The sequence below is a fragment of the Pochonia chlamydosporia genome (assembly GCF_001653235.2).
Source record: "Pochonia chlamydosporia 170 chromosome Unknown PCv3seq00016, whole genome shotgun sequence".
In the NCBI taxonomy this organism is placed as follows: Eukaryota; Fungi; Ascomycota; class Sordariomycetes; order Hypocreales; family Clavicipitaceae; genus Pochonia; species Pochonia chlamydosporia.
Window position 1 is genome coordinate 1 of NW_019154051.1, and position 139,594 is coordinate 139,594.

At 49.4% G+C, this 139,594-nt stretch overlaps 26 protein-coding genes across 26 annotated transcripts in view; 12 read left to right on the plus strand and 14 right to left on the minus strand.

The window, feature by feature from the left end:
- Positions 1–2,878: 2,878 nt before the first annotated feature.
- Positions 2,879–3,886, plus strand: VFPPC_14930 (hypothetical protein; the record flags this gene model as incomplete). The annotated part of the gene is made up of 3 exons (XM_022428941.1): positions 2,879–2,883; positions 2,982–3,057; positions 3,170–3,886. The coding sequence occupies 3 exons, from the start codon at positions 2,879–2,881 to the stop codon at positions 3,884–3,886; spliced, it is 798 nt and encodes a 265-aa protein (XP_022283954.1).
- A 312-nt stretch (positions 3,887–4,198) lies between these two features.
- On the minus strand, positions 4,199–6,146 carry VFPPC_11532 (arginyl-tRNA synthetase; the record flags this gene model as incomplete). The annotated part of the gene is made up of 2 exons (XM_018289690.1): positions 4,199–5,794; positions 5,862–6,146. The coding sequence occupies 2 exons, from the start codon at positions 6,144–6,146 to the stop codon at positions 4,199–4,201; spliced, it is 1,881 nt and encodes a 626-aa protein (XP_018136574.1).
- A 1,588-nt stretch (positions 6,147–7,734) lies between these two features.
- VFPPC_16977 (hypothetical protein) lies at positions 7,735–9,260 on the minus strand (the record flags this gene model as incomplete). Its single annotated transcript, XM_018294729.1, has 5 exons — positions 7,735–7,786; positions 7,833–8,328; positions 8,398–8,517; positions 8,592–8,718; positions 8,808–9,260. The coding sequence occupies 5 exons, from the start codon at positions 9,258–9,260 to the stop codon at positions 7,735–7,737; spliced, it is 1,248 nt and encodes a 415-aa protein (XP_018136575.1).
- A 1,712-nt stretch (positions 9,261–10,972) lies between these two features.
- On the minus strand, positions 10,973–11,338 carry VFPPC_18367 (hypothetical protein; the record flags this gene model as incomplete). The annotated part of the gene is made up of 1 exon (XM_022429988.1): positions 10,973–11,338. The coding sequence occupies one exon, from the start codon at positions 11,336–11,338 to the stop codon at positions 10,973–10,975; it is 366 nt and encodes a 121-aa protein (XP_022284941.1).
- Positions 11,339–16,597: 5,259 nt separating this feature from the next.
- Positions 16,598–20,011, plus strand: VFPPC_11536 (ankyrin repeat protein; the record flags this gene model as incomplete). Its single annotated transcript, XM_018289692.2, has 2 exons — positions 16,598–17,618; positions 17,676–20,011. 2 exons carry the CDS (start codon positions 16,598–16,600, stop codon positions 20,009–20,011), a joined length of 3,357 nt encoding a protein of 1,118 aa, XP_018136577.2.
- Positions 20,012–20,961: 950 nt separating this feature from the next.
- On the minus strand, positions 20,962–27,515 carry VFPPC_16978 (kinesin; the record flags this gene model as incomplete). Its single annotated transcript, XM_022429051.1, has 3 exons — positions 20,962–24,185; positions 24,237–24,346; positions 26,875–27,515. 3 exons carry the CDS (start codon positions 27,513–27,515, stop codon positions 20,962–20,964), a joined length of 3,975 nt encoding a protein of 1,324 aa, XP_022283955.1.
- Positions 27,516–31,189: 3,674 nt separating this feature from the next.
- VFPPC_11539 (hypothetical protein) lies at positions 31,190–31,501 on the plus strand (the record flags this gene model as incomplete). The annotated part of the gene is made up of 1 exon (XM_018289693.2): positions 31,190–31,501. One exon carries the CDS (start codon positions 31,190–31,192, stop codon positions 31,499–31,501), a length of 312 nt encoding a protein of 103 aa, XP_018136579.2.
- Positions 31,502–32,088: 587 nt separating this feature from the next.
- Positions 32,089–36,582, plus strand: VFPPC_11540 (WD-repeat protein; the record flags this gene model as incomplete). Its single annotated transcript, XM_022428764.1, has 4 exons — positions 32,089–32,392; positions 32,433–33,491; positions 33,546–33,581; positions 33,623–36,582. The coding sequence occupies 4 exons, from the start codon at positions 32,089–32,091 to the stop codon at positions 36,580–36,582; spliced, it is 4,359 nt and encodes a 1,452-aa protein (XP_022283956.1).
- A 3,328-nt stretch (positions 36,583–39,910) lies between these two features.
- On the minus strand, positions 39,911–40,321 carry VFPPC_16979 (hypothetical protein; the record flags this gene model as incomplete). The annotated part of the gene is made up of 1 exon (XM_018294731.1): positions 39,911–40,321. The coding sequence occupies one exon, from the start codon at positions 40,319–40,321 to the stop codon at positions 39,911–39,913; it is 411 nt and encodes a 136-aa protein (XP_018136581.1).
- Positions 40,322–56,219: 15,898 nt separating this feature from the next.
- VFPPC_16980 (hypothetical protein) lies at positions 56,220–56,811 on the minus strand (the record flags this gene model as incomplete). The annotated part of the gene is made up of 4 exons (XM_018294732.1): positions 56,220–56,361; positions 56,423–56,513; positions 56,569–56,638; positions 56,716–56,811. 4 exons carry the CDS (start codon positions 56,809–56,811, stop codon positions 56,220–56,222), a joined length of 399 nt encoding a protein of 132 aa, XP_018136584.1.
- Positions 56,812–61,240: 4,429 nt separating this feature from the next.
- Positions 61,241–62,359, minus strand: VFPPC_11547 (subtilisin-like serine protease; the record flags this gene model as incomplete). The annotated part of the gene is made up of 2 exons (XM_018289697.1): positions 61,241–62,254; positions 62,315–62,359. 2 exons carry the CDS (start codon positions 62,357–62,359, stop codon positions 61,241–61,243), a joined length of 1,059 nt encoding a protein of 352 aa, XP_018136585.1.
- Positions 62,360–62,886: 527 nt separating this feature from the next.
- VFPPC_18368 (Pfs, NACHT, and Ankyrin domain protein) lies at positions 62,887–67,376 on the plus strand (the record flags this gene model as incomplete). Its single annotated transcript, XM_022429989.1, has 8 exons — positions 62,887–63,048; positions 63,098–63,171; positions 63,220–63,511; positions 63,568–63,885; positions 63,933–64,107; positions 64,158–64,184; positions 64,234–66,380; positions 66,450–67,376. 8 exons carry the CDS (start codon positions 62,887–62,889, stop codon positions 67,374–67,376), a joined length of 4,122 nt encoding a protein of 1,373 aa, XP_022284942.1.
- A 1,565-nt stretch (positions 67,377–68,941) lies between these two features.
- Positions 68,942–71,580, plus strand: VFPPC_11549 (WD-repeat protein; the record flags this gene model as incomplete). The annotated part of the gene is made up of 4 exons (XM_018289699.1): positions 68,942–69,325; positions 69,431–69,610; positions 69,662–71,016; positions 71,085–71,580. The coding sequence occupies 4 exons, from the start codon at positions 68,942–68,944 to the stop codon at positions 71,578–71,580; spliced, it is 2,415 nt and encodes an 804-aa protein (XP_018136587.1).
- A 4,429-nt stretch (positions 71,581–76,009) lies between these two features.
- VFPPC_18369 (restless-like transposase) lies at positions 76,010–78,483 on the plus strand (the record flags this gene model as incomplete). Its single annotated transcript, XM_022429990.1, has 2 exons — positions 76,010–77,146; positions 77,203–78,483. 2 exons carry the CDS (start codon positions 76,010–76,012, stop codon positions 78,481–78,483), a joined length of 2,418 nt encoding a protein of 805 aa, XP_022284943.1.
- A 1,929-nt stretch (positions 78,484–80,412) lies between these two features.
- On the plus strand, positions 80,413–80,762 carry VFPPC_14931 (hypothetical protein; the record flags this gene model as incomplete). The annotated part of the gene is made up of 2 exons (XM_018292698.1): positions 80,413–80,537; positions 80,609–80,762. The coding sequence occupies 2 exons, from the start codon at positions 80,413–80,415 to the stop codon at positions 80,760–80,762; spliced, it is 279 nt and encodes a 92-aa protein (XP_018136590.1).
- An 11,793-nt stretch (positions 80,763–92,555) lies between these two features.
- Positions 92,556–96,406, minus strand: VFPPC_11558 (ATP-dependent DNA helicase PIF1; the record flags this gene model as incomplete). Its single annotated transcript, XM_018289703.2, has 5 exons — positions 92,556–93,902; positions 93,948–95,269; positions 95,397–95,497; positions 95,566–96,131; positions 96,188–96,406. The coding sequence occupies 5 exons, from the start codon at positions 96,404–96,406 to the stop codon at positions 92,556–92,558; spliced, it is 3,555 nt and encodes a 1,184-aa protein (XP_018136594.1).
- A 1,820-nt stretch (positions 96,407–98,226) lies between these two features.
- VFPPC_11561 (hypothetical protein) lies at positions 98,227–99,206 on the minus strand (the record flags this gene model as incomplete). The annotated part of the gene is made up of 2 exons (XM_018289704.1): positions 98,227–98,778; positions 98,841–99,206. 2 exons carry the CDS (start codon positions 99,204–99,206, stop codon positions 98,227–98,229), a joined length of 918 nt encoding a protein of 305 aa, XP_018136595.1.
- A 6,539-nt stretch (positions 99,207–105,745) lies between these two features.
- On the minus strand, positions 105,746–108,580 carry VFPPC_11563 (reverse transcriptase; the record flags this gene model as incomplete). The annotated part of the gene is made up of 1 exon (XM_018289705.1): positions 105,746–108,580. One exon carries the CDS (start codon positions 108,578–108,580, stop codon positions 105,746–105,748), a length of 2,835 nt encoding a protein of 944 aa, XP_018136598.1.
- A 6,886-nt stretch (positions 108,581–115,466) lies between these two features.
- VFPPC_18370 (hypothetical protein) lies at positions 115,467–115,919 on the plus strand (the record flags this gene model as incomplete). Its single annotated transcript, XM_022429991.1, has 1 exon — positions 115,467–115,919. The coding sequence occupies one exon, from the start codon at positions 115,467–115,469 to the stop codon at positions 115,917–115,919; it is 453 nt and encodes a 150-aa protein (XP_022284944.1).
- Positions 115,920–116,308: 389 nt separating this feature from the next.
- On the plus strand, positions 116,309–116,500 carry VFPPC_18371 (hypothetical protein; the record flags this gene model as incomplete). Its single annotated transcript, XM_022429992.1, has 1 exon — positions 116,309–116,500. The coding sequence occupies one exon, from the start codon at positions 116,309–116,311 to the stop codon at positions 116,498–116,500; it is 192 nt and encodes a 63-aa protein (XP_022284945.1).
- Positions 116,501–117,458: 958 nt separating this feature from the next.
- VFPPC_11568 (C2H2 finger domain-containing protein) lies at positions 117,459–119,952 on the minus strand (the record flags this gene model as incomplete). Its single annotated transcript, XM_018289707.1, has 6 exons — positions 117,459–117,548; positions 117,613–118,478; positions 118,532–118,908; positions 118,975–119,297; positions 119,348–119,585; positions 119,645–119,952. 6 exons carry the CDS (start codon positions 119,950–119,952, stop codon positions 117,459–117,461), a joined length of 2,202 nt encoding a protein of 733 aa, XP_018136600.1.
- Positions 119,953–120,915: 963 nt separating this feature from the next.
- On the plus strand, positions 120,916–121,419 carry VFPPC_11570 (ankyrin repeats (3 copies) domain-containing protein; the record flags this gene model as incomplete). Its single annotated transcript, XM_018289708.1, has 1 exon — positions 120,916–121,419. One exon carries the CDS (start codon positions 120,916–120,918, stop codon positions 121,417–121,419), a length of 504 nt encoding a protein of 167 aa, XP_018136601.1.
- A 255-nt stretch (positions 121,420–121,674) lies between these two features.
- VFPPC_11571 (transposase) lies at positions 121,675–124,148 on the plus strand (the record flags this gene model as incomplete). The annotated part of the gene is made up of 3 exons (XM_018289709.1): positions 121,675–122,020; positions 122,084–123,594; positions 123,645–124,148. The coding sequence occupies 3 exons, from the start codon at positions 121,675–121,677 to the stop codon at positions 124,146–124,148; spliced, it is 2,361 nt and encodes a 786-aa protein (XP_018136602.1).
- A 747-nt stretch (positions 124,149–124,895) lies between these two features.
- VFPPC_11572 (low temperature requirement A) lies at positions 124,896–127,203 on the minus strand (the record flags this gene model as incomplete). Its single annotated transcript, XM_018289710.1, has 7 exons — positions 124,896–125,303; positions 125,363–126,009; positions 126,068–126,445; positions 126,507–126,611; positions 126,676–126,743; positions 126,818–126,942; positions 127,009–127,203. 7 exons carry the CDS (start codon positions 127,201–127,203, stop codon positions 124,896–124,898), a joined length of 1,926 nt encoding a protein of 641 aa, XP_018136603.1.
- Positions 127,204–128,919: 1,716 nt separating this feature from the next.
- Positions 128,920–130,550, minus strand: VFPPC_11573 (hypothetical protein; the record flags this gene model as incomplete). Its single annotated transcript, XM_018289711.1, has 3 exons — positions 128,920–130,063; positions 130,147–130,261; positions 130,316–130,550. 3 exons carry the CDS (start codon positions 130,548–130,550, stop codon positions 128,920–128,922), a joined length of 1,494 nt encoding a protein of 497 aa, XP_018136604.1.
- Positions 130,551–139,220: 8,670 nt separating this feature from the next.
- The window catches only part of VFPPC_18372 (restless-like transposase), a gene marked incomplete at both ends in the record, with an annotated part of 2,482 nt that continues 2,108 nt past the window's right edge, over positions 139,221–139,594 (minus strand). Inside the window, one exon of the mRNA XM_022429993.1 lies at positions 139,221–139,594. This exon is cut by the window's right edge and continues 1,462 nt beyond it. Coding sequence (XP_022284946.1) covers positions 139,221–139,594 — 374 coding nt within the window.

Sequence of the window (139,594 nt, forward strand, 5' to 3'; positions counted from 1 at the left end):
CAGAGAGAGATACCGTGCTTCGATCAGCACCGGGTCACTATTCATCTGAGGCCGAAACTCTGCCCAACTCTGGATGTCCGCCTTGGTTGGCCCCGAGGCCCGCATTCGCCTCGAGGCTATTCTTTTCCCGCCCCTTCATCTTCACTCGTCTCGGACGTGGGTTCCGAACTGTCTGACGCCTTGGGCTTGCTCGCCCGACCGACTTTAGCCTTGCCTTTCTTCTGATTTCCTGGAAACACCACTTGGGCTGGGCAACTCGCAACAAAATGGCCTGTCCGCCCGCAACGATAGCACCGTCGTTCGTTCCGCGGCAATTCTGGCTTCTCGGCAGTCTTGTTTACCCCCGCCATCTTTATGTCACCGTCCTGGTCCTGTGATGAATGTTGGCCATGCTGATAGACCTCCTGAGCGAGGCCTTCTCTTCCTTTGGCCGGAACCTCCGCGGGCTCTAGCTTCTCCAGTTTGCCAGCGATTTCCTGAACTCGGCTTAGCCATTCCTGATATAACGTGGGTAGGTGCGCAGTAACCAAGCATCGTTGCAGTTGCGAGCTTAAGGCGTTCTCAAGGAACACAATCTTTGCGCTGTCTGGCCAGTCGCCTCCCCCTGCTTCCGCCAAGGCTTGTTCAAACCGGGGAAGGAATGTGGCCAGCGACTGATCTTCGCGCTGACGTAGAGTCCTCAGTGAGGTCGCTGCTCGCTGACTGGATATTACTGTCCTTGTAAGTGCGGTCAAGGTATCGCATTAACTCGTGGGGGTCAAAATTGCCGCCTGGCCCACCTGCCGCGTAAAACGTGGCCACGACCTGTTGTGGTTTTTCTTCTAGGCACGAATTAATAAGATACCACAAGTCTCGGTTCCCGTTATAATAGTGTGCATCGAGTTCTAGCTTGTCTCTCATCTGCCTTGCCCAGGCCGCATAACCTTTCCGGGAGCCATTGTACTTTGGCGGGTTTGGCAATGGTTTCCTCTTGTTAGGGCTCCCATTTGACTGTTGCGGAAGCTGCGCAGCATCGATGCCGAACAAGCTCTCGCTTGGCGTTCGCGTCGGAAGCGGTGGTTGAAGTCCTTCCTGAGGTTGCGGCGCCGTCGTGCTGTTGGCGAGATGCTGCGTTAACGCCGCCAACTGGGCTTGCAAGGGCCCCAAGCTTGCATTGATCGCTTCATGAATACGATGGTCGATCCACTGGTGCTGGGACGTAGGACTATCACCGGACTGTGTTTGCTGCTCCATCATAGCGGTCATGCGACAGGTTCCGCGATAGTAGATTGATTGAGCTTTAGATATGTAAGGGGCTGCGCCGCTGTTTGTTCAACATAAGGGTGCCGTATGATTGTCTATCTAAAGCTAGGGAGAAAGAAAGGAGAAGAGCAAGCTCGAGGCTCGCCTCGAGCTTGCGCAGTTAAGTTGCAGTGGCAACTTAGGCGAAATTAATCCAATTACACAACCGACCGTCTGCACGGCGCCGAAGCTCCGGGCCCGGCAGAGCCGGGTCCACAGCATCGGGCATAGCCCGTGACACTCTCTATTATAGTAGGTAGATGTAACGGTCCAAGCGAGTATATTGACAACTGGCTAGGTGACTATAAACAAGTATCCAAAGCTAAGGGGGAAAAGGAAAGGAGAGCAAGAATGGAAGAGCTTGCAGAGCTCTTGTAGGCTTGTGAGCTTGCTTCTGTTAATCTCGCTTGTTGCTGGGGGTTACCAGTGACAAGGCTGAAGACAAAGGCGAGAGCGCAAGCCGAGCCACCATCGGGCTCAGCCCGTTACAGTTAGTTACATATTTCCCAAGTTTTAGCTATTATTTACTAGAAAATGTATTGCGTTTTTAGAGAGTGTTAAGAATGAGTTTGGTGCAAAGTGTATTTGTGTAACGACTGGGGTTCCCAAGGGATAAACCAGGCAGGGTTTATGTTGGCAGAGACAATAGGGCAGTCAATCTGAGCGGTTGAATGTTACGTTGGTGATAGGTCGTAGACCGTAACGAGTGATCAGTGCAGTTACTCGAAGTGTGAACTTAGGATTGTGCTAATGATCGTGTTGTGTTGAAAGCTAAGGACTAAGAGCTATCTACGAAAGAGAAAATTCAGGGTGCCTATATACTACGGGGATCGTTACGATCCAAGTGATCCAATGCGTTGGATCACTTTGTCCCTTCCTTGTTCATCGAGTGATCCGTTCCTGATTGGCCCAACGCTGTACCGCAACTCTACTGTATGAGATATGAAGTTTTGAGAGATTTAAACTGGCTATTGTTGTGTTTCTCTGCATTGCAGCCGAAGGCCTTGGCGGTTGCAATGCCGGCGCATCGCCGGAAAACCATTTATTGCCAGGCCGGTTTGTGGGTGGTCAACATATAGATGAGGCTTGCGAGAACAGAGGCGTCCCGATTCACCTGATGGTTACTGTTGGTGGTGGTGTTGATGCCTGACGAAGCGCATTCCGTCCAATAGGATGGCTCCCCAATTTCCAACATATTGACCGCTGTCACCAGTACCCACTAATGAGGTGAGTATGCTTGAAGAACCTGCCACATCGGACACATATGTGCCTTCGCCAGGCTGAAACCAACGGAATGCTCAGTTATGCGTTTCTACGTGACACTGCGTTGTTCTGTCTTTTGGTGTGTATCCTGTTGGTGCGACTCGTGCCCGAACTCAATTGAACTACGTATATGGCGGACAGCATCACGGCTTTAGCCTTGCTGCCCAACGATCAGTTGACACCCAATCTGTCGTCCTGTGCGCAATTGCCAGATATGCTTCTGAGTTTCGGGTTCAAATAACGATGGGATTTCCACGACTTGCTGTTAGGCTAACTGCTCCCTTCCAAGTCGTCTTCGAAGCCTCTGACAAAGCTGAGGAAAGCGTCATATACGATGGCGTCACAACTCCTCATCAATGAGCTTCTTGGCTCTCTTAAAGAGGAAGTATTGCTCTATCTGACCATTCTGCAGGCACCATTCTGACCCGTGTCCGTAGTCTCTACAAGAACGGGAACTACTCAGACTTGAAAATTGTATGCGGAGATGACAAACATTCCGTCCACAAGGCGGTGGTTTGTCCGCGCTCCAAAGCCCTGGCAGACATGCTCCGAGACTCTCTGAAGGCGAGTGTCACACGCCTGGTCTTGTTCCAACGCGTTGCTGACAATTTGCGAGTAAATTCAGAAGCCGGAACAGGATGTCATTAATCTGCGAGACGATAACCCACTAGCCGTCGGCTTGATGATCCATTATCTCTACCATTTGGACTATCCAGCAGTTCATTCGCAGATAGGGGCCAACGCTGTCGGCGGACAGGCCGCTTTGCCAGGTCTCTCAGTCCTGAACGATACTAATCACGCAGCAAACCCTGCCGCCAACGGCAACCTCCAGTCTCCGAAAACCATGGATTACTCAATGGAAAAGGAGCAATTTATTGACACAACATCCAGAGCAGCCGATACCGTAGATGAGCCGATGTTGAAGCTATCGAAAAAGAACAAGAAGAAGAAGCGAAACACGACCACGGAACCGGAGCCCGAATCGCAGTCGGAGCCCAACCTGACTGTCCACGCCTGTATGTACTCTTTGGGATCGAAGTACGCCATCGAAGGACTTAAGTCGCTCTCGGCTGGGAAGTTTGAGAAAGAGATCGAGCAACACTGGGACACGGATGATTTCCTGAAGGCAGCCCAGGAAGCGTATACGGCTACGGATAGAAGTGACCGGACCATGAGGGACGCGGTTCTAAATGCCATTAAGACGCATCCCGAGCTACTGGAGAGGTCAACAGTTCAGGATGTGATCAGGGGTTTGGAACTGTCGTTTGATCTGTTGATGCATATGCGAACTTCGACTGGCTTTGCAACTATAACGGCGTATACTGCAGTTAACGATCAATGAGCAGGGGGATGTGCAGCTAGAGTCGCCAGTAGGAACTGCAATTAGAGACGTATTCATGCCATATTTTGACTCTTAGTAGCTATATTTATCAGCCTTCGGACTATTACTTGACCAACACATTATTAACTGTTTCCTTTAACATTTCAGCAACTGGAACAGTGGCTGGCAACACAGAGTTACATAGCTCCTCGAACGACTTTCATACTATTGCCATAACATAGAGGATCATTTACTATATAACCAACTTAGACCATATAAATCCTAGACATATCATGTAAAACTTCTGGTCCATCCTCCACAATCACGACCCACTTATTCGTACACCATGATGGGCACAATGCCTAGTATCCTCATCCCATTCTCCAAGACTTGGCGAATACCCTCGTAGAGCGCCATCTCAGCGACATTGCCTGTCGAACTTGTCGGCACCTCATAGCCTTTCCATAACGTTGAGAGAATGCCAGTGAGCCGGAACAAGTACGTGAGAATTGTTGATGACTCCAGCGTTGTCGAGCTGAATGACGATTTTGTTACTTCGGGGAATTGAATAAGCAGGCGGAGAATACCCGCGTATTCCTCTTGTTCAAAAATGGATGTATCGGCGCTGTCAAACTCCGTGTAGCTGACAGTATTGCCTTGAAGCTTCAGGCACAAGGCTCCGTACCATCGTTGCAGTGAAATACCGGTATGTGGCCCGGTCGAGATGATTTTGTCAACGTCGATGGCAACATTAGTGTTGTGTCTGTGGGCTAAGCATTGAGTAATCATGTTGGCAATACCTAGAGTGTTGGATACACTCGGGTCATCAACTGAGAATTTGAGCGGACTCTCGTTGTCAGCTACCAAATTACTCTGCACGACGGCCTGGCAATAATCAAGTATATCTCGCAGTAGTACTCCGCTGCTGTCTGCGGTCGGCACCGAACAATGGGTGTTGCCGAAGCTGACGTGTTTGAGTCTGCTGTCGATGTCTTGGTGTCCCAAGAGCTTCAGAGCGGCGAATAGCTGCTGGAAATGTGTATCTTGTTTAGACTGAGCGACATATATCATTTTGTCGAATGAATGCTTCTTGCTTCTCCCCAAAAACGCTGCAATGTCGCGCATCAAATACGTCGTGCTACCGTTTCGGTACCTTAAAATTGCATTCGGTAGCCCCCTTGGGTCTAGCTTTTTGAAGTTGATGATCCAAGCGCCTTCGCTCTCCTCATATATGCCTTTCTCCTTTAAGGATGACTCAATTTCAATAATTGTTTCCTGGTCAAATGCGGATTCTCCCGAATACTCGTCAAATTTCAAATTCAGCCGCTCATAAACGCTGATATAGTTTGCAATGCTGGCATCTCGGAACTTCTTCCAGAGGGCCAAGTCGCCCGGGCATCCTTCCTCCAGTCTCCTGCAGTGGGCGTTCTTCTCACTGCTGATTTCCGCGCCATCCGCTGACGAAGAACCGCGACGCTCAGACTGGTACAGAACATCTACCTGCTTGAAGACGCTAAGTAAGTGTCTTAGAGGGTCTGCCTCAAAGGACTCCTCGGATCCAAATCTGGACCAACCGGCCATGAGTAGGCCAATGTGCTGACCCCAGTCTCCGAGGTAGTTTATTCTTACGACGTCCCATCCCATACTCTCGTACATCGATGCAATATTCATCCCAATAATAGTGCTTCGTATGTGGCCACCGTTAAACTCCTTACCAATATTGGGCGAGGAAAACTCCACTATGACTTTTCCGCGGCGACGTCCGGGCTCGTCGGACTCTTGGAGTTTCAAGGAAATGTTTTTACCATATTCTGGGCCGCGATCCAGGATGTAAGCTATGAGCAAACGACAGAGGGTGTGAGAGTTGAAAATAAAGCGCAGATTAATCTCGTCCTTGAACGGATGCTCAAAAAGGGAATTGGGGGGAAACTTGAGCAAGCAGCCCCTATCAGACTCAAGACACGACTATTGCCAGCTGGAAGTCGACCAAACATACCTTCTTTTGGAGTTCACATGCGAACCCGTTTAGATCAATTGACTGGAGTCGTAGTCGCGGGACCACCACCACGAGGTCGCTCAAATCAGTAGACCACTGAATAGAATCCCATGCCGCATCAGCCTCACAGTCGGTAAGATGGATTAGCGTAGTAGCGAGATATGAGAAATAAACAGTGATAGGACTGACGCAAACATCGGCTAGAGGAAATGGAGGGAGCGGATCTCCAACGCCGACTGACTGCAGGAAGGCTTGGAGGCCCTGTAGAGAGAGTGTCGAGACCATTGTTGGCTGTGCAAAATGGAGAAAGTCTACGCCAAGTTATGGGAAGGGGGAATAGGATGTGATTATTGAATATACATGCTACAGTATGAAAGAAGGTATTGAAGCTCCCGATACACTCCGGTAGTGCCTGTTCTGAGTACCTTCGTGCACTGGCTTGGTCACGAGATTCGCCTCTGGCGGCGTTGGGCATCAACGATGCGTCAATTTTGGTCCCAAGATCGACTAGGTGGGCATCATCGGCCTAACAAACGCCAACATTCCCGGCTTCTCGTAGCCTCGGAAGCTAATAACTCGACAGTCTTTCGCCCTGCGAAGGCGACCGCGGGGCTGTTGCATTTTCGGGCATCGGTGCGTGGACAGGCATGTGGTGCCCAACGAGACAGGTTTAATTTCAGGGTGATGCGGCAGTCAACTGCCCGTGATAGATAGGCTAGTTAAAACGTGACCATGTTATCGTCAACGTGGCATAGTATCGTTCACTTTCAAATAGTGTCGGAAGGCGTACTCTGGCGTCATTGAGCCACTCCTGTAGACGTACCCGAACAAACCGTGGGCTATCTTGTAATGGGTTTAGCCAAGAAAATTGTACGTTTAAGCTCAATCAGGCAATGGAAGCCTCATGATGGTTGCATTGGTTGAATTGCCACGAAATGGCTGATCAGCAACTGCATCTGAAGGCAAAGCAAATCTACCCATCATACCTCCGTCCCAGATAGCGTTTCATCCGTTCCCACCAATATTTCCCTAGCTTCCTTTCCTCGTCCATTGACTGAAGATGGTGACCGAAATGATAGATACGCAAAACCTCCTCTAGTGTTTGCCTCCTCCTGCCTATGTCCGATGACAGACATAATGAAGTTCCAAAGCTGGAGATGATAGAAGTGCAGTGTGTATGTGAGTGTTGAAAGAATGGTAAGCGCGACAACAGTTGCAAGAAGTGATGTAAACTTTTGCGGAATGAATGGAATGAACTCCTTATCGAGATTGAGAATCGATGGGGCAATGGCCCATGGCGTGACAATTATCTGGAAAGTTGATGGCAAATAAGCTTCATGAGAGTGTCATGGAACGCGTAGGACTTACTAGCATGATGACAGATAATCCTCGTGTGCGCTGAGCTATTGCATGCTGACTATTACCCATATTTCCGGTCTCTATGACAAGTTGTAGTTCAAGCTGTATTCAAGTCAACAAATTGATAAGCACCATGGCCAAGAATGCCAAGATTGCCGGATGTGTGACTCATGGGAGGATTAGTCGTACCCTTCTTGACAAGGTATTGCACCGATTAGCGAGACAATCGAGCCTCTTCGCAAGGGTGTCTAATCCGATGATCGTTGTTTGTATATCGGAAAGCGATTCACGTGACCTCGGCAAGTTCTCAAAGAAGATTGCTTTGTAATGCAGGAAATCCTTGCAAGCACCCACGGTTTTAAACAGTTCCTGAGATAGTTTCATCGACAAATCCCCGACCTGCACTACCCAGTCCCTAGACCTTTGAACAGTGCCACGAGCAGCATGATCATGTTGGGTTGAGTATAGGTGCAGTGGATTGCCATGATATTCGTGGGAACCCTATTGTAGGCTCTTAGCAAATAGGTGGCAATGCGCAACCAGGCGAAGATCCGCCGGTAGGACAACTTATTGCCCATTATATGCAAAACAAGAAAAAGTCGATGGCCAAGCCTCTTGAAAATCCATAGGGGTAAGAGACCTACCAGTTCATATGCACGAATGCCTTGCCGCAGCTCCCAAACAACACGCCGCCACTCCGTCAATACTTGGCGGGCTCGTAATCGGAAAACCGTTAAGAAATATTCCCTGGGATCCCGAATTGGAGATTCTGCGTCCTTTATTCCATACGTGAAGGGGTCCATATGCGCACCTCCATCAACGAGATCATCATGAATTGAGTGGACGCTTTCTCTGACCTCTGACCCTACGTCAAAGAAGGTGTCAACAAAGCAGTAGCCTACCCATGTCCGTTTGTCTGATCCGGCTATCACACAGGAAATCTGCGACTCGTATAGAAAACTTCTATCGCTCGGGTTTTGCAAATGCAGGTAAGAAACTTCAACAGTCTGTCTCAATGGAGCAGCATTAGAGTCACGGCGGTGATCTGCACGTCCGTGGGCAGCACGTCTCCACACGTAATGTGGCAAATGGAACGAGAGTTGAAAGGCTTGCAAGCCAACAGACTACCAAGCGCAAATTTAGTATTTAATGCCCTGAATATGACAAGGTTATATGCGTACCACGAAGGTTACGTCGATGAAGGTCTCAAATTCAACATATCGATTAAGGCAATCGCGGAGCGGGGAAGCTTGATGATATGAGGCTGTGCCAACAAGCGCGTAGATTGTCCATTGATCTAGATCAGTGATGAAGCTGCTGAGGTAAGAGTTTAGTCGGAGGGTGGATTGGGGATCGTGCCTTACATTAAGCGTCGGTCAGCGTCTGCTTCGCAGCAGCTGTCCGGGACTGCCCGAGAATGTTCACCGTTTGGCTCCGGCTGGTCTTTCTTTTTGAATCGCACTATTTCGCCGTTTCTATCAATGTTGTCACGGAAACGCTATATCACAGTCAGTCTCGGGGTCAACCACTAGAGTTAGGCTCGTAGACTCCACACTGGAGATAGCTCACCGGTTTCTTTAGCTCAGCGTAAAGGCTACGAGCAGTTAAAGGCCCGCGATAAGGTCTTGAGCGCATCAAGCCAGCCGCGAAACTTCGCTCATCTAGCCATGCAATAGATCTCTGGCTGGACTCGGCTTGATCATTTAATAGGCGCCACAGGCTCATGTGACAACAAAATTGCTCGATTCCCGACACATAATCCTCTCGTTCCGTAGACTTCTGCATGAAGGCACGGAGCACTCCACCCCCCCTGGCAAGATTCAAATCAGCAGCTTCCGCATCCTCAAATCCTTGAAAGACTGCGAGAGAATCTACATGCCTATTGTTTTCAATCCTGTGATCTATGTTGCAGCGCCTTGTGAAATACTGTTGCCACCCAGGCGGAAGCCGAGGGGGATCCGACCTCCACTCACCTACGGCTTTGGCCGCAGGTTTGTTACGTTTGAATGTAACACGGTTAGTCTTTGGCGACTTGGGCATTGCCTCAAATTTGGATTAGCATTCAAAAAAGGTTTGAGGTACGGGCTCAAGAAATCACGGAATCGGCGGACGGATAGATGTCTGGAGTGCGAGTATTTAATCATTCTATTGAAGGCATTATGATTAACGTATCGATGAATCTGGCAATTACAGAAACATAGAATAAAGACAGGGGATCCTGGAAGCAGCAGTCGGGTGTCGTCATCTGCAGCGACATAATTGAAAGATCGTCTTTCAACGTGGCATTCTCTCTGTATTCGCCGGTCGGATGGATTGGTTTCGAGGCCTACATAGCCACCTTCTCGGTGCTACACGTTTGACAGCGTTCCTGTGTGCAATTCGAGCATTTGGGAGTTCTGATTCCAATTGGGCCATGTCCACAGCTGCACTAAGAATGGGTCAGGTTCAACTGCCACATGACGTTGAAGATGCTGGCGGAGTCTAGCCTTACACAATACCACACGAAGATAATAGTCTTCTTCTTCTTCGAAGGCGGCTAGTTAGGCAACCTTGTCAGCATTTCAGGTTCACTTGTATTGACCAGCCCGCAGCCGTTGGAGCCCGAAGACTTGTTGGGCAATGGCAACAGACCATTTTCGTTTCGGAGGTCCGGGGAAGAGGATCATGCGGGCTAATTGATTTGATTGGTTAGTTCTGGAATCAGCCTCTTCTGGACTAAAGCTAACCTTTGATGCTGAGCAGGATTCGTCAAGTTCTATGGGGAGCTAATGTATAATATTGGGGATGTGTATTGCGTTCTGCCGTTTCATAGTTGTGCCTGTCGCGTTTCGTGTAGCATTCTTTCTGTGGTGGTCTTGGGTGTTTTTTTCCCGTGGTTTCTTCCCCTGAAATCCACGACCCATGTTGCCAAGTCCCACTTTTTCCGCACTCGAGAACGCTGGACTCAAAGTAGCCACATTCCGAGTCCCAACACCGAAATCGCTTCAAATACACCCACCGCACTCAGAATCACACAATTCCACCCGGCGCTTAGCCTCCCGGAAGCCCTCCATTTACGATACTCTTTTGCAGCTTATCCAAACCACCGTCTGCGTGTGCTACGTGCTTTCAGCTATGGATCTCTGGCCATCTTTCGAGCTTTTGGAGATCTAATCTTCCTTCTCCGTCCCTTTTTTCGATCTTGTGGGACTGTCAAAATTCCTCCTGACCGCAATTGCTTATTCTGCATAGCCTTACGTTGATCGGCCGCTTCTTTATTGTCGAAGACTTAACGGCGATGACAGTTCTCTGACAGTCATCCCATTCGTGCTCGCCAATTCCTCCCAACAAAATTCAGGTTGCGTCCCAACGGAAGCCAAAAACAAAACTAGACGCTTACGTGGCTCCCTCGTAAAACGGTCCAGCCTTCTGTCGTGCTGGATGTATTGGTCTAGAATCGCTTCCGACGCCGACGCTGTTGTCTGAACTGCGAATATCCGCCATTTCTTGTTCAAATGGCAGCATGAGTGCGCACGCCGTTAACCACAATGCATGGTATCCCCTCCCCCACAGACCCTACGTCTCAAACGCAATAATGCCTTCTTTCTCGGCGATCGTGCCAGTGACTTCTCCCGACTAACGCAACTGCGCCAACATAGACAGCAGGGTCTTGGGCAATCGCCTTGCTTAATCTGCTCGTTAAGGCGTTTCCTCAATACCAGGTGTGGCTCGTCGAATCGCAAATCGTCGCACAAGGGACCAAGTGAGTTTCCTCACACAGGATCCTTCTTTCCATGGAAATAACTGCATATGCAGGGCGGTGTTTGTGGCGGCAGCTTGACTCTAACAGCCTGTACCATACTCCCTCTTGCCACCAATCGCCACGAAGTCGTGAAGAACCGCTGGGGAGTCGAGTCCGGCAGCCACAAGTCGACGGACATATGGGACAATGCTAATGGTGCTATGATGCTCCGCTCTGAAGCCATTGTGAGAAGCAAATTCCGTCGGCTGTGTGGCGGTGAGGTTGGCCATGTTACCCGCGGTTCAATGTCCACGAACGTCCTCCACGCCAACCATTGTGCCTTCCAGCGGCAGCAGATGCCTTTCTTAGGCGATATGGAAGTCAGTCTCGTGGGCATAAGCACAGTGTAGGAGAATAGGAAGCCGAGCGCACAGTATCGAAGCCCGCGATCCTCGCATTTCTGAGACGTGCCGCAGACGTCAGCACTCCTGTTAATGGAACCTCACGCATCTAATTTTGCCCTTCGGAAGCCCACAGCGAACGGAAATATTACATTAATGCTCTTTGTAGAACACATAACTAAGCAACTACACATGTATAAGTCTAGTACTACGTTGGCCCGATACCCACCCCGAAATCACGCCACGAGCGACTGCCGGCAGCCTTATGCTTTGGCGCTGTCCCGAAGCCCCCCCTTCTGGCAGGGGTTCTTCTCTGCAATTGTCTTTATTTCTAAGGCCCCACTTGCGTTATTTCCATAACGAACTAAGTACGTAAACCAATCCAAACATACTCAGATGTAGCTAACAGACGGTCTTGGTTGCGATGTGAATGGGAATCAGGAGAAGCCATCAATCGATTACCGGCAAAGGCATCATGGGACTGTTCCATGGACTGAAATAGCATGCTTTTGCAGATGCATCTTATGTGCGAGAGTCATATCATAGACCTGACATACTGGCCGATCGTTGTCTCGCAATTGCGATAAGTGTCTTCGACGGAAGTGCTTACTCAAATCTCCTGGCGTGTAGAATTCGCCGATCTTGTCTTCCACACGAGGGTCGTCTGGTGGCAATGACAGTGCAGCACCAATGCACCAAAAACACCTCCTGGGCCTCTGTTTCGGATTGTCAACAAAAACAGACATAGTAGCGAGAAACAGAGCGTCGCCTTCCGACGGCTCATGAGCGTTTTCGCGTGACACCGTCGTCGTTGATGAAATACACCGTCGTACAGTTGGCCCTTCCTCGACGCTGCAATATGCAACAATGGCTTCAATTGCGTCATCCCTGCGCTGGTACTGTCCCTCCAGAGTATTACCGACTGTAGCTGAAAGTGCCTTCACCAGCAACTTTTGAGCCGGCCGCTGAGGCCGGATTGCGTCATCTACCATTGGCTCTGCAAAGCCGATGCCTTGGAGTTGGCGTTCAATGTCATCCACAGCCTGTTCATCTGTCCAGTCGTCTCGAATCTTCTGTTTCAGTTCCCCTTTCAGCTTCTGCTTTAATGATCGCAGCTCGCGCTGGCTTTTCTTGTGCGGTTCAGATCCTGGGCGCAATTTTCGTAATTGGATTGTAAGCCGTCGAACATGGGGATCGGATGCGACAGACGCCGTTTGCTCAGCTGTGAGGCCTGTTGGCCGCCGTTTGCTCATTGAGTGATCAATGCTGCAAGCCTGATCAATAAGCGCCTGCTGTGGCTTCTCGCGACGAATAATGGCCCATGGATCAGCACGGACAATCCGACCAAGATAGTGCTTCTGGAAAGGGACGGAGTTGGCGTGGTCAAGGGATAAGTTCCTGAGCGCCTCACTCATGTTGGCTATTACAGCAAAGTTTAGAAGTGTTCTTCAAGTTGATTTTGGGAACTCACGGCTTTGGTCAAACTCATTGGCTGCATTGTAACGCAGCTGTACGGTATTGTTTCGTACTGAAGTCCCATGATCTCACCCACTCGTTTAATCCAGCTCGCGATCATACCATTGGTGATGGTCTTCGTAGCCGACATTTCGTACCCCGTCAAGGTTTTGACAGCGCGGCGGGATATGCGGACCTCTTTTAGGTCCCTTGGACTAGCTTGCTAATTAAAGGAGTTAGTTACTTCTTGCTATAATCGTTTCTGATGCTAAAAGAAGACCACACTAAATGACAACTGATAACTACTATATAAAAACGTACTTCAAAATGAGGCTGACGCATCCTTAGCCAAGCATACTTGGGCATTGTAGAGGGAGCTCTACCCACTCTACCGGGTAGGGTAGAGGAAGTATCTTCTCTCCTCTACCCAAGTAGAGTAGAGTAAAAATGGGTAGGGCTACCCACTCTACCCACTCCTGATTAGTCAGTTGGATCTTATCGTTTAGTAAGGTTGTAAGATTAAAGATGCTGAAGTCCTTAGGTAGTCACCTAGTTTTATTGATTCTGCTCAATACATATTGTGGTGACCTCTTTTGTAAGTTCATGTGGTGCTGCTTGGCGCCGTAATGGGCTAGCGACCTCGGTATCCACTCAGTGTATTAATGGCCTCCACGCTGAACGTCTCCTTGCCAGCGCCTCGCGTTACTTTTAGCGCTCCTCCTAGGAATACCTTGATCCCTGTCGAGAAATTATGGATTTGGATTTCTATGAGGAGGATTAGGATATATAATACAAGGAGGCATATGCCAAATAATTGAGCGTATACACGGCAGCTACCTTCCCTACCTACTAGGCTACTCTATTGTTGACCCAATAATCTACCCGCAACTCTACCACCACTCTACCCACCACTCTACCCAGGTAGGGGCCATTCCTGAACCTGGGTTAGGTAGAGAAGTAGGAAATGCCCCTCTACTCTACAATGTCCAAGTATGTAGCCAAGTACGGGAAGATGGTCGGTTTCAAGTCATGAACAGCATACAACCGAGGTGAAAAAATCACAGCGTCGTCAGCACGTTCACTGGCGAACACCAGCCACCATGGTCGGAGCATATGTTGTTGGGCTAGCGATGGTGGTAGGTCATCACTTCTAGTACCGGGGGCTTGACCAGACGGTTGTCCATGACCAAACCCGAACAAGAATGGACGCTCCGAATCGGGACAGGGCTCGCATTTCTCACCAAAACATTTCTGGTAACTGCTGTTGGAGTTGCATGTGTGCAAAATTTCTGGCGGGCACTGCGCCTCAAACCTGTCCGACTGTCAATGCTTGATTCGATGTTCGACGCAAGGGCCAGCGTCTTGAGTTTTTTGGATGTCCACATGTGGCTCAGGAGCCCCTGGGTGGCCATTTTGGGGGTATTAACCTGGTAGGTTATCCTTTTTACTCTTGTGCGGTTCTGAGACAGTATTTTGGGGCTCTGAGGAACTAACAAGTGCGGATTACTGCTAGGTTGATTCCACTGGCGGCTGTCGTTACACCATCTACCTTTGTCCGTCCAGTCAACCATGAGGACGGTGGTATCAGAACGACCAATAGGTATTGTCAACTTTACCGGGGACAACTTTGTTTCATTCGATATAGGTGGGGTAGGATCGCCAGTGTCAGATATTTATCGCCTTGTGACAATGTTTACGGTGCAAGGGACTACCTCTCCTCCATCAACTCCAGCTGCTAATTCATCCTAGACCTTGAGTGTCCTGGGACCCGCCTTGAAATGCGAAATACCGAACGCCTCTGTCCAAAACTCTGTCAACGAACAGTTCCCGCATGCGAATGTTAGTACACGAACAGTCTATGTCAGCTGGGTGCCACCTGAACGCGCGTTGACCAAAACATAACTGACAACCTGGAAAGAGATATGCCTCCTGCAAAACGACCAAAGTCCCCGGTAAAAAAAAAATTTGTTTCTTTTCTTTTCTTTTCTTCTTCTTCTTGTTCTTCTTCTTTTTCCCTTTTTTTATTTTATTTTATTTATTTATTTTTTGTTTCCATGCCCTATCATAAGATTTTTAGCTTGTTTACATGGTCACCTACCCTGGACGGCCATTGATGAAAGAATAAGTTCTGGTGGGATGGTCCTAACGGCGCTACAGTGACTATAATTTCTCTCAAACTTGGTTCCTTTGGATCATTGCAGGACCTTGAGCTACATAGTGTGGCGGAAGAAGGTTTTCTCAGTGAGGAATTGCATCCAAGTTCAAATTGGCCTTGATCCCACCAGCAGTATCATGAGAATCAGAGTTCCAAATCTCTGTGCTCAGATTGGATAGCTGCACCGGCGCACAATCAACACCTGGGGGCAAGGGAAATACGCAACTGAAGGCATCATCAAAATAGGTTTGTAGATTTTTCAAAGGTGATTTTCTCAATCTGCAGTCCACCCGTTGGCAAACCCCGAGTCATCAACCTCGGCAAGACGTAAGACAAATTGCGAATCCTTGTCTCTAGTCCGGGTTTGCACCTACCTATGTAATCAAGGAAGTTGTTAATAGAGTTACATGAAAGCTCATGTAAACTACAGTATATATATCAGCTTCATCAAAATAAAGCAAGCAAGAAGTGAAAACCTTGTCGTGGCCGCCCCGCACAGCGGAAAGACCAGCACGCCATAACCAAAGCGTTGGACCGCCTGGAACAGAGCATCACCTTCACGACGGAAGTAATTCCAAAACGATTGTGCTTCCTTGGGGCGTTGACTTGGAAAAAGCTCGCCTTTGAACTCTTCAACAACACTGCGTGATCTTTACCCTATCTCTTTTCTTCTGATTCTGACGACGGAACTCGGCGATCACTTGTACAGACTTGAATTGACGCTTAACCTGCTCTCTGACTGCTGAGTTCCTTTTCACAGACGTATAATCCGGAGAACATTTTAGTATCCCAGTTCGAGAAGTTGGCGCATTAAGTAGCACTTCTGCGGCGGGTGGAGTTCGAAAATCGTCAACCAACTTCCAGGCATCTTGCAAGCCACCTAGCTCAGTATATTTAAAGACTTGAAAGTTGTGAGGGCTCCGGTATTTCGAGACATTTCTTGGTCTCAAAATTGGGCGCTGTCTCTGTCTTTTTCCTACCCGCCCACGGACTTTACTAGTCTGCCATTTCTCAGCAACAGTCGAGTCAAATTGCTCGACACCACAGTTGCGAACAGGCGACGACTGATTTGCATGGGCAGATCGGAAACCACGATCATTGTGAGCTATGGGCGTGTGTTAAGCGTGTGCTGAGCAGGCGCACAGTGCTCATACAAGCGAGGACGACAACGTGGAAGAGCGAGGGCAGCGAATCCGACTATCACGACCGTGCCAGTCCGGTACACCACCGAATGCGCTCTGATCAACAAAACCTGGCCTAGGGTTTGCACGTCCTTGTCGGACGAGGTCGGCATTTTACAAAGGGTGACGCGGTGCAACGCTGTTTGATCCTGTGGCGCATATTGTTAACGATTAATTGGACGATTGAACCTTGTGCCAACACCTCAGCATGCATCAAGGCCAGACTAGAAAACTGTCAGCCTCCCCCAGTTAGCATCAGGCGTCCGAAATGGCGAATGAGCTTATTTCTGACTCCACGCTAAACAATTCACCGTTACCTCTCTCGGGCAGTCCAGCCTGGCCACCACTCCAAACAGTCCTCATCCAGCTCCAACTCCATGCCACAACACATCAGAGAACTTGACACGACACGGTTCGGCTGCAATTGACGTCTGTACACCAGTGCTTGAACACTTGGCCATGCAATGTCGCTAGTGCTAGCAGTCAACGCTCTAAAGCGAAAGTTGGCGGGTACGGACTACACGGTGGGCTGGATCTGCGCCATAGGTACAGAGCACGTCGCTGCACGGGCGTTTCTCGACGAAGAGCATGAAAGGCCAGAAGACGTGCCCGACAACGACGATAACGATTATACCTTAGGAAGGATTGGGAAACATAACATTGTCATTGTTGTCTTACCCATCGGGGAGTACGGTATCGTCGCTGCAGCATGTGCGGCCAAAGATATGTCACGCAGCTTTCCAAACATCCGAATCGGTATGATGGTCGGCATCGGCGGTGGAGCACCAAGTCGAAAGCATGACATACGTCTCGGCGACATTGTGGTCAGCGCTCCTGGTGATGGAAATGGTGGTGTGTTCCAGTATGACTTTGGTAAGGCGATGCAAGGAGGAACCTTTCACACAACAGGTTTTCTCAACCAGCCACCAACCTTTCTTCGGACTGCGGTGAATGGTCTTAGGAGCCAGTATAAGAGCAAGGGCCATCAGCTTGAGGAGGCCATCTGCAGCATTCTTGAGCGACACCCAAGACTGCAGGACTATGCTCGACCGAAGCCTAGCACTGACAGGCTGTACAAACCTGAAGTCGCCCATCTTCCAGAGGTTGAAGCCAGTTGCGCGGCATGCTGCGGTAATGATCCATTGCACTTAGTATCGCGGCGTGAACGAACCAAACATGAGGACAACCCGGCAATTCACTATGGCTTGATTGCCTCCTCAAACCAGGTGATGAAAGACGCTTTGATCCGGGATAGACTCATAGCGCAGAAGGATGTTCTGTGTTTCGAAATGGAAGCAGCTGGACTGATGAACCAATTTCCATGCTTGGTTATTCGCGGTATCTGTGATTACTCGGACTCCCACAAGAACAAGAACTGGCAGGGCTATGCGGCAATGGCGGCGGCCGCATACGCGAAAGATCTTCTATGCAGAGTCCATCCGAGTATTGTTGAGGCAGAGAGGAAAATTGGTGATATTATGAGAGGTTAGTCTCCAGGACTCTAGAAACATTAGCATATATTAATTCGCGTCACTGGGGAAGACATCCAAGAACTTGCGGAAGCGCAACTTGGTGTCTCGAAGAAACAGCTTGAGATGCAAGAAGATGCAGTCAAAAGTGAACACGCTGCTGAGAAAAGACAGTGCCTTCAACTGTTTCGTCTTACCGGAAGCAATGAGGAGACCACCTATGAGTGGTACAAGGACCGCGTGGAAGATCGAGTGGAAGGCACCTGCCAATGGTTTCTCCAACATCCCAATTTCCAAGAGTGGCTCAAACAGGACTCAGGCCCACTGCTAGTCTCGGCGGATCCTGGCTGTGGGAAGTCGGTATTGGCCAAGTACCTGGTCGACCACGGTCTGCCACGATCGTCAGCCATCTGCTATTTCTTCTTCAAGGAGCAAGACCAGAACAAGGTCCGCCAGGCACTCTGCGCCCTGCTTCATCAACTCTTCTCTCAAAAGCCTTCCCTAATTAACCATGCCATGGCCCAATTTCGCAAGGATGGTCAAGGGTTGATTAACTCTACACAATCACTCTGGACTGTCCTTGGAAATGCGGTGCAAGATCCCGAGGCCGGCCCCGTAATCTTAGTTCTCGACGCCCTGGACGAATGTGCCGAGCTAGAATTTGAGAACCTAGTGCGCAATGTGAAGAGTCAACTTAGCAGCGACTCGATAAGCCTAGGCAAGTTGAAGTATCTTCTAACAAGTCGGCCGTATGAGCAAATTGTGTCCCAGTTCCGCGACCGCGACCTGTTGACGGCATTTCCAAACATCCATATACCAGGAGAGGATGAGTCAGAAGCTATTAGCCAGGAGGTAAATCACGTCATTACACACCGGGTCAATCAGCTATCGGAGAGCAAGCGCCTCTCATGCGATCTCAAGATATATCTGGAGAAAAGACTTCGGGATGCTACCCATCGCACCTATCTCTGGGTATACCTTGTGTTTGACTATTTAGAGAAAGAAAACTTTAAGAAGACCAAAAAAGGTGTCGAGGCCACCATTTCCACACTTCCGCGGAGTATTAACGAAGCATATGAGAAAATTCTGAACAAGTCTAAGGATGAGGAGCGTCCAATGGTCCAAAAAGCCTTAAGTATTATCTTAGCCGCGAGTCGGCCGCTAACACTCTTGGAAATGAATATTGCCGTGAATATAGATTACGCATCGCATTCTATTGACGATGTTGACTTGGAAAACGAAGAGGATTTCAAGATACGTCTTAGATCATGGTGTGGATTGTTCATCTCAGTCCATCACGGTAGGATTTATTTCCTTCACCAAACCGCTCGCGAGTTCCTCCTCGCAGAGGCGACGACTTCGCCTACGACAGTTCCGTCGGAGCTAGAATGGCACCACGCCATCACTATGCGCTACGCACACGCTGCTCTTGCCAAAATCTGTGTGTTGTACCTAAATCTCTTTAACTCCGACGTTAGCCTCCCGACATATGCGACTGGCTCTGTCGATAGACGCGCCTTATTGGCTTACTCAGCCGAAACATGGAGTGCCCACTTCCGCGAGGCCGATATTATTGATGACGATGCCATTGTATCTTTAGCTCTAAGGATTTGTGACCCGAATTCGAAGAGCTACTGGGCATGGTTCCGAGCACATGACAACACTACTTATATGAAGACCACCAAGCACTTTACGGCTCTTGGGGTAGCGTCGTACTATGGCCATCGTGCAATTGTTAAGCTCCTTCTCAAGGAAGGCGCCAACACCGAAGCGAAAAACAGTAACGGTCAGACGCCGCTATGGGAGGCCGTGGAAGATGGGCGTGAAGCTATTGTCAAACTGCTGCTGGATAATAACGCCGACACCGAGGCAAAAGATAGCAGGTATTGTGAGACGCCGCTCTGGAGAGCCGTCTGGGGGGGGTGCGTTGCCATCATCCAGCTCCTTCTCGAGAACGGTGCCAGCACCGAAGCGAAAGACAGTAATGGTCGGACGCCGCTTTCGTATGCCGCCTTGACCGGGCATGAAGCAATCGTCAAGCTGCTGCTGGAGCATGGCGCCGATGTTGAGGCGAAAGACAGCAGGTACAGCCGGACGCCGCTTTCATATGCCGCCCGGCGAGGGCACGAGCCCATCGTTAAGCTGCTGCTGGAGAACGGCGCCGACACCGAGGCAAAAAGCAGCAGCGGTCGGACCCACTTTCGCATGCCGCCTTTGCGGGACATGAAGCTATCGTCAAGCTGCTGGTGGAGAACGGCGCCAATGTCGAGGCGACAGACAGTAACGGTCGGACGCCGATCTCGTATGCCGTCTGGCGAAGACACGAGGACATCATCACTCTACTCCAACGGGAATATCCCTAAGTATGTGAACACACTCTTATGCCCTCGGAAAGTCGTCCCTGCATAGCCTGTCAGAAGCAAGAAGAGCGTCCTACACCGTGATCAAAGATGGGTCGAAGCGGTTCGAAAGGTGCGTCACCCAGACAAACTAGCCTGGTCGGCAATGACTATGCCGCCACACCACGTGGCAAGAGTGCTGACGTGTTGTCGTCAAGATGAGCGGCAACCAAATACAGTACAGTTTCTCCATTCTGCCATGTTGCTTCGATATTTGCGCCCTGATGTAGCAGTATTTTGACGACGCCTATCTGTTTGTTTGTCCTGAGATATCACGCTGAATACAGATACCTCTGGGCAGTCGAGGATAAGTTATTCGAGTCAAGTTATCACCACGGGCACTGCGCCTCGGTAACGTGTACCTGCAACGATTGTCATGGTAGGATGGACCTTGTGTGTGATGCTTTGGAATGTGACAAAAGATACTAGCGGAACGGAAACCCCTAGAGCAAAAGCGACGAAGGTGAGATCCAAAATCTTAGATGATAGACTCGAATAGAGTGAAGTCTGGAGAAGAGCGGAATAGGATCGCCCAAAAAGACAGCATTGTTGCATTTGAGATTATGATGCTAGTATGAAGTTATAGCAAAATATAATACCCATTTCTGCGACTTAAGGGCAGAATGTACTAGGTTTACCAAACGGCCACTATGGATTCCTAGCAAGCTTGTATGGAAAGATGTAGAACGAACAATTTCCAATAGACAAAACACCTACTGTAGATGCATAGGTAAGCATGGCCTTCACAACCGCAATGTCAAGTTCTCGTTGTTCAACTTTCAATATACACAGAAAGGTGCCGTACAAATTGGGTGACATAAACCGTTTTGGTAGGCCTCACCTAATCCTCCTGGTCCAGTATCAAGCATTTGAGAATAAGAAAGAGACATATTAACACATAGTAACCACCTTACTAACCGCCAACTGTTATGAGAAGATTCCGATATATAAATTATATACTCATGATGAAGCGAAAAGTATAAGAGCAAGCACAACAATAACGCCAGGAAATATAACCAAGAGGGAGCGATACGGCTGGTGACTCGTATGTAAGCCTTCTAGATTAGTTGCTGTCCGCAGCATCAATTTATGGTCAGGTCCAAGCATCTCGACTCCAAGTTGTAGTGCGGTTCGGTATAGCTTCCCTGCCTCGTCTAGCCTGCGCTGGTCCGCATATAAGACACCCAGTTTATTGGCTGCTCGAATCGCCAATTTAATTCTGGATCTCGACACCTTTTCAACTTTTTCTGCCCTCTCTAAGGCATCTAGTACTCGCTGGTACATTGCCTCTGCCTTGTCCGGCTTGCGCTGGGATACATAGAAACAACCCAGCTTATAGACATACTTGAGTGTTGATTCGTGATCGGGACCAAATGTCTTCTCCTTCCCTTTCATGGCTCTCTGAAACATCTCATCTGCTTTGCTTCCGTTATTCTGACTTTTGTAGATAAGGCCTAAAGAGTCGATCGTCTCAACCGTAAGCTCATTATAAGGGCCAAGCACTTTCTCCTCTCTATCTAGTACCGACAGGAGTATCTCCACTGCTTCGTTTTCCTTGCCTCGGAGCGAGTAGGACCAACCTAATGAGATGGCTATAAAGAATGTCAATATGTGATCTTCTCCGAAAGCGTTCTTACCCCCTTCCAAAGCCTGCATGTACATCTTCTCTGCCCTGTTCGGGTTGTTTTGCAAGTCGTAGAACATGGCCATGTGCCAGATTGTCTGCAGTGTCCATATGTGATCAGATCCAAGTAACTTTTGCATCCCGCTGAGTGCCCGCTGAAACATCTTCTCTGCCTCGTCTAATTTCCGTTGGCCATTGTAGAAGTAGCCCATGCTGCTGACCATCTGGAGAGTTAATATGTGGCCAGGCCCAAGCGCCTTTTCAATCCCTTCCAGAACCTGTTCGTACATTTTCTCTGCATCATCTCCACGGCCATGATTTTCGTAGAGATTCCCCAAGTTATTGATTGTCTCGAGTGTTGATGCATGATTAGGACCCAACGTCTTCCTAAATCTCTCTAAGGACTGATGGTACACCTTCTCCGCTTCGCCGATCTTGCCTTGAATGACGTAGAGTCGCCCGAGGCTGCTGACCGTCTGGATTGTCCATATGTGATCAATACCATGCTCCTTCTTGCTGCCACTCAGCGCTTTCAGGTACATCTCCTCCGCCTTGTCCAACTTGCCATTGGTCGCATAGAAGCTGCCTAGGTAGTAGACCATCTGGAGTGTCCATGTGTGGTTAGGACCATACTCCTTGTTACTTCCATCCAGCACCTTCAAGTATTTATTCTCCGCCTTATCCAACTTGCCATGACTAACATAGAAATCGCCTAAGCTTTTGACTGCAAAGAGTGTCCATTTGTTGTTGGGGCCGAGCGACTTCTCTAGTTGTTCCTCTGCCTGCCGATATATATTCTCTGTTTCGCCCAGTTTATCTTGGCTGAAGTAGATATTGCCCATGGTATTAACTGTATCAGATGTCGACGCTTGGCCAGGTAATATCTTCTCTTCCCCTCCTTCTAGCACCCACTGGTTGTTCTTTTTCCTTCCTTCCAGCACCCACTGGTACATCTTCGCGCCTTCGTCCGGCTTGTCCTGGTCGGTGCAGAGGAGGTTCAAGTCGTCGACCAGCTCTGACGCTTTGGTGTGACCGCGACCGAGTGCCTTCTCTTGCCCTTCGAAGGCCTTCTGATACATCTTCTCGGCCTCCTTTGATCTACCTTGGCCCGTAAAAAAAAGGCCCATCATCTGGAACGCCTCGATCGTTGATGCATGATCACGACCGAGTGTATTTTCTCTTCCTTCAAGTACCCTCATGTACAATTTCTCCGCCTCAACTACCTTAAATTGATGTTGATAGAGGAAGCCCAAGTTGTACACCGAGTTAAGTGTTGATTTGTGACCAGGGCCAAATAATTTCTCAAATCCTTCCAGCGCTCGCTGCAAAAACATCTCTGCTTCGTCTAGCTTGCCTTGGGAGATATATACGAGGCCCAATGAGCTGGCTATCTCAAGAGTTGTTATGTTATCGGATCCACAAAGCGTCTCGAATCCCTCTAGAGCCCTTTGTAACACTTCCTCGGACTCGCTTAGTCGTCCTTGATTTCTGTAAAGCAGGCCCAACATTTGTACTGTTTGGAGTGTCGACTTATTATAAGGACCCAGAGTCTTCTCTCTTCCTTCAAGCACCCTGGTGTACATTTCCTTTGCTTCGTCTAGCCTGCCTAAATATGCGTAGAGTAGACCTAAATCGTTCGCTGTCTGTAGCGTTGATCCATCGCTAGGACCGAACGTCTTCTCCCTCACCTTAAGCACTCGCCGGTATATATTCTCTGCCTCATCAGTCTTGCCCTGATCTGCGTAAAGTGCGCCCAAGGCAAAGGCCGTATCAAGTGTAGACTCGTGGTCAAAACCCAAAACGCTGTTTTGTCCATCAAGGGCACGTTGGTACATTTTCTCCGCTTCGCCTGGCTTACCTTGATAGGCGTAGAGCTTTCCAATAGAGTACATCGAGCGGAATATGGATACATCTTCATGTGAGGTCATGTCGACAAGAAACAAAGACCGATTAGCATGCCGAATAAGGCGTCGTCCTATAATCCAGTATTGAGGTTGCTGGCGCAATGACAAATGGGACCCTACACACTGCACAGCCAACTTGGCTAGTCCGAAGTCCCATTCTTGGTTCAATACATGGATTGTCCACGAATGTACGCAACTATGCATGTTATATCCTTTTGATTCGGAACCTTCATATCCAGGCGTGTTGTCTGCTTCCACTAGAGCATGGCCACAAAGTACCCTTACTGCGTCATCGAAGCTAAGCCGGTCTTCAACCAACTCTGAGAACCACTTCGGACCGTCTCTCCTACCCTCCTGAAGGAGCTCAAGCCAAATATCCTGATTGTCAAAGTACGCCCATAGTTGAAGAAGCTTCGCCGATAATTCATTTCGCTGTTTAACATGATTGTATGAGAGTTCCCACGTAGAATACAGTGCATGATCTTCGTAAGAGAGTAGCTGCGGGGTTTGCTTCTGGAGACGAAGCCATGATTTGTTGTACCAAACAAGGTAGTCAGCGAAACTGAGGCTCGGTGCCTCGGACAAATAGGCACCTGCCGATGCAAGAGCAAATGGAAGCCCATCTAACCGGGAAGCCAATTTTTGAGCGTCAGGATCTTGGGTCAGAATTAGTATTGAATATCACATAAATGGCCTACAGAGCTCACTATTGCTTAAGTCTTGCCGTCCTGACGTATAAGAGAGTATTTGAAGAGGTGGCTCAATGTTACTTAGCTTTTTAACGGGGATGAGATGGCCGATTCGTAATTGAGAGGATCTAGAAGTTATTATTACAGCTCCTTGTTGTCCTTCCGGAAGGTATGGTCTTTGCTTTGCTATCGTGGCGTTCTTGATCTTGGACGTGAGGAATTTGAAGAGTGAGTATGTCGTCCTCTCAGTTGCCAAATTCTGTGTTAGCTAATAGATATGGCCAGAGGAGCTTCAGAGCTATGCATAGTCAAAGCCAACGAGGATGGACTGGTTAGTTTCATTGCTCCCTTAAGGATGATATGTCGCTTGTCAACTCCTCTATATGAGGTAGTTGCGAGCAACCAGGACTCCACAGATAATACCCTGACTCTGAGAGGCATTGATAAGGATACATTTTGGCGCTTCTTTCAGTTCGTGTACTCCGGAGTGTTGTGATTGAACTTACTTCTATTAAAGTCTGGCTGACAGCTCTCATACATCTATATACCCAGTGGCACGGCCCGTGCCACTACGCAGCGACTCAGCTGCCTAAAAATGTCTCGGGACGTGACCCACACCAAGTCAACACGGAGCGTACGAGAGTCCTGAAATGATCCAGCACGAAGAGAGTACGAGCTGTGAGGCCACAAATAACACCTCGTGTTTGGTGATTCCGGTGGATCTGGGTCGCTATTTGACGGAGGACAACGCTTGTCGAACTCCTTCCGGCTTCCCTACTCTATTATTTCTTACACGCAAGCGCTGGATGCCAGCGTGAGCTCGCAGGTGTCATCTAAGCGAAAACGCGCCGCTTTATATGATGACGAAATCCCGGGCAGGCACTTTGAGATGCAGTTGCACTGCACTTCCTTATTTTTGGGGAAATACAAGATCAGTAAAAACAAGCTGCGAACTGGTGGTTCGGAGACCATGCCCACAGTTGGTGCATTTTTGGGACACTGCAAAGTTTGGTATTTCGCTTACACGTACAGCATAACAACGCTTATGGAATACGCATGCACTCAGCTGGCCAGTGAGCTTGCACACTGCGTAATTCATGCCTCAGCATTTGTCCATGATTTTAAGGCTCTGGTTCACTATGTGCATCATGAATGTACCGCACGCGATAGCAGCATGCGACTGCTGATTGCACGATTTGCTCTTTGTGTGATCAAGGACGTGTCTGCATTGGAGGGGTGGGAAGGGTTACTCACCGATGTACCTGCCTTCAGGTCAGACCTGGCAGATGAACTGTTGCATGCGATGGGGACGCCGTAAAACCGGTAGGCTCTTTTGAACTGGCTTGCGAGCCTGCATATCAGGTTGTTCGTGAATTGCTTGCAGTCTATTATCGGACTTCTGCAGCTGATTTTGCCGTGGAAATGTGCGTGCTGTCAGGAAGTAGGGGTCCTCCGGTTCTTCCGTATTTTTGCTGTTAACTTTAGTGGAAGAGATTTGTTTCTGTTGTCATATCCTGTCATGTAGAGTTATAATGCTCTCCTACGCCTGATTTGGAGAGTACTCATGGCCCATAGATAGATAATGCCAACAGATGATCCGCCCAATATACGGAACTAGAGCGGACAGGCATGATGTAGTTGGCTCAATGAAGAAGTAGTTAGTTAGTTAGTTATTCGCTGCCTAGTTTCTCAAATTTTCTCTCTCAATGCATCGGCTCCGTCCTAGAGTTCCATTAAGTCTCCCAGTGTCTATATTCAAGCATGCGAGCTACGACTCGGAACTCCTCACCGGCATCCGCAGCAGAAGTCTGCTTTTCGTATATTAATACTTCATCATGATTTGGAGTATCTATACTGCTTGAGATTATCAAGACTATGCGGTACACCGGGTACCAAGCCGGCACTGAGGTCGGAGGAGGAGGAATGTCACGTAGGTTCTAAATTCCAAGATCCAATAGCCCGCGCCGAAATCTGGGATTCAAGAGTCAAGCAACCAGTCAACTGGGAGGTCCTCCGCCAGCGGTGCCTATTTACTTACCATGAGTCACTGTAGCACCTCCCTCGCAACCCATTTTTAAGAGGATGAGCAAATGAACTTAGACCTCGAGCTTTATATCTGTGCGAGTGCTCCTTGCTGAGCTTTGCTCCCTGCGGCTTGAAGACAAATCAATATCTGACGGCTGGGCAGATTGCTCGCGGATGTGCTGAGGTTTGAGGCGGAAATAGGCTTAGGATTGGTACAATCTATGTAGAAAATGTATCTGCAACAATCAAATCTAGGTTGCCTAGTTACCCCTAGATTTAATATTCGCGAAGGTGCGCAATGCCTCTATTTTTCTTCCGTTACCAACGACAAGGGAAGGAGAAATAAAAACAAATGCATGTATAAAACCTCAGACTAGAGACGTGCACAGATCTTCCACTGTCTAAATTTGTGTCAACTGGGAGTCGTCAAGCAAATTACAGTGGATGCTAGTGGGCCGCCACAAATTTTCACCGCCTATCCATTAGCAAGCAACCCCTGTGAGACTACAATGCGTTTTCGGGTGGTTCCCAATCCATAGGCTCTCCCACACACTCCAGCGCGCAATCTGAGTGTCTAGTCTCGCGCTGCTTCCCCATTAGAGTCTCAACCTCTTTCACTGCAGCCGCGTACGCAGCTTCTAAACCCCTCATTATGCCCACCACGACCCACGGCAAGTTATACATCCTCAATGAGGGAATTCCCTCTGTCTCTTCCGGGTTCTTCCATATATTTCCTAGTTCGTTGGCTGTCCACAATGCCCGACTCACATTTCCCGTTCCCAGTGTCGCACGTAGTGAACTATGTTCATCAAGTGCCATCAGTAGGTTGGCGAGTGTGGATGATTCATTCAACTCTCTGCTTGTACTGGGTGGTCGGTTGGGCAGAGCGATCCTAAAGACAAGCAGCAAATTGACAATAGCTTGCTCAATCAATGCGTAAAATCCGTGAAAATCCAGCTTAAAATTACGCTCTGCGTCCTGCAAGGTAAACCCGGATTCTGAGGATGCTAAAGCACGACGGTACGAATCACTAAAGCCAATGAGCTGCCAGCGGAGACGGTGCCAGGTGCGTGCAAAGCAGTGGAAGGCCTGGAGACGGGTAGGGGATGCCTCATTGGAGGCGGCAGCCCTTGGCCCCTTGCTCGTCGCTCCTCTCGTGGAAGCAGTAGGTATTGCAGGGTCTGGCATGGTCCGCGACTGTGGAGTCTGCCCCCAGGTCGCCAAAAACGAAGGAGGTGATGGCACAGCGCCAGAGTTCTCACAGCGGGTCATGTTGAGTGGTTCGCGCGTTGAAACAGACCGAGATCTCCACTGAGACATTTTTAGGCTTATCTGCCGTGAGGAACCAGAACGTGCTTTATGGCTGACAGTTTCTGAGAAGTGCCTCAGTAATAGTTTTGTATTTGTGATAGATATAAGGAACGATTCAGTCCGAGATGAAGGTTCCACAATTTTACATCTTAAGCCTAGAATTTAAGAAATAAGATAACCGATTCAAGGTGGCATTCAGTGGCTCTATGATTTTTTTCGCAGCGATTTCTCGAGTCCTGAATTTTAGTGTCTGCTGATCGTCTAGCTCTGCTCAACGTTGGAGCATCAGACCTAGACACACTTGACCGACGTCCGCTGTTTACCAACCAAAAATATGTTGCAAGATGCAATATCATGTATACTAAAGATCAATCTGATAAGGCTGCGGTCTCCCCGTAACGCGCCGCTGAATCCATTATCACACTTTATCTATACCCATCGTAGCCTGGGTGTAGTGGATCCCTTTTGATGGTGAAATGCCAAGTAGGATGGTGCTTCTCACCGGTCAAGGGCCGTAATAAGTCTGGAGTAAGTGAGATCTAGGAGCGCATTTTGTCAATATTTTTCAAGCCCTTAAGGGACTTAAATGGAGCTAGTTTTGGCCAGGAATAGATTATGTAGGCTGGGGTGGAGGTGTATAGTTCGGGAGGCGTGTGGGGTTCTGCGATCTAGGATCGCAGCACCGAGATCTGAGTTCCAAATACCGAGATCCGAAAACAAGGATCTTCTAGTGTGTCTTTTGTGAGTGCCTAATATTTCCAAAACACAAACAAAGATTCAAGAATAAAGACCTTGTATATATTAACTCAGTTCGCGGACTAGCAATAGTCGACAAACTAAAACTATCAGAGGATTAACGTAAATTTACCCATCAGATCCGCAAGACCTGTTCATACTCTGCTCCGTCGAAAGCATTCCAGCATAGACAATATGGAGGAAGAGGAGACTGACCACAGCCGTGGGCCTAACTCGGCGTTGCTTAGCGCCCCCAGGAAATATTTAGCCAGGCTACGCATTTTCTAACCCCACTGCAAAAGCAACAGTTGATTACTTCGCTCCCTAACGCTGAAGAAAAATTCACTCCAACAGAAATCTTTTCTGCTTGGATCTGGAGCAGAATATTCGTACGGGATTCTTGGCCCGATCAAATTTTCAAAAATCTCCAGATAGATGACCTTGCTATTATTAGTCCTGATCTGGGGAATCTCTCTAAGCATCCAAATGCGGACGCTTGTCTGCTACTGCTGCCGCTTGACTGGACCGGTGACTGTTGGTACGAGAAGCCTAGTTTGTTGGACTCATTACAGAACCCGGAACTGTATAACGCACAAAAAAGGGAGGCTACGTTAGCGGGAACCTGCATCAAAGTTCAATTTGGTTTTACTGTGGAAGGTTGCCCCTGTAGGGCAGTTAGAGACCCAAGTGTGTTCTTCCGCCAAAGCCATGGCACGCTATGGACGAACATCCTCTACTATTCGGATGACACGATTCACACCATATCAGATGAATGCATTAGGGGAGTTGATGGTATTAGTCGTAGAAAGAAGGGACATATTCGTAAGAGATGCTTGTTTGACGTAACGTATAGGGACGGCGTTGTGCGGTCTCATGGGCTGCTTGCCTCAGAGAGGCCAACTCCGGTTGTTAGCATTTTCAAACAGAGATGGCGCTTATTTGGATGGCGGGTGGCGAGAGAAGGGGACACCGATATCGGCGACGATCTCCACTTGCTCTAAATACCCTATGCCAGGTTTAAGATGCCTGCAAAAGAGCTACTAGCGAGTATACAAAGGAACGTGCTAAGGCTAGTAATGTCAAACTCAAAGATTTTCTTATAGAGCGAGTCCTAGCACTAGATACTCCCAAATAGTATTTGGGCATGGATTAAGTCCCAATTATGCCCCATTGACTCCCAATCACTCTCTATGTCAACTTCCAAGGGAGGTTCTATAGCTTGTGGTATCCTATACTTCTGTTACTAAAAGCGTTATTCACTAGGCTCTATGGCTGGTCCTTGCCTTTCCAACTAAATCATGCTCAAGTCTACTCCAAGCACAGATGCTCGTGGCAGTATCCTAAGATGAGCTCGTCAGGCGGTCTTTCTCCTGGTCTTCAAGAGGGAGGACGGACATACTCGGCCATGTCTATTGACTAATGCCCCGTTCCTGTCCCCAAATCAAGGATCCGCAGGTCCTTTGTGGTATCAAGTGGTGATGAGTACAGCGCGCCAGCCCGAGCCATAAGGAAGATCTTGTGAAACACCTCCAAACGGGCGCATTCTTCCTGTGTATAATGCTGTCAGCCGAGCGCTCAGAATTGCGTTGTGTTTACCCTACCTCATCAATCGGAAATATGTATTTGCTCCTACTGAGGCCGTAACCTGCTTCCAAAACGTCTTTCTACACCCTCTAACATACGACCAGCGCCAGCAGGATCTAGATAGCCAAGACGTCAGTTCCTGAGTGCAGCCCTAAATGCACGAGCAGGATGCGATGGCGGGCCTTACCTACTGAATCGGTCTGGAAGTCCATTCCATTTCTGTCGTGCATTGCAGCAGACAATTATGCAGCCACGGAGGGTCGACTGGTAGCAATGCAGTGGATTTAAACGGCTACAGGAAGGGCGCATGGTTAGATGACATCGCTAGGTGACTCAAATGCCTCAATATCCTTCATCCAGGCTGCGAACCAAAGATGAAGCTCGGAACTGTCACTATCATGTCCTCTACTTCTCGACTGCATTATTTTGTGTACTCTGAGCATCCGTACAGTGCTTACGCAGAAAAGAGCCGAAGCGATGGGGTGGAAGCGCGAGACATTGGAAGTCTAACAACAAACCATCACGATCACGCCGACCTGGCGTCCCACCTGAGCGCGCGTCAACCAAAACATTTATGACAAGCTGGAAAGAGATATTCCCCCTGCAGTAACGTCTACCAAAACCTCTGGTCATTTTTTGGCCCTTTTTTCCCCCTGTTTCCACGCCCTATCGTAGGATGGTAGCTTGTTTACATGCTCGCCTACCCTGGACGGCCATCGCAAAGAATAACTTCTGTCCGGGTGGCAGTTAGGACCAAGTTCTACAGTGATTATTATTATTTCAAACTTGGATCCTTTGGATCATTGCAGAACCTTGCGTTGGTGAGCATCTTACTGTGACAAGACTTGCCCGATTTAGTCTGTTCGTAAATATAAGATCATGGGGAGTTGTGGACTTTACAGGGATTCGCCAAATGTAGTGATACAAATATTTGGCGCTGTTGTTAGCTAGCCTTTCCACCTGTCGAAAGCATTGGCCAATGAAGATTCGCTGCTTGTGCCCCGTTGATCACCTTGGCGCCTGATGTTAGTGATGGTGATATCGCTGTTGACTGGTTACAATACGAGACATGACACCACTACGGCAACGCTCCAAGTATTTCCTGGCGCCAAGGACGCGGAGACGTTGCGTTGTACGATGCCACTTGGCGCTTGATCAGCGCGCTGTCATCTTTAGCCCAACTGGAAGGATATGGCTGTTTGGTGATTGCCTGAAAACATTTAAAGGGCGACCTACATCCGTTTTATCTGTCACATACGTCTTCATCCTTTGCACCTACCACACAAAGCTGGATCAGAGATTCTCTAGTAATAGCAATGCATGTGGCCAAGACCGTCATTGCTCTTTGGGCACTCTCGTCGATAGCTGCAGAATCAGTTTCAGCCATGCATGGCTCTTCCGTCAACAAAGACAGTACACAGTGCCTTAGCGAGTGCGCCGCCGCCCAAAGAGAGTTTGCGAACCTGCGAGGTGCACGTCTGTTCTTGTGCTCTTGTGGCTCACCATTTCTAAAAAAGGCCGATGACTGTGCTGCGTGCCTGATATATCACGATGTCTGGAAATACTTGACTCCTTGGATTGCCCTGATATCCTACTGCAATCCACGACGGGATGAATGCGTGGTGTAGATGCAGTAATCTTGCTTTTCACGATCGACTAAGATCATACAGCATCAACTCCTGGTAATAATAAACCTCATAGTCTGTCCAAACTACAGATTATCGCGGACAAAACTCAAGGTTTGTTGGCAGCACAAGCCCGGAACTAAAATATTGGTAACTCAGCTCACTTACTATGAGAATGAATGGAGAGTGGCAATATTCTAGGAGTATTGGCCTGTGTTCGTCCTCCCAGCTTGATATATGTTGCTCCCATTAGAGCGTGTTGCTCTCAGCTGCAGCGGGATGGTTGGCGAGTGGTTCAACAAGAAAACGTTCTATAAGGCGCTGCTAAAAGCGCCCCGCACGAAAATCAGCTCACAGGGCACTACCAGACACTGTACAATGGGGAGGTTGGGCCACGTGGCTCGTTCGACCTAGGACAGACAACTCTGAAGGAGAGTTTCTTAAAGGTCCTACTCCTCTCATTCCAAATCATGAATCAATGTTCCCCTAAACTTAAGTCACAAAGTTCAATTTGGTACAATCTAAGCGTGAAACGGACGAGTCGATGTGACCGTGGCCGTGTCGCGACGCGTTGGCGTGAGTAATCAGTCATGCACAAGCCGCAACTTCCCTTGCTCGCTGCATTTGGGGAATCGACAGCAGATGTGAGGCACCCACATCACAACGCACGAGAATCATTGGATGAGAACGAACGGCAAATGCGTAAGCAAATGCGATTACACGCCCGAGTTTTCAATGGTTGCCTCCTTTCAGTCACATTGATGCGGCCTGACACAGTATGTTGGCAACCTTGGCTGTCCCCGTTGGCAAGGCAGATAATGCCAATCACCTCCTCTGTCGCAGCATTTTCTCTCAGCCGATGGATGCACATAGGGACCTCAGGAGGACAGACAGGCCTCACACCACGAATTATATCTCATCGATATTTTGTCAGCTAGAGCGATGGACTTGGAGGACAAGGGCGGCAACGCTCAGTCAAGTTCGAGCCGACGTGCTGAGAGACCGTTGGACTCCGCAGACTACACCGTGGGTTGGATATGTGCAGTCACAACGGAGTATGTTGCTGCGCAAGCCTTCCTCGACGAGAAGCACGGCAGACTGGAATATACGTCTCGCAACGATAACAATGACTATACTTTAGGTAAAATCGGGAAACACAACGTGGTTATTGCTGTTTTGCCTCAAGGCGAATATGGCATTTCCTCGGCAACCGGCGTCGCAAAAGACATGCTACATAGCTTCCCCAACGTCAGAATTGGCCTCATGGTTGGCATCGGCGGTGGCGCGCCAAGTCAAAACCAAGACATCCGTCTTGGCGACGTTGTGGTCAGTGCCCCCAGTGGTGGAAATGGCGGCGTGTTTCAGTACGACTTTGGCAAAACGATAGATGGCCAAAGTTTCCATACAACTGGCTTTCTAGACCAGCCGCCAATCTTCCTCCGCACGGCGGTAAACGGACTCAGATCCGACTATGAGATGGAAGGACATCAGCTCGAACAGGCTATAAACAAAGCTCTTGAAGCCAAGCCAAGGCTACGGAGGAAGTATAAGCGACCAGACGCAAGTACCGACAGGCTGTATCGAACTGGGTTCACCCACCCAGCAAACAATGAGGCAAGCTGCGACGAGTGCTGCGGGAGCGATTTATCGAAATTGATACCAAGACGCGAGCGGAACGGGGATGAGGATGATAACCCGGCCATTCACTACGGCTTGATTGCCTCCGCGAATAGTCTGATGAAGGACGCTTTCGTCCGAGATAAACTTTCCGCAGAAAAAGGTGTTCTCTGTTTTGAAATGGAAGCCGCAGGGTTGATGAACCAGTTCCCTTGTTTGGTTGTTCGTGGTATTTGTGACTACTCAGACACTCATAAGAACAAGGAATGGCAAGGATACGCAGCAATGGCGGCAGCTGCCTATACAAAGGATCTTCTATACAGGATCTTGCCAGACCAGGTTGTGGCTGAGAAGAAAATCAGCGATATTCTGTCCGGTAAATAGGCTTGTAAGGTTTTGCAATTATACTGGCAATACGTGCTGACTTTAGTAGAACTTCACGACATTGCGATGAAGCAATTGGTTAGCACCAGGGAGCTCATTCAAGTCCAGAAAGACAAGGTTAAGGAAAGGCTATCGGAAAAAGCCAAAACGTGTCATCAGTTGTTCCGCCTACAGCCGGCGGTAGTGACGCCACATACGAGTGGTATAAGAACCGAGTAGAGGAAAGAGTCGATGGCACATGCCTGTGGTTTCTGAGACACAAGCATTTCCAACAGTGGTTAAACCAGGACTCCGGCCCTTTGCTAGTCTCGGCCGATCCTGGCTGCGGTAAGTCGGTGCTGGCTAGATACTTGATCGACGACTACCTGCCACGATCGGCAACCATTTGCTATTTTTTCTTCAAAGACCAAGACCAGAACACCGTCCGACAAGCACTCTGCGCTCTGCTCCACCAGCTGTTCACTCACAAACACTGCCTACTTGGCCATGCCATGGCACAATTCGACAAAGATGGGCCAGGTATGATCAACTCCACACAATCGCTCTGGATTATTCTTGAAAATGCCATTAAAGATCCCCAAGCCGGATCGGTTATCTTGGTCCTAGACGCCCTGGACGAATGCGCCGAGCCAGATTTTAAAACCTTGATGCGGAACATGAAGAGCCAACTTAGCAGCGGCGAGATAGGACATGGTAAGTTGAAGTATCTCCTAACATCTCGCCCGTATAAGCAGATCATGTCGGGTTTTCGCGATCCCAGTCTGTTGGCTGCCTTTCCAAGTATTCATATACCAGGAGAAGAGGAATTGGAGACCATCAGTCAGGAGGTGAATCGCGTCATTACATATCGTGTCAACCAGCTGTCCCACCACGTTTCACCTGGAATCAAAAATCTGCTTGTGCAAAAGCTGATGGAGACAAGCCACCGCACGTACCTCTGGTTATACCTTGTGTTTGACGACTTGAAGGACGAAGATTTTACTATGACACCATCGGGAGTCAAATCCGCTATTGCAACACTTCCAAAGACTATTTACGAGGCATACGAGCGAATTCTAAACAAATGCAAGGATAACCCAATGGTTCGAAAAGCGTTGAGCGTTATCTTGGTGGCAAATCGACCTCTAACAGTCTCGGAAATGAATGTGGCGATGAACGTGAACGATGCATCACAGTGCATCTGGGATATAGAACTGGAGAATGAAGACGATTTTAGGTCGCGTCTTAGATCCTGGTGTGGATTATTTATCTCAATCCATCATGATAAGCTCTATTTTCTTCATCAAACAGCTCGAGAGTTCCTATTAGCCGATTTGACATTGCCCGTCCATATCCCATCGGAACGTCACTGGCATCGGTCCTTCACTGCTAAAGGTGCACAAATCGTTCTTGCAAAACTTTGCGTGCTTTATTTCAGCATTTTAAACTCCGGTTACAGGCATTCTGAGGACGAGATTACGAATAGGGAAAAGAAGCTCATAGTTGATCGTTTCGCCTTCCTAGAATATGCAGTGGGGAACTGGGACATTCACTTTCGGCAAGCTGATATTGTGGACGGCAGCGAAATGGTGCCATTGGCGTTGACAGTCTGTGACCTGGACTCAAGGATCCATGCGGTCTGGGTCAAAGGCTACTGGAAGCACAGAGGTGTGGCGCCTGAGAGTATGACCAGGCTTATGGTGTCTTCATATCTTGGGCTTGATGCCGTTGTCAGGCTGGTGCTTGCAGTGGGCGTGAGCCTTGAGGCCAAAGATACCAGGTATGGCCGTACTCCACTTTCATGGGCTGCTTGTGAAGGACATGCGAGCATCGTCAGTCTGCTTCTGGAGAGAGGTGCAGTTATCGATACAACGGACAGGCATGGTCGAACGCCTCTGTCGCTGGCAGCCGAAAATGGGCGCGAGACTGTTGTCAAACTGCTACTCGAGAAGGAGGGAGTTGACAAAAATTCACGATCAAGCGGTTCATTTGATGGCGGACGTTCTCCATTGTCGTACGCTGCTCAGAACGGCCATGAACAAGTGGTAGACATCCTTCTCTCGCGTCGAAACATTGTGGTTGACTCAGAGGATAGAAGTGGCAAGACGCCGTTAACGTATGCCGTTGCTGCGACCAATAGCCGCATCGCTCGTGCGCTAATTAACCGAGGTGCCAGTGCTTCGAGGACTGACTTCGACCGGAAGGGCATGCTCCATCATGCAATCAACGCCGACTCTGAGCTTGGCGAAGTAGAGTTGCTCGTAAAGCTGGGTGCCCCTACCAAGTCGGAAGACAACGCTAACATGACACCATTGCATTATACTGTTAGATTCGCAAGACGCGATATTGCTGAGCTACTTTTGCGGTATAATGTGCCTGTGAATACTGCGGTTCACAGGAGATTGTGGACTCGCGAATTTGAAGTTGGCAATTATATATGGAAGCCGGAAGCCGTGGAACCGGCTGTTTCTTCTGAAGCTAAGAGTGGTCTTACCGCACTGCATTGTGCTGCTTTGGTTGGCCAAGATACAATGGTTTCTTTCTTCCTTTGTAACAAAGCAAACATAAATGCACTTTCGGACTATGGAGAGACTGCTCTCCACCTCGCCCTTGCGGCCACCGTGGAAGGGACGCGGTATGAAGATTATTGGACGAGTGTCGATTGGAAAGTCGAGGCTGTATTGGACATCATCGATGTGACGGACAACGATGAATTTGCCAGAGCCCAGCATGACATCCTGAATCGTCGGATGGCGGTGCTTGATGTACTGCTTAACGACCCAGAAATAGACATCAGCATCAGGGATCATAAAGGAGAAACGGCATTGCATAAAGTTCGATACGGAAATTTCGGGTCAAGTCGGTTGGTCGAAAGACTGCTCCAAATGAATGGAGAGTCTATATGCCGGTGTCGGGATAACAGGACGCCTCTGCATCTCGCATGTGCGAAGCAAGATGTGCAATCGGTATCCTTGTTGGCGCCACGTTCGCAACTTGCACCTTCAGACCCAGAGGGGCAAAATGCTCTTCATTTCGCTAGCACCAGTGCATGTGTGGAAACTATGACGGAAGTCATCCGTGTATGTGAAAGGCAAGGTATTTGATCTATCATCAACGAGGGATGATAGAGGACGAAATGCCCTACATTGCTTTGTAAAAGCTATTAACGTAGATGAAGAAGGACTTCAGTTACTGTTGGGCTACGGGGTTGATACCGGTGAGACTGATATCAACGGAGACCATCCGGTCTCGGTTTACCTGAACGACCGGCTTGGAAGCGTAGAAGAGACTATTTGCCGACTTTTGTTCGAGGGTGTAGACCCGACGCACACTAATAATTATGGTCTGACATTTGCTCAGATCTATGCAGGACGGCGAGACGTAACAGTCCGGCAGTACGCTGGAGAAAAGGGGCTCGAGTTCTGTGATAGAGCGGTAGTATCTCTGCAAGCCTTTTTACACCTCGTATAGGATCCGGAAACGCTGTTATGAAATCTGGTGAGGATCGGGAGAGGATCGCCTCCATACACGACATCATTGGATTCGAGATGGAGGGTGCTGACGCCTGGGATCAAGTCCTGTGCATCGTCGTGAAGGGCATATGTGATTACGCGGATAGTCACAAAAATCAGCATTGGCAGGACTTTGCTGCAGCCACCGCTGTATGTGTCTCGAAGGCGATGCTGGAGCGATATGCTGCTAGTGACAACAGCCCTCGTAGTAAGAGAGGTAAGTTAAGATACTCTTTCCCATTATTCACCCCTTACCACGCAATAGATGAAGGACTAGGGCTGAGCCATGGCGGGTTTACCGGCCGAAGTGTTTCAAACAATTCGTTTGGGAACAACACTCAAATCAATCAAGGTGACGTACGGGGAATCGCCATTTTTCTATAAGATCCAGAAGGCTGATGACTGTGCCGCCTGCCTGATATGTCAAGGTGTTTCGAAATACTTGACCTCCTGGATCTTCTGTTAGCTTTTAGTAATCCAAGATGGGACGAGTGTTTGAATTTAAAGCAACCGTGTAGTTTCCGTGGTTGACTAAGCTCATACAGCGTCAACACCAGGAAGAAATCTTTCATATGAATTCCAAGTGCTGATTATTCTTCACCGTTTGGCCAGCAGTCTGTGACCGACAATCGTCCTATTGCGAATGTTGATGTGTCGCGGGGAGATTTCTGGAGCAAGCATAGAATAGATGGCAGCCCTTGACCAAAGACTGCTAGTTCACCCAGAACTGAGCTTGATTGCTCTGGAAATGAATGGTTCATAATGGCTGCGTACATACTAGACTACGTCAATCTTCCACTGTTCTCGGGTTTCTTCAGTGTTTTATCGCCTTGCGTATGTTTGTCCTCTCAGTTTGCTCTTCGCTGCGCGCCCATTTGCAGCAAACGAGAGTCGATGGATTGAGCAGTCATCACATAACAAGCATGGCTGTAGTTGAGTCACTCGAACGTGGTGTGGGCGTGGAGGTGAATTAAAAATACAGCAATGCTTGCGATGGTCTTGGTAGGCTGCGAAACCCCGTCCTTGCAATCTTTGAAGCACGGTGCCAAGGCCAACAAAAGGATCTCAGAGCGCAAGTGGACGACGAACAGATTCCGAGTACTCTTCTCTACAATCTTTGGAGATACCGGTACCTGAAAACGTAGACTTAGCCTATTCTATTTCTTAGCTACCACGTATTAGTGTGTGGTGAGCATTCGCCCAGTGCTGGTATAACTGAAGACGACAACGCCTAGGAGTGAGCTGAGCGCATGTCCAGTCACACTTGAACGCGCTGAGCAACCAATATCTCATGTGCCGGGTGCACGCCCTATCGGACGAAGTTGGCAATAAGACGTTGCTTGATGCGTGCCGTCGTGGTACCTGTCGTTTCGCGATTCATTGCACAATGGCATCCTGTGGCAAGGGCTCAGCGCTGCATCAAGGCCAGAAAGGAAACAGACAGCCTCATTTATGACCACCTGCCGCCTAGAATGGAGAGCCAACTTGCTCCAACCTTTGCATCTCATTTTTCTCATCTTTTGTGCTCAACTACCACTGAGTTATTGTTCTCCTGCGCTAAAATTTTGCCGCATCCTACCCGAAACCCCCTCATAAGCCCTGCTCAGCTCCAAGCTGATGTGGCTGCAGACGGAGCAACTTCGGGCAGCCAAGGCGCTGCATCCTACCAGTCGATCCTTTCGGGAATCCTTTCACCATGGGCGAACCAGCGTCACCCCACGAGGTGTCACTTATTGCGAGTTTGGTGGCAACCTGGTTATCAACCAAGGCGATACCCATATCCACCTACCCCACAAACAGGCTAGCTCCTGGGTCCACCGTATGCCTTAGCCACCCAACGAAGACGTTGTCTATCGCCCAGATGTCGACGCGAAACCCAAAATGCTCCTGCCGTTAACAGGTAGAAGACCTCAGTGCTGTTCTTTTGGGCCGAGGCGGTACAGGGTAGGTGCTCACAGCCAGCTTCGTCACATTCCTACAGGAAATACAAATTGCGCTCGAATACACGTACCAATGATGTAATCACCTTGGCAGCTCCGTCTTCTGGGTGCATGCTGATAGCGAAGCGACATTCTCACAAGACTATAAGGCGATCCCGAAGAACTTAACTATATGTGCTCTTAGCTGCAGATTAAACTCGAGAGAAAGCATCAATTTGTTAGCGGCCCGGGTTTTAGAAGGCCGTTCCGACCGTTGCGATCGCTTGGAACCTGACCTGAATGGCATATGTCAGAGCTGGCTTTCAGCGGTGTAGCAAAGTTTCCACATAAACAAGCTTTTCCTTTTCCTATTCACCAAGTAGATCCATACAAATCTTTTGCATGGAGCACTACTTTTTCACGCAAGTTTTGTCATTGGTGGAGAGGTTACGATTTGCCTCAAAATGTATGCCCTGCCCAAAGCGCCTTGCCAGGTCTTGATGGCAGACACCGCCACTGTGGAGAATCCAGGACCTAACAGGGTTCACTCATGATTGTTGGCAAGAACTAAGGTTGTCAGCTGAATTGATGGGACAGCCTATAAAGCCCCAACTTCCAGGTTCGTATTCAGTTGACTTCTATTTCATCAGCTTCTCCTGAATCATCTGGTTTAGTTTTTCGAAACCATACCACGCACTGCGTGGCCACTTGACTCGCCGCTCATAGACGGCATTGTCTCTGTGTCTTTTTTGGAGCTTTAAGTAGTCGGCCGACATGAGACCAGGGGAGGTCAATATCTCTCAGGCTGGCAGTCGCACGATGGTTGAGTCACGGCCACACCTTGTTTCTGCGAGACGAATTGCATTACCGCTCTTATTACACTTTCTCATCTTAGCTATCCAATTTGGCGTCATACAACCAAGTCAACTCTTTCGAATACTGCGATGCCAAGGCGCAACTCCCGAAATCCCAGGCCACAAGTTACACATTCAGTGGTGTACCTACAAACCACAAGACCCCTTCCTGAGTTTCAGGCAACCAACATTCTCGGACTCGAGTATTTCGATCGTGTTATTGATACCGGCATATATATTCTGTGTAGTTGATTTGTTCTGGCAAGGTCGATGGAGTGAAAGGTACTTGTTTTGGGTACACATCGGCATACTCGCAGGCCTTGTATTTGGGACGGCATTTGTTGGTACGCCTGCATCACTGTTCCTCGGGGTATTGCCAGTTGTACTGGATACTTGTGTTATCGTATGCTTTGCAGCGGATGTAGCCGCCACTGGATGATTTGTCTGGCTGTTTAGGTGATTTTCTGTTGAAAACCCGAACTGCGTTGTCACGCCGACATTAGGGACGTGCCCGAGAGACAGTGGTTGAGGACGGGTTGGCGCGCGGTGTTCCTGCATTTTAGAGCCAATTTCCCAAGACAAGTGAGTAGAAGAGGATAGCAATGAAGCAGCAGTATTATAGGCTAATTTCCACTTCGCACAGGTCGCATGCGTGGAGTACCATTCCTGCACTGATCCTTTTCAGGAGTCATCTGCTTCTTGCTCTGTTACATTGAGCTGCGGATGCCTCCATCTGGCCAGGACGCCAATTTCTACAGTGTTACGAAACACCGACGAGCAGCCGCCTACTCTGTAGCCTTTTATAGTGGCACTGGACATAGCCCGCGTTTTGAACAGCCTATGACAGTGTTAGGCAGATACTTCAAAGTGAATCTGTGATCTCTCGATAATTACAGACCATTTATAAAAGTCTTGTATCCTGACTTCGTTAGAATATACGGCAAACGCCTCGATCTGGCCAAGGACCCTCTTGCAGGAATAGCAGGCTCCGGTCGACTGAGGGGTGCATTGATTTGTCAGGGAGCATCAACATCCTGTTACCTGATCTGTGGATCCAACAGAGGCACTTGTAAGGTGTATGGTTGGCGTATGCATTGTGAGAGTGGAATATATTTATCGGACTCATAAATTAGGCACTCAGGTAACTAGATTTTCAGCAATACAGTAGCTGGTGGTGCCAACGGTTATTAGACTGCCAGGGACCACTGCCCACCTTACCACCCATATACTCGTAGAAGCGTTGCCCCGGGCACGCGGGCGGTATTTCTTGGGCCAGGCATGCCAATTCACCTCAAGGACCATGCCACGGAGGTGAGTCAGCGTCGCCAGATCACCTGAGACCCATGTTCGGCTAGTATTCCCTTTATTCCGACTCAGCTACTTGAATTACCTATCTGTCCATAGACAACAAAGAAAGACAACAGTATCCGATGGTCTTATGCATCAGTCGCTGCCGTATCAGTAACCTATAAATGGACTGCGTCCAACTTGGGAACCAGAAATATTCGGTCAAATGCGACTAATTCACGTAGTAGGGGGGGGCCTGCTCGCGTCCTTCTCTGGAAGGCGAGAGGCTTCCCAATGCGGCATGATTTTCGGGGATCTTCTCGCTATGGAGGTAGAATAAAGCGGATGGTACCGTATCTGCGATCAGCACTGCTGGGTCGACAATTTCTCGTTGACTGATGGTTGGGAGTCCAAGCAACGAATGTACAATGAGAATAGCGCAATGGCCAACTTTGATCCTACTCTACTTGCAATGATGGAAGAGCAAAACGAGTCGTATACTTAAAGCCGGGGATGATACATGCCGTCAAGCGAACATACAATGAGTCCAGCAAACGGTATTCCTGCCAATATCCAGAGCGTCAAAGCCCTACCAAAAATTCCTCCGGTATTGGTCAGGCTTACATTGTGAACCTCCAATGTATCCGGGAATGGATGATCAAGCTAGATGATGAAACGTACCAGCCAAAATTGTTTCGGTAGTGATTGACATGTCGAGACAACGGTCGGATTTGGAATGAAGAGCAAGCAATGAGTGACAGGAAGAGTGGGAAGGGTAGCTGACTACGAACTTCCTGTGCCACCAAACGCTAGCTCTGAGTGCCATACAGCTTGTCCACAAGCATCAACTTACCGTGTAGTTGTTAGCCAACAGCGATGCTAGAACTGTGATAGACCAAATTCACTCCCTGGCCGTCGACATTTCATTCCGTGAAGTAGGAGTGGATTTGGCTGGTAGACCACAAGTCATCACGCAACCCCAACCTCAACCTCGCGGTGCGTTCGTGGGAGATATTGATGGTGACTGGTCGTTGGCTTTGTGAGTGAACACAAATCACCAATGCCTATAACGTACTCCACAAGCGAGCCGCGCACCTTAAGCTACCCCTTTGTAAATAGCATACAAAGAAAAACCCACAACATAAGAAATTAACTAGTCTTCACTGCTATCCTCTTCATTAGATGTTTCCACGTCAATCTGACAAGTTCGCGCATTATGGCCAGTCTTGCCGCACACACCACATCGTCGAGCCTTAGTCTCAACCCTTGGCTTTCGACCTCTTATCTTGCGATCTTCTTGCTGAATCTGCTCTTCTACATCATTCTGGTCCTGAAGAGCTTGTCCCTCGGAAATAGTTATACTGCCGCCTTGACGTAAGCGTGTTTTTTTAGCTCTACGCCGCTTACTTAGTGCATTTGCCTCTCGAAGTTGCTGGTTCTCAGCCTTTAAGAGAGCCATCTTATGCATTATTCCGCATGTGCCCTTCGCAAATTGATCCATAGCATCTAAAATTGATGTTGGTGAGCTTCCATGATGTCGGCTTATTCGTCTTTTTATATAATTAGTTTGCGAAGTCGCCTCGGTTAGGTTGTTTGGGGTCTTTGGAACCCACAGATTTGGTAGCTCAAGTGCGGCTTCAACTGGTGTTGGAGTCCGTAGCCTTACATCCAGACGCGATAAGACACTATTTGGATTAAATGGAACAAGTCCTGCACCTCTAAAAGCTCCTTGGATATTTTCTTTGGTCATTGCGGCTTTAAAGGCGGTGCAAAACGCGGGAAAGAAGTCAGCCTGTGTGATGTGTGTGACGTGCGCCCTCATAAGTCCTTCAATTTCTTTGCCATACGCCTTCTTTAGCGGCCCAAAACAGCCAACATCTAATGGCTGAAGAATGTGAGATGAATGAGATGGCATGCAAAGCGTGATAATCTTATGTTCTTTGCAGAATACCTCGAATTCAGTTGAGTGGTGACTTTCGTGTCCATCTAGAATAAGAAGTCGATATGCGCCGCGACTTTTAGGTTTAGTATGCTTTTCAAAGTGCCGGATCCAATCTACGGCTTTCTCATTTGTAGTCCAGCCGTTGTGAGTTGTAGAGATAACCCAATCCTTGGGTAGCGCTATCTTCATACCAGTTTGCGAGGTGATATTGCCCCGCAACTATGATGAACGCGGGATAGCTTCGCCTCGGGAATTAATAGACTGGAGTACCGAAACCCATTTTCTGTCACCTGGTTGAGCTAAACTTGGCTTGCCACGTCTTTCTGAGCTTGTAACTACCATTGTGGTTGAGATTACGCCCATCATAAAGCCAGTCTCATCAAAGTTGTGGAAGTCGTCATCATGTATGCCGTATTTCGCGACTGTATTGCGCACAAGCTCAAACCAAGGCTTAAGTAGTCATATCTACGCGTAAAACGCGTAGTTAGCTCATCGTGGCGCTTGACGAAGTTTGAAGCCCAGTTAACTCCCACAGGAGGCGCGTTGCGATCGGCGAGCAGTCGATTCGCCCTATCTTCCACACCACAAAGCCGGGGAGGAAATGATCGTGAATCTAGGTCAAGGATATATTGAATAATAGTTGACTCCTCTAGATTTGTAAGTTTTCGAGAATTGGGTGTAGTATCGCGTCGTGTAGTGATGCCTCTAATGCGATCTCTAAGCGTACTAGCTGGGACCATATATATCTTCGCAGCAGCTCGAACACTTAGATCTGCAGTTTTCTGTATAGCCTCAATAGCTAGTACTATTTTGCTCTCTTTGCTTAATGATTCCATTATTTTTGGTGGAGAAATTAAGGTTGGCAGCGGATGGTTTCAATTCTGGCGGTGGAGTGCGCCACTCGCTTGTGGATTACGTTAAACACTCTATACTTTGCAAGGTATGTGCAGAAGCTGGTTCGAACATATCAGCCCAAACAGTGTGCCAATTCAGGTCCAGCACGGAGCTTGCGACATATTGACGAATACGAAATTCAGACAGCCAGATGTGTGACAAAACATGATCAAGAGAGTAATATTTGCATGCCCATAGGTAATAAGTGCGACACAGACACAGGCACTAGTCGGCGTAATTGCTAATTCTTTCCCCTATTGTAGATTCTGTTATTTTTTTTTGGATAGTCACGGATCAGCATGGTCACACTGGCGTAGGCTGTTGAAGCTGGAGGGTCTTGGTCCTAACAGCAGTGTTAGAACCGCTGATGCCAGCGACAGTAACTCTGGACAAGGGGACGCCGTCAGTTTTCACCGACGCTGACGAAAAGTTTTTTGAATGGTAGATATCGTCACTGGTACAGGGAAATATTGAGGTACTACACCATGGGTTTGAAGACATAGACTCGGGCTTTCATTTTCCCAAGCTCCTCGCCCCTGATTTCCTGCAAGTACTACTTCCAAAAGATAAGGTGAGACTGCTGCAAAGTCTCAACTGTGGAAGTACGACGCGGCCGTGTTCTGTGCATGATTCCGGAGTAATTGGAGCCTGCCTGTGACACTGGAAGTTCAGCCCCCGAAAGCGAAAAGTTGCGGCCTGCGGCATTGATGTGACTAAATGACCGTCTAGGCAGCGAGAACGACGGCCCAGCAATTGAGGATTACCATTTGCATGGCACGAACCAGGGCGCCTGAACCCTGGCCTGAGACGAAGTGATGTGGCGACCCCAAGCCACCTTTATCCTTCCATATACCTTTTTGAGGTGGGAGGTTGGACAATGACAAACTCAAAAGTCTGGAACAGTCGATAAGTGTCTACCAAACCGCTGACCGAGTGGATCGTAAGTGCACGTCGGAACTGGGACGGACACACACAGAAGCGTGAGAGATCAGTTGTTGTTCCACGAACACTCGCATGCTCATTCTTCAGCGCGTCGTTGCAGAAGAGCGTAAACAAGGTTGGCATGATCAATGATACTGGGGTGGGTGTAAGGGAAGTTGCCTGGGACAAAAGTCGTCGACTAACTGAGCCTGGACCACTACTTGGCCGGGAATGCATAGAACCAAGATTGTTCTTGCTGTACCAATGCTGTGTGCTTTCGTCTGGAGACCCTAGCCGTGGGTAGGATGCCGAGGGCAGGGTCAGGCTGGGTGGAGTCTGCACTACCCTGCAGATGGTGGTATCCCGTCAATTGACTGCTCGAAAATCCAACCAGATATATGTTATGAGTCCTGGGCTGCCTGCAGGTCAATACACATCCGTCGCGAAGACCAAGGTTGGACCTGGTGTCGTGCCTTGTTCAATATGTTTTTGTACCAAGTAGCCGCTGTTGCATTTGCAATTGCAGGCCCATAATTGGTTCACGCTGCAAATGCTGGCGACTTCGATTAGTCCCTAGAAGTGTCTGTTGATCTGGTGCAGCTGCTTCGGCGACTGGACACAGGCTAAACCAGGGAGTGGCAGCCCGCCGATGCACAACGATCGCCCAGAGTGGGATAATCGCAACCATGTGGCAGGTCAAACGCCCACGAGGAGAATCCGCAGACCACCCAGTAGAGTACCACCCATAATTAACCAGACGTGATGGCGGTGATATCACAACATCTTCCTTGTCAACGCGGCCAGCTCTGTAGGGATAGTCTCTGTCCGCTCTCAAGACGGGCTTGCCGTCATTTTTCAGAGCTCGTCGATTAGGATGACGACACATATTACTCGAAAGGCAACGCGAGAATAATCGCGAATTTAAAGCTACACGGGAGAAGTTGATGTCTAGAACCGGAATTGTGAACCAAGCTGAGCTCCAGGTTGCTCTGAGCGGAGGCGTTCATGGGCTGGGTCACGGGGTGCACGGATGCAGTGGCTCATGCAGCTCCGCGACCTGGTGCCTGTAATACGAGGTACCTAGCCATTGAAGCCGGGAACCAGCATTTGCACTCCCCATCCCTATGTTCAGTGACTTGTTGCATTGCAGCAAGGCACATGAACCTGCCCGGGTCTTCAGAAAGGTACGCACTTTCTAGAGCATGTTGCATGATGAGTCCGCGGTTTATGAGCAGCTAGTCAAGGCAAAAAAATTGTATTCCACTTCTTCATGCTTCTTTGGGACACTGATACCGCCGCAACCAAGGGAGCATCAAAATTTGCTCGGAGGGTGGCACTCAAAGCTGTCGCACCCAACTATGGCTTTATTTCGGCTTGAAGCGAGCGTGTCCTTCAGCGGTATATCGGGTTGTCAGCCAGTGTTTATTAGGCAAGAGCATGTTGCAGCTTTCCCCATCTTCCTTCAGCCCAATTTAGCCCGATATATTTGCTTCCATTGTGGTGCGACGTTGCGGTCTGCCAGTGACTCCCACTTGTTCTTCGCTAACCATTAATCACTGATTGCAGCGACGGCAAGGTTTCTATTTGCTGGGCAGTTGCCTGTTTGGCAGACCAGTTTGAAAGGACAAGCCTGCCAGTCTCAATGGACGAACCGCTGAAAATCGAATGATGCTCACAGGACAAGAACAATAGCAGTTGAGTTGGTACTTGTGGGTAAGCTGTCTCCATGTATGCCGACAGGAACAGAGCTCTTCCGTCCTTCCAAAATTGCCCGAGGTTTTTATCAACCGTTCTAAGCCAGACAAGCTCTTTGCATGGACGCAGCTGCTGAGCTTGGTAAGTCACGTCACGGCCACTCACTGAGAACGCCAGTGTGTCTCCATGTCCAGCTCTCGGCTTGTAATAGGACGTCCGGTACAGGCTCTCGCAGGTTTTCATGTTCCTGGGTCGCTTCTGGCAACGGCCGAGACCTTCAAAGTTCCTGGGTCATATTCCCTTCATTCCCTTGCACTACAGAGACGCCCCTCCCAACATGCGCACCAGAACCCTAAACAGCTTGACGGATGAGCAGGGGTACCCAGCGCTTGCTCCAAATGCGCCAGGTACCAACTTGGCACTAACCTTCCTCTGTCGCCCAGGTGGCCGGTTCCTCGTAGCTGAGTTGTGATGCCGTCACCACACTCGCCACCCAAGCCCGAGGTTCGGTCAACGATGGCATTCGTGACGCCGCACCAGCATGACTTGCCCAATGGCTTCACCAAAACAGCGTGAGTTTGTTTCAGGGGTACGTACCTCTTCACCGCACTCCAAGTGGATGGTCAACTTGTCGTACATGCTTGATTCCGGTGTGTATGGGACGGCTATTCGAGGCTTGAACGAATTTGTTTCCGTGTCCCATATTTTCAGGCACGCGACCGGCTCAAGATGTGTTGACCACCAACTGAACTGTTTGGATTGCTGGGATCGCACGAGCCTCCGAAGCCAAGATGAGCGTGAAAATGCAGCAGCGTCAAGCCAGAGACTTCAGGACCGACCAAGACAACATGCATCAATGCCCACGCGTTGGTTTACCGCAACGGTGCCTGTATAAGTCTGCTTGCAACAGGCGAAACCAATTGACATCACAGTAGCTAGTCACTAGTCTCGGGTGCAGCGTCTAAGAAGTGGCTCCGCACAATATCAGCTCTACGACATTGCGGCACACCAAAACCATGTGGTATCAGCTTTCTCGACAATAAATCTAAGGCTGAGGCATCTTTCCAAGCGTTACTAGCCTAGAACAACCGCTCTCTTGGAATAATTTGTGGTCAACAAACTCCACTAAGAGTGGTGGTTTTGCATCTGGCACAACGGCGACAAAGCCAGGTAAATAGGCCGGCCAGATCGCCTCAAGATCAATATTGGACATTGCAGCCGTAGGCCCAAATCCACCCGCGACATAGCCCAGTTACGAATTGAGAGCATCCAGGGCTGCGGACGTCCAGAAACACTACCTTCGAGCCCTTGCTGATCGAGTCACTGGTGCGAGATGCGAAGGTGGATTCTGGAATTTGCAATAGCCACTGTACCAATCACTGTGAATGTGCGGCGAGTGGTGAGTAGAACTTTGGCTTCAAGCCACCAACAGCACCGAGAGCAATTGTTCAGCCGACGGTGTCAGTGGCACGAACCCAAAATCCGTCGTTGGAATACCTGCCGCTTGTGTCTTGTACGTTTGCACCAGTGCCTATTTTTGGGGGTTGCGGAGAAACCGTTGAATATATCGATTGCTAATATACGTTACAACAGAGACTTTCCGTCGATTTGGACCGTCGCGATGCCTTCCCAAGGCTGACTCTCCTGACCAAATTGAACAGCGTATTTCAGGGAAACGATGGTAAAAGAAGAATAGGCCTTACCAAAGACCTCAATACGTCTTGCAGCGACGTTCGGGGCCTGGTATCTCCTTCTTGCCGTGCGACAAAATTCCTGCAATGGTCTCATGTACCAAACCACTTTCGTGGATAACCATCAAGATTCAATGGTCCTGCTGGTGATCCATTGATACTTTACTCAGGCAGAGTTGAAAGGTGACCGGGACTTGGAAGTTATAAAGGTCTGGGAGCCAAATTGTACAAGAGCGGATAGCAGATGGTGTTTGGTGTATGGGGTAATGATGGGTTAGCGGTGTTTTGTGCCATCTAAACTGTAACCTCTATTGATCTATAATCATACTATAATTCTTTAATTAAACCAGTTGTACAAGTGAGTCATGGGGTAGAACAATTTGCCAGCCCGTTCCGCCCTGTCCACAGTAATTGTCTTGCCAAGTGCGTGAAGACCCATCTTATCCAGAGCAAATCCGATGGAATGCTAATTACACCACAATAACCGCGGCTTACGCCTTGTAAAAGTGACGCATCCATAACTTGGGCTAAAAGCTACAAACCGTCTCTAAATGAAGACGTCTTCTGTAGCATTGGTGCTTGTAAATGTTCTCACAGCGGTAAATGTTGATCCTCTGCATCTTCTCTTCTATCGTGGGTGTAGAGGGCGAACAAGGCAAGAGTGATTGAAACGGGAATCAGGACCGCGGGGTCGATAGCTTCCTGTTGACGGGCCGTGAGGAGCCTAAGCAAAGTCGTATATAGGGATATAGGCGCGAGGAACAGTTTTGGACCTAATCTACTTGCACAACGAATCAGCTAACGTACCCAAAACCTCATACCAAGGAGACTGACCTGCGAAGAAACATTGCGTGTATCCAACCAAGCGCTACTGCTGTTAATATCCAAATCAACCAAGCCCTAGAGTGTCCACCTGGTTAGTTCACTCTTGCTGCATCGTTAAAGCTTCCAAAGACTTACGCCATGACGGCGCGACTGATAAGCACAGATGGACCTTGACTTGAGAAAAGAATTACGAGACCAGAAGACGATGCGTTTGCGGTTACCAGCAATTTGTTGAAGAAAGCGTACGGCATGTCGGTCGAAGAGCTATCAGGGAACGATCCATTCAGTAAGTTAAGCTACAGAAGCAAAAGGAGTTGCGTCAATACTTGTCGATGGCAAACAATTTTGCTTGCTGCAATGCAGGTACATGAGTACGACGGTACATGTGTAACTTGTACCCCGCGGGGGTGGGGACTGGTGAGATGGTGGGGTGTGGACGCCCAAGGCACCGAGGCAACTTCACAAAACAGGTGTCTAACTACGCCTGGTTGGACAATGCTGAGCGATGTGGGAGTCAAGAGTCAGCGTTTTATACTGCGAAAGCGCGGCTTTCTTATATTTCGCCTCAGGCTGCGCACCGTCGGTGGTTCTGGTGCGTGCCCGATAGTAAACAACACTCACAGGGCCAGAATTATAGTAAATGATCCATTCGCCGTGCCCTCAGTTTTCGCCCACTGCTCCCATCAAGCCAGACAGTTGCAGGTGTCAGATCGCGGAGATGGTCACGCAAGTGCTACATGGGGATTCAAACCGGAAGACTTGTCCAGGCTCTCCAGCAACTAAGGGGTCTAATTGAACAAACCCAAGACAAAAAGTGGTCGAGCCGACACACTGGGTATCAGTAGGCTGGCGTCCGAAGACGAGTCCGAGTCGTACTGGGCGGAGGCGGTCCTGAGCAGATCTGTCAAATTGGTTCTGAGACGGTGTAAAAGATTCTGTCATGGGCGGTAGGGGAGAATGGTCGTGCCCCTCTCGCTTGCTCTCGCTCATGAAATCATTTGCGAAACGACCTGGGCCGTTCTGGTAGGACGGGTGTGCCTGGGCTGTATGCTTTTTCTTTTGGCTTGGCTTGGGAAGTTGTGTTCGGGCTTGCGCCACATGAACCCAACTGTTGCACTTGAGAAACGGTGGTGTGCCATGCCTTTGAACCAGCTCTGGGATGGATGCTCTGCGCCGCCTATCACGTCACTGGCGTTCAAAATACCTACAGTCCTGACGCAAAGAGGCTGGGAGAGAAGGTCGTAGCTTGGATATACTTATCGTTGATGCATTTGCGCTTGTAGCCCCCTTCATTAGGCCTGTGGAGCTCGACATGGCAAGACTGCAATGCTCGCCGAATCGATTTGGCCACGAAATTGTCTCTCTGTCTTTTTTGGAACAACTGGTCTGGTGACCAGCAGCAAGCAAACATGACGTTCGAAGTAGTGAGGGACATGTCTGTTGGAGACCTTGCGTTCTGGGTTCGACGGCGTGGCGCCGACAAGACGGGCGTTTGTTTCTGTCGCAGTCTGAGTCTCCTCCTCCTGCTCTGATATTTTGCGGTAATGACTGACGAAGTGCTGAGGAACATGGCAGGTGAGCTTGGAGTGACTAGAAACGCTCACACAGAGGTCGAGGATCGAGACAATCCCGGCGGTGCCTGGAAGCTTATGGGACAATAATAAACAGATTGTAGAAGTTTGTTCCTTACCATCGGAGCATTTTGTGTTGTTTCCGATGGTGGTGCTGAACGCGACTTGATGCTTCTACAGTTGTGCATGCGATAACGACGTTTTCCAGGGGTACTCCAGAGGCACACTCCATACCTTGCCTCACCTACTAGGTACTTTATACAGGTCAAGAACAACGGAAGCTGTCCTAACGGTCATTTTCCAGTTCCTCTTCAGGCTCCATCATTTAAATACCCGAACAGCATGCGTTTTGCCGGTAAGTCTGTGGATTCTCCAGCTGGTTGGAGTTAATCTCATGCTACTTTAATGCTGAAGTGCTGCTTGGTTATGACTTTTGTGCATCTTGAGCATACTCCGCCAGCGACAGAAATCTGGAATATATGGGACATCAACTACGGAGCTGCACTTTTCACTACACACTGCGTGCGGAGGGTTCTCTCAATTATTGCTGCAACACTGTCGGGCAGTTGGAATGGGACACGCAAGACCCGGACCATGCCTAGTGTCCCTCTAAAGATCGAGAAGTTTAAGCGACAGATATTTAACTTCAGTTCATGGAGTAGTGCTGTTGTATGGAGTATTAACTGGTTTGTGCGCAATGGTTCATTGTCATAGAGCACACAATCGGACAAGTAAGAAAGTATTGTCACTGCAACGAAGATGCAACATCCCAACAAATGGGTTTCTGGCGGATATGACATGTGTAACGTAGGTGGACAGGCGCTGTGATTGCGAAGTTCTCAGTTGGTAGGCTGTTGTTTTTTACCGGCCTTACAGTGCAGGACGCGGCGTACCACTGCTGCATGATGAAGAACTCGAGTGGTCGGAATCGTGAAACTCAGGCAGCTCCGGTGCAAGGGTTTCAGAGGCGACGGTGGAATTCGTGGCGCTTGTTCTCGCCTTTTGGAGAAATAATTGTGGGGTAGGATGGACCCTTGAACCCGGCCCCCAGGTGGAAGCTAGGAGCGCCTCCTAGGCTAGCCTCCACAAGGTTTTGTCCCAGGACCTGCCAGGTATGAAACTTACTTGTGGTTCGGACGATCTTGCCACAGTGGACTTGGCGCGAAGACCTGCTGTTGTTCTGTCCTATGATCGAGCCATGCATTACCTTGACCACAGCCCTAACCAAGTTGTCCGTCTCGCCTTGCGAGAATCTACAAGCTGATCCACAATCTCCAATTACAAGCACTGCCCAATTGTACGAGACGTACAAGTATACAAAAGCCTGGACTCTAATGCAATATTCCGTACAGTTATGGCAGAATACAGCGAGGCACTTAGCTCATACAAACAGGCAAGTACAGTGAGATGTCCCGCCTACAGGGTTGCAGCCCAGAGGACTTGACGTGCACCTCCGCAAACAGACCAGGTCCCAGTCAACCTGTCCCAGTCAACCTTAGAGCATTGGACTGCTGTTGGTGTCGCCGGGTGGGTTATGGTTTAGCAACCTGCTATGGTTGCAATCAACTGTAATTAATGGCATTGTTAGTCATGGTGCTGTGGCGAGCCTAGCTAAAATGGAACCACTAACGATCATTCGTTGAGGTTAAGTATGATGAGTGAGGGTTGGACTGGCGGACGCAACACGAGCCACGATCGCAATGAATGCTAAAGTACTCTGTACCGTGTAATATGAAAGGCAATGCAGGAGTTCATAAATCTCCGTGAGTCCAGCGTCAGGTCGATGCGGATCTGCCAAACAGTGTCTGGCCTTAACCAAACCGCAATCTTGACAATTCAGTTGCTTCCTGGTGCTAGATATCCAATCGGCTCGTCGCCATTACTAGCGCCCCGCAAGGCTATTTTCATCGCTGGTCCCGTCCATGTCCTGGCCATTGGACCATCCATCTCTTCCCCCATCCCCACCATACTGTACATCTCTCGACTCGATTCTGGATGGTGTTTGCGGCATATTCTCGCCTTAGCAGAGCGGCAAGCAGTGTTGGTTAAGGACGGAGCCACCTGGCCGACATTTTGCACTCTCCTTGGGTTGGGACACCGAGTACTCCGTGGTCACAACAGTTTTGATAGCGCAGCCGTGTTGTGCAAACCCTTGTATAATAGCTGTTCAAGCCAGAGGCAAAAAGAAACAGACCAGTGGGTTTCGGAGTTGAGATGCGTCCCAGAAAGGCAACATGAATCCAGGTTTACCATCCCCAACCATCCTTCTACCCACTGAGGCACAACTTGCTGTAACGACATACCCATAGCACGACCATAACAAATCTGCTTGATGGTTCCCTTGCATGACCGTGAGAAACCTGTTCAAGAAGCAGCTTGCATGAGTGGATTGCATAATGCATGCATGACGGACATTCTCACAGGTTAAATGGCGACATTGACCGATCACAGCAGACTGTGCAATGTCGAGCTGGGAAAAACAAAAAAAAGGGGGAGGTAACAATGGTGGATGTTCCTCTATCTATCTCGACTGCTTGCAGTGCCGACCCATAGGTCATGTACACGGTTCTGGAGCCATGATCAGCAATGATACGGCCATGCTAGAGCTGCATGCCTGTGGGACATGTAAATTCCCGTGAATAAACCAGGTTAATATCGAATCATGTCCACCGTGCCACGCCACCAAAGTCAATACGAAGTTGCAGCAAACTAAAAGCTTCCTGGGCTGATTCCATCCATACTTTTGCATCTAACCGTCCAAAAACCCAACGATGGTCCCGACCAGTGCTCAAGGTCGCAATATGAACAATAATCCAAACACCAACGAGTCGTCCAGCATCGTGGCCACATCACGGCTGCTCGCCTTTCTTCCCAGTCGTTTCGAACCGAACACGTTTGTGGTCTGGTGTTCGGGCGAGCAAAACTACGTCTCAAATTGCCCACCGGCGACTAGGGCCGAGACGATGAGATAAATGTTTGGGCGTAGAATCATTCATGAGGCTTCCCTCGGTTTCGTTATAGGGAGCCACAGTGATGAGCCACGGTGCAATTATCCTAAGCCCGTGGTCATCTGTGTCGCTGAGCCAAGTCCAGCGTCAGTCTGGGCTACGGCTGGCTGCACCTAACAAACTTAGCCTACCAATTCTACTAGCAACTTTTGGCTTGTTGTCCAAGACAGAGCTCTGGTCTTGCTTCCCTGCTTGGTTCGCCATCCTTTCTGGAACAACCGATTATTTTTTCACTTGCTGACCGATGAGCAGGCAACTGGAATGAGATGATCAACACACAGGCTGTGTTTGGTGTCGTTGTAAAGAACGAGAGATGTGGGAGCGCAAATTTAGTAGCTTTAGTTCCTGGAGTAACGTGGCCAGCCATGCTTCTTAATGTACACTACCTTCGTCCCCCCCAGTAGCTCAATATTCCTTCATTGCATTGGGGCAAAACCTGTTAGCAAGCTACATAGATTATGTAAGCCGCAGTACTATGCCGATCTCCTAACTCGACTCGCCATTTCTTGATTTGGCAGCAAGGGAGCAAACCAGCGGAACAAAGGGGGTCAAAGCTGGTCGGGTCTTGGTTTTGTGTAGTGTGAGCCAGGACCACGAAACGCCAGGAGCGGGTATAAATGACATCCACATGGCCACCACAAGAGTTGGCAGACCACTCACTGGAGACCATTATTGTTCAGATAAAGTTGTTGCGCTAGCGAAACCATTTGCTTGACAATGTGGGTAGTGCTGCAGGCATAGTCTTCGTCCGCTTTGAGGACGGGGTTGTCATCTATTCCCAGGAATCGTCAATCAGGATGACTACGCATGGTACTCGAAAGGAAATGCGTGGATATTGGTAATTTTTTAAGTCACGAAGGCGGATATTTGCGACACCAGGTTTGCCAACTCGGCCTCTAACTAATGCGATGCGTGGAAGCGTGGGCCTAGGTTGGTGTGGTTTTGGTGAAGAAGTATCACTTGCAGTGTACGCCGCCCTTCCTAGACGACCCAGTTTCGCCCTGTACCCTGTGTTTCTGCAACCATGACATAGTTGCGTTGGGTGTGGGCCATTTCCGCAAGTGTTCAAGCTCCAGCCACCTGAATAGCGCATCCTCTTTTGGCCGTTGAAGCTGGGGACAAAATACTCCTTATCCAGTTTTGGCACCATAAAATTTTGCATGGCAAAGTACATGTACACTCGTCGCCGCCAACCCTGCATCCATTAATGCTGGGACTACGCTGTGCGTTGAAGCCATTCTGTGCCTGTTAACCTTCGCAGCAATTGAGCATATGACCACTTCCTGACATCCTGCCCGTCCTACCAAAGTTACTTGCAGACCACGTTGGCCCGCCTTCTGCGGGTTCCTCAAGGTTTTGTTTGTGCAACGGCTGATGGGAATATCTACATGGCAGAACTTACAGGCATTGTATTGGGACAGCCTATGCATTAGGGCCGATCACATCTCTGGATGAAACCAGACTGAGTAGACTGTGTTCGAGCGTCGAATGACGATGGTTCGCGCCAAAATGAAATGGATACGAAGATCCTATGGATCCTCCAGCAATGACTTGCTAAGAAGTAAATCTCGTTCTCTCACTTGTTCAGGGCCAAGTTCGCCATGAAGCTGCTTCATTTGTTGACTATGTACACAGCGTTGTTGAGTACATTGAGTCCATCGCGACTGCTCGATTCCTTGCCCCGGGCGCGTGCTCCTTCATATTGAGCTACTTGCATGCTCAATTAAATTAGTCTAGCAGTGACCTAGGAATTGTAGTGAAATGTCACTCAAATCTTTCACTCTGTACAGCGACACTGGACACAGTCTGCGTCTTGAGCGTCCCATTCCAGCTGTCCATTGGTGTTGCAGCGATAGTTGAGAGACCCCTGCGCGCAGTACGTGGTAAAAAGTGCATTTGCGCAGTCAATTTTCCATTGACTCCGGAATTCTCCCACCGGCGGAGCCTGCACCAGATACACAGAAGCCATAAAGCCAAGTAGAACTTCAGCATTGATTAGCTTCATGCAGTTAAAACAACCCGCAGACACTTACTGCTGAACCGCATGGTATTGGGAAGCAGTTTAAAAAAGGTAGTCGTAAAGTCTATTGTTAGTATGTGAAGAGGGACCGGCAACAGCAGTTGAGAAGCTTCCGCCATCTTTTTAAGTGTTCAATAGGTACCAGTCGGCTGGTCGGTGAGGCAAGCGTTGTGGTGGGGCAGGTACCTCTGTTCCTGCAGCGCGGGCCAAGAGATTCCTTCTGTGTGGCGGTTTTGTGCATCCTCTGACGCACCGCTGGTCACTTAAACCACAAAGGAGCAGCAAATATTTGAGCTCTACGCATCCAAAGTATAGAATGGTTTATTATTCTCAATGCTGAACTAGCGAAACTCTATGTGTGTTCCTGGTATCCCCCCCCCCTACTAACATTCTAAGGTGACAGAAGGCAGCTGATATGCAATCAAGCCCCGAACATTCAGAGGCACCGCCATCGACCTCTGATTCGTGCTTACCAAGTACAATACTACTACTATATTTGTCGGTCCCCAATAGTCCCCTGATTTCGATGCTGCCTCCCCTGAATAAAAAAATCTATTAAAAAGAACCAAGTCCGACAGTCTCACCCGAAAGTGTATTGCACTCTATTGACGGCTGCTGCGCCGGCGAATCAAACGAAGGCACCCACACCTTGGAGCCAGAAGAATTGCATATATAATGGGCGTCCGGTCCCCAATACCGATGAAGAGGCTTCCTACAGCGGCAAAAGTGGCCTTCGGGCCTCTGCTCGTTCGTATCCGTAGAGACTGAATATAGCCAGGGTGATTGATGCGGGGATCAACACTGCCGGGTCGACCGTTTCTTGTTGATGTACTGCCAGCAATTGAAGCAACGAACGGTGCAACGATATTGTTGCTTCAACCAGAGTTGGTCCCAATCTATTGCCAAAGATATATGAGCAAAGCACCACTAAATTCACAGCCTAGAACATGCATACCGTCGAAACAACAATTCCTTTGTCAGAATAAGCGATGCCGTTGTTAATATCCAGAGCGCCAGGGCCCTAGACAGATGGTCAGCTGCATTAGTTAACGCCTAGGTACTAACCAGAGATGCTTACATTGTGAACCCCCAATCTGCCCAAATGGATGGATTCTGGCTCCGGAAAAGGACGATCAAGCCAAGTGCCGATAGGTTTGCCATTCCTATCAATTTTCGGACGGTAACGTTTGCCATGTCGTTAGAGGTGGGACGATCAACAAGTGGCGAGTAATGGTTGCTCCGAGTTGTCAAGTTGCTGCAGAGTCAAAATGTAGTTACGAAAATGGTTTGGAGTAGGCAAACAGGTGGACAGGACGAGTACACGGGCGGCGGGCGGGCCAACATTTGCTGTGATATACACACGTGCAGTTTGTAGCATAAAGCAAACAGTTGGCTTGTCCCAATTACTATGGTCAGGGACTGGTCTGGTCTCCCTGATGGCGCAGTGGGCGAGATTGTTGGCAACCCGGCAGTAGGAGTGGCAAGTTCGTGTGCCTGGGCCACCATCGACCGGATGTACTGGCTCTGTCCAAATGCGGCTGCTCATTCTCAATTAGAACGCATTGATAGATTGGCGGGAGAGTGTGCAATTAAATCGGCGCTAAAATTGAAAATTGGCTATAGCGATAGTGGCGTGTGGCAGTGCGATCAGGCAGGGGAGACAAAGTCTCCCCGCCCGACGAGAGCGCACAGAAGATACAAGCATCAATGAATACAATCATCAGTTTTCGGCTTCAGTAATCGACCACAACCCCTGTAGTGAATTAACTGGGGCATCGTGAATCTAACACGCATACCTCTCTCATTCCACACCCCTTACGAGGCATCGTTTACTTCCATGCACTTTCGATGCAAGCCCACCAGTCAAATAGAGACGCGTTTCTTTCAGAGCTACTTCCAGAATGTCCATCGTGCTTTTTGTCCGAACATTGACTGCAGCACTGTGTGTGATTCTGAGATCTCAAGAATACACAGCAGGGAATTAGAATGAATCATTTAGGCTTTCTTTATCAAGCAGAATGAAGAAACAGGTCCGCATGCCAGCGTAAGTTACGTCGTCAAGTCTTTACCCTCAGCCTCGAGGCGACACAAGAAGGCCGTTTGGGAAGGGAAGGGGGTTTGCCAATATCACTCTGGCAGTTACAGCAAGTGCGGGGTGACATCGATTTCTCCCCCCAAGACGGATTCTAACTCCGGGTTGACAGTGCGTTTGACTGTACAGTAGGTGATTCAGCAGCGCCAGGCTCTCACCTAGGTACCTCCTGGCCACCGCCGCTCACTGAGAAAGAAAATTGGCTTCTATATTCAACTCCAAATGCTCAGCTTTCAATTGCACGTCTGGTATAGGTACTCATAGGTTCCCTTGTTCCTGGATCGCTTCCGCGACGGCCAAGTGCTTCCAAGTTACTGGGTCGCAAGGAATCTTACAATGTAGGCACTCTGCTCTCGCCTTGTTTTGCCTTCCCGGGTTGTTATTGTACATCGTGTCCCAGTACAAGGGAACATTAATTACCTACTTGGACTGGTTTCTCCAGTTGCTAGCAAGCAGGGTAACCCCTGCAAGACGGGTGTCTGACACCGACTCGCTAGTTGACACTTGCACGCCCCCCTTGCCCCTACATCACCAACAAGTACACCGGGCGGTTATTATGACCTCAACTAAAGCACAGGCAGCCAGTGAAAGGTGCAGATGTGCCACAACGCCAAATACAGGGTCGTCCAGATGACCGGTACCTGGCAGTTGAGGTGTCAGGTACCGTCATTGGCACTCCCAGCCCAGCGTTCAGCGTCCCTCAGCGCCATGGCACCACACCAGCATAACCAGTCCAGGTATTTGCCCAGGTACCTCAGAACGGATGGTGGGCGCGCTGCTTTGCTTGAAGGTATGTAACAGACTCCCAGGGGTCGGCACCACGCTGTGCGAGATTCTTCTTCTATCGATGGTGCGGCTATTTGAGGCTTGAAAAGATTTTACCCTTCTCGATGTCCCTTGCTTTTGTTAGCTGCTTTTCTGAGCCTTGCTGCAGCGTCTTGATAACTGCCCTGTCCCCCGGTGCGTCAGCAGGATGAATTACTTTACTACATTATGCCCCCAAAGCCTTCGTGAGTTTTCTTCAGCTCCCCATTCCCCATCGCTGAACTCCCAGTTACTGGATTACTGAGGCTGCCGAAGCCAAGTAGCGTGTCAAATCTGGCTCGGAAGTGGCTGCACCTAAGAACCTTGGCTTGGCGCTAGTGCAAGGTCCGGCGTAGCCCTCAGCGGGATGTCCCCGCGGCGGACAAATGGTTAAGAGGGAATCCCTGTGCGGATTACGCCATTGTACTTGGTTTACGTCGAGCCGAAGAGCTATTTCTGATTGGGACATACAATCTGCGCGCAGCAATGTGGCCGTCCTGGGCTGGTCTCGAGGGTCCTACGTAGAGCTGCAAGCCTTCTAACCAACATAGATCATCTTCTGCATGGGGCAGGTGCACGGCCATGTGCCACGCTGCAAGCAGAGCAGCGGCTTGCTTTATGACAATTTTTCGCCATGTTGGCTAATTCCATGTTCTATGTCGCCATGTTGCTCACCGTAGTGCAGGTCGGAGTCGTCACGAAACTTCACGATATGGACAGCTTCAGGACCGTGTTCCCATGACTTTACTGCCCTCCTCATCCTGGCACCACTTATTGCAGCTATATTTATCGTCTCGGCAATCTTCTCTGGTTTGTACGCTAATTGCGTTATGAAAGTTAACTATAGAAAGAGACAGCCGCTTCCTATGGGCAGGCACAGCGATCGATCCACATGACGAAGACCGCAGAATCACCAAAAGTTCGACATGAAAGAATCTACAGGTGCTTCTTTATTGTAGTCCTCCGCGTAGTGGGTTGTTACGTCCTTGGCATGATAACCCTCTGGTGGTAAATAACCGCCCTAATAATTGCTACAAATGCGATTATTAGCCTACCCTTGTGCCCTGTGGCGCAAGTTTGCGGACTATTACATGGGTCCCTTTTACCGTGCCCTACCCTACAAACGGTCGCTAAGCCGTCCAATTGTTTCATTGAATTGAATTGAATTGAATTTGGTATCGCCTGTCGGCGCCCTGGGTAGGCATGAGGCGTGCTAGCTAGTCTTCGACGGTGATTACATAAATCCACCTGCCCTGTAAGCCCCGCAGAACGCGACGTCCAATTGCTTCATCAGACCGTGGTTTGTGTAACTAGGGTAGGCTGGCAACATAGAATACGGCAGTAAAGAAGGCATTCATGATGATCTATTTGTCAAGGCAGGTCCATCTATGGCTCCCAGCCGCTGTAGCGGCATGGAAGGCGAGAGTGCAAGCCGAGCCACCATCGGGCTCAGCCCGTTACATGTGGGATAGCAATGACGAGTGCGACTATGGCTTCCGGACTTAATGCCATTGTTAAAGTTATATTTAGCAAGGCAAGATATTGGGTATGGTGAAGAGACGATGTAGTATATGAATCGATTGCAGAAAATCTACCGATGGCTGTCTCTTTATAAGCTCAACTTCAGCCATGTCCTAATGAGGTTGGCCAGTATTTGTCCACAGACCCCATACGCCCCCACCTCCTCGACTGTTACCCTCTCTCGACCGCCCCCTCCAGACCGCCCCCTCCACAGAATCCACAGCATCCACAGCATCTGCCGTCCTGGGGGGAGGATCCATCGGGAACAAGTACTATACTACTCGCCCACAACTTGATCTGTTACACTACAACTGCCATACTTTGGGTCTTCTCTCTATTGTATTTTCCAGCCGGTCATACTTGCCTTCCCCTACGACTCGGCCCGTGGAAAGCTAAGAGCCACAGGTTGTCGCCGTTTCATCGTCAACGACAAGTTCAACTTAGATCGCAAGACTGACTTGCGGCCGAGTCCTTGGCGGGACCAGCTTTGCAGAGGATGAACTCTCTTAAGGTCATCTTCTGAGCTGTTAGTGCCACGATGTGCCCTCGCAGCGAAAAGCGTGGTCGGGTGGCCTGCAGATTCTTGACCCACTACCAGCCTGCTAACAGGACCTAGGGACGACGAATTTTACAGGTGGAGTTTGAGCCCGCCTGCGTGGTCGCTCCACATGTTCTGTCTAGGGTACGTTGCAGTGCCACAGTCGTCAGTGCAGGCGTCTGGGACATCGCCGCGCTAGCTTGGCTTGAGTATACGGGTTGGTATTGCTCCTAGTCCAGCTATTCTACTTATTACCATGATGATCACTTGCACGAAAGGGGATGCGGCCCCTTGAAAGGCCACGGCCAGTGGATTTCCACCGTGATGTGCGGCTAACGTTGGAGTGATGCGCTAATGCTTGGTCTTACTCAACTACCGGAGAACTAAAACCCTCCATCCGCTATTCTAAGATCAAAGAACTTGACTTGGTCGACGTTGAAATTCTGTTGCAATTTTATTTATTATGAAATTTATCTTCTGCACGTTGATTCAATTGATGATGCGGCACGTCCTCGTATAGGTTAGCATTTCCTCCACTACGCTGGGAGCGGCTGATCTGGACATGGGGAATGATAAACACAACATGAAGAGTGCTGTGGAGAGGAATGCAACAGGTTCCTGTCGTCGTAAAGGACTGGTCGTTAGATCCAGGGTCTCTTGTCGAACTCCTATCTAGAGTGACCGGAGATGTTTTGGAGCCGTCTCTTCCTGTACCTAAAGGTCACGACCCAGCTATAAACAAAAGTGTAACAAAAGGCCAAGATGATAAGCCCGGCGACAACAAGAGGTCCCAGAATGGAGAAGACGGTGAAGCCGTACGACGCAGACTGGAAAGCGTCGTTGCTGGCGAGGGACTTCGTGGCGAGCCCGACCCGCATGGCAGCCAAGACAACAGCGATGTAGACCGTCGCCGCGGCTAGCCAGGCAAAATTTTCCCGGAAGAAGACGCCGTACTGATCCCAGCGAGGCTTGTAGCCGCGCAGTGGTGTCCACCAGAGGTAATATATCTTGTTCAGCCGACTCAGACGAAGCTCTCCGTAGTAGAAGCGCGAGTCGATGCTAGGGTAGATGTACTCCGTATGGAGCTCCTCGACAAAGACCCTCCAGCTAGGCCACCGAACTTCTGTCGGAAGCAGGCGCTTATCCTTAGCAATCAGGAAGTCACTCTCGTGGGAAATAAGCGCAGCGTAAGAGAAGAGGAAGCCAAGCGCACGCCGGGCAAGCACTGTCGGCCCGCACGCGTAGGCAGTGCCATGGAAGCCGGCGTCCGCGTCCGAGCATTCGCACTCTTGCCCACAGGAGAGGTACTCGTGCCAGAATTGCGGCTCGAGCAGGAACCGCGGCATGGGTTTAAGGAATATGTGGCCCGTCATCCAGACGAGATGCATGTCCATCTGCTCCGTGATGGTGATTTTTCTGCCCACTAGCAACTGGTAGTGTAGCGGACGCGGCGGCATAGGCCGGCCGGCGAGCCAAAGCCAGCCGTGAATGGTAGTCAGCCGGCGGAGGTCAAGCTCATTTTCGATGCAAGTCTGGACATGGCGAGCTGGCGCGGCTAGATCGTCGGACTCGGTACGATACGACGCGGGCAAGAGTGACTGGAGCCAATTCCTTTCGCACCGAGACGCGTCAGGGCCTTGTTCGTCCTTGTGCTCCAGAAGGCGGACGGAGAATGGAGGTGACTGTTAGATGTGCCATTAGCCCAAACTTGGCCAGCGTAACGGGGAGCACAAGGGCAATACTGGTCTCCTCCCCATTCTGCTTCCGTTTCGAGAGTCGCCAGCCATCCCCAGATCAGGCTCTAGGAACACGGAATTGACAAGGTTACACAGTGCGGTGTAACAGATTGGACGCGATGTGTTTGGAGCAAAATATCCAGGCACGATGCTCACGATCTATGTTCTGAAGGGCTCCCCTTAAGCAGGATGATTCTGGATACACCAGGCGATGGTGCTTCGTGTTCGAACGCACAAATCTCGGACGATTGGCTGCGGTTGCGTGATTGGGCAGTAAGTAGCCATGCAACTTGATGCTACATCACGCTCGGGAAAGAATCACACCACCTCACCCTATTATGCTTTGAGGCGACTGGGCAATGCTTTACCAGCAGCCTTCACGTTCGTCTGCTTGTTCCCCTCTCACTTGATGTCCTTCACTCATCGTGTTTTGGTGTTGAGTGACTGCCAAAGACAAGCGTTGCTCATTCAATACAGAGGTATCACAGTCGATCGTCCAGCGGATCTAGCGCTCCAAATTCTTGTCCTAACATGACAACCACAAGCATCTCTCATAGTACATATCCCTTGAGGCCATGATGGAGTGGATACGAGCTGGGCTCATCACCCTTTTAGCTGGCGTGGCTAGTATCGCTTGCCTCTGGTTTTTGGGGAGAAATAACCATCGATCAAAATCGGGTCCTCAGCCCCAAGCCGTACAGGAGCATCCCACTGATGAGTCGCCCCCGGAGAAGAAAGAGGTTCGTTGTCCCGAGAATGGAATAAACAGCACCATTAATACCACATTAGAATCGGGTTAGACAGCGTCTTACGATATTGTACCCTGAGCAGACCGAGAACGGCAACGACGATGCTGAGGTTGAGTAAGTATTCAGAGCAGTTCTGCGGGGACGTCCATCTAACAAGGACAGCATTGTTGCCGTACATGGCCTTGGGTCAGACGTTGACTGGTCCTGGACATACAAGGACGGCGAAAGGCAGATCAACTGGCTTCGAGACCCCAACATGTTGCCTGCAAAGGTGCCCAAGTCGAGGATTATCGTGTACAGCTACGAGTCCAGATGGCATGCGGACGCGCCGAAGACACGGCTCCAGCTCTGCGGAGAGGAGCTCGTACATAGTGTACACTCGTTCCGTCACAGCGTACCGAACCGTCCGCTTGTTTTCGTCGGTCATAGTCTAGGTGGAAATGTCATCCTGCAAGTGAGCCGGCGTCGTCGTCACCCTTGCCTTGCTTTTGGCTAATCTCCGAAATCCAGGCCCTTCTGTACGCCAACGAAGACGATAAATACGCGTGCTTGCCGAAGGCGACGGTTGGCCTAGTGTTTCTAGGCACTCCATTTCGGGGGTCGAAGTGGCAGCCGTTTCTCAACGCTCTCGCGCAGCTTATGGGACCGGCTGGCTCGCACCGCGGAATCACCAGGGAGCTCGGTTTCGATGAGCCTGAGCTACGGGACAAACTGCATCGCTTCTGCAAGCTACGCAATAAGCTGTCGACTTCCGTGTCCTGTTTCAGCGAGCTCCGCGAAACCAACTATGGGCGGCGGTTTGGGATTGCCGGAGTGGCGAAAGTCATTGTATGTAAGAACCGCTCGATATCAGGAGCCTGTATTTACATCCTTAGGTCGTGGACGAGGCGTCCGCTTGCATCCCAGGCCTCGACAGGTACGCGCTCGACAAGGATCACTTGAAAATAAATAAGTTCCAAGGCCCAACCGACCCCTCGTTCGAGAGGGTCTCTGGTGTGATTTCCGAGATGTGCCGCGGCGCGAAGGACATCGTTCGACGTCGGCATGAGCGTGCGTCTTCTGGTTTCGTAAAATATGCTTCCTGCTAACCTGATCAATAGGAAGGACAATCATTACCGATAATAGTGGTAAGCTCCACCATCGCGCCTTCGCCCACCGTTGCTAACAGACCCCAAGTTGCATTGAGGCAAAAGCCTGAAGCCGGAGCTTGTCTCGGTGACCTCTTCGTGACCGATCCGCTCGAGGATAAGAAGGTTTTGAAGCGAAAGAAAGGTGACCGCGCTCATGGCACCTGTGAGTGGATACTCGGCACAGAAGATCTCACTGCTTGGCTACGGTCCAGCCATACCAAGTTCTCGGAGAGCCAGACGACCCATGTTCTGTGGCTCCATGGGAACCCCGGAACAGGGAAATCCACGTTGGCCATATTCCTCACTGACGCACTGTCGACGGATTTTTCTGCCACGGATGCGAACACACTGGCATATTTTTTCTGTGACTCAGCCTTTGATACGCGGAAGACGGCCACCTCAATCATCAGAGGTCTTCTCCTCCAACTCGTCCAGCAGCACCCGCAGCTTCTCAACTACGTCTTGCCAAAGTACAACGAGCGAAAGACGAAGCTGTTCGACTCGTTCGATGCTCTCTGGACAATATTCATGGCCGCAGCGGCGGACCAGGACACCGGCAAAAAATACTGCATTATTGATGCATTGGACGAATGCGATCTAGAGTCGCAAAAGACGCTGCTCCAACAGTTACGAGAAACATTTCAGCGCCCTGATGCCCCACCAAATGTCCGGATATTGGTCACCAGTCGGCCGTATCCCGAGATCCGTGAATACTTAGACGTATTCGCGAACAAGGACTTGGCCGCTTTTCCCGAGGCAAAGCAGGACATTGGCATATGTATTGAGGAAAGGGTGACAGAGCTAGGCAAGAGGAAAAAATACACAGACAAGGTGAAGAGACAAGTCAGCGACATCCTTAGAGACAAAGCAGAGGGGACATTCCTCTGGGTGGGCATAGCCTGCAATGAGCTCGAAGATGTCCCTTCGAAAAACGCTGTCGCCCACTTAGAGAGGATTCCCAGAGGCCTTCATTCGATTTACGAGAGGCTGCTTGACACAGCACTTGAACGAGAGGGGGCCAAGGACGTGATCCGACTCATCCTGGGCTTCGTCGCTGTGTCTTTGCGACCCTTAAGCCTGTTGGAGCTGTCTGAAGCTTGCCAACTACATCCGGACGAAGAGGACACAGAGACCCGGATCCAGTTCATGCGCGAATGCATCGAGTCCTGCCACCTGATAGTAGTCATTCAGGACGAAAAAGTTCTCCTGCTGCACCAGTCTGTGAAGGACTATTTAATTACGGCCAGTGAAAAGGCTTGTTTCAGCGAATTTGAGGCTCATGCCCAGCTCGCATATCGCTGTGTCGATCACCTCATCGGGCAGTTCCATAATAGGAAGCAAGGACATAGCCACTTGTCAAAGTATGCAGCTCTCAAGTGGCCCAATCATGCTCGCATGGCCCAGTCGAGATTCGAGGTCAGGGCTTCGGAAGCAGAATTCTTCGAAATTGATTCTCCGTGCCGGGAGCACTGGCTGACGTCCTTTCCTCTCGGCACACTTATGAGGCGTCCAGGGCAATTCTCCATTTTGCATGTAGCTGCAGCGTGGGGCATTCCCTCTATAGCGGAGTATGCCTCTCGCTCGTATGATCAGCCTCATAAATTAATCCGAGTTGCCGATGCCTCGGGCGCAACGCCACTCGAGTCAGCTGCCTTGTCGGGATATCCAAGTCTTGTGCGTCTCTTGCTGGACATGGGGGCCGAGGTAACCGCAAGAGTGACGGAGGCCGCGGTGCGAAGCTATCAGAATAGCAGGGGAGTCATAACGCTGCTTTTGGACCAACGAGGAGGCGAGGTTATCATTACAGAGGAGGTAGTGAAGGCTGCTGCAGAGAGAGGCGAGGAAGTGATGGCGCTACTTCTCGAGCGGCGAGGAGACGAGATCACTATAACGGACGAGGTGGTGAAGGCAGCGGCAGGAAATTGGTTTAATGGCGAGGAAATGATGGCGCTACTGCTCCAGCGGCGAGGAGATGAGATCACCATCACGGACGAGGTGGTGAAGGCGGTGGCAGGAAATCATAATGGCAAGGAAGTGATGGCGCTACTTCTGGACCGGCGAGGAGACGAGGTCAATGTCACGGACGAGGTGGTGAAGGCGGCAGCAAGCAATGAAGAAAATGGCAAGGAAGTGATGGAGCTACTTCTCGACCGGCGAGGAGATGAGATCACCGTCACAGAGGAGGTGGGCATGGTAGTGGCACGCAATTGGTACAGTGGCAAGCAATTAATGGCACTGCTTCTCGACAGGCGATGATGCGAGATCACCATCACAGAGGAGGTGGTGAAGGCAGCGGCAGCATACAATGGCAAAGAACTGATGACACTGCTTCTCGAGCGGCGAGGAGATGAGGTGACCATCACAGAGGAGGTGGTGAAGGCGGCGGCAGGAAATAGACGGAATGGCAAGGAAGTGATGGCACTACTTCTCGACCCGCGAGGAGACGAGGTCACTATCACGGACGAGGTAGTCTGTATCATTGCCAAGAGTTTTGATGAGAAAGTGATGTCGCTCCTTCTAGACCGGCGAGGAGACGATATCATCATTACGAATGAGGTGGTGAAGGCAGCGGCAGGAAATTATTATGGTAAGGATGTGATGGGGCTGCTTCTCGAGCGGCGTGGAGACAAGATTACCATCACAAATGACGTGGTGAAGGTAGCGGCAGGAAATTTTTATGGCGAGGAAGTAATGGCGCTTCTCCTCGACCGGCGTGGAGACGAGATCACCATTACAGATGAGGTATCGAAGGCGGCAGCAAGCAATGAAGACAATGGCAAGGAAGTGATGGCGCTTCTCCTCGACAGGTGTGGAGGCGAGATTACCATCACACATGAGGTGCAGCTGGCTGCGGCAACATGTGGTCAAGAAGGAGTTTTGATGCTCTTGTCTCAGAAAGGCTTCAGCTCCGTTCGGGACGAATGGCGCTGTATTGCACAATTTTACAACGCTGCTAAGGCGGGTGATGTTTCTCGTGTCGAACAGCTCCTTCATTCAGGAACCAAACCAGATACGAGAAATATCAGAGGGAAACACCTCTATGGATTGCGGCTTCAGAGGGACGGGAAGCAGTCGTTGAAGTTCTGGCGTGAAGGACAGACGTCAACGTCAACTCGAGGTCGACTGACGGGAAATCGCCCATATTCTGGCCGTCTTGCTTGGGAGAAGAGGGAATTGTCGCCATTCTGATGAACACTGGTGCAAATCCGCACATTGTGGACGAGAATGGAGACATGGCGGTTACTGCGGCAAGACGAACGGACATGAGAAAATCGTCGAGATGCTTGAACGGTCAGGAGAGCCATTTTGAATTCTCAACAAAGTACCAGTAATGGCTGAAAGAACATTGTCTAATGCCTAGAAGTGCTGTTGCTCAATTCGTATCTTGATCAATTCTTTGAGGGGGACTATTTTCCTGGTGTTGGACGAACAAAACGGAAAGGCTCAATCCTTAGTCTTTCTGTTTGTCCTCTTCCCACAAACATGACACTTGTGGACCCTGTCGATCCACCTATACTCAACGCGGATTGTATTGATGGCTGCTGTTGTATCATGGTAAACACATCACAGTCTAAGAAGGGTTCTAGACTGCCTGGCGGAGCTGCCAATTCAGGAGAAACGCCGCAGGTACTTTGAGGCGAGCAGACACGTTATGAGCATTGAACCTTTCGACAGGGCATCTCAAGCGCCAGGTTGGGCCGAGCATGTCTAGCGATGTGGCGGTTGTCTGCCTAGAACAAAGGAGATGGAGTCGGTAGTGACTGCAATAGGGCTCAGTCAGATGTGCCATGTTGTTTCTTGTTGCCTGATAATTTAACGCCAAGACGAAGCATAGCGCTGGGCTGTTAAACACTTCAGAGCGCAAGGCAAAAAGGCATATTACTGATTAGTGTTATTCATCAAAGCTACCGTAGTGAACCCCGAGCCAGATCTGAGAACAAGAAGGAGTAACCCGACTTAGCGACCTTCACCTCCCCTTGAGAAATCAGTCATCTCTACTGGACGACGCTGCTGGTCTCTGAATTGAGGTCCAGGGTAGCAGCCCGGGGAATGGACGTGGTAGGTTCGTTGCAGAACATCGCGTAGCCCAGCGTGTCCACATCTGCAATGCTTTGATATGCAGCAGCGATGTCCCTCCGTCCACAATCCAGTCATTAAGCCGATCCTCTCCAACTGTCCTCCCATCCAGATACTCAGGCAGGAGGCCTGGTTAGCGATGGCTGTGACCTGTAGCTCAAGGCGGGCAGCTGGAGCTACGGATGCGTGCGAGTGGGCATTCCCAACCTATCAATCCGACTCCGGTGATCCATATCCACAGCCCTATCGACGCTACTGTTCCGGGTCGTGCCGCCACCCCATTTCAAGACCCTGTATTCACAAGAGCCGAGTACGAAGCTATTGACACCAAGATATGGCGTGGCGGACGCCATATTAGAACAACAGTGCATAATAATAACGAAAGTAAGAATCGCCTTTGTTCGGTTAGCCTACCGTCGCCCGGGTTGGTCTTCGCGTCTTTCACCATTTCTCTTTGCTTCTCCGCCAGCTCTGATAAGTCTTCGATCCGTCAAGGTCTCAATCTTATCGCACACGGCGTAGGGGCCTTGCCTGCACCGAAGGACGACTGCTCTTGCTAACCCCAACCTTGTTTTACCTGTTCCCGAGGGCCAAGTGTTGACCTCAGCGTCACTGCGCCTACATGCACCATTGATGCCGTGATAATACTGGTCTCTTCGAAGGTCATTACCACAGCCATGGGCGCGAAAGACCTTGGGAAATCCTTTAGGAGCGGGTGGAAGAGCTTCCTCAGACGTAGTGCAGCGTCGCCGCCTCCCTCTCCCAGACGGCCCGCAGGTATGTTGAATCCGGACGCGGTCGACTTGACCATTGCTGAGGCGATGCGAGCTACAGAGGAGGGACTCAACGAGGCTCACCCGCCAGACGCAGCATCTCTCGAAGGTGCAACCGAATCGCCTAGCAACAATGCACAGACACGAACTCAATCGGTTCAACGTCAACCCGCAGACACTCCGCGGACCGAATCAATAGAGCAGCAGAGCACAGCCCTTTCCAAATCCCAGGTACTCTGGAACGCCGCTTACGACAGTCTGGAAGAGGATAAAGACACCGCAGAGCTTGTCAGGTCTTATCTAAAGACCCTGACGACAGTTCTCGGGACCAAGCTTGACATTGCTTCTGGCGCCGACGTTTCAGACAATCTGAAAGATCCAACCAGGTGACAGGTGTTTATGAAGAAGCTGGTGGAGGAGGGCCAAGCGAAGATTTCCACGCCGTCAAATGTGACAAAGGGAGTGGGCGACGTTGCCCAGTTCATTCTCTCGGCTAAGGGAATGGTCGACGCAGCCATCCAAAACATCCCGCAGGCTGCACTTCCATGGGCTGGAGTTTGCATCGGATTGCAGGTGAGCGCTCCCTCGCATCTCCTTGATATTCGTCCACTGATCTCCATACAGATTCTTTTGAATCCTGCCAAAGCGACAAAATCTAATCTTACTGGCATCGCGCACGTCGTCTCTAGAATGGACTGGTATTGTGCCCTCACTGAACATCTCCTGAACAAGGATTATATCGACAGGTCTTTTCAAACACTCCTGCCCCAGCTGCAGGCGAAGATCCTCGCGCTCTACAAGGCCCTCCTCCTGTATCAGATGAAAAGTGTCTGCTCGTACTACCGGCACCGCGGCCTCGTCTTTCTCCGCGGCCTTGCGAATTGGGACAACTGGGACAGAGATCTGAAGACCGTCACAGACGCGGAGGCTACCCTTCAGAGGGATTCGGCACAGTACAACGAGCACCACGCGAAGAGGGCCTTAGCACAGCTTGTCGTGTGTGCCAAGGGAATGGAGGAGCTGCTTGGCGACATTTATCAGACGCTTCGAGAATTTTTAGCTCTCCAGAAGGAACTTCAGCTTGATGACATTGACAGACAATGCCGCTGGGATCTCCGCGTTGTCGATCCGAAGGACGATATAAAGAAGATAGCGAACAAGAAAGACACACTGCTCCCCGATGCATACGAGTGGGTATTCGGCACAGAGCAGTTTGTGCGCTTCAGGCGATGGAATGACGACGACCTACCTGACCAAGATCCATGCCAGCTGCTATGGATAAAGGGACATGCTGGTACGGGAAAGACGATGCTCTTGATTGGTATCATTCGCAGCCTTGAGAAGTGGCAAGATTTCAGTGCGCCAGGCGTTTCCTGTTTCTTCTGCCAAGGTACAGATGCAACTCTGAACAACGCAACCACCGCTTTGAGGTCCTTGGTCTGGATGCTCCTGGTCGAGCAGCCGCATCTCGTATCACATCTGCGCAAAAAGTATAAAGACTCTGGTGCGGCTCTTTTCCGAGATCCGAACACTTTTTTTGCACTCTCTGAAGGGTTTCTGAGTATGCTAGACGATCCCAAATTCTCGCCCGTCCTCTTTGTGGTCGATGCCCTTGATGAGTGCGATAAGACAAAACCCGGCTTGGATGAATTAATTCAGCTCATTTCAAATTCTATCAGTCGCTCCGATAAGGTGAAATGGCTACTCTCCAGCCGGCCGGAGATCGATGTGCTTGCCAAACTCAAGAACTTGAACAGAGACAGTCGGGACATTTCAGAGAACCTAGTTGAACTGGATGCGCAACGTCTGGCAGACCCCGTCGATGCATATATCAGCCACAAGCTCACCACCCTCAGGAGCAGAAGGGGATATGACAAGAGCATTCTGGCTGAGATCTCCGATGAGATCCGTAGACGAGCCATGAACACCTTTTTATGGGTATCCCTCGCGTTCAAAGTTCTTGAAACAATCCATGGACGGTACGCTATCCAGCGCATCAAGCCATGCCTCCCGGTCTGTCAAAGCTATACGACCACATGATGACCAGGATTGAGAAAGTGGAAGAGATAGACCCACAGGACTGCAAGAGAGTTCTGGTGTGCGCTACTCTTGCGTTCCGTCCGATCACTCTCTCTGAGCTAGCCGCTCTGTCTGACATGCCACACGATATTACAGTGATGGCGATTGAGTTATGTGGCTCATTCCTGGCATCTAGGGAGGAAACAGTCTACCTAATCCATCAGTCTGCCAAGGACTATCTAGACGAGAACTTCAATGGTCGGCTTCAGCCTTCCGGAATCGCCCAAGGACATGCAGACATCGGTAGGCGCTCCATTGATGCAATGTCATCAGTTCTGAAACAAAACATGTATGACCTCGATTACGGCTTCAAACCGAAGGATATGAGACCCCCACAGCCAGACCCCCTGGCTTCAGTACGATACTCCTGCGTCGATAGACTGTCGCTGGCGTTGGATTGTCGCCTTGATTTGCCGCGGCCGCTTCCGACGTGTGGGCTCTCCATGTGGCCTACGGCGCTTTGAGGGTGAATCTATTCCTAGTGCTCGGTCTTCGGCGTGTTGGCGGTCTAGCTGCTGCATCACACGGAGGATCTCATCATGAAGGACTCTAATACACCCCGGCTCACGCTGGGCGGCTCTCTGAGAATCCAGAGTTTCCAAGGTACAACGGATCTCATCAAGTGGAACTCGAACGACTTGCCTTGTGGCCATGGCAATAAGAGAAGCCTTATGGCTACAACGCGAAAGTTTGGCAAGATGTCTGTTGGTCAGGTCTAGGACCGGGAACTTAGTAGAGCTTGAAGGGTAAACGACTCATTCATCAGATTCTGATCTCAAACCTAAAGAATTCGTTAGTTTAATTAGCTCATCTTGCAAGAAGGGGCGATGGGTTGCTTCCAAATATCTACTTACAAGTGGACATGGGGATGTTTGAGGAGACAAGTGCAGGTTATTTCGGGATCATCTTGCGGTTATAACGTGGCGGCCAAAAACCTGACAATTCCGTGCATCTTTCTATCCACGTTACAATCATGCTCTTAGGCATGGAATGGATTCGTTTGGTTGTCGTACAAATAGTTTTTTTTTTTTTGTGCATGACTATCGGAGGTTCACGGTAATCTGTCTGGGCTGCTGCTCACTGAAGAAAGACGATAACTCGGTAAGCTTGAACCCATGAATCTCCCCGAGTGGTGCCTACTTCTGTTTTCTATTCTTATGCCTTCCCCATTCTTACGAGGCGCAGTCACCGAGCTATGTATGCTGAGGTGGCTGGCTTAGTTATTGGGAATTTCAAGCCTAATCTTTGAACACGACTCAGGCGGCTTGGTGTTGGCCAATGGACAGATGACACGCCGTCGGGTAGGCACGAGTAGCTGTACCCTTCCCCGAATCTAACCATCCTTCGTCATATTTAAATCATTGTACTGAGGTCACTCTGAAGTTCCAACCCGTTTTCGCTTCTTCAAAGCCCCATTCGAGTCAAGACAGCCGAGAACTCCCGTGAAAGGATAGACACTTGCCGACGTTTGGGACGTTGCGAAAAGCATTATTGCGACTCTATGTGCATTCCCGTTCAGGACCATTGCCCTTCTTGTCACCAGAATGATGGTGAAGTTTATCGCCACAAGTGTCCCGTTGGGTACGAGTTTAGACGGGGCTCTTATGCCGCGATGGTTCATACTGTCGACGAAACAAATCCCATGATCATTCAGGTGGTTTGCAAACGTTGCAGACGCGCAAAGACCCAAACCTGGATACAGCGGCAGCTCTCCTGGTGGTTGACCCGGCGGCAGAAGCGAATCAACGAAGACTCATGCCAAGTTTGCCAGAACGGAAACAATTTCAGAGAAGAGCCTCTGCGAATCGATCGAGCTTTTATTGAGGGATGAGAAGCTCTGTGAGAAATTTAGAGGATATTTTGAGCGCATTACGCGTGCAGGCAAGCACGTTTATCGTTTCCACATGGCGAGACTTAGATACACCTAACATGTTCCTAGTATGGACTTTGATCATTTTGACCACTGTATGAAACTGGAGAGTATGACTAAAAAGATGTGAGAGTTCGTTAATGTTCCTATCTCTGGGCGTTGAGCCATGAAGATTGATCACACTATGCGAAGTCCCAATGTGTTTGTCCATGGTTCTGGTAAGTTCAATTGCGCGTGGAAAGCTGTCATGGAGAAAGGTGACCAGTAAAGGAAGGGGCAAGCTGCCAAACAAATTGACTGGCTGGTGACATCTGAGTTACAAGCGGATGCGGGGCCATTCAACAGAGTTGCTGCCCAGGTGGTACTGAGCTCTGGTGGCGTTGCAAATATGATGTTAGCACTGTGTACTAAGGCGGGGCGGGGGCGAGTTTGGCTACAGCTCCTGTTGCTCGAGACTTTTGTCACTGTTATCGCCCCTATTCTGCTCTATAAGGAAGCCTTCCTCAGTGGATTGGGCTTCGGCCATTGTGTAGATTCCTTACTCCAACTCATCCCACGCAATGGTGTGGCTTGGGTCAGACTCGAGTTTTATTGCATATGGTATTGGATCCTGAGTTGAGAATCGTCGTGTGACCATTCTCCTTTCAGGGCCATCGTTTTGGCTCGCTGGTGGAAAGCGCGGTTCTATACGCGACCAAACGGGGGTGAAAGTTGCTCGTAAACAAATTAATCAAGACAGTCTTTAATTGTACGCACCCAAATCTCTATTCGCACGCACCCGACCCACATTTAGCCTCACGATGTCCATAGCACCTAAAACTTAACCAGCTGTGAGTGGGATCTTTGTTGCCAAGGTAGTGTTAATTATATGTAAATCTGGTTAGTGACCTTTGTTTGTTGCAGCTGTAGCTTTCCACAACCGTCCGCTGCGGCGTTGCCCTGTTTCCTTTTGCGGCGCGACCCTATGAGACTTAAGCCTTTCCCATACTTGAAGAGAATTGTACTGCCAGTCTTCTTCGAGTGCCTCTATCCTCTTTCCTATTGACGAGTACTCAAATTGTTACTGAACCGGCAACTGTACTCTGTTTCGCTGAGGGAGTAGTTTGTCTTGCTCGTTCGTTGTCTTCGCTTGCGAGTTCCCCTGGTTCGAATCGAGTGACGTTATTGGCTGAGAATTGCTCAACCAGGCGATGTCGGAGGTTTTGTGGCTAAATGTGGGTCGGGTGCGTGCGAATAGAGATTTGGGTGCGTACAATTAAAGACTGTCTTGCTAAATTGCTACTAGGTTCTTCATGGAAGTTGCCAATGGAAGGTAGCAAGATGCGTCTAACCCTATCCAAACAGTTATAGACACTCAATTGCGCTTTTAGCTTAGTAAGATGGTCTTTAAAGTATTAAATATAATCGATAGAGGACTGCGGTGAAGACAAAATTAGGTTGTGACTCAGTTTACCATATTGTTGCTGCTATAACGGCGCTAGTGCAACCAGCGCATGCTACTGAATCAGAGTCTCCGGTATCCACTAATATTGTAGCGACACATCAGTTTTGGGAAGACCAGCCATTTGGCGGAGCTGTGGCTCAGTATCAAAATGTCCGTCTTCGTACTGACTACCAGACTGCGAGGCATCTCACTACTGACAGGCGCAATTATTGATGGAGGCAGGCTTCACCAATTGTTCATGAACAACACGATTTTCTGTTCTGGTCGTCAGCTTCATCACTAGTAGACAATCAATTCCGACGCTCAATCCTTCATTCAGCACACAAATAAGGGATTTTACGGATTGACTTGGCCAGTAGCAAGTGGCATCTTCACAATAGCATTATGTCCACTCCCTAGAGCCTCAAATAGTGGTGCACAGTTGTACTCATTCCTAAAGCCCGAATCAACTTTGCCAGTAGCAAGTAGCATCTTCACGACCGCAACAGGTCCGGACGATGCCGCAGCTGATAGTGGCGTCCAGCCATCCCGAGTGGACTTAGAGTGCGGATTGACTTTGCGGGCAGCTGAGAATACCCATGACGTTCTCGTCAACTTATTCTTGGGGAAATGTGTTAACATCAGTGGCTGCCGCGTCCAGGCACTGTCAAGTAGATCAATCGCTCCAAAATGTTGAAACGTTTGAGCTGCAAGATTTGTTTTGCATTGAGGCTTTGCTTTCGCAAAACCTTCCATACAGGCAAAGCCTTGAATAGATGAAAGTTGTTTCTTTAATGCCCTGCATCTTAGTTCACCTAGACTATCGAGCTGTGACCGCCTGCGCATATGCGCAGACGCTCAAGGTTAGGAAAACATCAACTCATCTTTCTTTCAATCCAATTAACCACTCTACTCTCCACTGATATTGGAGTCAGAAGACTAGGCCCATTTCCTCGTATGAACAGTCAACTAACCGAGACTAGGTCACGAGTTGTGAAGACGGCTATGACATATTTCCCGATGGAATATGGATGTGAAAGATGGGCACGACGTTGTTTGGGTTCATTGTAATCCAAATCTTGCTACTTAATAAACTCTAGTTATATAGACATAGCTTTATAATCCAAACAATAGTTGTGAATCTAGTCAGTCATCGTCCTCATAGGCAGCCTCTTCATACTCTTCCTCGTGGCGGTGATGGATCTCGCTCAGCACGGCAGCACCAACAGCTCCAGCCAAGGCTCGAACCCACTACACTGGATAGCCACGTGGACCATCCATAAATGGTCCATCTCTATTAAATCCATCTTGTCGGCGCTCAGATTACATAATATCCATTACATTCGTGCTTGAAATGGATGTAATTGATGTATTTAGGTGGATTTAGGGTAGGTTTTGAGGATATTTTCTGACCCAGTATTTCAGCGGTCGGCAGGCGTATTTTTGCACGAAATTGATCTTAAATCGAGACACTTAAAACCCTGGTCAGCAATGCCGATCACTCCACAATTCATCTTCCACTGTCGGCATGAACGAATTTCTTCGAATCTCCTGCTGCTGCTTGGCGTACAATTTTTTTTTACCATGTATGTCATTCGACATGCCAGTCCAGTCAGAGCAACAGAAGCTGCTGGAGGACCGTCTGTTTCGCGATTTTAAAGGCTGGACTTGGTCCGAACGCGCTCGTGACACTAGCTCGTGGCTTTGGGACTTTGGCTGCGATATTCAACGGCATGGGAACCGGAAATGGGCTTGCAAGCACTGCATCCTCATAAATCGGCCCAGTATCGCCAGTTTTGCGTCGTCAGGCCTTCAGAACGCGGCAAATCACCTGTGGCGTGAGCACAAAATACCAGCACCAGCACGCGAGAAAAGGAGCACGGCACAGCTGAAATCAGAAGGCGCACCGGAATCGAAGCAGCCGACTATTGCCTCTGCTTTGAAACTGAACGTTGACAAGCCTAGGGAACAGACTATCGCGAATTGCATCATCTCACGGTTGGATAAACAGCACTTCCAGCGAATGCTAGTGGAATTAATCGTGAGTAGCAATCAATCCTTCTCCTTCGTGGAGAACCCCGTCCTCCGAGAAATCTTCGACTATTTGAGTCCATCCGTTTCGATCCAATGCGCCAACCTGAGCGGCAGTGCTATTCGATATAAGATTATTCAAGAATATAACCGCCACAAGCAGAGGGTTATAGAAGTGCTGAGGAGCTCCACTGGACTGCTCCATATATCATTTGATGGCTGGACGTCTCGAAATAAGCTTGCCCTGTATGGGATTGCCTGCTTTTTTAGAGATGAGAAGGACCGGCCCTGCAAAATCATAATTGGGGTTCCAGAGGCTCATCGCCACTTCGGCTCAACGATCGGCGGGGAGGTTCTCGATGTCCTGCATGCTCTTGGTGTGAGTCGAGAGAAGATTGGCTATTTCACCCTTGACAACGCTGAAAATAACGATACGGCGATGGAGGTTATCGGGGCTGAGCTTGGGTTCAACGGCCGGCTGCGTCGTGGACGTTGCATGGGCCACACCATCAACTTGTCAGCCAAGGCACTGTTATTTGGGAGAAATACGGACGCGTTCGAGCAGCAATTATCAGGCGCAGAAGCGTTATCTGATGCTGAATACGCTCGATGGCGCCGAAAAGGGCCTGTTGGGAAGTTACATAATATCGTTGTGGATGTGCGCGTTACCCATCGGCTGATATACTTATTCAGAGAGGTTCAGAGGGTAGGAGGCTTGACCAAACGCCATTCGCCTTGTGCTAACTTTGGCTCTTTAAATAGGAAGAAATTGATCGCGCCACCACCCTGAAACTTCGGTCGAAGAAACCGCTCAAGCTAATCATCGATAACGACACGCGCTGGCTGTCACAGCTCTACATGATCCGCAGGGCTCTGCGGTTAAAAACGTCCATCAAACTACTGCTGGCCAGGTACAAGGCACAGTGGGAAGACGAAAATCGGTCTAGGAAGACTGGGCAGGTGACGCAAGCCAAGTTGGCCAAAAAGCCACGCATCCTCCGAGACGAGAACCAACTGACAGACAGAGACTGGGAGGTCCTCTACCATTTGGAGGCTATTCTGACCGTCTTCGAAACCGTGGTGAAGACGCTGGAGGGCGATGGGCACATCCGTAAGCGCAGACAGGGCTGGACCGGTTCCTACGGCAATGTCTGGGACGTGGTGCTGGGGTACGAGCTGCTTCTTAACACACTGGAAGAGTATAAAGAGCTTGCTGCTGGTTTTCCTGATGCAGAGTACTTGCGCATCGGAATCAACCTTGCTTGGGATAAGCTGGATGAGTATTACCAACGGCTGGATGAGACGCCGATATACTATACAGCCATGGCGCTCCATCCAGCCTATCGCTGGGACTGGTTTGATGAGACGTGGTCACATAAGCCTAGTTGGGTAAAAAAGGCAAAAGAGATGGTTGCCGATGTCTGGTTATCCGATTACGCCCACCTTGAAGTTGGAACTACCAGCAGCAGGAGTGACGAGGAGCCACCAGCTAAACGGTCTCGGTTTTTCAACGCGTTCGAGAAGAACAGTCGTCTGCCAAGCTCAACACCAGCCTACGTAACAACTATAATGGGCGACGAGTACCAGGCGTGGCAGACGGATCGTGAGGTAGGTGACAGCAATGTTCGCGATCCAATCCGTTACTGGATCACGAAAAAAGGCAGATATCCCAGGTTATCCAGGATGGCCTTGGACTTCCTGACGATTCAGCCAATGTCAGCCGAATGTGAAAGGTTATTTTCAGCAGCTGGCAAGATGGTCTCGGCATTGCGTACAGACCTCGATGCTGAGATTATTGGAATCTGTCAGGTTTTACGTTCTTGGTATCGTGCAGGCCTCATCAAGGACCTAGATCCATTGCTTCACTCGCATGTTGAGACTCAACTGGATGGAGTCTACGCGACTCTGAGCGACAATGAACTGGCACTTGCCGAGTCAAAGTGGCTATTGGACGGCGAGGACAGCGTCAGCGAGGGGGGTGATTTAGTACTGCAGCAGACGGGGGAAGAGTTAATAACGAAATATGAAAGTGAGGCCGAATAGGCCTGATCCGGTGAACAGTCTCCAAAGTGCACTTGTACATACATGTGTACATCCACTCCACTCAACTTGGAAGTGTATCACATCCACCAAGTAGAGGTCTGATATGTAGCACATCCACTCGACTTGGCCCAAATGTGGATGGGTGTAGTGGTTTCGAGCCTTGCTCATACGCAAATCAGTTTATACGGTGGATAGCAAAAACAAAGGCCATATAGCCTGTCTAAATAAGGCTTCTGAACTTATTTGGCAGCGCGTTTGGAGTTTCCTTCTCTCTCACATCGTTACGAGCGGAACTCTCTCCTTGTAGTAAATTCACATTAACCATAGTCCATGATTTGGTCCTCCCTGATTCGGTGGGTAAGGCATTGGTTGAGGTTGAACCGGAGGATAGCCCCCTGGCGGCAACGCCGCAGGGCGTGGGAGTTGCTGGCTTTCAATCTCCTTTTTCTTGTTTCTGCTTCTGCGGCGCATCAGCTTGAACAAAACAGCCGCAAGAACGGCGAGTACGATGACGACGACGATTGGGATGACGATGATTTTGATGGCAGCTCTCGCTATACCCATGATGTGTTGTAGTCTGGTGCAGAGGAATAGAGTTTCTTTTGTGTAAGTCAAGTGTCGTTTTGTTAATGATATGAGAGTGTCTTTGAATGTAGTGATAGCAAATTTTCAAATTATGGTGGTTTTGGATGCAAGTTGCAAATACAGAAGCAACCCAACTCTTTAGCAGACTAATGTCACTCTCTACAAGCACTGCCGAGTCCTGCAAGACACTGCTCCTCAATGTTTGCTCTAAACCATGCTGTGAAATCCACATATCCAATTACAATGCATTAAACTTATCAGTCTCCTTGTTTCACGGACATCGTCCGAGGACGCTTCTGGCATTCGAGCTTCGCCCATGTCCCTAGTTGGTCGATGCTTAGGGGTATGGTATGGGATCACCTTCACAGCCACCGGCCCACCGTCGACCCGCAAAGTAATTTTATCCATATATATTCCGCACCGCCCACCGATAAGTCGGATTCGCGAATATGCTGCAATGCAGTTGTAAATATCTTGCTGGGTTGCAAGAGTCTCTGAGTGGTTGCGTAAGTAAGATCTGATCTCTTTTGGCGCCACGCCTGCGTTGGCAAGGTCGTCAATGGTTGATTAGTAGCCGTAGAGTCCCGTTTGTAAGAAACGAGCCCAAAGCTCACGTCTTGTGCTTCCTCGTCATCCTCTTCTTGCTCGCTCTGAGGAGAAGTTTCTCTCCCCAATGTGCTCCCACAACTGGCTAACATTCCGCCGAAACGGGGCTATGCTTCGGTGATATTCCGAGCACATGATACGGTGGACGTGTCGTATGAAAGTAGCGAAGCAGAATGCCGAGTGATTCGATTAAATCACAAGAATGTGGACAGATCCCTGCACAACGTACTGCTCGGTTCTCATCGTCACCATTATTCCGCGCGGCATCTCACTAATAGCAGCTGGATATTTTTCTCCTATCTCTTGGGTGAAGTATTATTGATTCTGTTCGATTAGAAGAATAATATGTAACTCCAATACATTCGAATTCCGAACGTGATTCAATATATGTTGTCAATTTGCAGATCTGTGTCATTCCCTGATGGCTTATCCAGCACCGCCTGCATCTAGGAAATTACCAAGAGGATCACCGCAAGTGCACGACCCTGACACAACTCAGCCGACCAAAGACCAGGTGTGAGAGCGTAAGCCGACAGATTGACGTGGGATGCAGCAACCGTGAGCCGTTCATGTCTTGGTATCACAGGTTATATCATTCCACTGATCATCCAGAGGACACGGAGTTTGTTTGTCGACTCATCCACCGATCAAGCAATTCCGCATTCCGTTCGTTAACTTACTAAAGCTTCTTCGTTGCTCTGCCTATATAATTCAAACTCTTCTCTTTCAACACTTAAAATGAAGTTTGTCGCTGTTATCGTGGTGGCTTCAGCGATTGGTGCCCAGTGTGCTTCTTCCACCTCGGCCAGCTTAACTGCTTCATCGTCTGTTGCAGGAGCAACTGGACAAACCGGTAGAGCAACGTAAGTACAGAATCATGGCTCACGAAAGTTGGGTTCTCCCAAAAAGATCAAATCTAACTAATGCTACACAGTACCACAAGTGCTGCCACGGGGAGGGAAGCTTCAAAGGCGACTTCCTCCACGGTTGCCACAACAACTGCAAAGAAAGCAGGCGCAGAAGCGAAGGCAGCTATTCCTGGATCTGCTTTGGCGGTTCTCCTAGTCATGGGCGCGTGTGTTGCTTAAGTCTTTCAACCACAGATGACCATCATCATGTAACGTTACGAAGTCACCAGCAAGGTCGTGTGCGACTTAGGTAAAATGATTGCCATGGAGAGGAGGTGTTTCTTAAGTAGCTCCGACGTAAGCTGGTTACAATATAAAGTGGAGTTTCATTCAGTTGTTTCATCACACATCTGAGGATGCCGTCGCATTAAGCTACCTCGAAGTCGACAATTGCACCACGTAGTTAAGCGTATTAAATTACTAGTTACTATACATGTTAATTTATGTGTTTAAACCGCATACTGTAGAGCTATTCAATTACGAGAAAAGGTTATGATTAAGGCCACGGGAGCACACAATAACTCGCTCCTAAGGTGCAACGGTCCAAGCGAGTATATTGGCAACTGGCTAGGCGGCTACTACGAGTATCTAAGCAGGGTAAGAGGTAAACGTGGGGTTTGTTAGGTGTTCAAGTCGGAACCGTAGGTAGTGCAAATGCCTACCATCCTGGCGCTTTCGGGATGTTCCCTCCGGGCGAAGTAAAACTCCATCGACTTATTTGGTAAATATGGGAGAAGCGATATGCCTTCGCCGACTAGCGTTACATCACAAACAACAAGTTTGTATCTATAAAGCGGTCAGCGTGAACAGAAACATAAAGGTACCTAGGTAATATTAACTTACCCAACGGGTGACTGCAAGACAGCTGTGGTTTCTGAGTATACTTGGATGCAAGAATATCTCGGATATTGTTCAAGAGCTCGACGTAGCTCTGCTTTGGGTTCTGTCTTAGGGCGGTGATGAAAGCCCAGGACATAGCGCCAGTGGCCTGGTTGGCAATCGTTGCGTCGGCACTGCGTTATGTCAATTGCTGTTCTGTTATCCAATCCAATTTATTGTGCCATCTATTGTGACGGGGATATTTACGATGTCTGGTTGTCCTTGCTTCCAGACCACATGACGACGTCTGCAGGAGAAGTTCGTGTAGCTATGGTTTTGTTGTATGCATCATCGCCCAGGTATGCAGTCTTAGCGAAACTGAGGATGGTACTGGCAACACCAGTCATGTCGCCACGGGTATAGGACCCCAGCGCGCTAAGCAGTCCTTCGCCAGCTTCCCTGGCGAGGTTGGGCTCCTTTAATACACCCTTGGTGGAATAGACATAAGGCAGGTCCATGGCCGTCGCAGAGTGGCAAGAGTCGAAAATGGCCGTCAAACGGACACCAGGTTGGAGGGGTTTGACCATGCGGAAGTGGATTTCGTCGTCAACAATATGTCCTGTTTGCTCGTGGTCAACGGGGTAAATGACCTCGTCAAAGCCATCGTCTTCATCACCGTCAAGATCCTCCGTTTGACCACCGTGGCCTGATAATATTGCGTTAGCAATGGTATACATATATTGAGATACACCTTTAAACGCGAAAGGTATGTCGCAGGATTGGTTACAGAAGGATTTATAGCGGGGTAAGTTCTGGTCACCCACAGCTATCCATTGGAGACTTACCCCGCTAAAATCCTTGTGTAGCTAACAACGTTCGCCTTTTAGGGTATGGGGATTCGAACCTGAATAATGGAAGAACAAGGCATCGTTGGGGCGAGAATCCTTGACGAGCCATTCCATAGCGCGGATCATGTTGTTCTTGGTAGGCCGCATGACTAGATTCTGCTGATCGTCCGTCAAGATGACCATATCCTCTCGCTTGTAGTTATATCGCTCGACCAAGAAGTTAGAAACATTGCGGACATCATTGATACAGCCACGAAGCTCTCCTTTCTGACCTAGGTAGTTGATGCCGATCAAGAGAGCCTTCCGCCTACCGGTACAGTTGGAGTACTGGAAAGTATAGCCCTGCGGAGCGCCGGAACCAAACTGCTGAGGAGCAGTAAGAGGAGGGCCAGCTTGGGCGCTGGAGGGATAGTTCCCTCTTTGCATCGGGTAGCCGTAGGCATCGTAGCCTGACGGCGGTGGGTAAGGCGGCGGCGGCGGAGGAGGAGGACGAGCATATTGAGGTTGCGGGCTCTTGCCGTAACCTTGAAGTGGAGGTGTAGGTGGTGGATTCGGAGGAGGACCATATGCCCCTTGAGGCGGACCATAACAGCCAAGAGGCAGCGAATTATACTGGCCCGGAGGCGGGCCATAGTTCCCTGGCTGAGGTTGTTGTGGATGTCTGCCACAATATCCCCAACCATAGCCATATGAGCTTGCGACTTGTCCCAGAGGAAGGTCTCCTCCGACGCCTTCATGCTGCGCGGTGCCATGGTGAACTTGACTGGGATAACTAGACATGACGTCCTGATGCACGGTTGTGGCGTGTTCTTGTGTCTGGCAAGGAACGAAATACGATCAATGTGTTGTTGGCGCTCGAAGTCCAGGGAGCCGAAAAAGCCCTTCCTGCTCTATGTAAGAGAATCGAGAAGTCAGGAAATGACAAGCGCAGGTGGCCAGGAAATTAGGTTGAGAAGTTTCCCACGTTGCCAGGTGCCTCGCTAGACTGCAAATTTTCATCCTTTGACTGGGACCGTCGAACTAATGGAGAAGTCCACGGATGGGAGAACACAGCCTCTGGCTATCAAATGGAGGTGACTTCCACTTACTAGATGCAGATGCTACAGGGAAACAAGGGAATATAAGGTGACGGTCGGATACTGTCTGGTTTCCGCAGCAGAAATACGGCACAGATATCCTCGCGCTGCCTAAGCCGAGTAATCGTCACTCTAGCATTGGCTCAGCTAAAGCTCGGCCTTTCCTAACGCAATCCTGGAGCCGGTTGGTACCTGAGTACATTGAGGGAATTTATTCGGCTCCAAGTCATGCCGGAAAGATAGAGTTGACACTCTATGTATGTCCGAGCGTAACCCAGGAAGTTTGTACATCATCCTTTAAAGACATCCCTGCGTGAATCCCGGCCAACTTCCGAATCGAAATACGTCGACATCGTTGCGCTGACAATGGCACCTGCAGCACCTGCAGTCTTTTGGCCAATCACGCCAGAATCTGGGGTTCTGTCAGAGCTTGCAATAATACATACATATGGAATATGACCTCTATTCATATGCATTCATAAGGCTCGATCTATATTCATATGTATGCATTAGTAATGAACATACATGACCTCATGGTACTGAATACCAAACTCGACGTGGTCAAAGTCAACATCAAAATTCTGCCTCTTATCTGCCTTCTCACTGCCACCGCCTTCAGGAGAAGTTCATTTACATATTCGACCTCCGCATATACATAACTACACAAATTCTCGAAATCGCAAATTGGGAGATTTCGGCTACCACGTGATACCATTATGTATTACTGCAGGCTCTTGGTTCTGTCAAGCACATTTACCTGCACAAAAGTACGGCACCGAATTAGGGTCATATGTAGGGATGAAGACGAACATCCGATGATCAAACGTATTGTGGAAAAGAGACTACCACAGGGCGTTCGAATTTTGAGGGATGAGTACTATCCGATTGAGGTTGATGGTGTCAGCCGTTCGGCGGCACTTTGACGAACATGGCAAAGAGCTACCTGGATTAAATGACATTCTTAATGCGGAAAACGATACAGAAGTCGTAAAGGTCGGCTGGTTGAGTGATAGACTACTGAAGAAACGTGGTTCTATGGTAGTCTACCTTAGGAAAGCAACCGAGGCAGCCCGATTCTTGCGCGAAGATCCTTTTATGCCGGAGTACTATCGGGTCAGACATCCGCGTTCAAGGGCCGACAGCGACCAAATCAATGCTATAGCTGCCAAGAATTAACTGAGCACAAAGCCTCTCAATGTAAGAAGCCACAAATATGTGGAAGATGTGCCAGAGGAGGTCACCACCATAGCGCTTGCACTGAGGCCATTCCGAAATGTGTATTATGCGGTGGACCACACGAATCGTTTACGTAGGTGCATAGCGAGTCAGACAACATAAGGGGTCGGACACTCCACCACCAAAATACAACTGCCCCTCTTCAATTGCATGTTACTCCACCAAAATTCATGGAACCCTTAAAGAGAGCCGATTAATGTTAGCAATTGAATCTATGCAGCGAAACCCAAGCTGCTCCTGGTGTAAAGGAGGTCACGCTTACAAGGATATGCTTGTTAGATTATTCTAAAATTACCTCCCCTATTAGGTGACATTAGTGCAACAGTAATATAGGTTGATGGTTGCCCTATTGGAGTATCCACCAGGCGTACGAAGCGTCTTCTGCATCTGGTATAGGATGGAAGTTGACCGTTGCAAACTAATGCTTGTCTCGTGTAGCGGAAATTAATGATATTTGAGACAAGTGATGTAGCCATAAGTCGGACGATATCCGAACAGCGACGGGAATACTTTAATGGAGACACCCCAATCAGACGTCCGTGTCACGTTATGAGACTCATCGTTAACTAAGCTTTCCACACAAATTTTCATTATCTTCTGTCTCCTCCTCTTTTTTCCATTACAGTACACAGCGGAACCCCAAGATATTTAATACTCTCGGATTACTGCTGCCTCAAGGCAGCAGTATGACGACTGCTGTTGCCACTCGCCACTCAGGTGGCAAAATTGCTTGTGTGTTACAATCAACAGAGGCACCATTATCCGACAGTCCGGCCGACTCTCAGGGGGCTCTCGCCGTACGGGTTGTCGCACAGCACGACTTGCTTGCATAATTGGACAACGATTCCATACGATCAGCGGCAATCGCGATGAATTATTCTGAACCTGCCATCAAATATACCGCTATTGCTCTCGTTGCTATATCCATACTGCTGTTGTTAGTCATCGTCTTCCGAATAAAGACAAGTCGAAGATGCTCTGTTAGACCATAAAGCTCGTCATGGTATAGGAAGCTGGCCACCAGCAATAAGAATTTTTCCGTGAGCCCCGACGCTATCTTCTCGGAGACAGCCATTCCAGTCAGCTGAAAGAGAATAGAGTAATAGCACGAACGCAATGGCCGGATATGCCTGTTCTTCACAATCCTGTCGCTGCGGCAAATGGGGTTATTCTGTGAAAGCTCAGTGGACAATTTGCGTCAGGGTCTCCCGTTGGGTTGGTGGTCGAGGGCAGCCCACTAGAAACCAGGTAGCTCAGAGTCCCTGGACCGCGTACGACCGAGAAGAGAAGAAACACAGTGATGTTCTTGCAGGGCTGGTGTTTTATCGAGACAGGTGGCGACAGAGTGTGGTTTTAGGATAGCGGCCATAATGAACACATCGTAGATGAGGGCAGAGCTTTGAAATTTGGAACTTCGCAGCGCACGGCAGGGTTGAATGGAAGCCAACGGCCCCATAGGGCGAGAAATTGAAAGAGCGATTTGATCCACGGTCTCAGCAGACTTGCCTATTGTACTATGTTATCGTACTATTATGTCTACTATCGTAATATTATCTTTACTTCAAAGTATACTACGAAGTATAGTTTTCAGAGGTGAAGTAAAATAGTAACTTTACTATCGTACTTTGGAAGGAAAATACTGCATTCTAATTGGCTCTAGAAATCTTGCCGGTGCAAATAACGCCACCAAATGAAGGTCTCACAATCTGCCCCTGAACTTCGACTATGTAACCAGGTGTCCAGCTTCTCGATAGCTTTTAGTTTCTCTTCTCCAAAGATGCAACCAAATTGTTGCTTTTCAAGCCTTTATCTGGCTGAATAAGTCGCGTTCCCGCCTTCCTTTTACGATGGATTCCTCACAGCTTACGATCAATACTGTGGCTCCTTCGATCGCTCCTCCTTCAAGTGCTGCTCCTTCTCAAAGTACTGAGGAAGCTACTCCTACCTCCATTCTCTTACTTGATTTCGATGTAACACCATTCTTTCGTAGGATTTATCCCGAGCATCCTAAACTGGGCCGTTCTGGTAAGCGAAAAGCTACCGGGAATGCTGTTTATCAGTGCATCCATTGTCCCCCAGATAAGCCATGGGAAAGTAAGCAGAAATCTAACGCCCGAAATCATGCTCGGAAGGTCCATCCCAATATTGTTATAGCCTCCCGGAGTAATCTCGGTGTGGATTCCAATTCAGATAGCATCGAACAGCCATTCAAGAAGCCCCGAATTGACCACTTTTACGCCCTTCAACATACTTGCCTATATGAATAGTAAGTATACTTCGGCCAAAAAGTGTACTATCTACTTTACGCCAAAAAAGTATACTTCGTAGTACGATAGTACGATAGTAAAAATAATATTCATATAGTATAATAGTAGCATAGTAGAGTTAATAGTAAAATTACTTTAGTACAAAACTCATCAATTTCTTGCCAAATAGACTCGTAATGCAATCAAGATCGCATTCGGTGGCGATATTCAAGGCTCGAAACCACTACACCCATCCACATTTGGGCCAAGTCGAGTGGATGTGCTACATATCAGACCTCTACTTGGTGGATGTGATACACTTCCAAGTTGAGTGGAGTGGATGTACACATGTATGTACAAGTGCACTTTGGAGACTGTTCACCGGATCAGGCCTATTCGGCCTCACTTTCATATTTCGTTATTAACTCTTCCCCCGTCTGCTGCAGTACTAAATCACCCCCCCTCGCTGACGCTGTCCTCGCCGTCCAATAGCCACTTTGACTCGGCAAGTGCCAGTTCATTGTCGCTCAGAGTCGCGTAGACTCCATCCAGTTGAGTCTCAACATGCGAGTGAAGCAATGGATCTAGGTCCTTGATGAGGCCTGCACGATACCAAGAACGTAAAACCTGACAGATTCCAATAATCTCAGCATCGAGGTCTGTACGCAATGCCGAGACCATCTTGCCAGCTGCTGAAAATAACCTTTCACATTCGGCTGACATTGGCTGAATCGTCAGGAAGTCCAAGGCCATCCTGGATAACCTGGGATATCTGCCTTTTTTCGTGATCCAGTAACGGATTGGATCGCGAACATTGCTGTCACCTACCTCACGATCCGTCTGCCACGCCTGGTACTCGTCGCCCATTATAGTTGTTACGTAGGCTGGTGTTGAGCTTGGCAGACGACTGTTCTTCTCGAACGCGTTGAAAAACCGAGACCGTTTAGCTGGTGGCTCCTCGTCACTCCTGCTGCTGGTAGTTCCAACTTCAAGGTGGGCGTAAATCGGATAACCAGACATCGGCAACCATCTCTTTTGCCCTTTTTACCCAACTAGGCTTATGTGACCACGTCTCATCAAACCAGTCCCAGCGATAGGCTGGATGGAGCGCCATGGCTGTATAGTATATCGGCGTCTCATCCAGCCGTTGGTAATACTCATCCATCTTATCCCAAGCAAGGTTAATTCCAATGCGCAAGTACTCTGCATCAGGAAAACCAGCAGCAAGCTCTTTATACTCTTCCAGTGTGTTAAGAAGCAGCTCGTACCCCAGCACCACGTCCCAGACATTGCCGTAGGAACCGGTCCAGCCCTGTCTGCGCTTACGGATGTGCCCATCGCCCTCCAGCGTCTTCACCACGGTTTCGAAGACGGTCAGAATAGCCTCCAAATGGTAGAGGACCTCCCAGTCTCTGTCTGTCAGTTGGTTCTCGTCTCGGAGGATGCGTGGCTTTTTTGCCAACTTGGCTTGCGTCACCTGCCCAGTCTTCCTAGACCCGATTTTCGTCTTCCCACTGTGCCTTGTACCTGGCCAGCAGTAGTTTGATGGACGTTTTTAACCGCAGAGCCCTGCGGATCATGTAGAGCTGTGACAGCCAGCGCGTGTCGTTATCGATGATTAGCTTGAGCGGTTTCTTCGACCGAAGTTTCAGGGTGGTGGCGCGATCAATTTCTTCCTATTTAAAGAGCCAAAGTTAGCACAAGGCGAATGGCGTTTGGTCAAGCCTCCTACCCTCTGAACCTCTCTGAATAAGTATATCAGCCGATGGGTAACGCGCACATCCACAACGATATTATGTAACTTCCCAACAGGCCCTTTTCGGCGCCATCGAGCGTATTCAGCATCAGATAACGCTTCTGCGCCTGATAATTGCTGCTCGAACGCGTCCGTATTTCTCCCAAATAACAGTGCCTTGGCTGACAAGTTGATGGTGTGGCCCATGCAACGTCCACGACGCAGCCGGCCGTTGAACCCAAGCTCAGCCCCGATAACCTCCATCGCCGTATCGTTATTTTCAGCGTTGTCAAGGGTGAAATAGCCAATCTTCTCTCGACTCACACCAAGAGCATGCAGGACATCGAGAACCTCCCCGCCGATCGTTGAGCCGAAGTGGCGATGAGCCTCTGGAACCCCAATTATGATTTTGCAGGGCCGGTCCTTCTCATCTCTAAAAAAGCAGGCAATCCCATACAGGGCAAGCTTATTTCGAGACGTCCAGCCATCAAATGATATATGGAGCAGTCCAGTGGAGCTCCTCAGCACTTCTATAACCCTCTGCTTGTGGCGGTTATATTCTTGAATAATCTTATATCGAATAGCACTGCCGCTCAGGTTGGCGCATTGGATCGAAACGGATGGACTCAAATAGTCGAAGATTTCTCGGAGGACGGGGTTCTCCACGAAGGAGAAGGATTGATTGCTACTCACGATTAATTCCACTAGCATTCGCTGGAAGTGCTGTTTATCCAACCGTGAGATGATGCAATTCGCGATAGTCTGTTCCCTAGGCTTGTCAACGTTCAGTTTCAAAGCAGAGGCAATAGTCGGCTGCTTCGATTCCGGTGCGCCTTCTGATTTCAGCTGTGCCGTGCTCCTTTTCTCGCGTGCTGGTGCTGGTATTTTGTGCTCACGCCACAGGTGATTTGCCGCGTTCTGAAGGCCTGACGACGCAAAACTGGCGATACTGGGCCGATTTATGAGGATGCAGTGCTTGCAAGCCCATTTCCGGTTCCCATGCCGTTGAATATCGCAGCCAAAGTCCCAAAGCCACGAGCTAGTGTCACGAGCGCGTTCGGACCAAGTCCAGCCTTTAAAATCGCGAAACAGACGGTCCTCCAGCAGCTTCTGTTGCTCTGACTGGACTGGCATGTCGAATGACATACATGGTAAAAAAAAATTGTACGCCAAGCAGCAGCAGGAGATTCGAAGAAATTCGTTCATGCCGACAGTGGAAGATGAATTGTGGAGTGATCGGCATTGCTGACCAGGGTTTTAAGTGTCTCGATTTAAGATCAATTTCGTGCAAAAATACGCCTGCCGACCGCTGAAATACTGGGTCAGAAAATATCCTCAAAACCTACCCTAAATCCACCTAAATACATCAATTACATCCATTTCAAGCACGAATGTAATGGATATTATGTAATCTGAGCGCCGACAAGATGGATTTAATAGAGATGGACCATTTATGGATGGTCCACGTGGCTATCCAGTGTAGTGGGTTCGAGCCTTGGCTGTACGGCCGAGCATGATGCCGGTTAGATAAACATCTAATATAGTAGCTTTGTTTATCGAAATTTGATATAATTTTATCTGATTGATCTCTTTCTCAGCCTACCATACATGGCTATATGAATATTCAAATAGGGCCTTATATGAATATTGTAACGGGCTGGAGCCGCTTGGACGGCGGCTGCGCCGCCTATCACCAACTCCCATGACAGCTTGATTCTAGAACCTTCTATGGAAGGATAGGTATAAGGCGCCGTGATGATGCCACGACGTAGGAAGATCCTCTTTTCTTCTCTATCTTGATAGTAAACAGCATAGGGACTAGTTAGTTGAATCAACTCGCTAGAGGCCTTTCACAAATATGCATGAATATATTCATATGCACGCCCATATTTTACGTGAATATGAATATGTACTTTAGATTTCATATTCATGCATATTCATATATATTCATATAAACCCGGAGTAGGGCTGTGACCGCCGCTGATGTGTACATGGCAGGTGCCATTGAGGTGGGCGCGAGACGGGTGTTGGGAGCTTCATCGCTTGAACCAATCTGTTGTTGTTTAAGTGACTAAGTGGTTAACTCCACCTAATTTCGTCTTCTTAGGTTGCCAACCTTAGGACGCGGCCTTGAGCTTTCTTTCCTTTCATTATCCCTTAGCTCTAGATGGACAATGCGAAGGCATTTGCTGTCGTAGAGGGTTTTATGCCGACTCAATGGTGGTGTAGCGATGACCTTCGTACAGCATACTCACGGCTTAGCCGTACGACCATCGATATTCTTCCCGTACCAGCAATCAGTGGAGCCGGGCGGAGATTTTCAGGACCTACGCACACAACAAGATAGGACAGGCTACAATTGCTGATTGACACCATTGGGAGGATTGAGTGCATCGGCAACTGGTTGCGGGAGGGACAAATTAAAGCCTCTGCTGAGTGTGGGATGGGCCTACCCTGTGACCCAGAGGTCAAGAGGGTGGTGATATATGATAGCGTGTTAAATGAGAGCATTTCAGCGGCCTCTGGGCTATAATTCAATACTGCCATACATGTCATCACGGGAGCTCTTACCTTATATGAATATGCATGAATATGTTATATGAATATGTATTTCGCTGGACAAGTTGAATATAATATGACGAGGGACCTGCGGCCCCCCGTACCCCCCGCAGTTAGGATGCCAGCGCACGCTTATGAGAAAGCCCTCTTTGCACCGCCATTTCATGTTTTGCTGCATTTGGCGTGATGCACCAATCTATTAATTTACAAACACTGGAGTGTGCGTAATTCCCAATCCCTTGCCCTATCCTTCATATTCGAGCTCACTTTGGTTGTGAATCTACTCAGATCGAAAGGCGTCTCAAACATGATGGAAGAAAGCTTCTTAACTCGAGATATGGCAACATACGACAATCCTGGCGCATGATCCTTCCGTTCCAGGTTCAAGACCACTTGTTTCAGCGTCAATTCTTGTGCTTTGTGTACCGTAATGGCGTATGCAGGGCGAAGAGGGAAGTTAGTGCGCGAACAATCACGTTTTTTGTATTCGAATCGCCTGGTAACGGGGAAGATGGGAATGTAGTCAGTGCCGGGGAACTTGGGCCCCGTCGTAGTCATCGACTACTACCATGATTGCAGTTGGCATATCTTTGGTAGGATCTTGACCCTCACTCCAAACGACATCCCTCACCGTCCCCATAGACCCGTTCACCAAGCCATTCTCCACCCAGATATTTTCTGTTAACATGACCCTCGCCCCTAGACAGATGCAAAGCTGAGACTCCAATCCGTCTGCCTCATCATCATTGGCCCCCTCCGCGCCTCGGCCCGTATGAGTAGACTTGATTCTAAGGACGGGCATTTGGCAGTCACGGAGACGGTGGTTATGTATACGAACCTCCTCTCGACTGAAGTAAAGACGTAGCGCATCCTTAAATGATTCTACCTCATTAGGAGTTAGTTCATTCTGTACTCGAGTGCTCAAAAGCTGCCAACTCTGCTGGGATACTTGATAAACCCGCAACTCTTCGAGCGCGCGGCGGAACTGAAGCGTCTCTTCGTCATCACCATCTTGCCGCATCGACTGTTCCAAGCGTACTGTTGTATCCAGGGCTCGGTATGCTTGTTGGCCGGTCAAAAAGTCAGCGTTTCGCGCGTTGGGAAGATTTGAATACATCACAGTAGCTCCAATAGGAGGGAGTTGGTGGAAATCACCACAGACAAAGATGTTGATGCCTCCATACATCACGTTCTGACGGGCTGGGACAGTGTATTCAAAAGCCCCGCCTCGCCTCAGCCTGACCCTTAGGCTAGGCTAGGCTGAGTAAACACTTAAAACGAAATAGAGCATCACAACCTGGACATGTGATTAAATTGATTTCAGAACCTAGTAGAGGCATTACTTGTTTACCTTTTTCAACATTGTCTAGTACGATATATCCAGTGTAAAGCGTAATATATCCCAAAAACAAAACTTCGGACTTAAATGGAGGCTGGGTAAAACCCCTGCAAAATTAAGCGAGGCTGGGCTGATGAATACACTGGGCTGGGAAGATTTCTCTGAGACGTTGATCCAAGAGGCCCAAGAATTTAATGCCAATCATAGACTTCTCATCAATAATAAGGTATCTGCAATGTTTGAAGAGAGCTTGCAAAGAACACAGGTTCGATCTTGAGAGTTTCTGAGAGAGCCCCTGCGGGGGGGTTTTGACAGGAATCTTAAAAAGGCTATGTAACGTGCGGCCGTGGAAATTGTGGGCAGCGATCCCAGTCGGAGCAGCCCGCAAAACAGGGTCTCTGACTCCTGCAATAGTAGCCATTTCTTCCAGTTTCTTAATTGCCTGTAAAAGCACGTATGTCTTGCCGGTTCCTGCGACACCATCGAGGCTCACCATCAACTGGGGAGGGTTCCTTCCAGCAAGAAAATCGCTGTAATGATCGACAATCAGGTTGTAGACCGTACGTTGCTCGCCGTTAAGTAAATCAACAGAGTTCAGAGACGGGAGAAGTTGCTCCGCCGGAAAAGCACGCTTAGTAACATGCCAAAACGATGGGTCAATATCATACTTGCCTACGTGACGGCTCCAGTCATATTCTCGATCAGAATCCCGTTCTCCCAAGTTATCGCCATCCTCAACTCGCGTCAAGTCGTTTCCCGGGTGCGCAAGCCCGTAGGTTTCGAAGTCTGCAAGCGGTGCAGGAGGAGTGGGCCGGGATGGGTCAACGGCTTCAAACTCGTCATCGCCATCGGACTCTGCGTCATCATCGTCGACATCCAACTCATCGTAAAGGTCATCCCCATGGTTGTGGTTATCGCAGCAGAGTTCGTATGCTTCCTGAAAGGTCTCGGCAAGAAATCCATCAACTTGCAAAAGATCTTCCACCTTTTCGAATGGATGCGACAGCATCATCTTCACTCGACAGTAGTCCTCATACTCATCGTCGGTCGGGTTTGACTTGTAGCGAGGGAAGAACGTCACAGGCCGCGGTTTTCCTTTAGAGAGGCGTTGAAACTTGCTGACATCGTAGTGCTGCAGCCAGTTGATCAGAGTCACGTCCCTCAAGTGCTCTCCACCACTGGCGTGCTCAACCCTCAGTTTGTACCGCTTGTACGCCGAAAGCCCTTCTCTCAACATCATTTCTTCCCCTGCCTCACCATCATCAAACTGAATATGGCGATCTTGAGCCTGGTCAGGACGACAATCCAAAACCATGCATTGCCTAGTCGACTTTTGCTGGGGAATCTTAAGCAGGATATGGGAAATCTCTTGCGCCGACCAATCACGTTCCCCAACAAGCTTATTGAGCAGCCTGGCCGCAAAGGAAGTAATTGGACGATGATCACTGACATATGGCAGAATCTGGAATATGTTAGATCCGCAACAAACAATCCGAGGTGACCATACCTGATCCTGCAACTCTTGATATGATGCAGATTTGATTTCTGGCTTTGATACATACTTCGCCACATAGAGGATAAGCCCCTTGTATGTAACCGCTGGCTGCAAATCCGTGTTTGCTAACCACCCAAGAGCCATCACTGGCGAGCACTGGGCAAGGCGCTCCACATTGCGTTGCACACCCAGCATCCAGCTCTTTTTGTTGATGCTCTTCGTGACCAGAGCACGTTCTTGAAGCTCCCGAGGAAAGAAAAACCGGCATTCTACAATATTGGTGGTCTTGTTCTTCCTCAGGCACCTTCCAGGGGCACACTTGGCGTGCATCTGAAAGCGATTCATGAAGATTGCCACCTGTTCATCGGTATTGCAGATATGAATGAACGGCAGAGAAGCCGGATTCCTGGCGTCTGGCGGTCTTGTACTATTTGGATTAACGGCCGTAACTTTCCTATTCCAGTACTGTGCAAAAGCCTCCCGTTGTTCTGGGGTCCTGGCACCCATGGCGGGCGAATCCCTCATCCAGATGATGCAATGGATGTGACCTGTACCACGTGCTTGCCACTCATACCGAAACCAATAGTCGTCTAATCCCAAAAAGCTGGTCATAACATATTTCAAGAATGCCTTAAACAGAATATCGAGCCAAGCGGCGATAATGTGAGGGAATCGCTGGACATTCTCCCAGGCGATCTTTCGGCGATCCTCATCCGTGCCATCCCTCCAGTGATCATAGCGGGGTAAATGCCTATGGAGATCATCCCATTGGTGGTCAGCACAACTCCACGTGTAAAAAACAGTCCCTGTGGTTCCGAAATATCGGGCTGTTGCTTTGAGAGCGTTTTCTTTCTGTCTCCAATAAGGACGCGTCCCAGTCAAAGTTGCCCCTGAGCGAACGATGCTCTTGAGCAGAGTGCTTTCCTCGCCTAATAACTCCTTTAACTCGTCGAGTGACAGACCCAAGAGATCCGGGCGTTTCTTTACCCAGAAACCAGAAGCCTCTTGAGCTTTCTTTCTCATGAGCATATTGAAGACTAAGAATCGAAAGCGGGGACGGGCACCGAACCTTCCATCATGAAACTTCAGGAAGTGCTCCGCCCAATCAGCCAGGGAGACATTGCGTATCCTGCCTTGATGCCAATCGGCAGTGCCATACGGAAACAAAGTAGGGAAACACATGGCGAATAGGCGATGTTTTCGGCCCAACTCATCGATGGGGGTTTGCCTGATCTCCGGCGCTTGAGCGATAGGAAGTTTGCCCCTCCTATTAAAAGCCTCTTGCCGTTTGCCCATGTATGGCCTTTGGATGATTCTACCTCCTGCAGCCCAATCTAAGGTGCGAGGGTGGCGTAATATTTTAGATACTGCCTAATAGAATGACTATACATATTGCCGCAGATAGAAAAAGGGCCCTGCGATGGGTGAAGGGTGAAAGTCTACAGCCTGACGATGGCGAACTCGTCGGACGCGCGCTCTCCTTGGAAGGCGGCTTTCGATATTTCTCCCATAGAGCATGCATTCGCATAATTTGACCTCGCGTAAACTCATTTGAGCAATCGCTAGTTAGTTTAACGTTAATAAACATTAGTCTTAGCTAGCTAGATTTGTGCACACGAGGACAACTTACTCATCTGAATAGTCCATAAAATTATGAATTGCATCAAGACCAGGAAGATCAGGGCAGGAATGCTTACCAATCGGGCATCCGGTGCTACTATCAGCCGAGGCAGGGGTATCGGCGACGAAATCACCAAGAGCTGGGTCAGGATTGCAACCGCCTTCAAATACGTGCTCGAGACCAAACCAATGGCCCACCTCGTGGGTCGCGGTTCTTCCTAAATTTGTCCCATTCATGTAGCCTCCGGGAGTAGTGCCCGAGTTAATCACGCAGTTACTACTCGTAGAGTCGCTTGCGTTTGCATCCGGAGGCATGGACGCAAAGCCGAGCAGATCACTGATCTCATTCGGTGCGAAATTTGGCAAGCCCGATTGGGTGACTCGGTCGACGAAATATAAATTGAGAGCATCATTGCCTCCCTGCTGGAGAGTATTCATCATTCCCTCGTAGCTTCCTTTTGCACCGTTTGACCAATCCTCATTGATTGTCCAAGTCACATTCCGAAGCTTGAAGGAGATGCGAGCTGCTTTGAAATCCTGATTAAGAACTTCTAATTGCTTATCCAGGGTTTCCCGCTGTATCCAGATTAGTTAAGTTCACTGCGGTATGCGTGAATAGGGCTTTAACACACAGAAAGATGAGCAGCGGAAGTGGTCGAGTTTGAAATGGCATGCATGTAAGTATCGACGACTATTGGTGTCGTCGAGTTTACGTCGGTTCGATAGGGTAGGTCAGTATCTGTAGCTGACCGTCGTGAAGCTCTCGCCGCACCGCAACGGTGTCTGCCTTGGAGGTTGGCAATCGTAGGAGCTGCGGCAATTAACGTAAGAACTATTTGCAACATCTTCATATTGAATCTTTTTTTTTTTCCTTTTTTAGTTGCCAATGGTTATGACGGTAAAATGTTTGGCGATAGGATAAAGTAGTTTGCACGTATAAAATAAGCAACGATATTCAGACGACAAACCGGGGAGAGGCAGAGAAATGAACAGTTCCAGGCAATTGTTAGATTTAATGAAGAATAACATGTTCATCAAAGATACAATATTTTTTGTGCATAAATGGCACAGTGGTCATTCTGACAGCAATTTATGTGACACTTACTTTACAACACGTGCTGCTTCAGACCTAGAACATGAGACGGTGTAAAGCTTCAAGGATCCGCTTGTGCCAGCTTCACCTTAAAAGGTTTGGGGGATTCGTGTGGCTGTGGGGGACATAGCCTCAGGAGCTAGCAGGGGCATTCGGCCTCAGGCACTAGGCCGAAAATAGTGCCTGAGGCCGAATAAGGTGCTGATCAACTCACCTCAGCTTTCAATCAGGTGGGCTCGTTAGGTAACTACTTACTCTCCGATTCTGTCACTGTTAGATTGACGGGAATATGCGGCTAAAGCGGCGCAAAATTCGTTCTGTGGCTTGTGGCTGTCTGGACGAAAGGTAGCAAAGGACTTCCCCGCCCACACGAAATTGAAGGAAAATGAAGACCAACAATAACAACAGGATCATCAGAATCTGAATAATTTAATAATTCATCAATATACCGGTCGTTAGCCAAGTGAGGCATCATAAATCTAACAGGCTTATCCAGAAGTTGGTAAGTGGCAAAACCTCATAAGAAGTGGCACGCCAGCCGAGCCCCAATACTAACGTCACTGACAGTCGGTGAGGATAATCGTGTGGAGCGGATTGGACAGTCATATGCACTTGTGCTTACGAGATATGGTACCCGTGCCTTTGCGACATTCCTTTTTTATGTACAAAGATATCAGAGACGCATCGGCGATATATGAAACCGTATGAAACCGACTGAAACATAAGTAACTATGAAACTCGGAGTGTTATGGTTTGCTTGGTTGCGTCAGCCATGCTGACATCGCGATGCACAGCCACTCGACCTACAATGTCTGGTCTGGCAAATGTAGGGATCCCCGAGTTGGAAGGGTTGTTGAAGCCGGGCTGGTTGGACTCCCCTATCGTTTGCAGGGCGGAGTCGGCCGTACATGCTGTGGGAAGCCCAGTGGTGGTCGATTGAGCATGATGAGTTTCCGAGTTGAGGGTTATGCATGGAAGAGATAAGTCGTATTCGAAGTTACAAGGTTGGACAAAAGTACGCAATAAGTCCTGTAAGATATAGATCATATCAACCTCGGAGTGAGATGTGGTGCGGGCGAGCGTGGGGAGGAATGCTGACTTTTGGAGAATCTGGAACGCATGTATGTGAGGTCTTCCCCAGCGGTGTTTTATTTCGCCAAAACTGCACCTCATCGAAAGTGTTTGACTTCTCACTTGACGTCGTCCATGTTTTGGGTTGGAAAGGGGGGTTTACATTGACAATGCCCTCATTGATCGGGGAGGTGCGAAATCCTAGAAGCCAGGCCCTGTTGTGAAAAAGCGAGACGAAATTTAAGTCCAGTGACAAGGCTAGCTTCTCTCGCGTCTTTCCCTCGGGCTCGGACTTGCTCAGATAAGGAAATCGACGAAGAGCGGCAAGTATCAGTGGTTATATGCTAAATTGAAAGAGGGCTGACCCTGCACCGGCTGGAATACGCCTTCTTGGACTTCAACGCACGGCTTGGACTTGGACACAACCCAGTAGCTCCTTAATATTTGTTGCAGCGACATTCTCTTGCGTTGACCCTTTCGACCTTCAACTCTGGGAACAATTAACTTCTAAATGATGCCGGCTGCTACGTTCAAATACAGGAGGTTGGCCTGCAGCCATTTGAGACTCGGTATAATGCCCTCAAATGATTGCACTCGGTATTCCAATTCACGTCGCTGCTGTGGGTCAGTAATACCGGGCCAAACTTGGCCGCTTGCGAAGGCCTGGTGAATCCACAGCTGGTCTGCTTTGCTAGCGGCAGGGGCGCGGCCCTCCAGGGCGAGGACTGTGTCCCGATCAATAGAGTGTTGCAAAAATCTGCTGCCAAGTGTGAGCCTCGACCATCCTGTGTATATGAGGTTCCAACCGGCAATAGTCTCTCCAAAAATACGGTTGTCAAAAACCGAGCTGTAGCATCCAAGCTGGAGGAAATCAACAACAGCCGGAAAATGCCCCAGCAAGTCTAGTGCCTCCATCATAGGAACACGCTGGGTGAGTCGTTGAAAGATGTACTGTTTCGATTTACTCAAACGTTGATGCCACTCATGGAACTCCAAACTGCCGTCTCCATACTCTCGCAGCTTGCAGTATACACGCCCATCCGAGTCTGGGGTCTCATGCTGAAATTACTCTGTCCGCGACCTTACCGTTTGGTTGGTTCGCAATTGCGAAAGGCTCATACATGACAGCCTAACGGTCCACCGCTCATGTGGGTTAATATTCGTTGTCGCTTCGATCCGGTGGCGACCCTGAGTGAAGCACACGAAGTGGTCATCAAGGCAAGGGAATTGCCATCGAGGTTATGTCGATTGAGATCCTGACGAGACAAGCCCAGCTTGTTCAGGAATGACGGCGCTTCGGCATTGTCGATATAGCCGTCAATCCAATGCCTACTATTTTCATGATCAGCCGAATTACACTCAAATAGTGTTTGGAGCCGTTCTGTTTGTCGGGTGTTGTGTAACCGCTCTCCTACCCCCTCCACAAACTGCAAGTTTTGCAGAGGAACTTGAACCACTCCCAAAATGTCTACTTCGGACTTCTCCATGGTTTCTGCCTGTTCGAGCGTGGGGCACGGGAATTTGAGAGTTTGTTACCAGGAGAGCTCACCATGAATGTAGCCAGAGGTGGAGAAACCACAGCGGCGCAAGGGTGGACGGAGAGAACAAATGAGTACGCGTGTGTATGCAAAGTTGAAGAATTAGGATTCAAATTGTGTTTTCCAGAGACTTCTTCTTAGTCGTTCTATTTAAAGAACCATGAGTCATCTCGAAGAAAACGCATGCTGATGCTGGAGGGGTCAAATCAGTCATCGAGCAGTGCCTGAACAAATGCGAAACCCATCAAGAGGTGCTTAGGTTGAGGTCACGCTTTTGCCTAAATTCCTGGCAGACCAGGTCCTCATCGCTACGAGGCTATTTTTGGTGCAGAACATTAACATCTGTCAACCAATCCAAATCTCCCCACACCTAAGCGCCAGGGGCTACTTTTCGCTGCAGAATCGCCTCCTCATCCAATCCAAAGCACCATTGACTACTTTCGCTGCAGAACAATGCCCTAAGCGCCAGGGGCTATTTTCGCTGCAGAACGGTTGCCCACCCCGCCAATCCGAGGCGTCACGAGTACTTTCGCCGCAGAATATTGGCCTTACTTACCACAGATTGCCGGGGGGTTAATTTCTGAGAAAGAATCATCAGGTTTTTCATCATATAGATGTATGTAATAGCGTGGGGTATAGTGACTCATGTCTTGAACCTCAGAACTTTGATCTAGTAAACCAGATACGCAATTGCGCGGTTTGTCGAGGTCAGGTATCGCATCGTCGGATTTACCAAGTGGGGCAGACATTTCAACAGTTCCGAGTCTGAGTTAAGTTCAGCATAAAAAGAGCTTTCTAAACCAAGTTTGGCGGCATTTCAAAGCCAGATATGGAGATGCTAAACCAGAGAATTGAACAGTGACATTTAAATTGGAGTTTTGGCGATATTTATACCATATACTGAAACTTACTGAAACTTACTGAAACTCTGAAACTGAAACCACAAGGCGTTTCAGTGAAACGATACAGAGCACAGTTTCATATCATATGAAACTGTATCTGAAACGTATATGTTTCTATCCATCACTGACAGATTCCATCTCCCCTTTCCAGATCTCTTAATTTACTAGTCTGCGGAACTCTGACTTACCTACACGAACTGTGCCATGACACCACGGAGCAGGTCGTTGCGGAGACTGCAGGCAATGAGACTCCAAGGAGCAAGGGAAGAGGCGAAAGAAAAGCTGAGGAACAAGATGCCCTATACTCGGCGGGGAGGGAGGAACAGTGCATTGTAGTCAAGCTGTAGCGCAGTGGAAATAAGAATGAGCTGAAATTGCCCGAACGCACTAGATTTTGGTGAAAACATGCGAGAGCTAAGTCGTGACACCTTGGGAGGAAGTCTACAACCGTCAACTGTCATGAACCAGTTGCTCCACCGCCTTGTGAGGGCTGGTTGATTGACTAGTTGAGTCTGGGGCCAATGAGGAGCGCTAAAAGTGCGGCGTCCCTATCAATTGCCTTAATTTACACCACACCATGGTCCGGCGCACCCGTCGGAATCTGAGCAACAGATGAAAGAAGAACCTCAGCTCAGATAACTACTGACTCGAGAGTTCCCCAGAAGAACTCCCAATCCTCGCGTTCCCCGCACCCCTGCAGATCAACCCAATTTCAATCGGAGGATGCGTCAGCCCTTCCCATAGGGCTGTATGTAACGTGCTAATTTACCCTGCAGGCTAATTATGCACGGCCCGGAAAGGTGCCGAAGGTCATGAAAGGGCGGGGCTGGAAGACTTGGCGTTTAGGCGCAATACGATCATTACGTGTCACACAACTGTGGGTCACATGAGATCAAGTATGACGGCACCGAAAGTGCCAATTATCTGAGGAGCAAGAGCTCCATACAAAGGAAATCGTTGTAGTTTTGTCTCTTTTAGAACATGTCCAAAGGAAGCTCTTACTCAAGCTATCTCCTTAAGGGCGGCTTTGCACCCATGGTCCGTGCACGGTTCGCTTATTTGCTTGGCAGTACAGTATTTCGTTAGCGACGCGTCGGTCATAAGGATGATGGTACCTGCTAATTTGTGCGCCAAAAACAGGTTACTGTACTTTAATGGGCGTCCTTGGACCATTCTGATTGGATCGCTGTAGAGGCACGGACCATGGTTGCAAAGCCGCCCTTAAGGAGATCAAAATCTCATGCGTTGACTCATTAGCCTCAATCGGTCCCGCAAGTAGAGTGACGTATAAGTGAGATGGCTGTAGTTGCAGATGTAACCACTCCCAACTGGAAATCCAACAATAGTAGAGGATCACCAGTAAGTGGTTATTACCTGCCCAGATGGCAGTCAAAGCCAACGAGAGCGTGCACAAGTGCAATAAGTTGCTCAGGGCGAGAACTGGAAGCTCAGCTCATAATTCACATCACCGCCGATAGGTTGGGTGAAATTGTCGTCAAACAAAATGACGAAGCTTCATCCAGTTGCGCCTCGGTCTGCATTGGGCCATACAAAATTTGGACCAATCAGGTCTGAGGAAACTTTTGCGCATCCCTGTCCGCACCAAGCCCTCATTATTTGATACATATACAGGAGAGGCAACCCCAGGGGGGGTTGCGCAAAGAGCCTTGAGGAACGAAAGGTTGAGGTGGCGAAAACAACCAATCACAAGGGTGAAAACTCGAACCAATCAGAAGCGGGAGCTTTCAGGGGCGGTGCATAGTCCTTTCGTTCCTCAAGGCACAGTCTTTAACAGGAGAGGCAACCCCAGGGGGGGTTGCGCAAAGAGCCTTGAGGAACGAAAGGTTGAGGTGGCGAAAACAACCAATCACAAGGGTGAAAACTCGAACCAATCAGAAGCGGGAGCTTTCAGGGGCGGTGCATAGTCCTTTCGTTCCTCAAGGCATGGGACGCACCCAAATCTCAATTTGGACGCACCCCCCCACATTTAGCCACACCTGAGGTAGCTTCAGCCACATGGCCTCCGACTTCGCGGACCCAAGCCATCGACGTCAAAACTGTTCAGTGTTGGTTGTGATTGTCGCGATTCTCAAAACCAACCAACTAACCACTGCTGAGGTGATAGAAATTCCTCTTCGACTTCTGAACCACGGATCGTCAGTTATCAGTGGGTAGCAAACGTCCCAGTAGTTCTTGCAGGACTGCGGTCTAGATGCTAGGACTTCGAGACATGCAGAAGTCCTAGATCTTGACTTGAACAGAAGCGCCAATCTGCAAATAGCCACAAAACCCTGTTAATAGAATGGAAATATGTGAATTCGCCGTGTATTGAATACAATAGCTTTACAAGTAGTCGATAAGATTCTTTTAATGTTGGCTATGGCGCCTCCTCCAGGCTTTCCTCGAGAGTCAACACGAAGTGGCATTAACAGGTCAGCGCGACGGAACTACTCTCAATTCGAACTAGGATCAACTCTTGACGAGGACGACGCAGCTGACCTACCAGACCAACAACAGCCTTTGCGAAAACGGCGCAAGGTTTCTGCTAGAGTCACAACTCGACATACTCGTCAACAGGCAAAGGAACATAGGGCGAGGTCCGCAAGGCCAATGCAGCTAAACAGCATCATTCTCCAGGTGTGGGGGAGGACCATAAAATAACGGAGATTTTGCTTGCGAAGGGACAGAAAAAGTGGGAGGAAAAGGAAAAGGTTTGCGATAGCATTGTAGTTGCAACGGATTAAGGTAGGAAGTCAACCTGGCTTGCCTGGGTAAGCATAATACAGTGCTGCTCATGCACTGTAAGTAGTTGCTGGTACGGTGGAAATACTGGGGACATCACCTGCAGCAAATTTGACCGGGCCATTATCGGAGACTGCTGTGGCTGAATGTGGGGGGGTGCGTCCGAATAGAGATTTGGGTGCGTCCCATTAAAGACTGTCCATTATTTGGGGGAAAACTTAAAGAACTAATGTAATACAGCCTTCGGCTGAACAAGCGAAACTTTATTGTCACATACCTACTCGTTGAGAAACGCATCTGCGACCTGATGCCTTGCAGAGGATAATCTCCAAAACTGAGGACATGTATGCTTGTAACAAAACCTGGCTATTTTGGATTTGTATTTCAGGCTCAGCCTGATATTAGAACCGATGACAAAGTCGCTCTGCTGGATGGGCTCCATTCGTCAATGGTGCTTGAGGATCTCGAAACTGGCTAACATAGGATGAAATCATGGTTGCAATTATGCATATGTATGTCTTATCAGTCGGATGCGGCGTGGTCTGCAGGAAGGAGTATTCTACATTGACTTACCGGAGTTGGATTAAAGCACGATATCAAACCCGAAATAACCTTGTTTTGTTGTCTCCACCCACACAAGTTGCTCTTCTGCCACGCGGTCTACTTCAAAATATTTAAGCCCAGTGCTCGGTGCAGGATAGGGGCTGTCGTACTCTGCTTCAGATCCTGCTTCTGATTTTCAGGTTGAATCCCGACCTCCTCAACCCTATTGAGTTTCCGTCTCAGAAAATTTCCACTAGACAAGCGTCTCTGACTCTCCATACTGCTACGGCCGAGTGCCTGCCACACACCTCAATGACGGGGCTCACCGTCGTGTCTTTGGGCAACCAGGGTGCCAGTTCGACGCCCGGTTTGGACGGTCAATCCTGAGCCCAAACGATTTTCCTCCATGATGTCCCATCACAATCCGACACCCCTGAACCTCCAACAACCAGACAGCTGGGCTTTGCTCCACAGTCAGCTACGTTCAACCAGCATCATCAGTTTCATCTCCACAGAATAATCGCTCAAGGGACGCGTTTCTTGGCCCTGTTCGTGCATTACGCCAGTATAAGATTGTCGATTAGGCCCAGCCTCAATTCCAAGGTCGCCGTTGCAGTCCCTTTCATAATTAACCCTATCATATGTCTGCGCTCTCCGATCTTTGTCGGCCCGGCCTCTTTTCACGATCACTTTGCCCATTCGCCTTTACGAAGAGCTTCTGACGGCAGCTTATATCAAGACGTCTTGAACATTGAGTACTTCAACATCAGTGACGCCAATTAACACATGAGAATCCCTTCCAATAGCCCGCCCATTAGCCCTTCACATATTCTTCAACAGGTTCCGGGCATGTATCAACCAGCTTTTGGGTTGGCTCGTCCAAGCGGTGGCCCTAGTGGTGGCATAGAACCCCCCGACATGCAGCCTAGCAACAAGCCTCTTCTTACCTTGACTTCGCAAGAACGAACCGACATTACATACAATGTCACTTCCGCTATCGATGGCGATTTTACATCGAGCAATGGCCAAGATGAGCCAGCCAAGACTCACATTGACCAAGATTGGTTGACACCTCCAGAAAAAGGTATGATCAAGATTAACGTTTTCTAGTGAGCCATGACCAGAACTAATTATACAATCTACTTTAGGTCGGCACAATTCATACCCCTGGTCTGTTACTTATCTGTTCTGTCCCGGAGATGTGGCTGTTGGATGTTCCCAAAGCTCACCTAAGTTATCACCAACTCCTGACTTTTCCCCAAATACCAAATCCTCCAGCTCTGTGTCACCCCTTAACAGACTGGTTATGTCGTCGCCATTTCGTAAACGGCAGTCTACTGTTCTGAACAATTTGATTGCGATGGGTCTAGCAGACCGCGAATATAACACCGGCCAGGAAACATACCCTACAAAACGAGTACAGAAACATTCTGCCACATTCCAATGTGCACTGTGTGCCAAGAGGTTTACGCGCGCGTATAACTTGAAATCTCACATGAGAACTCACACAGATGATCGGCCATTTGTATGTACCGTCTGTGGGAAAGCATTCACTCGTCAGAATGACCAAAAGAGGCACGAGAGTCTACATTCTGGTCAGAAGAGATACGTTTGTGAAGGGAATCTCGGCGCTGGCGGTCAATGGGGCTGTGGCAGACGATTTGCTCGTGCTGATGCCCTTGGCCGTCATTTACGCTCTGAAACCGGACGCATCTGCATTAGGCCGCTACTAGATGAGAAGAAGGTTGAATACCAGTTGCAACGACAAGAGCGACTCCTGCAACAAGGTATGGCTCAGAAGTTGGGTGCTCAGCAAGCCACGGCGTTGGGTCCGTCAACTGCGTACGCTCTCTGTGCCAATGGCGACGATATGCGTCATACAAACTTACTGCAATCGTGTTGTACTTTAGATCAGATGAATTGGTCCACCCCGAGCGAAGGGGGTGGTATGGAGGATCGTCTTGGTGGTCGGCCGTCTTTTGATGCGGGCGAGTATTACAAAGGGCAATGTAATGTAATTTATTTACGCCCGGAGGGATGATCCCTAGAGGGCCATAACGATGCGCTACTTGCTCATTCTACCCTGTAAGCTAAACACCTAGAGCCCGACAATGGTTTCCTTCCTAAGCACCTGCAGCCTCATTTCGCCAACTGACTGTCCTGCCCTGAGGTCATTCCCCCCGAGTGCCCAGCATCCCATCGTCGGCAGCTGGAGCTCGGTCGGTCAGTGCAAGGCTGCACGACTAGGATATTACGCGCTGATTCCAGTCCACTTGTCTAACTCATCGCAGGTTTACCTGTTCAAATGTCCGCATCCAGCCTTCCTGTTGCCATTGCAAACTTGATCGTTGTTCGGACTGCCGCCATGTCTGGCTTCCACCCCTCGCCATCCGATCCAGACTTGCCTCCCAGGAAGAAAGACAAGTTTCCAACCTTGGTCCGCTCGTACCGTATCATGTCTTCCCTCTCCGAGTTCCAACGTCTGCACCGAAACAGGAAATGCTCGACTGTCTCTGCGGCTTGGCCGCAGCTGCATTGGTCCGAACCTGTAGCCCTGATGCTGTGCAGGTACCTGTTGAGCCTGCACTTTCCTGTTCGCAATTGTACCAGTATTCTTGACTCCTTGGCACTCAAAGCGTCATAAATGGTCCGCGTGTGCTTGCCCGGAAGTGCTGTGTCGATCCGTTGCGAATGCCGGCCTACACCGATGGGTATCCTTTGCCGCTGCTGTTGCTGTTGGCCGAGCAGCAGTCTGGTTCTCGTAGATCGTGCTTGATATCTTGCTTTTTCCCGGACGCACCCGTCCTTCGTAGCCTCGCGGGCCGCTGTCTTGGCCGCCGCACCCGGCCGGAAGCCCTCATGCCCTGCCGGCACCCACAGCACTGACACCGGCACATCTCGCAGATGCGGCAGCCTCGCCTGCCTGTACACCTCTTGGACTGCCCGTTGTCCGGATTGCTGTCGAGGTTGTCCTACCACTTGAACGGCTGCCCTATTGCTGCTGACGATGACCACGTTCCTGTGCGGCAGCTTCACCGGCACGTATCGAAATGCCCATGCCATTGCCTCCAGCTCGGCCATGTACGGGTTCACATCCTCACGCGGCCCCAGCGTGACCGAGAACCGGACCAACACATCCCTCTTGCCCTTTGCCGTCACATACTCCACGTAACCCCCCATACCAACCATTCCTCCCCTCTCCGAAGAGCTCGTCGAGATAACCACGCCTCGGGCCGTTCTTGCAGCCTCTGCTGCTTCGTCTCGGTCCACATCACACACGACGCGGATCCGGCCCTCCCAAGGTGCCATGGCAAACTCTTGGATCACTTCCAGCCACTCTCCTGCTCCGTCCCTGTACCGCCGGGCCATCTTCTGCATCGGCGACGTAAACCGTTGACATATCCTTATGCTTAGTCTCGCCAGCGGGTGTTCGCTCGGTAGGGTGCGTAGGCTGGTCCACGTCTTGGCGGCAGCCCTGGCATGTCGTTGAAGCACTGGCTCAATGCTCGCCTCTGCCTCTGCGATGGCCGCGGCGACGCTTCGAAATGCCCCTGTCACGGCCTGCGCACCGACTGCTTGTGCCTGGCTCAACCAGATCGTCTCCTTCTCACCGCAAGCGTGTGTCCACACATTGGAGGCATAATCCATGGCCGGCGCCACTGCAGCCGCGAACAGCTGTCTGGCCACGCGCGGGGACAATCCACGGAGTCTCTTAAGCTGCATCGCGACAGACAGGCCCTTGGCAGCAGCCTCGGCAATGTGCTCTTTGTATCTGAGCTCTGCATCCAGCACCACTCCCAGCACCTTGGCGGTGTCCTTCGGTTGTATAGTCTGTCCATTGACCACGAAGTTGTTCTGGCTGCCACGTCTAGCCGTTCTCGTGAAATGGATAACGGCTGTCTTGCTGCCCTCAAAAGTCGCACCGCTCCGCCTCGCCCAGGCCACGGCTCGGTCGATGATGGCCTGGATCCCGTCCCGGTTCGCCTCCGCTGTCTTCCCTGTCACCCAGGCCGAGTAGTCGTCCACGAAGGCGATTGCCCCCTCCGTCGTGCTGATGCTCGTCTGCACAAGATCCGCGTTGAAGAAGAGGAAGAGGATTGGTGACAGCGGAGACCCCTGCGGCAGGCCCGCCTGTGGGAGAGGTTTCTGGGGGGAGTGGTATCCATTGACGTCGATGCTGGCCGTCCTACCGGAGCAGAACGCATCCACCCACCGAACCAGCTGCCCAGGCAGACCTCGTGCCGCCAGCCTCTGCAGCAGTCTCTCCCTGAACACGCCGTTGTATGCTCCCTTGACATCAAAGCTCACCAGGCTGAGCACCTTGCCCATCCTCCATGCTCTGTATATGTTTTCCTGCAGGAGAATAAGCGCTTGCTCGGCCGAACGTCGCTTCCTCGCGCCAAAATGGTTGGCCGGTAGCAAGCCATGCGTCTCGACCATATACGATATTCGCTCCGCCACCACCGCCTCTAACACCTTGCCCAGCGTTGAGAGCAAGGAGATCGGTCGCCAGGCTCTCGCCGCCGTGTAGTCGTCCTTGTCAGGTTTCTTCAGCGGGATGATTCTCGCGCTTCTCCACTGCCGAGGCAGCTCGCCGCTCCCGAGTGATAATCGAAACAGATGCAGTACCCGTTCCTTGACCACCGGCCACAGCTCTTTCCACACCGTTGCCGGCAGGCCATCGTCCCCGGGCGCCTTCCATGGCTTGGCAGCCATCACCTTCCTCTCCACCTCTTCCATGGTCAGCTCTGGCCACGCCAGCGGCGCTCGTGGCGGCCCCTCAAGCTCATCCTCGATTTGAATCGGCAGCGGCGGGAAGAAGGTGCGGAGCAGCTCCTCTGCCTGCTCCAGCCGGCCCGTCGTCGTCATTCCGTCCTCCTTCTTTAGCGGCGGTACCTTTTCCTCCAAGTTCGCAGATCTCCGCCCCAGGTACTTGGATGCTCTCCAGATGTTGCCATCTTCGGCCAGGAACTCTTCCCAATGCCGCCGTTTTTGCTTTCGCACAGCGTGATGGTATTCCTTGGCCGCCTCACTCGCTTTCCTCTCCAGGTCCGGCGCTAGCGGCCCCGCTCTTCTCCGGGCCCTGGCCTGGTTTCTCCAAAAAGTGTAGATCTGCCGGAGCCGGGTCAAGTCCATGGTCCACCACCGCTAGTTGAATTTACCACTAGACCAAAAATACGAATCCGTACCTAGTCTTAGTGTATAGCGGTTTATAGCCAACTCCGCTTCCCATATGGGCTTGGCCGCGCCAGCGGTGTCAGCTCTTGTATTGCCGCGACCACAATCCGCATGAACCGGTCGGTTTGACCTTGTAAATCCCATGCCCTCCAGCACACCAACTTCAGCTCTCTCGAAATCCTGTCGCGGATTGCCTTCCAGGGCGCATTCTTGAACAGGAACCGCGGCTCAGCCTCTCGGCAGGGCACATCAATGTCAAATATTATCTGGATTGGCCGGTGGTCTGAACCGTACTCGGTCGGATGTATGGCGCACTTGATCCTCTCCTCCGCCAATTCCTCCGTAACTAGCACCAGGTCAATCGTGCTCTCGAGTCCAGGTTTTGGCCCCTGCCACGTCTTGGTACCGCGCGGTAGGAGGCTCTGGAGGCCATGATCGTTCATGAGGTCGATGATCGGCTGGCCTTCTCCTTGTCGTCTCATTATCGTGCCATCGCCTCCCCATAGCACATCATGGCGGTTAAAGTCTCCCGCCACCACCACATCCGTTCGCTCGCCTGTGTCACTGCGAAATCGCGAGATCAGGTTACCCACCTCTCGGACCGCCGCCAGCAAGGCCGATACGTCATTGCACTGCACATAGACCGATATCACTAGGACTTGCCTGTCCTGGAGACGGAGAACGGCTGCAGTCAGATCGGGAGACGATATCGCTACTTGCTCTGCCTCCAAGTCTCGCCGCACCCAGAGCATGCTCCGGATCGGCCATCCCATCGGATTGGCGATGCTCGGCACCATCTTCGTCCAGTTGCTGTGGCTCGTTGGGGCCGTCACCACCGCGCCGTCGACCAGCCGCGCGTATGGCTCTGTCAGTGAGAGGACTGCATAGTCACTCAATTCCGCATCATTCATCACCCCGAGCTGCACCGTGTCCCGCTTGCGCACGTTCAACTGGAAGATGCGTAGGTCCCTATGCATTACTTGGCGGGTTGCGTACTCGACAGTTTGGACTGGACGACTCATGCGGTCCGGTGCACAGGACGCACTTGGGTTCTACGGCCCGGCACTGTCCGTGACCGTGCCCCGGCTGCGCACACCGTCCACATGCCCTTGGCTTCTTGCAGGAAAAGGCCTTGTGGCCCAGCTCCTGGCAGTTGTAACACTGCACCGGTCCGACTCGCGGCTCAAACACGTTGGTGTAGGCCGTCTCGCCAGCCAGGTCGAAATACATGCCGTCGAGTAGCCGTTTCGCATCGGTTCCCTTGGTCACGTAGATCACCATGGACCCGTAGGCCTTACCGGAGTCTCTCTTGCTGAGCCATGAAATCTTGGCGATCGTGACGTTGTTTTCCTCGCCGAGAGCTTCGGCGGCACCCGTTGGAATCTAGGGGACATTTTATATCGAACAGCGAGAGCTTCGCGAAAAGGACAGCCTGTTCCGGCATTTACGGCTACAACATCTTCTGTAAAGTAGTAGGCTGCGGAGAGGACCTGCGACGAATTAATATGTTTCTATCTTCGAATTACTGTATGACCAAAATCATGGGCTTTATCACCTCGGCTTACTGGTTCCCCTTTCGCCGTCGAACTTATCCTAAACGGTGCCTTCCAGCCTAAAACATTATAGACCAGCGAGCAGAGTCGGAAACTGTTCCATACAATCGCCCATATACTAATTGCACGCACCTTGCATGCCTAGGTGAAGAATGTTCACATGAATATTTACGCAGTGCGTACAGTATGGATCATCTACGATCAGCTTGAGTTGGGTCGTATCCTGCCAGATCTCGTAAATCTGCTGCGCATTAGATAAGGACATAGCTGTTTAGGTTTAACCTTTCTCTAGCCGTTGAATTTCCTACTTAAGCAGTTGAGCAAAACATCTTTTCTGCCCGTTCATAGTTTGAGCTTGTGCCAATACTTACTCAGACGCCCGGTCCAAGAGATGCAGGAACGCACTGCTCACCAAACTGAGTACCCAACGGCAGAGTAACCACACTATATCCAGGAAACAGTTTTCAATTTCATTCTGGCGAAACGGGCTCTCATTCTCCAAATATACGGCTCATCCCTCTTGCTCTACGACAATTTGGGTGATGTTGGTGGCGGCTCGTCAATACCTCTCTCTGACCTCACGCGATCGCAATCATCCTCGTAATACTGCGCGCCCGCTGTCGAGGAGCTGGCGAGTTTCGGGGGCTTGTTGCTGGCTGTGTCCTTATTCATAGGCAATAGGGAATCGGTATCTTCGCGTGCTTCCATCTGCAGGATGGACATGCCGTGGCTGAGTGTCGTCTTGCACTTGCTTATAAACGACGATCTGTGTCGCTTCAGTGATCGATCAATAGCGATGTCGTCGTGGGAGATACTTGCGCCGGGTGACAAGTCGGCGTCGGGATGCGGGAGGGTGGTGTTGCGGCCTGGTGACCGTCGTTAAGTGATCCAATAGCAAAACGCAGAGGTGCCGAACCTGGACCTACCTTCATTAAAAGGCTCCGGGAAGCCAGTGTCTCTGGACTGGCGGCATATCTTGATCATCTTTGGAGGAGACATGAATTGGATCTGTATAATAACTGCAGCAATCGGCAATTGACACCTGTGAGAATCATTCTGTCCTGCTGCTCTCTGCCACGAGGATGGAGCTTGGCAAATCACCATTTAAATGATGAGGAACTGGGTTCCCAGCGAGACTGCTTCGCCACACTCAAATCGGGTCAAGGGCACAAACTATACTGGATGTCGCCTCCTGGGCCAGCACCACGGCAAGCCATTGTCACTGCGACGGTAAATTTGCTAGGGGATTTGCTTGAATCCGATTGCTCAATTGATGGCCGGAATACAGAGACACAGCCTCCGGGGGCTATGCTGCATCATGTCTCGAATTCCCTCCGACCGGTATACATAAGCCGCGTCACGGATCATCAACTTCGGCAAGTGTCCGTCGCAGAAATACTGATACTTGATGCATTGAATCCCAAAATTTGTGGCGTCGGCAAGCATCCTCTACAAATCCGACACAACGCTTCTGCCGATGGTCAGTTCTCAGCTCCCATGGTGAGGGATTAAAGACCGAAAAAAAAAAAACAGAGTCCCAGGATGTTACACAATCACCCGGAAAGCAGAGTACTGACAAACCAGGCGTCGAATAATTGCCGCCCGAGGGTCCTTCTATTAATCTCCTCATACATGTGCACTTGTGGAACCATTAGATGTAACACAATTGGCAAGTGCAAAAGACTGCAGTTCTCTACCTTCTGCTATTTTTGAGACGACTACACAATATTCTACATATACAAAAGACTTAATTGCTCCCGCTCGATGCTATTCTTTTGCGTCGCTGTCTGATGCTGATGTCGATGCCACACTTGCTAGACGCGCCATCTCTGCAGCTGTTACCTGAAGGGGTAGTGGGAAGCTGTTCCCCTGTGACCAATCTCACCTGCCTCAATGGAGGTTTCCCGCATTCTGGGGTTTATGTCCGACCACGTCCTTCGAAGACAGAAGGTCAGCCTTTGTCAGTTGATTTAAAATCGTACATCTGACCGTTGCACCTAAGCAAAATATACACATGGGCTCGGTGGCCTCTATGGACATCAAATCCGCTTTTTACGAACGTGCGCCTCCTCTTTCTAAAAATTTTGCTGCTTCTGTCTCTGTTTTTTTCTTCTTTTTTCCCCACTTACCCGGAATCATAGTGAGCATTGGAGAAGTGTGAAGAGCTGAATTTGTTTCAGAGGACTAGGAAAGCTCGGGACCTTATATAGTAGAAATTCCTTCCATCAGCGTCACACTACCATAGCAGCATCGCAGCGTTGACGTAAATAGACCACATTCACTCACAACGTTGACAAACTGTGGGGCATGACCACACCCCGGATTGATGTGAAAGCAGACACCACGACTCCCCGATCAATGACTACAAAAGATCGACCGCATCTGATACTGCCGGGCGTTATTTTTGGCAAAGTAAGTAGCCCGCAATCAGGTAGTTATACATGTATTCCTGTTATTTGCTATTTTTTTTGGTAAACTGGAATCCATCACGTCGAATAGTATAAACTCAGGACATTGTACAACGCCAACAGCCAGCAAATATGCTAAATTCCTAGGTACCCAGACGTAATAAGCGTATACATCCATGCGACAACGTCTGGGTTCAATCTTGTTCATCATTATGTATAGACGGGGCATGGCTAGCGCGTTCGATTGAGGCTGTGAGGGTGACATCACTCAACATCTACCAATCAGGGAGAGCGGTGAAGCGCCGTGGCAGAATGCCCATCGGACGAAGTCCGTCAAGTTAAGGGCAATTGTTTCCGAGCAATGTTCATGTGTCTTATTCGTAGATTGTTTGTGGTCTAAGCAATGCCACGACAAGGGTCGGCATCACTTGTCTCGAGACTTCAAGAGATTGTCTGCAACATGTGCTCTTCAGGGGAATTGGGTATATATATGCGAGGGTTGCGGCCAAATTAGAAAATCCTGTAGAAGCAGGTTAAAGGACAAGTTCGCACAGTTTCATGAGGCCTCCATTTTTTCTATTTTTCACGCCCTTAACCTCAGCACAGCATGGGTCTAGCTAAAGCCGCCATCAAAATCGTCATCATCCCAATCGTCATTGTCGTCGTGCTCGCAATCCTTGCAGCCGTTCTGATCCAAATTAAGCGCCGTAAGAGCAAGGATATTGAGCGAGGAGAGTTTCCTCCTCCGGCTGCCTTGCCACCACCAGACTATCCAGCTACGTCGCAGCATCAGACGATTCATTTCACACCAAACAAGCGGGAAGGCAATAATGGGCTTGGATAATGTCCATTATGACTAAGGGGTGTCTTCGTAATGCGGGATTGCGAGGAGTGCAAGAAACATTGCGCTCCGGCGTTATTCGACCTTTTATAGGGCTGAGATGGCAGACTTTTCGGGTCAGTTTACATTGCTACACAGGCGTTGGAAAGGCTCATGACATGTAGGTGATGGTGGAAATGGGCTAAGGATTGGTATTTACTGTACTACTGTACCTAGCTATGAAGGAAATAATGCTTCTTGATATCCTGGCCAAGTTGTCTCGTTTACATTTAAGAAAGTATGAGCAGTTCCGTAGCTTCGAAGTACAACTCCAAGGCAGTATAACCCCTGCGCGGACAATTCCGCGCATAAATTGAGACTATCAAACCGTTCGCACTGGCCCCATCGAATCATCGATGGCTCAGATCTTTAAAGCTGTTACTGATGCCTGTGAGCAACTTCTCTACCTTTTGGCAAAGTCAGCTGCCGTCGGAAATGCTAACAGGCAATCGCAGCTTTGGCTGCCAGTGTCCATATTCAAGTCTCCCAATATATCCTTCGACGAACAAGGCCATGTTGTTGATGAATCGCCCAACCCGGCATACGTCCAGCAAGATGCCAATATGCTCGCACCCCCGGTTACGGCGAGCATATGCTGGATCAACTGTACGATGAGCTTCCAGTGGATCCACTATGCTGAGATGCTCAGTGGATTATGATCTATCCACTACACTCGCGCACCCAGTGGATTGAGTGGAGTTGCTTTCAACCCTGGTTCTAGAGTTCCAAAGTAGTAGTTTACGCGTGGTGACGCAACTGATTTGCAGTTAGGGCGGCAGACATACCTCTGCACGTGGCATGCCAAGCCCCTATGCATAGCCGCAGACAGCCTTGTTCTCTCCCGTCTATATTTGCAGAACTTCGCCTACATTTCTCATATCAGAAGCTTTCTGTTATAATACAGCTGTCACAGCGAATGGCAAAAGTTATTCCAACTCCCCCATCCGTTCGATCATCGCGCTCATCAACTCCGCGCACAACCCATTCAAATGGGTTAAGATACCGAAAGAAACGCCCTTTCAGTAGTGGACGTCACGGTAACGACTGGGTTTTTGGCGGGCTCAGTGTGGCATTGACTATAAAAGCTCTCTATAACAAACTTAAAGGAAAGTTCACTTCTCGTCTTTAAAGTTGATTAACTGTAAGAGCTCGAATGTTGTTACTATAGGTTTGACATTCTAACGTCAATTTAGGGAATGCTCTCATCGGGAAGACATTTTCAACCGAACTGGTTTCCTCGCTCAGGGGAGTCACGGAGTGTTCGATTGCCAATGATAGGGATGGAAGATGGGCGGGTATTGATGTTCAGGAATCTCAAAAGGGGCGGCTATGTTTGCATGCTGTCACACTTCACGACTCGTTTGCATAACTGGACGACGATCGGGCAGAAGATCCCCTGTGAATCGGGCAACGAGAGACTCTTGATTTCCTACAAAAAGAGTGGACTTATACGAATACTAAATACTTTAGAATACTGCTGCCTGCAAGGCAGCAGTATGATAATGTTGTTGCCTCGTAGGCAATACCATACTGGGCTTGCTTTGAATGAGCGACTTGATCTTGACACATGCTACGATAGGACTGAAGGAAGGACATGTATTTTGTCCCGGACAATACCCTCAATGAACCTTTGTGACGTCCTGTTAGCTGACTAGAAGGCTAACTTCTCTTGATTTGCTGTCGCTGGTGATTGTGGCCGACTCTCAGGGACTACGGTGAACAAACGCCTGATGAAGCCACGTCATCGTAGACACTATGCGCCACTTCAGCCACACAAGCCGTGCCGGTCAAACAAATCTTGCTTGGTGCGGAGTTGAATGCGTATGCCTTCAGCGCGCCGATTGAATCTATAGCTTCTAATTTCTAGCTATAGGCAACAGAGTAATCGGAATGTCTTTCTCTGCAAGGACACTCTTGAGTTTTTAGGTGCTCTGTCACTAGGCGCTCATGCTGCGAATTGTGGCCAAACGCTATGTTATGGCTACTGGATTCTGAATCTCCCCATGTCGACGTCGGCCCCCAAAATCTCTACTAAGTATATCGATGATGTTGAGCCGAGGTTGAAAACTCGAGGTACTCTGAAGTTGATGTCTGTTTCTTGGCCATATATGCCGATTGCCAGCGGCAATTTCCCCTGGGCATCCAAGTTGAGCGTCCTCGTCTGTCAACACGACCATTGCATGGCAGGAAGGACGCAATCTTCAGAAGGTTCTCTTGCACTAGGCAACAGAGCCACAGTTCAAAAGAAGGATGCCGAGTTTGGCTTTATTGGTGAGACTGATGGCCACGCGAGTTGTTGCCGCGAGGCCCCCATACATTATGACTGGTATGACGTTAACATCGCAGAAAAGAGCTCCCAATGTCCTGTGCTGAAGTGGCTGATACTGAAAGGGGCTTGTTGGCCCCGAAGCTCCGGCAGCACCCAGGAGGTGGACAAGCATTCACGGACCTGGTAAGGCAGGGAGTACTTTTGGACGCTAAGCCATGCCAATGGTCGATGACTGAGCGAATACTTAACTAAAAGCCTTTCTGCACCATGCCAGCACTATTTTCCGCCTACGCCACCTGCAACAACGAAGGTCTTATCATCGCGAAACGTCGAACTACGATCAGCACTGTCAGTGAGATTTGACTTGCAATCAGCCAAGATATGCCAACAAAGCCTAACGTAATATAAGTATCAATTTACAACTAAATGAGCCCAAAGTCAAGCTACGGTCACTGCACGCCAATTGGGAGGAGCTATATCCTGCACCCCGTTGCGTCGCACAGTCTCGGCTTTTCTCTTCTAAGGATTTAGTCTAACCAGACTAAGGTTTGCCGTCATGTTAGCTCTGCTTCGTGAATGAGCTGCTATAGGATCTGTGCTTCGGTCGGACAATGCTGTTTGGGTTACTATACCAAGCGCAAGCTGTACTTCGTTTCTCGATTCGGTCTGGTTTCATTATCTGGAAAAAAGGAAGCCAAAACCACTGGCCTGTCGCCCCAACCCACCTGCCACGTCTACTATGAAAGTTATGGGACTAGAAGGACGTAAAAATCAGAAGAACAATGCCGGTAGTGGAACCGCGAAGCTAGGGCAAAATCATCCATCGATTTATTTTTGCGACCTATGCCCAAGACGTTTCACACGAGCGCACTACGAATCCTAAAGAAAACCGGATTAAAGGCTTATATACTGTCAAAGACATACTTCCGAGTGGCTAATCGACTAGACACGGCTTGTTATGCAAATCAGGCTGGAGAGAGGAAGGGGCCAGTACTGGCTCTTCAACAAATCCACTCTGCCCCCAATCTCTGACTTCACCGGTAGGCACGAACTTGCCTTTTCCCACCGAGAACCTCATCTTACCACGCTTCTCAATCCAAGACTTGGTGGATCCATCATTACCGACCTTCTCATATGGCAACTCGAGTGTGGAAGCCATGATCCGCCCTGTAGATGTATCATTTAGATACCGCTTCATCTTGGCTAGCTTCGTCTTTCTAAATAGCAAAGCAACAGAAGTGAGTATCAACGCCAACAGAAGGAATACCAGGACGACAAACGCAGGAACGGCGTAGGGAAACTCAATAGTGGATAAACTATTGGTGTGTCCCGCCGCAATATTAATGTGTTCTTATCCGACTTGTTGAGAGTTTCTTGTTGACCTGGTGACACGTCCCCGACCACAACTGCAGACTTCGTTTTATTATTATGGTCGCATTGTATCACGACATGGCTAGTTATGGGTCAAATTGATAGCGGACTTGATCCTTGATTTTGCGTACAAACGAAGATGAATTCAGCTAAACATTGGGTCAATAAGCTACCAGAGAAGAAGCATTTGCTATGCATATCTGGAGTTATCTAGAGGAAAGACTACAAGAAACTGCCTACCGCACTTATCTCTGAGTATTGCTTGCGCCTTTATCTGCGGACCATCTGGAGTCGTCCCTCTACATCGCTTGCATTTTATCCTTACGTTCTAAACAAACTGATCTGCCGTACTCATTTATCCCCAGGATCTAAACATCTTGATAGTCTTGACTGCAGAAAGAATCGATCGGTTTGCGGTAGGGGTCTCAGGAGACCGTTCCATGAACTACAATAGCATGCTTTTGCAGATGCATCTTATGTGCGAGAGTCATATCGCAGACCTGACATACTGGCTGATCGTTGTCCCGCAATTGCGCTAGGTGTCTTCGACGGAAGTGTTTACTCAAATCTCCTGGCGTGTAGAATTCGCTAATCTTGTCTTCTACGCGCGGGTCGTCTGATGGCAATGAGAGTGCATTGCCAATGCAGAGGAAACACCTCCTAGGCCTCTGTTTGGGATTGTCAATAAAAACAGACATAGTCGCGAGAAACAGTGGACTGTCTTCCGGGTGCTCACGAAGATTCTCATTCGAGACTGGTGTCGTTCGCAGTACATGAGTACGGCGTATTGTTGGCCCCTCTTCGATGCTGCAGTATGCAACTATGGCCTCAATCGCGTTGTCCCTGCGTTGATACTGTCCCTCAAGAGTATCATCGACTGGAGTCTTTAGGGCCTCGACCAGCAACTTTTGAGCCGGCCGCTGGGGACGGATTGCATTATCCACCCATGGTTCTGCAAAGCCGACTCCTTGGAGTTGGCGTTCAATGTCCACCACGGCCTGTTCGTCAGTCCAGTCGTCCCGAATCTTCTGTTTCAGTTCTCTCTTCAGCCTCTGTTTTAGTGATCGCAACTCGCGGTGTGTTTTCTTATGCTGTTCAGATCCTGGGCGTAATTTTCGCAGCTGGGCAGTAAGCCGTCGAACTTTGGAATCTGATGCGACGGACGCCGATTGCTCGGCCGTGAGGCCCGTCGGCCGGCGTTTGCTCATTGAATGACCAATGCTGCAAGCCTGATCTATAAGCGCCTGCTGTGGCTTCTCGCGACGGATAATGGCCCATGGGTCAGCACGGACAACGCGGCCAAGATAATGTTTTTGGAACGGGACGGAGTTGGCGTGGTCAAGGGAGAGATTCCGGAGCGCCTCGCTCATGTCGGCTATTGTAGCAAAGTTAAAAGGTGTCCCTTTAAGTTGGTATTTGGGAACTTACGGCTTTGGTCAAACTCGTTGGCTGCGTTATAGCGCAGGCTGTACGGTATTGTTTCGTACTGAAGTCCCATGATTTCACCCACTCTCTTAATCCAGCTCGCCATCATGCCATTTGTGATGGTCTTCGTTGCTGACATTTCATACCCCGTCAATGTTTTGACAGCGCGACGAAATATGCATACCTCTTTCAGATCACTTCTTAGAGGCAAGGGTAGCTCCCGCTCGCCGGGATGTATGTCCAGCTCATCTAGTTGCCTAGGAGAGGTGAGATGGGATGCGCGAAATGCTTGGTGGCGAAATAGAATGCCCAGCAGAAAGGCATGGGGACTAAGGAGCAAAGACGGATCGAACATCATCTCGGGGATGGTAAATGTTTTGCTGGTAAGGTATTAACGGAGGTACTCTTAGCATGCAATGCTCAGACAACGGAAATAGTGCACTTACGTATCCTTAGTACCAAGGTATGATTTTGTGAACTCCAACGTGAATCGAATTAAGATCTTGTGTGGTCCACCCTCCGGATCTCTCGCCAAGGCCACTCGGATGTCCCCAAAGCGAAGCCGGAGGATGGACGTTGGGCGAGAGCCTGCAGGAGCCAATAAGAGAAGGAAAAGCACAGCCAGAATTCGGTGTTCTCCAATGTCAAACGACTTCTTTGTGGTGCTGAGCGTTGTCTCGATCTGCTCCTTCAAATCGTTAATAGTCATGCAACGATTAGCTCTCTTCTGGTCGCTAAGTTCGTGTTTTTTTGCAAGCTCTCGGAGGACCTAGGAAACGTTACAACCGTCATGTCTTGTTAGTTATTGGGAATATATACCTTGTGCATATTACGATTCAATTTTGGATCGAGCTTCGCACCAACAGCCCGCTCATATACAAGTCGGAAGACTTTCCAGGCTGTGCCCAACGAGCTGCTTTTTGTGGTGCCTCTCAATTTTCTCCCGTCCTTGCCCGCCCTTTGGTTCAGCCGCCATTCAAAGAATTTATAGAGCATGCCTATGGAGATCGACTCGAAGCAAGCGTGAGGGTCACGCGATAGAACTTCATTGCAAAATCTGCGGGTGGACAGTTAAAACGTAGAGCCTGCAGGAGGTGGGAAGGTAAGGCGACTTACTGCTGCCACCACAGCTCTATCGCGTCCAAGAGTATTGTACTCCCGGGGCTGTAGTCTTCGCCAACAAAAGAGCTTTCATTGAATTCTTCTATGCCCCTCCGGTAATATTCAGGCGGATGTATATTTCCACCAAAAAGTTGGATTTGATCTTCAAAGTCCAGATCATCATCTTGTTGGACGTCAAGGTCGGTTGCCTCAGTTTCCTCACCAGACAGATCCGCTTCATCCTCATCGAAGCAGCTCTCAATCTCTGGTGAAAAAGAGGAGTCAGATTCGTCCGGATCAAGCGAGCGTCGATGGTGTGCCATGATGGATCAAATTGTGAGCGAGGACGTGATCTAGCTTGGTGAAGCCCGCGACTAGTGGAGCTCTAGTTAAATGTGGAGGGGGATTGTAGAGTTGTAGAGGAAACAAAGAGATGGCCCTGCCGCCTCAGCCGCGAGGGCGGGCTTTTAAACGTAGCTATAGAGACCATCTTTAAGTTCTTGAAAAGGCAGCGAGTTGATAAGAACATGTTTCTTGGACCTTGGTTCCAAATTCTCATAAATTGAACACCCTTAGCCGCCGTGTCCAAATCCCGTCCAATGAGAAGTGAGTACCATGTGGTACCTCGCTGAACATTGTCAGACGTGGTCAACCAACGGGCCAAGCTACATGCCTTAAAGCGGCGTTGGGTCCTTGGCAAATTGCCCACCTGTTTGTGTGGCGAAAACCACCAAAACTGGTGGTGCTTTTGCCGTCTTTTTCTTAAAGGTAGTATATATATTCTTAGTCGGCCCCTCCATGCCCCAGAAGTGGTCAAACTACGGCCCAAAATGGATGTTTTTTCCTAATATGGAATGGGTTGACACTTAGCGATCGGCACCTAGATTTATCATTGTTATCGAAAGGCCCATAGCGACCGCCGCGCAGGCGGGCGTTCTCCTCGTTTCAAATGAACCAATCAGTGGCCCGGACGGCGTCTTGGCTGTGCAACCTATTTGCGGATACCGCTGTGGGTTGCCTGTCTTGGTTAGTGACTCGATCGTAACGGTGGACCAGCCTGCACCAAGAGCTCCCGCCAAGAAAAACCAAATGACCGGAAAGCATAGTGGACTAGGCCGCAGGACTCCGGCACGAAAATCAGTTTCCCCAGTCCCGTTCAGATAGTTTTCATCAGGGTGCACAAATTCATGCCATTCACCCACAATTTCCGTCTTCGTCTTCTGTCCTCATCGCCACAACTTCCGCCCAGTACCACATTTGGTTATCTCCTCCGAGGTATTGGCACAATGAAACCTTACCTCCCACCCGAAATCATCCTTCTCGTTGCAGGACACCTCTCTCCTTCTCACCTGGTGTCCTTGCTTCGCGCGGCACCTGGACTGTCGCCATTGCTGACTCGTCGCCATGCTTCACTACTGCATTACCTCGCGGAAGAGGGAGACGGTACGTTGATGGCCTTGCTTGTTGCAAATGGCAATTTCACCCCGGACCTGAAGGACGAAAACTCGCGGACGCCTTTGTCGTGCGCCGCACAAAGCGGACACCAAGGGGTGGTAAAGCTTCTGCTTGAGCGACAAGATGTCGACGCCAACTCGAGGGACGACGATGGTATGACACCGTTATCCCGGGCGGCGTCGGATGGACATGAAGCAGTGGTAAAGCTTCTGCTTGAGCGACAAGATGTCGACGCCAACTCGAGGGACAACAGTGGTATGACACCGTTATCCCGGGCGGCGTCGGATGGACATGAAGCAGTGGTAAAGCTTCTGCTTGAGCAGTGTGGTAAATAATATAGAGTATTACTATTTGCACAGATGAAATCTCTATTTGCACAGATATGTCTCACTAGTTCGGGGATGGCCCAATTCTAGCCCAATCCCGTGCGACCAGCCTGAAACAGTCCATTCCAGTGCAACCGAATGAGGAAAAAGTAAACAGCTAAAATCGAGGATCGTCAATCTCTCGCTACGCATAAATAGATGCCGTTAACTCCACCACAATCGTGACGTCCACTGCAACATAATCCCATCACCACGCCTGTCAAGATGGACATTTGCCGCCTTCTCAGTACACAAAGTCCCTCGCCAGGCCGTGCTGCTGCCGCCACCGCAGTTACTGCCGCCAACGACCCAGCAGACGATGAATATACCGGTGCCACGATCCCACAACTGCCGCCATCGCCACTCTTTGACACATACGATGACCTCTTTGCCTCCCTTCGCAACTTCCACCTTTCCCATGGCGCCGCAATAGTGAAGGCCTCTAGCTCCGCAAGGCGGGATATGGGGGGCATCATTCAGCCAACCTACATCGTCTTCAAATGTGACCGCGGCCCGCGACGGCCGTCACAAAGCTCGGGCCTCAGGAAGCCGTCATCACAGAAGCTTGATTGTCCCGTTAAAATCACGGCCAAGTCCACCAAGTCGTCTAACTAGAAGTGGACGTACACGGTAGTGGAAGGTCAGCACAATCACGGGCAGTCCCTTGATCCGTCGGCGCACAATGTCTATCGCCGCCGCACGGTTGCCCAGCAAGAAAAGGAACGAGAACTAGCCAACGAGAATGGTATTAGGGCCCGCGAGATGGCCAGCATTATTAGAAAAGCCGACAGCCCAGGCTACGATTATTTCCGCAAGCGAGATATCTACAATGATCGTCAAACCATCAAACGCGAGCGATTGAACGGCCTTACTGCTACCCAAGCCTCCGCCAAGGAGCCCGAGGGCGGAGGTATTAGAGTCAGAACCTTACGCGACGAAGAGGACCGCATCTGTGCCGTCTTTTGGACTTACGACTGGTGCCGCACAATGTGGAAGAAGTTCCCGGAGGTGCTCAGTTTGGATAACACATACAAGACCAACCGCTTTGGGTTACATCTATTTCAAGCCACAGGTGTAACGGATCAGAAGTCCCTGGCCAACTTCGCCTTCGGCCTTATAAACGGCGAAAAGGAGCACCACTTCCAGTGGCTATGTGACCGGCTTGACGAGCTTCGCATCGACATTGGGGCAGACACGCCGGAGGTTATCATCACAGACAAGGAACAGGCTCTCCGCACAGCCCTCACGAACACCTTTCCAAGTGCCCAACAGCAGCTCTGCGTATATCACATCTTGGCCAACGTGCGAGCCAAAATTAACGCCCGCTGGAAGGACACTGAGGGCGACGATCACGACGACATTGGTGATGAGTCTGATAATGACGTAGACGCCCTTTCCTGTCATCCAAGCGACAAGAATGCCGAGCAGCTCGAGCCAGAGCTAGATCTTGATGTCGCCGCCAGAGGCCGTGTACAAGACGAGGCAGAGGACGGGCTTGCGACCTCCTCTGATGACTATAACCGTGAGGGCATGTTCAAGGCTTTTCAAGCCGTGGTTTATGCCGCTAATCACGATGCCTTCAAGGACGCGTGGGAGTCATTTGCCGAGACCTTCGGCAAGAAGCAACGGCACATCCTGCGATATATTCAAAAAGAATATATGCCATGGCGCAAGCAGTGGGTGAAATCCTACATTGACCACTATCGGAACTTTGGTCAAAGGGTCAATAGCCCTACCGAGACCGCCCATGCAGACGTCAAGTCTCACCTTGTGACAGGCACGGGAGACCTCCTTTACCTCCACCAGGCCCTTGTCACAATGATTGATAACAAGTCTCGATCCTATCGTCAAGAGGCTGCGAGACAGATTCAACGTCAGCGTGATCAGTACCTCAAGCAGGCATGGCTTGGCAAGCTTAACCTCCAGATCACATATCAGGCCATTGATCTTATCGCCAAGCAGTATCGCTTTGCCCTCGCCGCCCTGCCTGATCAGCGCGAGCCCAAACCGCTACGCCCTTGCACGAGCAACTTCGAGCACCAATACGGCCTGCCTTGCAGCCATCGTATCTTTGATTGTCTCATGAACGGCACGCCTCTGCGACGGAGCCAGATTGCTATGCGTTGGTGGCTCGAGAAGCCGTTGGTATGTCGACTTGACACTGTCACAAGATTTTGGTATTAATAGCCTACTAGAATACTGACGATAAGATACTTAATATTCGCGACCCGGCTGTTGTCATAAGCGCACGGGGCCGGCCCCGTCTGAACGCCAACAACAAGAAGCTCAAGATCCCGCGATACCTCAAGATCGCGGATTACACCTCCCAGCTGGGAAGTTGCGCCGAAGATACGGACGATGACGATGCCGAAGCCGAGCCTAAACAACGGAGTCAAGGAAGGTATTCAGCGCGAGGCCGTGGTCGGAGCCGACAGCCTAGTCGGAATGCGGGCGGAGGAACGCGCCGACTGAACCCGAGCCTTCGCCGCGACCGCTCTCAATTCGAGCTTGACGAGCTACAATCACATATCTCGCGAGGCAACAAGCGTCGACGAGTCCGTGGCGGGGCGGCAGGACGAAGTCGTGCGGATTTATCTCAGGCTGAGAGGTCGCCGACAAACCAGGTCCAAGCGTCACGAGAGTCGTCGGCCGAGAGCTGCATCATCATACCAGGAATGCAATCGGCTGCAACACCATAACTTTTCATGATGTCCCACAGCAAGAAGCATGGTTTGAAGGACTAAAGTACCGTCAGAAAGAACAGGAAGGCGACTGTTAGCCGCAAAACACCTCGTCCTTAGTGGTGTTTTCACAACCCAAATAGTTCCTAGGAATATAATAATTGAATTGATTTAAGCAGTCAATTTTCTGATATTCTTGTGCGTTCCGTAATGTGTTGTCGTACATGTCACCGTGTACTCCTTATGTCGCTGTGTATGCTGCAGCGATCAATTTGAGCTATGCCAGTAGTTGGCAACTTTGCCTCCGAGCCGAGCAACATTCCTCACGGAAACTGATCGGGACCAGGGTGGGGCAGGTGAGTCAGGCTAGTGAGACATCTGTGCAAAAAGAGATTTTCATCTGTGCAAATAGTAATTAATACTCATCTTAAATACCTTGCCCCAATGCTAGAATCCAAGCTATGCATGTGCCGTCGGTGGTCTAATATTTTACCCATCAAGTTGAGATGGGTAAAACACAGGTTGAATCAACATTACAATGCTCACAAAATAGCGAACTTGTTGAATTTATGGCACCGAGGCAACTCAGACAAGTATTAGCTTCTCAATATTTCATTGTATCTAGCGTCCAATCATTATTACATCAACCCAAGAGTATACAGTCGTAATCCATCCAAACTTTTAACTCATCAAACCCAGAACCACTCATGTCGTATCCCCATCCCTATTTTTTCCGTCCCGTTCACTACACTCAGTACTCGGACTCTACAAATACGTCTGCGAGTTTCGATCATCGCCTCCTCGCTGCTTCTTCCTCCATCTCAAACGAGACGTCAACGCCACACCACGCTCATGATGTGACATCTTCCCGGTCTGACGCCTCCTAAAGCGCTCCTTGTTGCGTTTGATACCCTGGCCATTGATATGCGTCAAGATCGCGATCACGACCCATACCAACGTGATGATTGGCATTACCCATGCTGATGACAGGAATGTATCTAGCCTGCCCGCGTTGTACCAAAGCGTGGCTACTAGACCTGTGCCTATGGCGAGGAGGAAGATGATGATCAGCCGCACGATGGGCCACACTTTGAACGGTGTTGTGCGCGCAATGATGGTTAGCATGATCATGAGGAGGATGGTACTGCCGGCGGTGATGTATCCATACGCAAACTATACCAAGCACATTAGCAGCCAGGACGCAGTCTGTTGAGAAAGGAAAGGTTACATACCACCAACTTGTATCGACGCCACGTCTTGTCCTGTACCAACAGCTGGTATCCTCCGTCTTTGATGTTCTTCGCCGCAGCAGGATCCTTCTTAGACACATCATCGTCCAGATTAATCCCAAAAGCGCCATATAGAGCATTCGCCATCGAAAGATATAATGCGTAAACAACGCTACCGAGAGTATCCCAGGCAGCGTCCAATTCTGCCGACAGCTTGTCATCCGTCACAGGCGACGGATTCGCAATCATGGGCCAAATCTTATCCGGTATTCTCGTTATATTGTTTAATGCCTCGTTGACTGTTTCCATGGTGCTCGAAATTTTAGGTGGGTAGTCGTTGAAAAACTTGTGAACAGAAGCGTTCAACGAATTTCGTACGTCTATGCTCGTGGGGTTGCGTGCATCGTCAGTCGGGTCGGAAATGTCGCCGATTCGATTGATCTGGCTGACGATCTTGGACCAGAGAAGATACTGTGTGAATGCTTGCATGAACAGGACGAGGGACAGGTGGAATGGTAGATGGAGACACGTCCATAGCTGTTGGCGGATGCGTGGAAGATGAAATGAGGACCGTAACCAGTCGAAGTAGACTAGGAATACGAGGTAAATCGTCGTAGCTGCCGCTGTCACCAGACTAACGGTTAAAGAATCTTAACATACTTGTCAGCTATCATATGGCTGTGGAATAAGCTCGTGACTTGGACTCACCCCAAACATCTGGATTTTTAACAATCGTCACAACTTCTTTCGCCAACTGTTGAATGCCCTCACCCAATATCATGACCGTCAAAAGCGCCATCCGCTTCATCATATGCGTGTCTGTAAGGCTAGCCACAGACGATACGTTGGAGATCAAGACGCTTGCAATGGCCTCAGCGCCAGCGATAAAATACCAAGTCAAATAAACACGACTCTGCTTGCCGTCTGTAAACCGAAAAGTAACACCCAGGTATACCGCCGACGCGGCTGCATGAATCGCAATCTGCATATAAAGCGGCATGCGCGCCTTTTTGTATCTTCGTACATGCCACAAGGTCGATGCGTATTCAATGGCAAGGCATGCCCGAGAGACGCAGAGAATGAGTGCTAGTATTATTAGTTGACCTTGCCAATAGCCACGAGTTGGATTTGGGGTGAATGCGCTCACACATGGCTCGCATTGTGCCCGGGTCCTGATTATTCGGGTGGAACTTTGGGGCGACGACGACGAAGCCCACTAGGACACCGAGTTGAATGGCTCTAGTTATGCGAGCTGGCGGTTGAGAACTTGTCAGTTATTCTGGATATTGCATGTCGTGATGAAAGTGACAACGTACAAAAGATGCTATCGGTGACGTAGCGCACATCAAACATTGCGACCTGAAACCAAGTCAACCATAGCAAGCTGCACTCTCAATCCGTTAGCGTCGCCCGTGAGCATTAATCCATGCATGAAAGTTCAGATGACAATTGACGAACCAGAAGTATCCAACCGAAGCTTTGAACTTGCTGCGTCCGGTGACTTGTTGAGTGTCGGAAAAGACATTGTAGTTGGCGGCGAAGAACAAATCATAAAAGATCTCTAGCAACGTCGGCTCCTCGTACTTTCAAATCGTCAGAATTGATAGATCTCAACAAGCAATTGCGCTCAAAAAAAATCCAGCACTCACCCGTTCAAACCTAGGAAGCTCCTCCTCATGGCCATGTTGTTCGTCGTCGGATTCAATGCTCCCATCAAGGTTTGTTTCCCAAGTGCGAGCACGACTCACTCCATCGCCTCGTTTGTCAGCCCTATGAACGAGAGGGCTACTAAAAATACGAAGTTTCTTGTGCTGATGTCGAATGTCGTGCGCGTCGTCCAGCATTTTGTGCAACTCTGCCTGAAACACCGCAAATTGCGCCTCTAAATTCCTGAATCGTTCCCGTCAAAGGATGCGACAAACTCGCGCAAGCTCAGGCGACACAGATGGCGCAGTTAGTTGAAAAGTGCAACATCATGTAGAAGGTTTAAAAAAAAATATTAAATCCAACACTCGCAAAGGACGGGTAGTATTCTCCCGCGGATGGCCGTGGCCACCAAATTTGCCGACGGCCACAAACTCCAACATGAAACCAATCAAGACGCATTACGATGCTTCTGGATTGACAAATGGTCCACGTCAATCCGTATGCAGTTCAACGCCGGATTTGCACCATATCCCAGCCCAATGGGACAAAAGTTCGCTGGGGGGACCAACGCAAGCGGGTCTGGATAGGGTGACGCAGAACAGTCAGACTTGACCCATTGGGAGGGACGAAACTCAGTAATTTTGGTGGTCTGCTACGGTGGGCGATAGGGAGCACTGTTGCAAAACCCCCCGGTTGTTTCGTTTTAGGTTTAGGGTCTTACGTCCCTAGTCAGCTGGGTACTTCAAGCGCCATCAAATATGTACGGCGGATTAGCAGCGGGCTCGCGCGGCCTGCTGCCAGTCTAATCGATCACTTGAGGTTACTCGGTACGTCAACTGTAAAATGGCGAACCATTTGCCGCTAGAGAGATGATTTTCAGCGCCATATCGCGAATTCATTACTCAACAATTCTCAATTGATCTTTCTATATAAAGTCAATACAAGAATTTCGGTTGCTATAGTCGCGATTTGAATGCACAATAGTGAAGGACGAGCTGGCGACAATGTTCATCTCGCGATGAGGATCACGATGCGGACGGAGAATCACCACACCAACCCCACTTCTGATCAGCAGCGGACAAGCGCAGCAGCCTCCTGCTTAAACTGGTTTAGCGACATCATCCACCGTAAGGAAGGACGATGTTGTTTTGTTCTCCTTGAAAAGCTCGGCCTGAAACAGGATTCCTCTCCTCGTCTCCTTCAACTTGCTCTCATCTCTCGTCAAGCCAAATGGATCCTTCAAAGATCCCCTCTGGGCATATTTATTGCATCCAAGATGGAAAGAAGCACTATAAACTCTTCACCACCATATATACAAGCGCCAACTATTGTGGTCGTTGCGGCTTGGCCAACCCCTTTCGGACCCAGCAACGAGCCAGGTCTAAAACTCCAGCACTTCCTGGCCCATATGATGAGGTGGTGGAAGTCGAGGACTCTCCGCCACGGTCAGTCAGCCCAGCAAGTCTACTACTACGTGACAGACCAAAACCAGTGAAAGATGAAGACGAAGAGAATGAGGATAATTAAACCACCACATTCACGTGTCAAGTCACTGAGTGAAATAAAATAGAACCCTGCTTATCCGCCGCGGACCCTCTGATATGACATTGCCCCTTTGTGAAAGCCAAAAAACTAAGAAACGTAGGCTGAAGTACATCGAGCAATGTACCGTGCGCCAAGCACTAGCGCCGCTAACCGAATTTGGCACCGTCGTCGTGGTTTTTGGGGTTTTGCAACAGTGACCCCTATAGCCTGCCATAGTCTGCCTCGGATTGTTGCCGAAAGGGCTGATCTGTGCAGACAGGGAAGGTTACATGACAAGGTGTGTCGAACGTGGCTGAGATCTTGGCTGGTGATATTGAGTTTTGGATGGAGGAGTCAACTGGTGGTTGTTCTCCGCTTGTCAGGCTGTGTCAGGGGCTCCATCGAATATCCTTTGGAGATTTGTTCTTGAGACATTTGGAGTTGAGGGGAGCGACTGGGTTTAATTGCCTGATGAATATCAACAGGGCTGAAGATCGCTGCGGATTTGGTCTTACCGGCAAACCGGGGTGACTCGTGTCGATTCCCGAACGGGCAGGGAATAATGTACGGAGTAGGGCAGACGGAGATGCCATGAAGTTACAAAGTTCAACGGCTATGTCCGAGGTGTCCATCAGTGTTACTTGTTTGTCCCTCTTCTGTTTCCGCCCAGCTTCTTGGGGATTTGAGAGCTGCGCCACCACCACATTGTCGAGTAGAACAGAAAGAGCATCCTGACCCGACGCAGACAAAGAACGCGGAACATGATTCGAGACGTCAATCAGTAGACTCGTCCATTCGTCTAATTCTGAAGTTCGCAGGCAGGTGTCGGCAGCGAGCCTGTGCGAGAAAATGCCTGCGACCGTCATCTTCTCCAGATTGGCTCTCGAATGACGTTTTACCTTCGTCAAGTCGGTTCTCTGTGAGTGCTTGAGTTTTCCGTTGCTCTGTGGCCGACTTGGAAGGTTACGAAGATTGTAGGTATGCCTGCTCTGTGACCGGCTCGGCAGGTTACGAAGATTGTAGGTACGCCTGGGTAACGCATGGTTAGGATGTCTCTTATCCTCTACTTCATAGGTATCGTTGGACTGGCTGTTTTTCTCAAACTCCTCCTGGTCCCAATTTGTGGGCAATGGGATTGATCGGTTGCGCAGGAGAGAGACAGGATGATCATGGGATTTTTCTGTACTGTCGGGTGAATTTCCATCACATGGACCTGGACCGTCTTCAAATGCTGGCGTTCTTGGAGAGGCAGATGGGATCAAGCCGCGCAATTCGACAGCGCATTGCGAAGCATCTTCCATCGGATGAGTACTCTCCGGGTTAGCGTTATAGGCACTCCAGCATTGATACAAATCCACAGCCACGGGAGGATCTGGATGTGATTGTACTGGCGAAAGCTGGACCGCATCGGGGGTAGAGACGAGGCTGGGGTAGTCCCGGGGGCTAGGACTCTGCAGCTGTACATCTGGTTGAGAAATATCCACTGCAAACTGCATGATCGGATATTGAGAGAGGACTGGACCGACCGATGTCCTTCGAGACGAATTAGCTTATACAGTACATGATAAAGGCATGCTCTTTTGTTCTTGAAGGTACGAACATGTCGGAATAGTCACCTGGATTGATGTCTCCGTAAGCCCCCGGGGACGAGGACATCTCCTGTAATAGTTGTCGAGATTTCAAAGGAATAGTATTCGCTTCCGAAGGTATAAAACTCCTCCGCAGAGCTTTCTGAGCGCAAGTTAGCGGTGAACATCCTTCCAAGCTTGCGTTACAAGCTCTTACCTATGTCAACTGTCGAAGCTTGTGGGGCGTCAACCGTAGACGCTCCGTTCACACATACGTGGGGGAGCACATTGTAATAATGCCAATTGGGCATCGAAGATACGGTCTTGGTGTTTTCCTTCTGTTGCATTATATCGAACGCGTCGGACACGATATTGGATGGAGATGACATCTTAAACCCCAAAGCCCAAGCGCAGGCAAGGCAGGTAAATCCCGGCTCCTCAAACGTCTCCATAGCGATAACGTACAAAGAATTATTGCAGGTGTAAGTTGAAAATTCAGTTATAAACTGGGCGTTAGCTTCTAACAGCCCAGGCTGGACGCTCATGTAGCTAATGTCGAAATTAAGAGAAGAGGTTGATATGCGTTGAGAGTATCCCCGGTGTCCGGGCGTTGCAAAACGTGTCAGGTGATTAGTCAATCAGGAATAATGAGTGAAGTTCAAGGAATTTCAGCGTCTTTTCTGGGTATGAACCCCTTTAAATACTTGGCATTCGGCATGGCGTTCACGAGACGTCGGTTGAAGCCGCGTGATATCTCTGCGGCTCCATTTCGGTAAGCTTCGTGCTCCGCGTCATCTTCGGTAGCCTCTCTCGGATGATGTTTCCAGAACATGAGCTTTAGTTTACGTATTGCTTTATGGAGCTAGCCGTGTTGTGAATTTATTGAACAGTTGTATTGACTTAATGAGTGGATGCTATGAGCTTCCAAATTCAACGAAGCAAAGCAGATGGCACTACATGATTGTAGCATGAAGAAATGAACGATTGCCAATATTATTTTCATGACTTGAAATAATCCAGCACTATTTGTGGCTCATCTCACGGAGGCTAAATTGCCCATATACAGCCCCCATGAATGTAGTCTTATTTCGCCAGGTCCTTAAAGTCTGGACTTCACTTGGTAGCTACTTCCACGGTCAGACTGTGACGGTACAAGGGCACGAGCAAGGTCAAGTGCGACTTGGATAAAGCGATTGTTCACAAGGAGAGTAAGAGCTTCCTTCGGAAGCTCTGACTCGAGCTATCTGAGTTCTAAAGTGGGGCCATTCCCTTAGTTACACAGACCTATATTTGATGGCTCAAAATATTGTGGGACAAATAATATTGGAGGTATAATGTGTTTAACTTACCTTATCTTGCTGGAAGTGGTGTAACTCGTTTCTATTACCACTCTCTCTTGTTGCCGATTTTTTGCGACCAGTTGTTTGAACTTGTCTTCATCCCATTCGGGGAGGCCAAAATTGGCGCCTATACCACCAGGGTCCGCAAAGCGAACGGTGGAAAAGCACATGTTCTTTGCTTCCGTCTCTGCTCTGTCGTCTCCAGAAAGAGTTTTGGTCCATGGTGGAAGGCAATCGCTTGCGTCCATACCCCCATAGTCGATTCGATCACCGATAACGTCACCAGACTTGAGATTGATCTTGAGACCAACGTTGCTGTTTCAGCGGCAGATGGCGAGGCTGCCTCAGGTTGCTTGCATGACTTTTCCACTGTACATTATGTTCGCCTCTCCTTCCGTCGAGGTCCCATTAGACGGTGTCGAGTCATGAAGCACAAGGCAAGTCAAGGTCATGTGGCTCTGTTGGCTTGTAAGTTGCTAGTGGCGATAGCGTTTGAGTTTTACTTACCGGCAAGATGTATGGGCGATACGCAGATGCCTTACTAGATCCAATACTTTTTGCCTCCCACGGTAGAGATGGAGGTAGAGATACAGAGGGGTAGTGGCTTGGGGCTTGCATGCAGGGTTCAAGCCATTGTGCAGATCTGGTGACGGATTTCGAGTGGGCGCGGGTTGGCTATCTCTGGGCATCTGCAGTCCTACCTTCCCAATGCCTGACCAAATGCATCGTTTCCTCAACTTGTCCCAAATACAAACCCAGAAGGGTCACCAAACCCTCCTGCACCAATAATGCTCTTAGTACCCTTATCAGCATGGTCCGTGATGGACAGAAACGAGTCAGTTCCGTCCATCTACATATAGCCCAGCGTGAATTGTGGCTTCCGCGCTTTTTTGTCTGTAGAGTTGCATCACATCAAGCGGCGGCCAGGCCTACTAAGGTCTACCAAGCTTGAGTGATCAGTGCATAACAGGTCGTGGTTGCGCATGATTTGGTGCCAGAGCGTCCTGGTAAGACCTCCTGCTACTGAGTAGGAGCTCCGGTTATCTAGAGGAAACCGTTGACTTCACTTAGAGAGAATCTGCTGGCCGATAACAACCAAGACATGACATTTTATAGGTTTAACGTGCATTCGTTTGCGACAGATCAAACCGAGACAGGCAGGTATACTGGGGATGGATTCCCGGCACCTCCACATCCAGTCTTCTTTACGGACTGACGGCCCAAGCTATAATTCCCTTGTTGCTCAAGGTTGGAAAATAGGGCTGCATTCCAGTTTCAAAGCCGTTCACTTCGGCCCGTGGCTTCCATGTCGCTGCAAGCCACATTGGGGTTCAGGGCCGAAATATATTTATGGGCGGTGCCGCCTACATTAACGCAATGCATTAAATGAAGCATGTAGTTATATACTGGGCATAATTATGGCTCTACAAAGCGACAATACTGTCTTTTACCGAGAATTCCAGCTCGTAAGAGCACCGTCGATCGAGCATCCAGAAGGACGTTGGTCAGGTTTTCTCTTGAGTAATTCACAAATTATTGATCCTACTGGAGCTTGCCTTCCTCTGGATTTTCGTCAAAAAATTGAGGATCTATCCTTTCTTCCTTCTCGAACGCAAGAGAGGGCGCCTGTTCATACTGGAAAGTCTCTTGAATACATGTAAGTAAGTGTAACAAGATCCATTCCAGCGAACGTTCCACTAACGGTAAGGGAGATACATTGAATTCAGAACTGATTGGAGACCTGCTACCTTAGTCCTACAAAGGCGCAAGCTGACCTTTCACCGACCCACCTTTGCACCAATCCAGTCACTTATCATCTCTCCTCTTCACATACTTGCATTCAGTCCTTCTGTGGCAGAATTAAAGCTCCATTGGATTGAGAAATACACAGGAATTTTAGTGAGGGACTATGATGACTTGTTTGCTCGAGTGTCAGACGTGTATACTGCGCTTTTTGTGGAACCGGCTTGCCAGGTCGTCGGCGATATTAATGAACTTCTTGATATCTGCCTCGAGAGTCTGAAAACAAGGAATCCGTGTTTGCGTCACACAATGCCATTAGAAATGACACAAACCCTTGACGTGCCGTCCAGTACAGAATTAGCGTGCGCTATTACCGCTCTTCAACCCATGCAGAATGAGGTCTTTAGCACTGATCCATTATCATACGCAACGGTCAAAGCGACAAAGTTCTTAGTGAATATGTCTGCTGGGCAAGGAATTTCCCTACCTGAATTTCGACTGAGAAAGGAAGTGTCTCCTCGAATGGCGCTCCAGTGGGCCTTGGCAGTGTTAGATGTGCTACGTCAGTGTGTCCAATAGTATTTGCGATATGGCAATACGTATTACCATATATTGATATGGGAATGTAATGTAATTTATTTACGCCCGGAGGGATTGTCCCTAAAGGGCCATAACGGTGCGCTACTTGCTTAATCTACCCTGTAAGCTGTACTCCTAAAGCCCGACAATGATTTCTTTCCTTGGCACCTGCAGCCTCATTTCATCACTGGCAGTCCTGCTCTGAGGTCATTTCCCCGGAGTGCCCAGCATCCCATCTTCGGCAGCTGGAGCTCGGTCCGTCAGTGCGAGGTTGCGCGGCTAGGATGTTACGCGCTGATACCAGTCCACTAGTCCAATTTATCGCAGGTTCGCCTGTTCCTGTTCATCTGTCTGCCTCTAGCCTTCCCGTTGCCATTGCAAATTTTATCGTCGTTCGGACCGCCGCCATGTCGGGGTTCCATCCCTCGCCATCCGATCCAGACTTGCCTCCCAGGAAGAAAGACAAGTTTCCCATCTTGGTCCGCTTGTATCGTATCAAGCTTTCCCTTTCCGAATTCCACCGTCTGCACCGAAAGAGGAAATGCTCGACTGTCTCTGCTGCTTGGTCGCAGCTACATTGCTCCGTCCCCACAGCCCTGATGCTGTGCAGGTATCTGTTGAGCCGGCACTTTCCTGTTCGTAGCTGTATCAGTATTCTGGACTCCTTGGCATTCAGAGCGTCATAGATAGCCCGCGTGTGCTGGCCCGGAAGCGCTGTGTCTATACGTTGCGAGTACCGTCCTACCCCGATGGGTATCCTTTGCCGCTGCTGTTGCTGTTGGCCGAGCAGCAGCCTGGTTCTCGTAGATCGTGCTTGATAACTTGCTTTTTTGCGAACGCACCCGTCCTTTGTAGCCTCGCGGGCCGCTGTCTTGGCCGCCGCACCCGGCCGGAAGCCCTTGGAATGTAATGTAATGTAATTTATTTACGCCCGGAGGGATTGTCCCTAAAGGGCCATAACGGTGCGCTATTGATACACGGGCATGACACTTTTGATACACGGGCATGACCTTACACGGGCATGACGTTTTGGACATTCTGATTCGCCCAAATTTTTTTTTGTTAACCCACAGTTAATTCTGCCGCCTCACTCTAAGTACCTTGTTGCTTGGCTCACCTTTAATGTTATCGTTCTCATTGTTGCAAACTGCATCCTATTAGCAGTATTATAAGTTAGCGCAAGTTTAGCATTATCTCTATTAGCTAACTGGTGTATTATGATACACAAAGAAAGAGTTTTCTAATAATAGCCTAGATAGCTTAATAAAGGACAAGTCTGTTATTTGGTTGCTTAATTAATCCGCAACTGGTAATACTGTTGTAAGTTCTCTTGCGCCCCCCAAGAAGCGCTGTAATACGGCTGAAAGGCGCTAGTCTAGAGGTAATATATTAATCTGCATTCTTGTCTATCTAGTTAATGCGGAGGTAGAACTCCGTTTTTCCGCCTAGATTTTGACTGTTTAGCCACTTTACACAAGCGAGATTGCCACTAACTAACGTACTGTAACGGTCTAAGCGAGTATATTAACAACTGGCTAGGAGACTAGAACAAGTATCTAAAGCTAAAGAAGAAAAGGAAAGGAGAGCAAGAAAGCAAGAGCTCGCAGAGCCCTTGTAGGCTTGTAAGCTTGCTTCTGCTAATCTCGCTTGTTGCTAGGGGTTACCAGTAACAAGGTTAGAGACAAAGGCGAGAGCGCCAGCCGAGCCACTATCGGGCTTAGCCCGTTACACGTACAAGCTCTGCACCTCTCCTTTTCTTGCGTCTGGTTATCCTCCTCCTTAAGCTTCTCAATACTTATACCTGTCGCTTAGTCGGATATTAAATATATGTACTCAATACGGCTACTATACTCTATATTTCATAATGCCCGCGCATACATTAAGGCGTTCAAATCGTGCCAGGCTTCGCAGAAAACGAAGTCCTAGTCCGAGCGATCAATTACACCAAGAAGAGCGACAACAGGCTATTCAGCAAGGAAGATGTAGTCTATCGCTTCTTGAGGATCGACTACAGCCTGCGAGCAGTCCTACTCTGAGTATTAGTCAATTATATGGACTTGGAGATAATAATGCGCTTGATAACCTATTCGCCTCGCATCCGCAGACATTCTCAAGCATTCCAAGTCCGCGTGGATCACAAGGTCTTTACGAAACTTCATGGGGCCTTCGTTTTAATCACGAAATTTATCTGCAGAATGACTTCTTCGGGGGAGAATCTAGGACCCAGCAAGTTAGAGCACCTATACCAGGTCCAGAGCCCGACCCATTTGCTTCTGACCCTTCTGAATCATCACAATCTACCGAGCAGCCCCCAACAGCCACAAGAGCCGAATTTGAATCCGCGATGAAAATAGTACAAGAAGTTATCGGCCAGGGTCAGAGGTTAACAATTGACCTGGCTCAGTCATACGAACGGGTACAAGCATGGCGAGAGAGATGGGGATGGTCACCCTTAAGTTCAGAGGCCTACGAATCTCCTCCACCATACTCTCCACCCTGTAGGTCACATACACAATTGCTCCAAGCATCACCGACGCTTAAGAGTATTAATTTATCGCCTGTCCGACAGTCACAATCGCCCGTCCCAGACCCAATCCCGAACCCAATAATCCCAGGCCACCCAGCGCCAACTGCAGAAGCTCTCTTTGATATAGTAAACAGCTTTGCAAAGGCTAACGGCTTTGGTATTATACGGCGGAATGCATATTCCTATAAGGGACGAAAAATACGATACTCCTTTCAATGTGATCGGTTTGGGCAGCCTCGAACCTCAGATAGTGCTGGTGTTCGGAAGCGGAAGTCTCGAAAGTGTGGATGTCAATGGATGGTAATTGCTGAAGCTTTAGAGGAGGGTAGGTGGCTTCTTCGGCGGCATGATAAACCAGAACATAGCCAGCATAACCATGAACGAAGCATTGCCCCTTCTGCACATCCTTCCCATAGACGACTCACTAGCACAGTTAGGACGACTATTAAGTCAACAAGCCGTCGGGTTGGTATTCGGGCCCGCGATGTGCGTGCTATCGTTGAACAGCAACATCCAGATACAATATACACACAGCGGGATATATATAACGCACGCGCTCTAATTAACAGGGAAAAGCTTAATGGTTATACGCCTACTGCAGCGCTAATTAAACTTTTCGATGAAATAAAGATCCCATATATCGTTAAATGGGCGGACGACGAGCCAAACAGGCTTCTAGGTCTTGTTTGGACCTTTCCATACTGTATACAGATGTGGAAGCGGTTCCCTGAGGTTGTTAGCTTTGACAACACATACAATACAAATCGATTTAAACTTCCGCTATTTCAAGCTACCAGTCAAACCTGCATTGGCACAGTCTTTAATGCTGCGTTTGGTTTGATCGATAATGAGAGGAGAGAAGGATTCCAGTTCCTTGCTGAGAGCATCTACCAACTTATTACGCAACACTCTATTAGGCAGCCTGAGGTCATTATAACAGACTTTGATAACTCAATGAAAGCTGCGCTTAATCACCAATTCCCAAACGCACAGCAACAGCTCTGTATCCACCATATCCTTTCGAATGTCCTACTAAAATCAAAGCAAAAGTGGGTTACAGAACGGAAGAGTAGTAGCAGTCCTGGCACTAGTGATAGTGAGGACAATTGCTCTCAGGCGCAAATTCATCTTAATGCAACAGATAAGCAGCTTATTAACGCTTCAGATAATATTAAGGCTCCTCATACTTACCATGGTGTGCTGTTATTATGGAAGCGCGTTGTCTACGCTGAAACAGACGAGGCACACGAGCAGGCATGGAGAGACCTGTGTAAAGAATTCGATGACCAACGAGCAATTCTACAGTATCTACATGGGATCTATCTTCCCGTAAGGCATCAGTGGGCAGGGTGTTTTATTCGCCAATATCGCAACTTTGGTATCCGAGTTACCTCTGGCACAGAAGCCAGCAACAACAATGTCAAAAGCTATCTCCTAAATGGAATGAGTCACCTCTACCGCCTAGTTGAGGCAATGCAGGATATGATACATGATCAAGAACGCGACTTTAAGGATGCTTGTGCACAAGATGAGGTCCTTACTGCCCGCCAATACCAAGGATCTATTGGAGATTATCTTGGAGACTTACGAACCGTTATGTCATCAAAGGGACTAGGGCAAGTTAATAAGCAATACCGCATCGCTCGCAAGTATATGCCTACAGGCAAAAATCCCTATCCCACCCTTCCTGGAGACTGTGGCGATAACTGCACAGTTTCTGTTCAACTTGGGGTCCCTTGTTATCATAAAATATATATAAAGCTAGCTTCTGCAACACCTTTTACTAAATGGGAAATCCATCCGCGCTGGCGACTACGGGAGGTAGCATGTCAAGATCCATACCGACGGATTCTTGACCCAAAAATTGCAACTACATTACGTGGAAGGCCAAAAAAAATAACCAGGCTATTCCAGCAAGGCTAGCTATCATGGAAAGTAGCCTATCTACTTCTCAGTCTACTAGGCAGTCACCAGAGAAGCAAGTAAGTCAGTCAACCAGGCGAAAGCGTGGTCGACCACCAGGGAGCCTTAATAAGTCAACTCTTGCCAGGGGAGCACAAGAAGGAGCTCAGGAAACACGTACGCAAACAAGCACCCAGGTAAGAACCTCAACTAAGCAGCCAAAAAGTCAATTATGTGTAGTTCTTGGAGCTGGACGGACAACAGGAGTGCGCTCTAGCGGCCGGAGGATGCAACCAAGTATTCGGAGAAGCAAGAGTAAATGGGAGCTTGCGGAGAGTAACAAAGAGGTTTCTTGTATAAACGTTAAACATTAAGATAGGCTATTATAAATAGTAAATAGTTATTCTTGTAATTAACAGGATTTAAATATTTAAGTCAAAAGGATGCTCTTGCATTGGAGAATACTTAAGACGCCGATTTAACCCACTGTACAACCTGCCGACCAGAGACCCAATCAACTAAATCAACTACACGGCATCTGTCAATTTAGAGTAAGTGTAGATTAGTAATGAAACTTTGAATGTAGTGTATCAACGGACACCTCAAATGTAGTTGATTTAAGTGTAGTTGACTTCAGTGGATGGAGGTTTGTGGCGGCATCATCCAGAGTCGCGGCGTAGTGGGGCAGCGCATGATGGCACTAAGTTAACGCGTCTACACGTCCACGCGCTTGCTCATACCTCTTTCCTCTTCATCTTGGTTTTCGTGCAATATAGTGGCATTATCTCTTGAGTTGATCTCATCGCGCCCGTGTCAGGGTTGGCCACAGTGACGCTAACCATCCCCTCGCATTAAAAAGTGTCAGAGACGACATATTCTAACAAATACCTCCCTCTTAGAAGGAGGTGATGTCCACTTTTGCTGGCTGGTACAACAAGTAGGGCTTCCCGAGGCTCCTCTGGTGCGAATCTACCTTCGGCTGCTCCCGTCCCCTTCCCTTCATTCACTCTTGTAGCACTCGAATCGCCTCTTCAATGGCCAGCTGTTTTCGCCGCGGCAGCGAGCCACGATAGCTCCCGTCTTCTGAACTCATCATCATTAAGATGGATGCCCTCGAGCTCTTTCTTCTCCTCTATGATCGAGAGAAATAACGGATCTAGGTCGTTGATAATGCCTGCCCGAAACCACGACCTCAATACCTGACACATCCCAACTGTTTGCGCCTGAAGATTGCACCGTTGGGGAACAACCATCTGCCCTGCTGCCGAGAACATCCTCTCACATTCTGCAGACATTGATTGTATTGTGACAAAGTCGAGGGCCATTCGGGAGAGACGAGGGTATTGCAGGCGCTTCTCATGCCAATACGCTATCGGATCTCGCACAGTCTTGTCGGTGCTCTCAT